At 37.3% G+C, this 144,179-nt stretch overlaps 1 protein-coding gene across 1 annotated transcript; it reads left to right on the top strand.

Moving 5' to 3' along the window:
* Nucleotides 1-27,454: 27,454 nt before the first annotated feature.
* Nucleotides 27,455-126,582, top strand: EMCN (endomucin). Its single transcript, XM_087434736.1, has 12 exons — nt 27,455-27,706; nt 68,025-68,147; nt 74,658-74,738; nt 85,498-85,608; nt 97,431-97,469; nt 106,166-106,258; nt 106,690-106,743; nt 108,222-108,317; nt 112,511-112,535; nt 113,672-113,733; nt 118,980-119,053; nt 125,929-126,582. The coding sequence occupies exons 1-11, from the start codon at nt 27,640-27,642 to the stop codon at nt 119,012-119,014; spliced, it is 786 nt and encodes a 261-aa protein (XP_087290862.1). The 5' UTR covers nt 27,455-27,639; the 3' UTR covers nt 119,015-119,053; nt 125,929-126,582.
* The last annotated feature ends 17,597 nt before the right edge of the window (nt 126,583-144,179 follow it).

Genomic DNA, 144,179 nt, shown 5'->3' with positions numbered 1-144,179 from the left:
CACAGTCATAGGTGGAGATTCTAATACTCAACTCTCATCAATTGTTAGGACGAGGAAAAAAAGAACAGAAATGATACAGAAGATTTGATAACATTATTAACTACCTTGGACTTATTAAAATTTATAGAACAACACTTCACCCAAAAACTGCAGAATACACATTATTTTCAAGAGGACATAGAATATTCACCAAATTAAATCATAGGCTCGGCCATAAAGCAAATATCAATACATTTCAAAAAAATGAAATCATTCAGAATATGCTCTCCGAATATAGCAAAATTAAACTAAAAGTCAGTAATATTATTAAAATTCAATAATATAAGATATCTAACCCTTCTCTCCACCAAGTGTTTTGAATTTAAGCAACATACCCAGGGGTCAAAGAAGAAACCACAAAGGATTTGAAAATATTGTTAACCAGATGATAGTAAAATACAATATATCAAAATATCTAGAGTGTGACTTTAGAAAACAAGAAAAATTTAAAATCAGTTTTTTAAGTGTTCATTGTAAGAAGTGAGAAGGAAGGATAAGAGAAGAAATTAATAAAATGTAAAAAGCACAAACAATAGGGAAGATTAACAAAGATGAAAATTGGTTCTTTGAGAAGATGAATAAAATTGAAAAAACACTAGTAGGAGATGATTGAGAAGAGGAAAAATAAAGACAAATTACCAATAGTAGTAATGAAAGAGAGCTCATCTCTATAGGTCTTTCAGACATTAAATAGATAATAAAGGAATGTTATGAACAACTAAGGTCAATAAATTTGACAATCTAGATAAAATGAAAAAATTCCTTATAAAACACAACTTTTCAAGACTGATAAAAATAGAAAATGTTGATGCTGGCCGGTGGCGCAAGCGGTTAAGTGCGCGTGCTCCGCTGTGGCGGCCCGGGGTTCGCTGGGTTGGATCCCAGGCGCTCACCACTTCTTGTCAAGCCATGCTGTGGTGGCATCCCATATAAAGTGGAGGAAGGTGGGCATGGATGTTAGCCCAGGGCCAGTCTTCCTCAGCCAAAAGAGGAGGATTGGCAGATGTTAGCTCAGGGCAGATCTTCCTCACACATACACAAAAAAAATAGAAAATGTCAACAGCTTTATATATCTATTAAAGAGATTAAGTTTGTTATCAAAAACCTTCCCATAAATAAAATTTCAGATTCAAATGGTTTCATTGGTGTTGCCTACCAAATATTTATGAAGACATAATACCAATCTTATACAAAGTCTCTTGAAAAATACAGGAAGAAGGAACATATCTAAACTTATTTTATGAGACATGCTTAGGTCTGTTACTAAAACTCGACAAAGACACTAGAAAATCTAGAGTCCGTTATCCTTCATGAACATAGTGACCAAAAATCCTTAACAGTAGCAAAAAGAATTCTGCAATGTATAAACAGAATAATTCATTATGAGCTAGTAGGGTTTATCCCAGAGGTGCAAGGGTGATTTAACAATCAAAAATCAGTCAATGTAATTCACCATATTAAGAGAATAAAACACAAAATATATCTCAATAAATGCAACAAAAGCATTGGAAAAAATTTAAAACACATGCATCAAACTTGGAATCAAAGGAAATTTCCTCAATCTGACATACAACATGTACAAAAAATACCTATAGCATATCATATTTAGTGGTAAAATAATAAATGTTACCCCCGAGATTGAGGAAAAGAAAAAGGTGTCTGCTCTCACCATTTCTATTCAACATTGTATTGGAGGTTCTAATCAATGCAATAGGGCAAGATGAAGAAATAATAGCCATAAAGTTTTGAAGAAAGAGTTACAACTGTCTTTATTAGCAGATATCATAATTATTTACATAGAAAATTTTAACAAATGTAAAAAACAAGCTCATAGTACTCAGAAATGCTTTTAACAAGGTCAGAGGATACAAAGTCAATATACAAAACTCAACTGTTATTTTTTTATGCTAGAGGCAGTAAATTAGAAAGGGAAATGTTAAAATCCATTTACAGTAGCATAAAATATACAAAATACTTAGGATTAAATTTAACAAAAGATGTTAAACTGTTACCGAAACCAAAGTGGGTTCACCTTCTAGTGAGTTAAATCAGACTCTCCACCAGAAGTAGCTGTTACACAAAGTAAGGGATATTTGCAGCAAATAGGAGACCATGAGGAACCATTTCCAAAGTTAATGCTCTCCCTGAATAAACAGAAGCAGGAACTTTTATTTTGGATGGGGAATGAATATTCAAAAGGGAGAGGCAGGTATTAGCTTGCACAGGCTCAGCTGGAAAACAAGCTTCCACATACACTGCAGGTTAGGGTGATAAGGCTTAAGCTCCTCCTGGAGAGATCTTAGCATTAAAAATAAGGCAAAGGTCATGGGTTCAGCCCTTGTGGTGAGGCTTGGTCCGGTTCAGGGTGGTCGGTGATTGCATCTCCTTAACATAACAAAAGGAAAAAATAATTTGGAAGAACAGTTAAATTCTTCCAAACCCACCCTTGAGTTCATTGGGGCACCTAGTCAGTGACAAAACCACTGCACATTGAAAACTATAAAACATTCAGGAGAAAAATTAAAGATCTGAAAAAATGGAGAGATGAACCATAGTCATTGATTGAAAAACTATTATTAAAATGACAATTCCCTGGGGCCAGACCTGTGTCGTAGTGGTTGAGTTTGGCGCACTCCCCTTGGGTGGCCTGGGTTTGTGGGCTCGGATCCCAGGTGTGGACCCACACCACTTGTCAGCCGTGCTGTGGCGGTGACCCGCATACAAAACAGAGAAAGATTAGCACAGGTGTTAGCTCAGGGAGAATCTTCCTCAACAACAACAAAAAATTATAACAATTCTCCTCATTGGTCTATAGATGCAACTCAATCCAAAACAACATCCCAATAGGCTCTTTTGTACAAATTCAACAATTGATCTTAAATTTATGTGGAAATGCAAAGGATCTTGGATGGCCAAAATAATTTTTAATAAGAACCAAGCTGGAAGAACTTCTATCTGGTTTCAAGACTTTCTGTAATGCCACATTTATCATGCTAGCATAAAAACAGAGCATCAGTGGAACAGAAGAGAGAGTTATTTGATTTTTAAGAAAAATGCCAAGGTAATTCAACTGGGTAAGGAAAGTCTTTTGAGCAAATTGTGCTGGAACAACTGGCTGACATATAGAAAAACACAAATTTAAACACTTACCTCACTCCACACACACACACACACACACACACACATAATTCAGATGGATCATACACCTAAATGTAAAAGCTAAAATTAAGCTTCTTGGAAAAAAAACAAAAATACTTCATGAACTTGGAGTAGGAACAGCTTCATTCAAGACAACAAAGAAAACACTAACCATAAAAGAAAAAAACAATAGATCACACTGTATCAAAATTAAAACCTTCTGCTTGACCAAACTACATTAAGAAAAGAAAAAGGGAAGTCATAGGGTGGGAAAAAATATTTTCAGTGCATATATATGACAAGGTTTTGTATCCTGAATATATAAAGGACTCCTACAAACCAATTTGTAAAAAAAGCAAGCAATCCAATTAAAAAATGAGCAAAAATCTTTGTTCCAGTTGTCTATCACTGAGCAATGAGCTAGCTCAAACTTCATGACTTCAAACAAAAACTATCATTTATTTTGCTCACAAGTCGTCAATTTGAGCAAGGCTCAGAGGGGATGCATGTGTCTGCTTCATGTGGCGACAGCTCAGATGCCATGGAGACTGAGGGGAAGTCAAAGCCCAGAGGTTGGAGTTATCTGAAGGCTTGCTCATTTACATGTCTGGAAGTTGTTTCTGGATGAATATTGGTACCTCATCAGGGGCTGTTGTCCATAACACACTGTACAGATCCTATCTGTGTGGCTGCTTGGCTTTGTCAAAGCAGAGTGGTTGGGTGCCAAGAGTAAGCATTTCAAGGGAAAGTAAAGTTGCAGGTTATTAAGGTCTAGGCTCAGAAACTGGCACTGTCGAGCAAGTGGCATCTGTTGCCTGTTATCAGTAGAAATCTGAACACTTCTGCCCACTACATCTTGGTATCGGAGTCGCCAAGAAAAACACAAGACAGTCAAGCACTCACATAGAGAAGAGACAGCTTTTTCAATAGTGGGTATCTGTACCCCATAGCCAGTGGGTGCCTCCTGGCAGCCAATGCAGGACAATTAGCTTGCATACACCCCTTTTTTGCTGCAGCAGAAGGACTCTGGCCCCTGTCCACAGGGGACAGATATATCAATGGGTGTGGCCAGGTGCTGTATGACACAATTAAGCAGAACAAAGGAGTACACATTGAGTCTGAAACAGGGAAAGATATTCACACAGGGTGACAAGTCCAGCACAGGCTGTGAGGACTCTTCATCTCTTGGTAAGGAAGTGTTCCAGGCCCAAGGCCCAGTCTTCTGCAGCTGAGTGGGTGTTGAAAGACTGCATGCCCAAGGCTGTTTTTCCCAACCATCACAATGTTTCCTCTGCCATGTTAGATTGGTCAAACAGTCACAGAGCCTAGATTCAATGGAAGAGGCTATAGAATCTATCACTTAATGAAAGAAGTTTCAAGGAATTTTGGGACCATTCTTTAAAACTGCCACAGTTCACTTTCTGCCCACAAATTCTTTATATTCCTTCACAACTAAAATACACCCACCCCCTTCAAAAAACCCTCAAATATCTCATCCATTACCTCATCAGGCTCAATTTCAAGTCCAGGATCGTGTCATCTAAATGAGATATTGGTGAAGATAAGTCAAATTCGTTTTAACTTCTTACATATGGTTCCTTTCAACATGAAGATCTGTGAACTAAAGAAACAACTTATCTGTCCCCCCACACATCCAGTATATCCTGGTGAGAGAGGCAAAGAATAGCTGAAAAACTGCTACAGACACAGTTAAAAGGAGGGAAATGTGAGACGCCTCAGTCACTGCTCAGCAGCAATTTGGAAATCTGGCTGGGCATCTGTCGCCACTTTCTTGGTTAGGGCAGGTCCTCTCCCTGAAAACTGTTCTCTGCAGCTCATGGCTTATACTTTTTTTCTATTTAAAAAATTCTATGAAGCATCACCTTAGATCTTCCTGAGATCTAAACAATGGATCTTAAAGTGCCTGGAATTTGATATTTGCTCTGAAATTTTTTGTTCCTTTGAGAATCTTCTGCCATCTGGAGAGGCTGGGAATGAGGACAGGTTCATTTTCAAATCCGGAAAGTCCTGGCTCCTTTATGTCTAACCCTTCATTCTGTGACTCGTCTCTCTCCTCTTGCACCTTGTCATAGACAACAAGAATGCGTAATGTGGCCCTGTCCTGTCAGTCTTCTGCCTGGACATCTCTTTAGCTGTATGACAGGTCAGCACACTATGCCCTACGAGATGGCATCCATTCTTGTAAATAAAGTTTTATTGTAACACAGTTTTTCTATGGTTGTTTTACACTTTTTTCTATGGTTGTTTTGACACAACAATGGCATAGTTCAGTAGTTGTGATAGAGACCATTTAGCCCGAAAGCCTAAAATATTTACTATCTGGCCCTTTAAAAAAAAGTTTGCTGATCTCTGGTAAACTGTTCGTGGAGTTTATTGGTAAATCTGGCAAATTTTCTATTTTCCATATTACTTCAGATGCCAGTATTGCCACATATCTCACCAATACATTACAAGGGTCCTCTTTCCTCCAGGTTCCAGTTTACTTTACTCCAGTTTACACTACTTCAAACCATCTCTGACAGCCTTCTAAATTCTCTTAAGCTTCTCCCTGAGGTCCTTAGGGTTTTACTAATATCCTTTGGTTTTCTCTCACCATTCAATAACAAAGCCAATGTCACATATTTTAGTTTCTGTTATGCAACAACTAAAATCTTTTCTAAGGCTGCATAGGAAACCATCCTATGGCTAAGTAGCTCAATTCAACAACAATCATTTATTTTGCTCATGAACCTGCAATCTGAGTAAAGCTTGGGACAGATAGCTTGTCTCTATACCACTTAGTATTGGCTAAGGCACTTCCAATGGGGCTAGAGGATCCATTTCCAAGATGGCACATTCACATAATGCAAGTTGGGATTGGCTGTTGGTCCTATCCACATGGGCCCCTCCACGAAGTGACGCAGGTTTTCAAACTGCATGATGACTGGGTTTCAAGAGAGAGCATCCCCAGAGAACCAGATAAAGCATATTGCCTTTTATAATATAGCCTCTGAAGTCATAGAGCAACACTTCCACTACACTCTATCAGCCAAGGCAGTCACTAAGCTTCACCCACTTTTAAGATGAAGTGACATATACCCACTACCTGATGGCACGAATGTCAAGAATGCATTATAAGAGAAACGTATGCTATAGAAGATGTTGTTGTGGCTATTTTTATTATGGTTATTTTGGGAAGTACATCTGCCATAGACTTCAACAGACCCTTCACAAAAGAAGATAGACAGATGAGGAATAAGCACACAACAAAAAGCTGCTCAACGTCATTTGTCAACAGGCAAGTGCATATTAAAGCCACCACAAGACACCAGTTCACAGCTACCACCATTTCACATGGCTAACATTAAAAAGACTGATAACACCCCACTAAATGTTGGCAAAGATGTGGAGTGATCGGAATTTTCATATATTGCTGGTAAGGGTACAATATGGTACAACCACTTTAAAAAACAGGCAGTTTCTGAGAAAGTTGATAGCAATCTCACACCTAGATACTTACTCAAGAAAAATGAAACATTGTCCACAAAAGCCTGTATAAGAATTTTTATAGATGCTTTCCTCATAATAGCAAAAAACTAGAAACAATCCAAATGTCCATCAATAGGAGAATGGATAAACAAAAATGGTACATTCATACAAGGAATACTATTCACCAATAAAAAGTAGCAAACTATTGACAAGTGCAACAATGTGAGGTGACTTTCAAAAGCACTATGTTAAGGGAAAGGATCTAGACACAAAATAGTACATAATGTTTGCTTCCCTATATATTAAGTTCAAGAACAAGCAAAATTATCTATGGTGACAGAAATCAGAACGGTAGTTGTCTGTGGGGATGAAATTCATTTGCGGTGATGAATGTGTTCTATATCCTGATCAGAGCAGTAATTGCCTGGGGCATACATTTGTCAAAAAGTTATCATGGATTTTATTGCATATAAATTTTACCTCATTAAAACAGTTTTAAAACTCATTGAGTTGTACACATGATTTGTGTATTTTTAATATTGTTACATTATACTAAAAACACTTTAAGGAAAATTGGAGATAAATCTGTGAGATTTTCTAAGAAAAACATGTGCAAGGTATCTGTCCTGCCTGTGACCTAATCACCGCTGCCTCTTCTTCAAGAGCTCCAAGGATGGCCCTGAGTTATTCCTGGCAGTTTGATATAATTTGGACTTGCTTTTGAATCGTCAGCCTCCGTGTGATTCTGAACTCTGGACTCTCAGGTTGTCCACATCGACCGCCTCCCTTGACGCTGCAATCTCAGCTTTCACTAACATAGAACTTTTCAAACTTTAATGTTCCCAGGAATCTTGTCAAGCTGCAGATTCTGACTCAGAAGATCTCCTGAGTGGGATCCGAGAGTCTGCCCTTCTAACAAGCTCCAAGGTGATGGTGCAGCTGCTGGTCCAGGGACTGCCCCTGGAGTTGGAAACCTCTCGTGCACACTGGTGTGGCTTTTCTCTCCAACCCTCACTGCCCTGTGCTGTCTCAGGCGGGAATCCTACAAATTCCTGGCACCTTGAATACAAACTATGACACCACCCACCAGACCACATCCTATGCTGGGCCAGCCCCAGCTCCAACATAAGGGCATTCTTTAACCACGATCCACAAGGAAAGTATGTGATTATCTCACTTACCTGGGGAATAAGCTTTTCCACTTCTGTTCATTTTCCAAATAACTAAAATTTACTCTAATCTATATTTAATATTATTTTTGTGCATGTAACTCTTTGTAAGACTCATTACACTTCCCTTAAGTCTTAAACAGAGAATACTAAAAATGATTGAATCTTCCATTATTAACTCAGGGACATAATATAGTCTGTAATGTGGTGAAACTCTCTGGAGCTGTTGATCTCTGTTTATTCCTACCTACAGAGGTCCCAGGCTGCAGTCCTTTCTGAGCTCTGGTGTGCTTTTGGAAATAGTTTTTGTTTTCCTGATTCCCTGACAGACTCGCAGCTGTTAGTTCTCATTATTAGACTTCAGCTTGCCTGGCTCGAGCAAACATCTTTCCCTCTTCTAATTGCTGTTTTGATTCAATTATAAAAATTTAAAATGAATAATCAAGCAATAGTGTTATACATTTGTTTAAAATAAAAGTAAAAAGGCTCTGAATGAGGACATAAAGCTTCCTTCTGTAGGAAAATGCGAGAGCTTTACTGTCTTTCACCAATTTGATAACTTAGAAGTTAATTTTACTTTCTTTTTATTATGGGCTATGTTCTACAACAATGTTTGGTTTATAGACAACTTACAAGAAAATCAGCTGTGGTGCTTACTAAAGACTAAGATTCTAGGGCCCAGCCTTAGAGATGCTTACACCTTAGATCCTGAGTCGGATCCAGGATTCTGCATTTAGCAAACACCTCAGAGGCTTCCTGTGTCCAGCAAATTTGAAAAACCACTGTATCTGTGTAAGGGCCATTCATCAGTTGAAGATCATGTTACCTTCTTTAAATTCTCATTACAGAGTCTTCTTTGTCTCCTCTCTTTTCGATCACGGCTAGGTGTAACTCTCCATGATGCACGAGAAGCCTTGTTGGTCACAATTAAGAGGCTTCTTATCACTTCGTGATTCAGGCTTTTCTATTTATTAGGAATAGAAAATTAGACGGGAATGACCTAACTTATATATCAGAACTCCAAGCCTGGTCTGTGACCCTTCCAACTTAAACTGGATAAAGCATCTAAGCTGAAAATTCACAGATCTGCCAATAAATACAAGTGTTTCCTAAATGAAAAAAACAGATGTAGAACTTTAAGGTTTGAACTTAAGCTCACCTTGTTGATGTGAAAAAAATTTCCTTTATTCAAAATATTTATCACATATATAACAATTAATAACTCCCACCTGAATTTTAACAAGCCCTCTAATAAAAGTGGCTCATCTTTAATTGTCTGTCATGAGACATAAAAGATTCATGAGACATAAAAAGAAGTCCAACATTTTGTCTAAGATAGAAAGCAAGAGAGCAAAGACATCTCTGAGACAAATTCTGGTGAAAGAAAAGCCTTCCTCTTTCCCCTCCCTGTGTCTGTACCCTAGCAATTGACAGCTATTGAAGAAATTCACATACTCAGGGTCACCACCCTCAACTCAGTGCCCTGTATTGCCTAGATATCTTAGTATATGTTACTGAGTGCCTGGCTCGCCCACTCTCTACAACAATTCATTCAGTCAATAAATATTTATTAATCTAACTATGAGCCAGGCACTGTGCAACTGCTATGGATACAGGAGTGAAGAAGCAGATACAAAGCTTTACTCTTGAGGACCTTTACATTCTAGTGGGAAAGACAGACAATAAACAAGACAAAAAATTTAAGTATATAATATGATAGGTAACTATAAGTGCTAAAAAGAAAATAGTAAAGAAGAGATAAGGATAAGAAATGTTGGCAGGACAATTGAGATCTTAGTGTGGCCAGGAAAGTCTTCTGCAAGAGGCAAGTTTTGAGTAAATCCTGAAAGATTTGAAGAAACTAGCCACTTGGACATCTGGAGAAGGAGAAACCCAGGTGGTGGAAGTAGTACGTGCAACAGTCTTGCACTGGGATCATGACTGGTGTTTTCAAGGAAGGCTGGAGTGAACAAAGAAGAGAGACGTAGGACATGAGCTCAGAGATGAGTCAGGGAGGGACAGGATTGGGTAATGTAGTGCCTTACAAGTCTTAAGAATTCTTCAGTTCTTCCTCTGAGCCAGGTAAGTCATTGATACATTTGAGCAGAGAGATATGACCCGACTCTAGTTTAACAGGATCACTCTGCTGCTGGTTGAGAACAGTTTGGAGAGAGATGAGGGTAGAAGCATTGTGAATGGATTGGAGGTTATGGCAATCCTAGCCTATAGATGAAATAGGCTGTAATCTAGGCTACAGATGAAATGATTTCTAATATTCTATACTGTTATCAAATTTCCAACATACCCTTTTCCTACTCACTCTTAGCTAATGGTGCAGTCCACTGAGAAATTTGGAGCATCTGATGGAAACTTCCTCGTCATCCCACCACAAACATCTTCATACCTGCAGCTGCATTGAACTTCTCTTCCTTTATTCTAATCACAGTGGAGGGTATTGTCTTCTTCTAATGAAAGATAAGTAGTGAAACACACTGAGTGAAAATATTGGCTCTGGAAATAGATGCTTGAAATATAATTCTATCTCCTCTACTTAAATTCTGTGAGACTTGGGAAAATTCCTTAGTAGTTCTGTGCTTCAGTTTCTTCATCTGCAATATGAGGACAATGGTGAAAATTACTTCGACAGATGGTATGAGAACTAAAATAATAAAAGTATATTCCCATCATTGAGAAGAGAGCCTGGCACATAATTAGAGCACCTCAGTTTCACCATCTATACATGCTATGGAGCTCATCCTGCCCCCTTCCTTGAAAACCATACCCAGTGATGATTCTCCCTTTCTCCTGCGTCTTCCACATTTTATTCCTGAAAATATTCCTCTCTTCAGCAACTAAACATACTCAGGTCTTCCCTACCTTCAGACAAAAGGCCTCCTGGATTCTTGTGTTAGCTCAGGTTTACTATCAACTAGACAGTCTGATACAAAAATTAAAGTACTAATGCCGTATTTGAGAGGAAAAGAAAAGTGAGGCAAGGAAGGACGTAAAGCAACATAAAATGGGATGTTACCAAGGCTACTCCTCCACTATAAGCTCTGAAATGTGCAGCAGGTTGTTCAACAGATATGACTGCTTGACACTGCAATTTTTCTGGAAAGGCTGCAAGAAGAAAATGTGCCCCCAGCTGTCTCTGGGAGAAAGAAAGATGAGGGAATTGATTTGCCTAACTTCCTTCTAGCTCTTGTTTTCTGCTGGGCAACGTGTGGTCCTTGAGGAGCGAACTTCTCGGCTCTTTTGAGTTTTGTGGTCTGTACTCTTGGATGCCGGCTTCCACGCTGGAATCTGTTAGTGCGGTTGTGATTCATCTAAGTTCAGAAGCGACAGAAGCCAGGAAATCCAAGGGTGCAACTTGTCAGCTTAGCTGCATAAAGGTAACCAAGAGGGAGGGCCTGCTGCTCCCAGGGCAGGAGACCAGTTGAGCCCAGACAAGGAACCTGTGTTGGTCAGAGTTAGTTGGTCTCCACTGAGGCCAAGGATCTCAAGGCAAACAGTGCCAAAGGAACAGGTGTTACATAGTATTTATGGCTGATACAGCCTCATGGCCCTCTCAAATTCACTCCTGCATCTTCAACTCTTTACAAACTTCTTGAAATGGTTGTCAAAACACTCTGTCTCTTCTTTACACCTTATTAATTCTGAAATTTGGTTTCCACACTAACCCTAACCCTATATTCAACTGGTTCCCACTATAGCCGTCCATGACCTCATGGCCCTAAATCCGAATAACATTTTTCAATCCTTATCTTACTTGACTTTTCAGAATTGTTTGGTTCAAATTGACAATTTTCTTCTCTAATCATTCTCTGCCCTTGGCTTCCAAGACAGGGGCCTCTTCTGGATTTACTCCTCTCTTTCTGGTGGCTGCTTTCCTTCTTCTCCTCTACTGTGATCCTTTAAAGGTTCGAGTTCTTCAGGGCTGGATTCTGGACTATGTTCTCCCCTCTCTCTACCTGCCCTTCCTTGATATCCCATCCATTCCATGGCTTTAATTACCGTGTATAATCCGGAGCTGTCTCCAACAAAGTCATATCTTTGACCCAGTCCACTTTCCTGAGCCTCAATCCAACCGCTGACAGAGTATTTTTATTTGGTGTTTTTATAGACACTTCAAATTTAACATGTTCAAAATTCAACCCATGCTCTGCCCCACAAAATACCTCCTCCTATAGTTCCCCTCTTTGGTAGACAACATGATCACCCATCTGATCACTCACACCAGAAATCTGAGAATCATCCTTAACTCCTCTCTCTCTCTCTTTCCATGTGTACAAATAATCACCAAGTCTTGTAAATTGCACTTTCAAAATTTTTCTTGAATTCATCTAATTCAGTCCCTTTCTGCTGTAGGTCAAGCCATCTTCTGCCCATCCTAAAACAATAACATTATCATTAGTTTTCTCTCATAGGCTGCTGCAATCTATTTTTCACACTGCAATAGGAGTGATCTTTTCACAAACATTTCCTAGGCCCCACACTCACCTCCCGGTAATTACTTCCCTCTCTTCTCTTCTTCCCAGTTGAACAGAAAGATTTTTTATATGTACTTACAATCTACATTTCCTCAGTTTCCCATCTCCTAATCATAGTTGACCTATTCCAAAAAAGTTTCCACTTCCCTGTAATTTCTTTTCTCTTTTTCTATTCTTCCTAGTTAAGCTTCTCAAAAAATTTCTCTTATACTTGCAGTCTACATTTCCTCAAAACAGTTCCCAACCTTTTAATCATGCATCAACTCATTCCAAGATAGCATCTATCCACATTACCTGTTGAGATGTTGCTAAATCCATGGGGTATTCTAAAGGTTTCATCTTACTTAACCTGGTAGCAGCATTTGATGGTGTGGGTCTCTCCACTCTTCTTGAGACATTCTTCCCTTTTCTCTGTCAAGAGGTTTTGGAAGTTCCTTTTGTCTTGGTAGACTCCTCATCCTTCACCCAACAATTAAATGTTAGAATTACTGTAGGCCCTTTCTCCCTTGTCAATTTCATCCATTGCAATTGCTTTAAATGACCATGTATATGTAACTTACACTGCATTCATATCTCTAAGTCACGCTTTTCCTCTTATCTTCAGATAGATATGTGCATGTCGCTACTTATATTTCCTCTTGAATATCTCGAGAACCTAAAACTCAGCATCTTCAAAATCCCTCCTGAAACCTTGTGTATTGTTATTGTTCTTTATCACTGTGAATGATGCCACTATCCTTTGAATTTTGCAAATTAGAAATCAGCAACAGTTTACTCTGTCTCAATCTTTAGTTCAATCATCCATCAGGTCCTCTCAATATGACCTTCTAAGTATCTCCCTAAACAATGTTTGCTTTCTCACAGCATCAGCAACTCATTTCCTTGCCTGGAATAATTGCCTGAAGTCTTTTGCCCATAAGATAAAGTTCAATATCTTTATCACAGTCTCCAAGGCAGGCTTTTGCATGACCTGGTTCCTGCCCACCTTGCTGATCTCATATTGTGCTTCCTCCATCTTGCTCATTTCTCTGTAGCCACGATGACCTATTTTCCTCTGCCTTGAATGCAGTGAGGTTTTCTGTTTCAGGCCTTCACAATTTCCCCACTCTCTCTGTTTGCCTATTTCAGACTCACTTATCCTCTGGATCTTGATCTAATGTCTGGTCCTCAGAGAATTCTAAATTACTAGAATTGAGTTCCCTTGTTATATATTTTCATGGCATAATTTACATTTCTCTTGCAAGTCTCATCACAACTGTAATCAAATGATAATTTTAATAATTAAATATTTATAATTATTTTTCTATATTTTTAATTAAATAAGTGCTTTGGACTAAATTGTTACCTCCCTGCCCCCACCAGTTTATATGTTGAAGCTTTAACCCTCAATGTGATGGTATTTAAAGATGGAATCTTTGGGAGATAATTAGGTTTAGATGATGTCATGGGGCTGGGGCCTAATGATGACATTAATGCCCTTAGAGTAAGAGACACCAGAGAGCAAGCTCGCTCTCTCCCACTACGTGAGGACACAGTGAGAAGGAGGCCCTCTGCAAGCCAGGAAGAGGGTCCTCACTAGGAACAGAATCAGCCAGCACCTTGATCTTGTACTTCCCACCTCCAGAACTATGATAAGTAAAATTCTGTTGTTTAAGCCACCAGTCTGTGGTATTTTGTTTTGGCAGCCTGAGCAAACTAATACAATAAGTAATTAAATATTATTAATTAAATAATTTAAAAATAAGTAAGACTTGCCTTCACACCATAAACACCATGAGGGCGGTTGCTATATATGTCCTGTTCATTGTTTTATACCGTATCCCTTGTGGACAACAATAGCAAAATGGAGTGACATATGTCAGGGCTTCTAACATGGAGCTGGGAGGCCATTAAGGAAATGGGGCTTATGCACACACACTACATCTCTACCCAACTGGAATGCAACTTGAACTGTGCCTCACTGTTGTCATCTTGACCTTATTTCAAAAAATCTCCTTACTGCCATAGATAAGAACTTTTTGTCTTAGAGACAGACTTAGCAACTAATCATGTATAGCCAGTGAGTAACAGCTATTGTCAGCACCAATCACAAGTCTTGGAGAACAGCCTGTGTGATGAATCTCTTTTGCCTTTATAAACGCTTGTCTCCTTTGTCTTCCCTAGAGCACACTTTGGGTTTATATCTGAATCTGTGTCTCCTGAGTTGCAGTTCTAATTGCCCAAATAAATATCTGCTTTTTAAATTGTAGTGATTTTTCCTCAGTTGACACCTTACACCAGTGATGGGCTTGTAATAGGTACTTAACAGATATTTGTTGAACAAATAATGATTTAATTTTTATAAACTGTCACATTTTATTTGTTTGACTCCACTATTTCTGAGGACTTTCAAATTGTCCACAAGTCTGAGCTCCACTTAGTTTTTAGCCCTGGGATTATATTGTGAAGCTGAGCCTTAATCCATTGCTATTATAGTCGTGCGTCTCTTGTTGGAGTTCTGGACAGGGCATCGGAGCGTAACCAGAAGAGCACTGGGTCCAGAGCAGGAGGCTGGTTCAGACCCTGACACTGACCTACTCAGCTTCTGAGACTGTAGTATGAGTGTCAGACTAAATGAGGACTTCTCAAGTTTCTTTTAGTGTAAACTCATCGAGCTGAATGATTTTCTTTTGTTTCAAAGCCTGCGTACAAAAAAAATCCAGTCATTAGTTTTGTAGATTTAGTTATATCATCTGTTCACCTGATCAAGGGGCAACTTCCTTATGGTTTTCCCAGAGGGAACAGAGCCTTTCTTCTGCATGGCTTTGAGCTGTATTCCTAGTTAGCATCTGCAGCATAAAACATCAAGGACAACTGCTCAGAAATATGAGGAGGTTAAAGATTGCTCTCAGAAACACAGGGCAGATAAACATCATTTAGTGACACAGAAGCTTGAGAAGAGTGAACTTTCCAAGTATATTTGGAGTCAATAGAGGGGAAGTATTATTTGGCCTTTTGTGGAGACAAGAAAACAAAGTTACTATAGAATTCTCTCACTGGGCTTAGTGATCTCCTGTGCAAATTACAATGTTGAAAGTGGAGAACGTCTGTTCCGTCTTCTCAAGTATGAAAAGTCTAGACAGCCTCTGTGTGTGTGTGTGAGAGAGAGACGGAGACTGAAAGACAGAGACCGGGTACAGTTTCATGCCACCCTAGACAGTTTTAGAGACTTTTTTCAGAACCACATTACTTTTTATTGAATATTTTAGACATTTTAATATCCTCCATTTGGCTCTCCCAGGAAAGATAAGAAAAAGATTTTGTGGGGCCTGAAGCTTATAGTGTGATGTTCATTTTAAAGGAAAAGATATAAGGTATGAAGGTAATTATTCACTTAGAATGAGAGAAAAAAGCAAAACAAATTACGTATTTTAAAAGCCAACAAATGTCACAAAAAAACATGCTGCTATAATACTTATATTCTATATGTTTTGGCTTTGTAATATTTGATCACAGGGAGAAGAGAAAGATAATCAGTCTTTCTCCAGCTGGGGTGAACAAAATTTGTTTTAGGTTACTCATATTTGAGGTGCCTGAACATGCAACCGCACACACGTGTATACTTGCTTTCTGTAATACTAATCAGAGAAATACAGGCAACCTGATAAATTCTATTTCTCATGATTCCTATCAAAAAAGAAGGTATTACATTGCATTTATACTTGAATATATGGCATTTATTAAGTGTTTTCTTGACAGAAGAGAATAAAGGGAACCACAAGATCAGCATATAACTTGATACAACTGATGATTAGAAGAATTATCCACGAACTAGCATCTGACTCCATACATTTCAAACATTGTTTGATTCCACAATCCACAAAATTCCAGGACCAAGAGCCATAAAATACCTTCATATGATAATCAAACAATGGGCCTTGCCCATTCATGTACAAGATAAGGCCAATTAGTGCATTGATCAGTAAAGACATTCCTGACAGGCAGTAGTACACTGGAGCAGCTAGCAATAAGAATGATACATAGAAATGACTATCAACCACACAAAATATATCTCTGGCACCAAATCTTAACTAAATTCCCAACTCAATTTTCCCTTAGCCATAACCCTGTAATACCCATTCCGAGCTACCCAGAAGGAAAGGAAAGGAGACAATGGAGAGAGAGACAATAATCTTAACAGATTTCAGTTAAAGCATGTTCCTTTTGCAAATTTTGCAGCAAAAACATATAACTACATGAAAACATTTCTGGGTCCCACCCAGATGACCTTGAGATTAGCATATGCACGTGAAACACTGCGAAGCATAGATTTCATTAGCTCCATTAGTCCTGAGCCTCATATTTTGTCTTCTAGATCTTTTTCTCTTGGAATGTCAAGGGGAAAATTAATTTATGTTTAGTCTAGAAGTGCTTCTATTTTTCATTATTTTCATCACGAAGAAAATCAACAAAAGGAACAGGCTCTACTATTCCTTTTAGTTTGTTTTCTGTGCATCAAATAATAACTACTGTCATAAGAACATGTCTGAAAAAATAGAAAACAAAAAGTTTCAGTAGGCTATGAATTCTTATATCTCCTATGATATCTTCCTAACGTCAGCATTTCTGATCTATTTGCAGATCTTGTCCTCCAAAAGTCTCGGATCATTGTAATCACCAAGCAAATAACTTCATCCTGTAAGACAACTACTCATCTCAGCCTCAGGTCTACCTGTTAACAAATTCCGCCAAACACATGTTTTACTGCACTACAGGTCTGGCCTTAGCAAAATGTCTGAGTCTGTGTTTAATGGGGCATTGCTCTCTCTATCAAGTAAGATCACTAAGCCAGCAGTTGAGTAAACAAAAATATTCTCTTTCCTTCACTCCTCACCGACATTCCTATACTTACTAACGAGCTAGAGAGGACATTTGTGGGGCCAGGCTGGAGTCCCGGGTTTGATGGACTCCCTTATTTTAGAGCTGATCTAGAACATCCAATATGAATTGAATATCTTCAGGAAAACCGTGTTGATTCTTATCCAATGCAAAGGGCTTGATTCTCTTAGTTGCTGATTGACAGATCCCAGCTCCATACAGAATTCACACTCAGTAAACTCTAGAGAAAACACATAAACAAAAACAAACACACACAAAAACCTATAGGTGCGCTTCCAAAACTTTAGTGTGCATAAGAACTACCTAGGTGAGCCCCTCAGTAGTGTGATGTTTGGGGTTCTACCCTCAGAGATTTTGACTATCTAGTCCAGACTTAAAATCTATGCTCTTTATTTTTCAATAGGCACTCTGGGTGATTTCTATTCCTGTGATCCACCGCCACACTTAGAGAAGCCTTGTGCTGCAGTATTTCCAAGCTCAGGTTGACAAACCAGGACTCTTGACAGCTATTACTCAGGTCAACATCAGACTGAGTTGGACCCAATAGCCAATCCTAATGTATAAGCATTGAGTATTTTCTTTGTCTTGTCTTTCCGCATCTAAACATTCTTTCTAGTTTTTATTTGTTTCTTTGTTTTACTTTTGGTCTTGTAATCCATTTAAACATCTTAAAATATTGAATTAAGATATTTTTCAGAAGGTAACATTGGGCATTGAGATCAGGAATTGGTGTGGATAAATCTTGCTATTTTCAATGACTGTCAGATATCCTTCTAAATCACTCACTTATAATTTTCCTCTTTTCTTGACTTCTCCTGAATGAACTATAAATATCTTCCAAAAATTATACTCAAGAGAAAGCAAGCAATCAGGACACCCAGTGAGACAAAGTAGCCACTAAGATCAATTGTGTCTAGCCTACTGTGGAAATTTGGCATAAATTATAAAAAGAAATAAACAAATCAATTTTGGAAATTCAGAGCTAATCAGTTCAAGATCAGTATCAGCTATGGAGTTTCTAGGATCTTCTCATTCTTCAAGTGCAGTAGGAGGAGGCTGCAAAGAGAAATTTCTGTATGAAGCACCTGATTTTTAATGCTAGAAGCGGTGACTAACCACGGCACGGGGTTGTAGGTATTCTGAGAATGTTGTCCTTGTTACTTAGCCTTCTTTACAACATGCAATAACTTCCACCAAAAGCATTTGTAGATGTTAACAAAAGCATAAAGCAAAAACCATCTTTCCTTAGAAATAAATGATGTAACAAATCAGAATTTTAATGAAATGGCACTTAAAAAAACAAAATAAACTAATCTTGGAGTTTCTAAAAACAGAAAAGCAGTTTTAAAGAAAAATGTGAACTTTTTCATTAAATTCCAGAATTCAAGGCTTAAAGAGCCATCCTTGAAGTTTAAAATAGTTATTTGGGGAAAATGAAAGAAAGAAAGCAGTATGTTCTATATAGTGAAGTGGATAATAAAATTCAGGATTTTCTTATTGTGACAGGGGCAATAACAACAAAAATGAAAACAGAGATGTCATCCAGTGGCGCCCAGGTAGGGCTCTCATAGAGGCGTGACTTGGTTGGATAATAATGCATTGGCGTCTGGCTTTCAGTTTTGAAGACTCAGAAACTCAAATTTGTCAGATCTGGAGAATTAAACCAAACCAGTCGTATTCAAAACAAACTGGTCATATAGAATCACAAATGCTAATTTATTATTTTAGATAGAACATAATTACTGCTAAGGAGCTGAGACACTTGCATTATGGGTGAGCATGAGTTTTTTTCCAAGAGGAGAATTCTACTTGGGTGGCGAACTTATAATTAGAAGATTATTTGGACAACATGAAATAAAACATGGTATAATTGAATCATTGGAGTGTTCACGAAAACACCTCACCCATATAGAAAGGAAAAAAATCTAAAACCGCTTAGAATATAACCATTACTTCAAGAGTTGGAGGTATTTTATTCTTGTTCTATATATCAGGATGCAAATATAATGAGATTCAAAAGGAGATTCATGCATGATTATTGAAGGTAGTTGGGAATGTTTAGGATTTAAGGGTTCGCTCAAAATCATAAAAACTAATTACGTCTTTCCATAGACTGGACTCATTGCCACTTGAAAATATCAAGCCAGGTTTAATTAGCTGTGAGTTTGACAATATAAATGGAATTTATATTTTAATTTAAAGCAGTAAAAATTCTGTAAATGTGAGTTTCTGAAATATTGTTGCTGCTTTTTAAAATTTTATTATACTGCTGTCAAGAAGGCTTGATCGGAGTCAATTAGAAACACTTAGAAAACCTTAAAGTGAAGACTTTTGGAATGGATGTTGACAGTGGGGGCCAGGAAATGTAGCTGTTTCTTTTTAAATAGTAGCTTGCACATATTTTTTTAAAAATATTTTTTATAATGATCTAAATCAGTAGTTGTTAACTGAGGGTGACCATCAGAATCACTGGTATATATATTTTTTCTCATATGTATGCCTGATCCCCATCTTGGACTTGTAAATATAAATTCTATAGGCGAGGGCTAAACATATATGTTTTTGAAAAACTCCATAGGACAATTCTGATATTAAGATTCATGGATAAACATGGGCAAAAATGCCAGTGGTATGCCATCAAGCCAGTCCAGGATATCAGAATCCAAAACCTCCTAAGACAGGAAATTTGGATTCTGTGGTTGGAAATGTGCTCAGATGCAGCACTTGTCTCCTTGTGAAAGCCATTACTATGTCATTTCCTCTGACCAAAGTCTGGGTTTAGAAGGATGGGCCAAATTGAGCCACAGCTTTGTTGTTCATCCAAGATATTTTTGTGTTTAGTCACACGGGGTGGGAAAATCCCAAGCCACTGCTAGTTTAATAAAGTTGAAAACATTTATAAACAATTCTATTTGGTGATGAAATGAAATGATTTATTTTGAGAAGCTTAGTGCAAAAAGTATTCACACTTTGCTAAAATTATTTGCATTCTGGCAAGGCAAGGCATTTAATAATGGCCATGTTCTTAATTATTAACACCCTGTTCCTAAAACTATTTGTATTACTTTATGAAACATATTCTTAATTTTCAGAAAACTTAAAAAAACAGTGTCTTATTTTTATAAAGAAACTAATAGGCTTTAGAATACTTTCATTCAAATCATTTTTAATTTTTGAAACAATACTATCAGCTTAATAGTTTCAGAACTAAACTGTCACTGTCATTTTATAGATGAACAAACTAACACAAAGAAAAAGTTATTTCTATTCTAGCGTCACATAATAGGACTTGAATGTGAGGAGTGTCAACTGCTTCAGGTAATTTACATGTATGAATCTCATGTATTATTCCAACAATCCCAAGAAAATTATTATTTTTTCTCCATTTTAGAGATGAGAAATTGAGGATTAGAGGTTTCATTAACTTGCTCATAGTCACAGAGAGAAAATGACAGATGTAAGACTGTTTGTCCGCAAAGCCCATGTTCTCATGACATGCTAACTCCTCTTTGTAAAATGAGGAAACTTACATGATCTCTAAGAACCTGCCTGGACCTTGTCCCTCCCCACTCAGCTCCTGGCCACTGTGAGCCCAGACTGGGCCCTAGAACCTAACTAAGTTCCTGAGATTCAAGACCAGGCCAGGAACCAAGACAGAGTTGGCAGAATCTGAACTTGTAAGTGACCAGAGAGACAGAGCCTGGGTGTGAAACAGAAGCCAAGGGTCAGAGAGCAGTCGTTGAGCCTTCAGTTGGACCAATAAGCCTTCCATTGCATTTTATTGCTGAAGGAAAAATGAAGCAGGTGAATGAAGGGGAGGAAATAGGACTCAATACAAGACCTTTCTAAAATGTTAGGATCAGAGCTGAGAGATCAATGTAATTGATAAAAAAATTAATTATTTATGTCAGGTGCTGCGCTAAATTATGGGATAGATGACCAACACAAATGCTCTGCCATTGAGGAGTTTACTATCTGATGTGGGAGGCTGATGATGTCTGAAAAGCGTGACCAATTTGGTCTTAATTCTATCAAATCAAGATTTTCAAGAGAAGTTGATAAAACAGGATCCTCTATTGGTCAGGATAGGCATCCATAACAAAATAAACTTGAAATCTCAGTGGCTTAATATAATAAATGTTTATGTGTTGCTCATGCAAATTCAGAGCAGATCTATGGTGCTAGAGGTGGAGGGCTCTGCTCCACACAGTCTCTCAGGGACCCAGACTGCACCATCAGAATACATGGTCTCAAAGGTTGCCAAGAAAGGGGAATAGAAAACATAGAGGACTCATAGCTGCTCTTTTATGCATTGTTCTGGAAGTGAAACATTATTTCTGCTTAAAGCCTCTGGCCAGAACTAGCCATATAAACATACCTAATACAGAGAATTGGACATTCAGTAAGCAGTAAAATTCTTGGCTACAGATCTCAGCCAGTTTTGACAAGAGTTGAGGTGGAGGGTGTAGAACATCATCATCTGGGAAATTTCTCCACAGGTTAGCAGAATATTGATCTGAGATATAGCACCCAAGGGAAAACCGAACAAAAATATCAGTAGGTAGAGACCATTCCGAAGGGCATAGACTAGGCTTCAAGTCAGAATCCTGGAAGGGAATGACCAAAGAAGATGGGCAATGAAATATAGACAAAGAGCAAACAGAGATTTCTTAAATCCCTGGGGTATAGCCCAAGAGCCAACAGTAAGGTAAGGCTTTCACTGCATTATGTGCAGAGAGTGGTTTATTAAGGGGAATAAGCCAGTACAGACAGTCCATTTCTAACTTTAAGTTTATATGTTTCTATGAATACCAGAAAGCTGTGCCTGCAGTTGGCTTTCTTTTTTTGGAAAAAAGAGAGAATAAAACAACACATTTTTTTAGAGAGTTAACCTCAACCTCCATTTGTCTGGAAGTTTGGAAGAGAAAAGTAAATAAATCACCTCATTATGCTTTTAAATTGGTTCGGATCTGGTCCTGTGAAAGATTCTTTTGAGTATTACGAAACAGCCACAGAGACAGACAATGCCAAAAGGGATTTGGGAAACTGAGAACAAGAACTAGAAGGAGTCGGGGAAAAAAGAGTAAAATCTGAATAGGTAAATTGGTAAAGCTGGATGGAGCAGACATAGAGTGAAAAGTGAGGATGCTTAGAAGCCATTCACTTATATGTCACACTTTTGTATGAACATATCTAAAAAAAAGTCCCTGGCATATACTACGCACTCAGTAATTTTTAATAGGTGCCATTTGACATAAGAAAAGAATATTTCCCTAAGTTACTATTCCTGGCACACCAAAAGTGAGACATCTGAGCAGAAATCTTGGACCTGGGGTATACGGCAATAGCCAAGCTAAATGGAAAGTTGAGTAAACTATTGAAGAACTTTATACTTGCCTGTTTATTTCTGAATCCACTTACATATTCCAGAATCCCAAGGAAGTAATCATAACTGTGCTTCATTAGATATAATTAAATGAATTATATTCCATCTTATCCCCCAAATGTTCTTGGAAAAATCCCATTTCCTTATTAATACGATCTAAATAATTAATGAAAAAAATTGTATATGAAAAGTCAATTTATGACAGTGATTTCCAGGGCTTCTTAAGGCGGTAAGGATGAAGAAATGGTGATTGAATGTTTGTAAAGGAGAGTGATCCAACAGGAGAATGGACCACTTCACAGGGTAAGGAGCTCCAATCATTTCAACAGGTGACATGCAGGCTCATTCATCATTTGCCAGAGTGATCCCTGTCATAGCCCTTACCCATAATGTTAGGTGAGAATTTATACTAAAGTCACTTTTTGTATATCTCATCTCTGAGCTACTATGCTTTATGGTTTCCCCATATTCATGTCTTTATGAATCAAGAGACTTAAGAGATTGACCTCTATCAAGTTAGGGAGTTGGTGTGAGGTAAAATGATCGTCTTTAAATATTGAGTAAAATTGTGATGGACGACTGGTAAATGTGAAAGATAAGCTATTTGGAAGTTTCAAGAATAAGCTTGCCATGTCTTCTTTTCATCTGAGCAATAATGAAATAGCATTGACCCTGGGCCACTGGCAGTTGACTAATAGAAATATAGTAAGTGAGGAAGACATTTTTATGGCATAAGTTTTGCCAAATGGCTGGGCTCGTCCACTGTTGATGCTCATTATCTATTTGGCTCTGCAGAAGGGGGACTTAATATCTCTAGTACCATGGACCCTAAATATCTGTTTGTCTGCAACTGTGTTCCCAATACCTTCAGGAGATTCCCAATTCCCATTTCAGATAGGCAAGTAAGAAAAATAAGCTGTTAGGTTCTACCTCCACTGAAAAATACCTGATATTTAAAGTACCTTAAAGTGGAGCATGGAATAAATTCCTGAAAATAAGAGTTGGGAGTCTCTTTAATCTGTTCTCAGCAATATTTTGGGACTCTCATCATCTGCATATTTCCTAGGAAATTGGTTAATCACTCCACAATGAGATGGTTTATATAAAAATCCTAAAAGCCTGAAAATATACCCCTGAACTAAGATAATTTCTTTTAACCTAAAGATTTCGGAAGTTTAAGATTATTTAAATTGTTCATTTGTTTTAATATACACTTTTAGAAGACTTTCTGGAATTTCACTTAATCCTCTAAACAACATTTAAAGTTGCCATGGTGATTATCCCCATTTTTTCATAGAGAAAGCAAGGTGTAAAGAGGCCAAGTAAACCAATCCAGCCATGTAGGACTAAGGGAGGGAGGATTTGAACCCAGAGCTCATGTTCTCTGCCAGTTCATGAGATCACCTTTTGGCATTCCTAGCATTTTAGATGATTTTATTCAGTGACAAGCTGGCAGAGAGGAAGAAGGCAAATATGGAAAGGAAGTTTAGTTTTGGGGTTTAATAATGGTGCCAGCTGAATAAATCTTCTCAGCAGCACATGAGTTAACATAAATTCATCAGTGTTGAAGTTTTCATTATACAATTTCTTCAGTGTCACAGATGTCAATGACAAACTTTGGTATGTGCCTGGAAAAAATTCTGAGATTGGTCTTGCTTGACCTCACAACAGTTTATTTCTCAGATTAGACAAGGAATACAGAAGACAAATTGTGAAAAAACAAAAGCAAAAATATCTTTTCATCTCTCAGGTTAGGGTGGTTTTGTTCTCTTCCCATATTTTCTTTTAGTAAAGTGCTGTTAAATCACACACTTCCTAATAATTAAAATATTCAAGTAGGTTAGAATATAAAATATTTGTATAAATATTCCCTCAAAATATCAAATTAAACAAAAAGTATCAGGTCAAACAAAAGCCTTGTTTTTTTTTAAAGATAGAAATAATATGTTTACTCTGAAAAATATTTTTAAGAAAAATAAGCAAATATAAAGAAAAACCATTCATAATTCACTATAGGAGGTAAGCAGTGTTAACATTTCCTATTTTACTCTCTCTTTAAATAAATATATATAATACATATGCACCCATATACATATATACATAACATACATATGTACATGCAAAAAATATCATGAATTTATTCCACATCTATAAAAATTTCTCTAATACTCTTTTGTGACAGAATAATATTTCATCCTATTCCCCAATAATTAATGTTGTTGACAAATGTTTGTAATAATATGAACTTTAATGAGCATCTTCATTTTTAGAATAAGTTCCTAAACATATCATTGCAGTTCAAAGATTGTGGTTCTTTAAGAGTTTTGATGTTTATTGCCAAGTCACACCTCAGAAAGATCATACGCCAAGAATAAGACAGTAACTTTTCTTGAACATTCATCAAAACTGGGTATTGTCAGAAAATATACCTAATTATAGTTGAAAGGCAAAAAATGTTATCTGAATACTTGAATATCCATTTCTTTGATTTGAATATATTTTTCCGTTTTGTTGGCCATCTATTTCTTCTTTTGTGATGTTCTTTTGTTTATTTTTCAGTTGCAGAGTCATTGTTTTATTACTGATTAGCAAAAGGTCTTTACATATTAAGGATATCAAATCTTTATTATGCATGTTGAAAACATTTTTTACAAGTTTTTTTATTGGTCGTTTCATCTTATGGTGTGCTCAGCCAAAACTTTTAATTTTTATGTAAGAAAATAGATCAAGTCTTTCTTTCATGTGCTCTGCTTTTGATGTCATGCATAAAATGTCCTGTCCAGCACAGTTATATGCAAATAGTCACCCATATTCTCTCCTAGGATTTTGTGATTTTGTTTTTACATTTAAATCTTTAACATATAAGAAATTTATTTTGATATTTAAAGTAAAATAGAGACCTAACTTTAGTTTTTTAAAGACAGTTACCAACTTGTCAAAAATTACTTATTAAATAATATATCCAACTCTTCACATTTACTATATGTTAAAGTCACCTATATCTAATCTCTACACACACTCATACACACACACACATCTGCAACTGTATCTATGTGTGCATAGATAGATAGACAGCTTTAGCTATATATATAATTCTGTGTCTGTACTTTCTATTTTATACCATTGATCTGTCTCTTCTGGCAACCACTACTATTTTAATGAAATATTTTATCTTAAAAATACTTCCTAATCTGTTAAGACAAAACTGACCCACCACATCACCCCTATTTTTCCAATTTTGTTGCCTGGTCATTTAAAAATGTATTTTCTTAGTTTTTGTTTTAGTTTTAATTTTTGTTTTTTCATCTACAGGTCCTATCTTTTAAATAGACATAATATTCTACTATCAAGCATTTTTAGAATAGGATCCGAACCTGGGCCGCCAGCAGCGGAGCGCACGCACTTAATTGCTAAGCTACGGGGCCGGCCCAGGTATCTAGTTTTCTTGATGGAAATGCCTAGAAGTCAGGACTGAGAAATCACATAGCTATTGAATCCCTGTAGTAATGATGGTAACCAGTATCAGGGGTGACTCTGTGTGCTGAAAACTCCAGAGTTAGAGCAGAGCAAGGAGCAGAAAGTGAGGCAATGTGAGTGCTCAAGTGTGACTTCACAGCCACACCCCAACTTATTTCTGGAAAGTGCGTGTGTCATCTATTCATATACATTGCTCTCTTTATACTCTTCAGTATATGCCAAATAAAGTAACAACTCCAAAGGCAGTCTGTTTTAGAAAATTAATTAGAAGAGAGGGTAAAATTAAGTCTTGCTATCTGCAAAATAGAAACTTGGAGGCTCTTCTGAGACTTGGTATAACTTAGGAGAAAACAGCCTAGAGTTTTGATCAGCCGACTTGCTAGAACCACTCTAGTAATGAGTCCTTCCCAGCACGATGCAGCAATGAAATGCATGTCCTCCTTATAAACAGATAGAGGTATAATTTTGGAATAGTTTTCTTGGTGGAGTAAAGGAATCTATGTCGATCCAGTACATTCTTTTGTCCAGGAGGCTTTATGCCTAAAGGTGTATGAAAGGACGATTGGCTGAGACTAGATGTGCAGCCTGTGGCTGGGGAAACGTGTAGAGTCACTTGGCACACAAGAGATTGTAGTCAGAGCAGTGGCTGTGTTATCACCATGTTTTAATCAATTGCTACTCACATCAAAGGGACTCCTGATATACAGAGTATCTTACCTGGTTGGCATTCTTGGCTGAAGAATCCCTCTCTCCCAACTTCACTGATTTGCTGTGAGAGCATTCCTCCCTAATGCCATTCCAATCGTATTCCTTAGAGCAGAGCATCAACAGGGTATTATAAGTAATTTCTCCTTCTTCTTCATCATATTTCATCAACAAAAACCAGGAAAGAGCAGTGAATATTCACATGTCTTTGCTTAATTCTATTAGAAATATCCTGACAAACCTCCCTGAATACCCCTAAGAAGTCTCTTTACTTATTCAAGAGCAGAGCATGATCTATTTAATAAGGTTTTGCATTTATCTCCAGAAGGCGGTCTTTGCTAATCCGGTTTTTGAATTGGAAAAAGAGAAGAGTTGATTCCTTGTGGATTTTGTTCGAAAATTTAACCTTCAGGCAATTAACGCCTCTTTATCGAAACTGAGTTGCTGTTTAATGAGGCCCTTTTATTACCACTCCAAAAAACACTGTAACAACAAAAGTTAGAAAGCTGTATGATCCAGTCTGAAGAAAGATCTGTTTCTGTTCAAAACCGGTCCTGACCTTTTTGTTGAAGAAGAACAAAATAATGTAGTAACAAAAACACAAGTGGCTGCCAAAGGAAGAGAAAAAAAAAAAAAAAGTTCCTGTAAGGGACTGAAACAATAAATCTCCTCTGTGCTGAACTCCCAAAGGGAGTGTGTGTATTTCCTCCCGTTCTTTATCACGGCCCCCCAAATAAGCAGGAATGGGCAGTGGCTGCTTGCATTCAGCACACCTTTTCCATTTGCTAAGAAGGCCCTGCCAGGCTGAGAGGGAGTTGTCCCTGCCTGACTCTGGAGAAAGGAGCCACTGTGACGATCCACGGGCACCATGAAACTGCTTCAAGTGACCATCGTTTGTCTTCTGTCCAGGCTCTGCAAGAGTACAAATAAAGGAGGTACCGTTTTCTCTCATTCCTCGGACGGTGTAGATCAGAAGTCACTAGTAGGGGGCTCTTAGCCTCAGTTTACCTTCAGGGAGCTTCTCCTGAAACTTAGAGGCAGCAATTCATTTGCTGAGTTGCTGTGTGGATGTTGACTGGGAGTGCGTGCAGAAGGCTCCACGGAGAGAGTGTTTGTTTTCTCTGAAGGGTGCAGTGTCTTGAACTGTGTTTGATGGTATCATAAAGGTTCTGGACATATACCATAGGCTTTTTTGAGAAGAAATATCTGGGGATAAAAGGCTGGTTAAAAATGTACTATTTCTCAAAAATGTGCTCTTTTCAGACATAAGTCTAGAAATCACAAGGCTGTCATGCATGGGTAAAGGCTGTAATCAGAAACGTTGCACGGCAGAGGCTGGCCTACATTTGTCCCTACTCTCTCTAGGCCCTGATAAACTGAGAGGTTGGGTGAAGCTGCCTAGGGAAGTGAATCCTAATATCTTGAGGGGTGGGGTGGATAAAGGGGAGAGTCATTTGATTGAAGTTTATCGACATTTGCTCCAGAAATAAGCACATATATACACATATACACACAACATTTTGCATAACATTTCGGGGAATTTATAGACATAAAAACCCTACTCACTGATTGCAGGTTCAGAGACTCAGATAAAGGATATATATGTAGCCACATAACCCAAACTATATTAATGCCCAGTTGCAATAAATGATTGCATTTGACTTTTAACCCTTCCTGAGCGATTCACTGTATGCAATTAAATTTCATCAATATTTATTAGGCTTCTACCATGTACTCGGCAGTGCGAGGAATACGAAAATGAGCAAGGCATTATCCTTGCCCCTAGTGGTAAATGTGTGACTGGGAGAAAGAACCATGTAATTCTAATACAAGACAGATTTCATCAGTGTGAAACCAAAGTATAAACTACCATCAAAGAACACTGTTGGGAACATTGATTCTGTCTCTGAGGAGCCCTGGAAAAAACTCGGCTCTCAGTTTATTTTGCATGTGCTCTATTTGAAAGTTTGCTGCTTACAAAATTCTAATTTACAGTGATAATGTAGGAAAAAATAAGTGCACTTCTTGAACAATGTTTATCATTAATTTCTCGAAATATGTATATAAATTTAGGACAAGTTCCCAAACACTTCAAAATCACATATGATTGCTTACCATGCATCTTGGAGTTTCCAGGATTAAATTGCAGCGGGTATCAAGGCCAGAAAATTTAACTTAGAGGAGTTACAAAGAATCTGATTTTTTTAAATAAAGAATATTTATAAGGTGCCACAGAAATCAATGCACTAGCTTGTAAGTAACTCTTCACTATGCATGGGAAAGATTGATAGGAATCTCAATGCCATAAAAAACACTGCTCACAAACACGTGTCAGGTCAATACAAATTCTGGAAGCCTGGGTGAGGCTGCTCACCATTCCAGGTCTACAAGCATCAGTGAGTACACTGCTTTCCCGGCGTTGTTAAACTCTGAGTGGATTACATGTCCTTCTGAAAGCAAAGTGGCAGAGGATCACTAGAAGCAGCCATCAAGGAAGATGGAAAGGTGACGGACAACCCAGAGGAGACCTGGCAGATCTTTCTATTATGATTATTTTGGGAAAATACCAACCTTCTTTAGCTCACTGGTGATGAGCCCAACCTCTCTGTTGACTAGTAACCCAAGTAAGATGCTTTCTCGTTTGAGGAGACAACAGTTACATAATGACTTTCTCCTTCAACTTCTGCCAAAAGCCTATGTGTTAACTTCAGGCAAGTGTCTGTAGGAACCACCCCATTTCTCTTGGGAAAAGAAGCTCTAGCCCAGGAGCATAAATTGGCCATCTGGGGGTGGCCTAGAAGGGATTGGAAGAGATCTTCCCACCCACGTGTATGATTTTGTTGCAGCTGGCTCAGCCTGTTTTATGTTTTCCTTCCCAGGTACAGTGCAGGAAATGAAGCATTTCCCAAGTCGATTTATTAAGTTCTTTCCCCAACCTCGTGTACCGGAAACACATTGATTTCAAAGCTTTATACATTCCCTAAACTTAGAATGCTTAACATAGTTCATCGGCAGAGTTGATTATCAGGGGTAGGGAGGGAGGCATTTCATCTCCCTTAAATTCACAAGTTGTCAAGATCCATGCTTTTTGGCATAGTAATTTATTCCTAAATAATGATCTTTTAGAGAAATTGACTACTTTTGTTTTTCTTACTGATGTTTTTGTCAGTCTCAGATTTAAGTAAATACAATATAGTCTTTTGTGCTCTTTGTGAAAACCAAGAGAATCTTTCTAGAGGGCAGTGAGTGACTTTCTATTACGTGGTTGGTAGTATAATATTTTGCAGTCTCCAATTTGGAAAGCTGTTCTGTTGAAACGTGTGCGGGAGGTTCCTGAAAAGGAACTGTCATTCTTTCCCAAGGTTTTCTAAATTGTATTTAAAACTGAACAGACCCCTACAGTGGCTTTTAAGCCCCTTTGGCTTCTAAGTCTAGATCGATGAGCTTTTGACTGTCAAGACTGAGAGAAGTTCAATGAAGAGAGATTGCAAGAAAAAGGAGACTCTGGAAGCAATTTACTCTTCAAGTTCCATTTTCTTTTTGAACTTTACACTAATTTAGGGAAGATTAAAATGTTTCAGGCGTTTGCAAGAAGGAACGAACATCATTTTATTGGTATCTGAAGAAGAATTTAATTGCTTGGAGAAATTCATTTCTTAGTGATTGAACATTCCATTTTGTTTTTTTGTGAACACACTAAGACAAACACTATGCTAAATGCCGTAGGTTTCTAGAGAGCAATAAGACTCAGCCCTTGCCCTAGAAGTGAGGGAAAGAGGAGGATGAGCCAAGTAGTTATAAGACTATGTACAGGTACGAATCACAGAACATAACATGGAGACAAGTGGATTATTTTGATTCTTAGCTATGAAAGTGGGCCCCAAATATAAGGAAAGGGGCTTCTTATCAAAGGTAAGCCAATCTTCAAGCTGCAGCAGACGGAAGATATAGGGATAGAGGACAAGCTAGTACCAGGTGACAGCAATTTACAACAAATCTGGAAGAAGAAACTGCTATGACTATAATCATTGGGAGGAAGAAGACCTAAATAGAATTGACTCTACTTCTCCTTTTTGAATATAAAATACTTTATATATCTACTTATAGTTAGAAATATTCAAGGAGAAATCTTATTTTCAACCAAATTCTCCAAAATACAAAATGGCTTTTTTAAAAAGCAAAGTTCACAAAAACAGAAGTTGGAAGAAAGTTAAATACCGCACATTGTTAATTCACGTGTTATTTTAGGTAATATACGAGTGGCTTTAGAGAAGAACATTTTGCTTATTACTTCTGTTTAGCTTAGTTACTGTCAATAGATTTTACCTGAAATGAGTGATCTATTATATGAAGAGTGAATCAATGCGGAAACAAATCCAATGAGAAAAGTATTCAGTCCCCAAACCATTTGTTTAGCGTTCTTTCTTCACTGCTTTAGTTTTTTTCTTTCTTTTTTTTAAGTTGAGGTAATATTGGTTTATAACATTGTATGGGTTTCAAGTGTACAAAATTATAATTCGACATCTGTATACACTACAGCGTGCTCACCACCACAAGTGTAGTTTCCATCCGTCACAGTATAGTTGTCCTGCTTTACCCCTTTCACCCTTCCCTTTCCCACCTTACCCTCTGGTAACCACCAAACAAAACAAAACAGTACTCTTTTTTTGAATGGTCTGGACCTAAAGTAGAAGTGATCATTCTAGAATTCCTATTTTCAAGAGATTCATAACAGTTGCAACCAGCAAATTCTCTGGCAATTTTATCTTGCTGATTGTAATTATTTAGATAATTGAGAAAAAAATGAACATTTTAGGGTTTCAGAAAGCTTTTAATTTACTGAATAATTGCCCATCTTTTCTTTTCATTAATGAAGTTACATTTCAAGCTTCAGGTAAATATTTTAATTGGTGAATAATTATCTATCCAAGTAACTTATATTCTTTTTATTTAGTCATCACTTTCCAACTTCCTCTTCATCTCTGAGAACAATTTGAGATGCGCGTTTCTAAACAGTGAATGTCAAAGCAGGAATTTACTCTAAGGAACATTCAATTCCTGAGTTGTAAATGTCTCCTTTCCTGTTACTGAATCCCTTGGGTCATTATGGCTTTATCAGGTTAAGACAATAATGCCTATTAGGTGCCAGCAAAAGGTCTTTCAGTGAGCAAACAAGACCCTTTTCGTACCGTTTCACACAATATCAGCATCAGCATGGGAAACATAGTGGTATCAAATTATATCTAGAAAGGCCACTATATGCTACCCAACCAGGCAACCACAAGAAAAATCATTTTCTAAACTTGAGTAGAGATTTTATGTTTTATAGAATGATATACCCATAGAGATAATCATAACTAGTCTCTAAATAGAAGCAGACATCATAAGAATATTAGACACCTGTTGTGTCTTTCCCAATATCCTCTCTGGCTGTGTTTGGTCCAGCCATAGCTATGGCAACCTGCTACGCACAGGTGTAACCTGACAGCACCTTGCCTTGTGTGAATGCATATCTCTTGCTTTCCTGCCTGCTGTTATTCTGATGTTAAGGCATGTTTCACCTGCAGAACGCCACCTGCCACTGTTGTATGTTTGAGCTAGAAGTGCAGGAGCATTAGCACTCTATGAGACAGCTCTTGCCCAAAGGGGAAATGGAGCCAGTGAATGCATGCTTTCCTATTCTATTCCTGCTCACATTTCACTGTTTCAGTCCTCTGCTGCTTTCCATGAGATCACTTTCCTTTATAAACTGTCTGCACACAAGCCGTTGTCCCAGGCTCTGCTTTCTGGAGAAATCCAGGATTTATTTTTCTTGGTGGGAACATTTTGGTTTGGATGATAATGTGTATCTAGGTATAGATTAGTTACACTTTCTCTGACACTTTAATTAATATTCATTACCTTTCTTCCCCTTCGCTTCAAAAAAAACCTAAAAATGCTTTGATTAGTCTTTTGTTTGAATAAGTTAAACAATATTCTAATCAAGTCCTGTTCTAAGGCAATCATTTGTCTGTTTCTATAGAGTCAATAATGAATTATATTGTGAGGTTAGTAGTCAAAAATGTCAATGCCATTGATTTTATTCTTAGTATACTGCTCATCTGAAATGTGAACTGCTTTTTAATCTGTTTAATCAGTCATATTCTGGTCTAAATTTCAGTTAGTTGTGTCAAAAACCAGAGAATGGAGATCACCATTGGGTTTGGTCTGAGTTAACCCAAATAAATATTGTCACACATCCACTGACGTCTACCATTTATTGTGCCTGGCACTTTACATGCATTACTTTCATCACGACATTTCAAGGTCAGCTATATCATTCCTGTTTTACAGATTAGGAAACAGAGGTTTGGCGATAGTATAAAGTCACACTAGAGTGACGTGGCTTAAAATAGAACCAAAGGAAGTTGTTCTTCAAAATCTTCCCCTATAGCTTGATACCTTCCAATGTAGTGAAACTGCAGGAAGTTGAGTTTTTCTAATCAAAAAGAATAGGGATAGGGATTTGCCACTTAAGTAATTCAGAAGCCACTGCTGTCTCTCACAGCATCTTCAGCACCTCTCAACCAACAACTAAGACCACTGTGCTATGAATGAATTAATACTTAGTGATAACAATCCTCTTAATATCCTGGATTCAATTAATTCTTAGGGGATGGGTTGAAAGGAGTTGTAGACATTTACCTACCTATCCATTGTTATGTTGGTTGAAAAAAAATGTGCTTGGCTCTAATATAAATGTCAGTGTAGCTAATACGGGACTTGGAAGAGAAGGACAGAAACAAAGAGAACATCACCATTAGTGAGTTAATCATTTAGTGTCACATTTGTGACTCTTTTGGAGCCACACTGTCTGCGTTCAAGTTCCAGCTCTGCCACTTGCCCTCTGTGTGAACTTGGGCAAGTTATTTAACCTCCAGTTTTCTCAGCTGTAGACTGGGCTGAGCACCGTCCCTATCTCACAGGGATACTGGGAGGATCATGTGAGGTAATACACAATGAAACACCTAGAATAATGTCTGGCACGTGGTGACTGTAAGTTTTGCTGAATTTTGGCACTCAAGAGTCCTATAGTTATATCCCATTCCTTAGATAAACCACTTATTTTCCAAGTTGATTCCAATCCAAAATCAGCAAACATTTAAATAATTAAAATGTTAATTCTCATAGAGTGAAAAACCAGCACATGAAAATTTTTCACAATAGAATTGTAGGATACTAGAAAGATGATTGCCAAGTTATATTCTTAATCACAATATATCCAGGCACAATGTGATATGTATAGACTGGTGTGTTCTCTATAGCGCCTTTCAGATTTGTAAGTTATTTAGCTCACTGTGTAAACTAAGCACTCAAATTAATAAGCAAAATTGTGTTTGTATTTAATGAGAATTAAAATTTTTAGTTTGAGATCCCAACAACATCCTCGAATATTATTACTTATCTTAAAGCATTAAGCATTGCTTCATCTGAGAAGTGGAATATATTATTGGAAGGAACCTTGGTCTTAATGTGAGAACCAACTTTGGAGCTAGCCTCTTAGTATGCTGAAATTGGCCAAGACACTAAATATTTCTTAGCCTCAATTTCTTTGTCTAAAAATGAGAAAAATGGTGTTTGCTGACACAATATTTGTGTCACGTGAAAATCAGAAAACTTATTTTAGATGCTAAGTCATAACTTACTCTTAAAATGTTAGTTATTAATACGCAAAAATTTAACTCACAGAATCAATGAATAAATAAGAAGACATTTTATAAATTTGAGAATCTTCCTTACTGGCTGGGGCTTTAACTGCCAATCCACCATTTTTTTTGTGTGTGTGTGAGGAAGATCAGCCCTGAGCTAACATCCATGCCAATCCTCCTCTTTTTGCTGAGGAAGACTGGCCCTGGGCTAACATCCGTGCCCATCTTCCTCTGCTTTATATGGGACACCGCCACAGCATGGCCTGGCAAGTGGTGCCTCGGTGCGTGCCCGGGATCCGAACCTGGGCTGCCAGCAGCAGAGCATGTGCACTTAACTACTACACCATGGGGCCCTTCCACCATTGTTTTCTTAGCCATAATACCTTTAGATATTTTCTATGGCTGGTACACATTCAAATAGCCATGTATTGAAATAAAGTCTGTTATAAAAATAGCACACAAAAAACAAGGAAAACCATTTATATCACACATTGAATTTATTTTTAACTGAAATGGGAAAAGAAATGATTTTTGTGGTATGAACTGTGAAATCATTCACCAAGGCCATTCAGCAAGTGTGAGGACATAAGCACTGAATACTTGAACACTCTCCTTGGGGTACAGAGCCCACTCCTGCATCTGTCAGCTCAAGGCCATTGTGACAGCTCCTCAGTCCAACAAGGAGACATCCCCCAATTATCTCTCTCCCTGCAAACCCACTTTTAAAAAGTGAGACTTGCCTTTTTAAATGCACAGAATTAAACTAATTTAAACATTTATTAATAGTAATTGCATTACTGGGATTAGGATGATTAAATTATGTGAATCAATAAGCTTTTTGTTATTTTTATTTTCTTCTTTCTTTTTCGTTTTCTGACAACATCATTTACTGGGTATAAGTTTTATATCAATTGAAGTTTAAAACTCTATAGATCTATAAAGTAGAAGAAAGAAAAATGATAATGCTGCCAACAACTTAAAAACCTGTTAGTAGGGTCCATCACAATCTAACTAAACCCAAATCTCTTGGGAGCAAGGACAAGGTCTAATCGATCTTTTTTTCCCAAGACCTATCTTTGGACACAGATGAGATGCTTACTAACTAGCTCTTGCTTTAATTTGGAGAAGTGTATTTCTTTAAAAGTTAGCAGAGCTGTAAATACTCAAAGCATTCCTGGCTTTGTTTTCAGTAACTTGAAGGCAATATTTATTTTATCCTTGGCCTGTGTAGTGGAGAATCTGGGAGTGTCATTTTTGAATACTGTCTTGGTTGGGTAACCTTATTTGATTTGCTTTATGAAGCTGACCTGATGTCTTGTTGTATAAATAGCAGAAAATGCCTGACTGTGGTTTGTATTTACTGTCGAAATCACACAAGAATCGCGTGATTATCTGAATGCAAGTGTGGAATCATTCCTGTGTCTTGCTCACAAGAAAAAATTGGTATCCTATAATTCTATGCATCATTCATCAGATAATCCTGAACCATTTAGATCAAGATGAATCCTTACCCCCACCAGAATAAAAGGTAAAATTATGGAAATTCAATTGTAAAGACACATTGATTACAGATTTCACCTCTTCATCTCTGACATCTAGTTTCAGTATGTTGAGTAATTAACTTTATTTGAATCCTGTCCAGAAACAAAGGCATCAGATAATTCAGTTATTTCCAGGTTTTTAAAATTTCATTGATCGATAAATAATCAAAATGCCCTTTGGACAGTTGACATGGGATTAACAGCTTTTTACTTTGCCAAATAAAGACACAAAACCCCTATAACACATATACTATTTAACTATTTACGAGCATATTACATTTTAAAAAGACTACTTTAGTACTCTCTCTCTCTCTCTCTATGTACATATATGGCAATATAACAATCATATTGTTTTCTCAGCGAGCTCTGACTGGTGTCACAAGCCAGCACTGTGCAATGGTGGACAGGACACTGTCCTCGGAGCCAAGAGCCCTTGGTTTTAGTTACCAGGAGCCACCAGATTGCTGTATGACTGAGCCAAGCAAATTTTTTAACTTCTCAAGTCTTTAATTTCCCCATCTATAAAATGAGTGTGGTTTAACTAAATGATATTAAAGATTTTTTCCAGATCTACAATTGTATGATCTTATTGTAACAAACAATTTCCATACATTTTGTCTCAAATTATCTTGTTTCACTTTCATCTGGTTATTCCTAGATATGTTCATTGGAGCAAGATTTCAATTCTATTCCCGAATGTTTACTTCCTTTGGGAATTTTCAGATAGGGCTGTTGGCAAGTTTGTGCTTTGCATAGAAAAGGCCTATTCTCTGCCATGAGAGACATTTGTTAGAGCATATGACAACAAAAGACATTTTTTTCCATTTTCTTTGTGGTATTGTTTATATATAAACTAGAGAGATTTGGTGGTGGGAGGGATAGAAAAAAGGATGCAGAAAGAGAGAGAGAGAAATTCATTGATATCCAGAAAAAGATTGAAAGTAAGAATGAGGTTAAAAGAGATTGAGAAAGTAATAGAGGCTGAGAGAGAGAGAAAGCCTCTTTGAGAGAGTTGGGATGGGAAAGATCCGAATGAGAAAGGGAGAGAGACAGACAGACGGACAAGCAGAGCACTAAATGCCCTAAGGATGTGGGAAGAGCATTTGCCATAGGCCCTGTAGCCCCTCTTACAGGCCTGGAAGCTAGAAGAGTTCTTTCTTCTTATCATTAAATCTCTTGCCAGTCCTTCTTTGCTCTATCCATTCCACTTGTAGAATGCTGTACATTTTTCAAAGCACTTTATTCATCAATTATCTCATTTAATCCTTGCCATTGCCTAGGGGATCGGGCTGTCTGACATTATTTGTGCTCATTATCAGAGGAGGAAGCCCAAGGACATACACTTTCTGACTCAAACCAGTAGCTCTCAACATTTATTACTCATGACAATCACCTAAGGTAGCTGTTAAAAATATTTTTTCTCAGGGCTCACCCCCAGAGATCCCCAGGGCCCCTTTCAGTAAAACCCAGAAAACTGTGTTTCCAGCAATTACTACAGATAATTTTTATACATTGGTATATCAACACACTCTCTGAGAGATCCTGGACTAGACTCACGTTTTCTGACTAGTCATCTGAGCTTTTTTCACTGTTTCATACCCACAAGATAACCAGAGGTGTTTACCTTTCAAGAAAAGAGCTGCCGTCTAGTGCTTTCAGGAAAAATTTTAGTATTAATTTAGTGTACTCTAATTTTTTTCTTTTTTGCTTGTACTTGTTTAAGATAATAGGAAACTAGATTTGGCCAAGACAAATATTAGTTGAAGTACTGCAATCTCTCTAGGCACATAAGTTAAATTCCAGCTTTTTGACCATCTTTTCCTAAGGTGACACCCTTCATTCCCTACTCCTTATAAGATCTTATTGCTTGCTTTCAATTCTACTATTAATCTTCCTCTTGTTTTCATTAACACTGAAAGACCCTGGGCCTCTGCCATATGGGCTTCTCAAGAAAATTAGCCACTTTGAGTAATAGTTTGATTAGGGAAACTGCTACAGCATCCCCATTGAAGTTTCAAGTGGGGTCAGGATGGATTGTTAATTCAAATACAAATTTTTCTGGCTCCCGGAGAACTATTAAGAGCCAGGGGAGTTTGAGAAGGTAGGGAGGATTAAATGACTGGTGTTCATAAATGTCTTGTGAGCATGCAAAGAAATGGAGAAGCTGTGATGTTATGAATCTGGGCTAGATATGCAGGAAATTTCTAGTATCAGAAAACAACAAACTGAAATTTGTCAACTGGTTCATTACCCTGCCATTACTTAATAAATTGGGATGAGTTCCAGGCAGAAGTCAACAGCCTCTCTTCGAGAGTTCATAAACTGGCCACCTCTGACATGCAACTGCAGCTGTGTGTTGTTTGGCCACACAGTGTTTTATGACTATGGGGGAATATTTAAAAATAAAAAAACTTCACAAAACAACAGTAACTAAGTAAGAAAGAGAAATCTCACTTTCAGCTCTTCTGTCAACTCTAGGCCTCCTATTCCCTCATGGCAGCATTCAGTTAAACCCGAGTAACAAGTGCCCCTTTAAATTGAGGAGTGCTCTCTTTCATACAAACATGTGCACTTATACCCTACCTGATTCTCTCGCTTACCCTTCTGCCCAACCTCTGTGGGTATTGGGTTAATCTCTTCACCTGTTTCATAGAATCTGTGGGATTTCATCTAAGCATTAGGTGTGCAATTTGGAAAGCTATCACCGTGTTTGTGGTGGTTCAATGGATTTTGAAAAGACAGGGTTCTGGGGCAATTTCCTACAACTGACCGGGCTTGCCAGCTCAATCTCAGAATTTGAAAGACAGATTCTAGTCGCCAATTTTTTTTATTGTCCATAAATAAGAATGCTTTTATTAAAATATTGCTATATAAATAATTAGCAGCACTGATTACTCCTCATTTCACAGTCATAAGTAGGCATAAAACTTACAAAATGATTTAAAGAGCATAGAAACCACAAATCATAAAATGCAACTAAAATTCTACTTCATTTTTGTTTCCTACCATCTCTTTCCAATTTATTTGAACATAAACTTCCTGCCCTTGATGCAAATATTGAAGACCCATGGCTTTTTTGCTCACTCTTAAGAAATGGACTGTTCTGTGGGTAAGTAAATTTGCAGAGCATATCAATTCAAAATTAGAATGTACAATCCAAAACAATCATTGAAAATTCTCTCCCGTAGCTCAAGTCAGTGTGGGATGGAATTCTACAAAGTGACTTCTTTATTAATTCTCCATTTTTCTACTTTCTTGGTCCCTCTCCAGCCCCTTTCTGTCCACTCGTTATTTGGACAGTGTGAGGGACAAGTGAGAAAGTTGAATGAAACATATGACTTGACCTGACACCGTAAGCTGTGCCCAGAGCCTGGCAGATGGTTAAAGCCAACTGCTGAATGGTGCATTTTCACGGGTTCCTCAAAGGTGTGCTTTGGGGCCTCCCTCCCCTGCAGCTCCTTGGTTCGTGAGGATGGATCCCTATTCTGGATCCCTATTCTGGGAGCTCACTGGCTACTCCTCCCTAAGCACTGGTAATCCTGTGTTAAGCCACGGTGCTGAAGTGCCCAGCTCTCTACACAGCCCTAAGGAACAGGACTCAAAACTCTAAGCGCACACTCTCATTCTCTCTCTTCATTCGGTCCACAGAAAAGAGTCATATATCTCTTTCTCTAACAATCCCCGCCAGTAATAACTCTCCTGGTCCTATACCAGAGCAGCTAGGCAGCAGTCTTTCATTCTCTTGCTTTTTCAGGTGTGAGTCAGTTCCGAGGCCACTATGCCTTTCAACTGTAAGGACCACATATTAAGGCGGGGGGTGGATTTGAATTGGGGGTGGAGGAAGTGGCAATGGGATTCCAAAGAAGTATTCTGCAAAGACAACCTCCTCTCAGATAATATCTATACCTCTCTCCCCACACTTTGATTCTTTTTATGTTATGGAGTGGGTAAAGTGATTCAAGGGTCCACAGAACAAGTTTTGGATATTTTATTTGAAAATCTGCCTATGATTATTTGTCCCATCCCTTTGTAGTTTCATATATCTTGGTACCTGACTAAAACTTTGATGTTCACATACTATGCCAGATAGCTTGCACCAACCTTTTCTTTGAAACAACTAAGGACCTGAATGTGTATTTTCTCTGATTTTAATGCAATTATGCCGTAAATCAATATTTTAATTAAAATAAAAATCTCTGTATGTTTAGAAATTAAGACATTCACTTATAAATAACTTATGGATCATAGGAAAAATCGTGATGGAAATTAGAAAATATGATGAATATGAAGAAAGATAAAATATTTTATAACAAAATGTGCATGATGCAGCTAAACCAGTGATTAGAGGAAACTTTATAGTCTTAAACACACACATTACAACGGAAAACATTTTAAAAAGACCAAAATAAAGTAGATGGGAGAAAATAATAAAAGAGCAAAAATTAATGAAATAGAAAAGAAATATATAATGCAAAGAATTTCTGTATATGATAGTAAGATTGCTAAACTTCTGCCAATCCTAATCAAGAAAAAGGAGAAAAGGAAGAATAAATAAAAATAAAAAAGGAGACATCACTACAGATGATGCTAAAAATTTAAGTTTAATAAGTAGATATTATGAAAAGCTTTATGTCAATAATTTTGGAAATTTATATAAAATGAATAAATTTCTAGAAAAAGATAGCCTATCAAAACTAACTCAAGAAGAAATACAAAACTTTGTTAGGCCTTTAACCATTAAAGAAATTGAATCAGCAATTGATCATCTTCTCGCACACAAAAAATTCTCAATCCAGTTGGATCACCAGAAAATTATATTAATCATTCAAATAATAAATGAAGCCAGGGTTACATAAACTTGTCCAGAGAGTAGAAATAGAGATTTTACTCCCTAACTTATTTTAAGAGGCTAGCATGTGGGTGAGATGCCTACCAGGAGCATTACAGGAGAGGAAGACTGTGGGCCAATCTCATTATGAAAAAAGATGTAAAAATCCTGTAAAATATTTAAAAAGATACTTAAGTGCCCAAGATAGGATTATATTAGCAATGTGAGCTTGGTTTAACGCTAGGAAATCAATCAACATAATTCATTACTTTAATAGAAAAATGAGAAAATATATGATCATCTGAATAGACACAGAAAAACACTTTTAACAATTCTATATTTATTTAGTTATTTTGGTGAGGAAGATTAGCTAACATCTGTTGCTAATCCTCCTCTTTTTGCTGAGGAAGATTGGCCCTGGGCTAACATCCGTGCCCATCTTCCTCTACTTTATATGTGGGATGCCTGCCACAGCATGGCTTGATAAGTGTTGCATAGGTCCATGCCCAGGATCCGAACCTGTGAACCCCAAGCCACTGAAGCAGAGTGTGCGAACTTAACCACTACACCACTAGGCCGGCCCCTATTCTTTTTCATATAAGGAATTATGTTTTTATTTTTAAGATGCATGGAGAAATTAAATTAATTGCAGCTTTCAGCAAAGGTTTCAGTCATGTTAAGGCAGGAAAAAAAAAACTTGTTGAGGGAAATATTTCCTATACAGTGTTGGATTTACTGCTGTGTGTCCTAAAGCATAAAGTCAATGCTATACATATTAGAGCAACCAGTTGCTTTGCCTTTATTTTAGCTCAGCAGACTTTATTTTGTTAATTTTTTCCAGTGTACAGCATTAAATTTTGCCTTCTGTATTAATTTTTTCCAGTGTACATCATTAAATTTTGCCTTCTGTATAGACTACATCATGTCTCCCACCGAAAGTCTAGTTGCTCAATATTTATTCTTGATGAAACCGCTTAGGAAACAAGACTATAGGGGATTTTCTTTTTTTTTTTTTTTAATTGATGTTTTAATGGTTTCTAACATTGTGAAATTTTGGGTTGTACATTTTTGTTTGTCCATCACCACATATATGACTCCCTTCACCCCTTGTGCCCACCCCCACCCCCACTGCCCTGGTAAGCACAGTCCAGTTTTCTCTGTCCATGTGTTGGTTTATATTCCACATATGAGTGAGATCATACAGTGTTTGTCTTTCTCTTTCTGGCTTATTTCACTTAACATAATACGCTCCAGGCCCATCCATGTTGTTGCAAATGGGACGATTTTGTCTTTTTTCATGGCTGAGTAGTATTCCATTGTATATATATACCACATTTTCTTAATCCAATCGTCAGTCGAGGGACACTTAGGTTGCTTCCACTTCTTGGCTATGGTGAATAATGCTGCAATGAACATAGGGGTGCATAAGCCTCTTTGGATTGTTGATTTCAGGTGCGTTGGATAGATTCCCAGTAGTGGGATGGCTGGATCATAGGGCATCTCTATTTTTAATTCTTTGAGGAATCTCCATACCGTTTTCCATAGAGGCTGCACCAATTTGCATTCCCACCAGCTGTGTATGAGGGTTCCTGTTTCTCCACATCCTCTCCAACATTTGTTTTTTGTCTTGGTGATTATAGCCATTCTAACGGGCGTGAGGTGGTATCTTAGTGTTGTTTTGATTTGCATTTCCCTGATGATTAGTGATGTTGAGCATCTTTTCATGTGCCTATTGGCCATCTGTATATCTTCCTTGGAGAAGTGTCTGTTCATTTCCTCTGCCCATTTTTGATCGGGTTGTTTGTTTTTGTTGTTCAATTGTGTGAGTTCTTTATATATTATGGAGATCAACCCCTTGTCAGATGTATGTTTTGCAAATATTCTCTCCCAGCTGGTTGGTTGTCTGTTCATCTTGATTCTGGCTTCATTTGTCTTATAAAAGCTCTTTAATCTGATAAAGTCCCACTTGTTTATTTTTTCTTTAGTTTCCCTAGTCTGGGTAGGCATGTCATCCGAAAAGATTCCTTTAAAACCAATGTCAAATAGTGTGTTGCCTATATTTTCTTCTATGAGTTTTATAGTTTCAGGTCTCACCTTCAGGTCTTTGATCCATTTTGAGTTAATTTTTGTGAATGGCGATAGCACATGGTCCACTTTCATTCTTTTGCATGTGGCTGTCCAGTTTTCCCAACACCATTTATTGAAGAGACTTTCCTTTCTCCATTGCATGTTCTTAGCACCTTTGTCGAAAATTAGCTGTCCGTATATGTGTGGTTTTATTTCTGGGCTTTCAATTCTGTTCCATTGATCTGTGTGTCTGTTTTTGTACCAGTACCATGCTGTTTTGATTACTATTGCTTTGTAGTATGTTTTGAAGTCAGGAATTGTGATGCCTCCTGCTTTGTTCTTTTTCTTTAGGATTTCTTTAGCTATTCGGGGTCTTTTGTTGCCTATAGGGGATTTTCTTAATCTGATAGAGTAGCTTCAAAAACTACAGCAATCATCACGCATAACGGAAAAATGTCAGGTTTCTCTTTGAAAATGAGAGCAAGACAATCTTGGACAGCAATGCTACTTTTATAAAACTTTGGACAAAATATGTAGCTAGTGCTGTAAACAAGAAAAATAAATATTATAATGATTAGAAAAAATAAAAACTGTTATTTGTAAATGATATGATTATATAAGTAGAAGATCCACAAGAATTTACTCATAAATTATTATAATTAAAGAATTCGTTAAGGTTTCTTGATGTAGAATTCATATAAATTAATTGTATTTCTAGATATAAACAAATATTTGAAAACGAAAATTTAGCAATATGCCATTTACAAAAACATCAAAAAAGTCAAGTACCTATAAATAATTCAATAAAAGATATTCATAATTTCTAAGAAGAATAATAAAATTTTATTCAGTGCTGTTAGAGAAAACCTTAAATATTGGAAAAATACACTATATCCATTGATTGGGTGACCCAGTATTTTTTTTTTATTGAGGTCATATTGGCTTATAACACTATGTAAATTTCAGGTATACATTATTATATTTTATCTTCTATATAGACTTCTTTCAATAGCCTAGTTTTTATCCTTCATCATACATTTGTGCCCCTTTATCCCCCTTTTGCCCTTTCCCCACTCCCTTCTCCTCAGGTAACCACTAATCTGTTCTCCTTATCTACGTGTCTGTTTATCTTCAGAATATGAGTGAAATTATACTGTGTTTGTATTTCTCTGTCTGACTTATTCGCTTAGCGTAACACCCTCAAGGTTAACCCATGTTGTTATAAAATGGCACGATTTTGTCTTTTTTATGGCTGAATAGTATTCCATTGTATATATATATCACATCTTCTTTATCCATTCATCTGTTTATGGGCACTTGAGTTGCCTCCACATCTTGGGTATTGTGAATGAACATAGGGGTACAGATATCTTTTTGAATTATCTATTTCATGTTCTTTGGATAAATAGTAATGGAATAGTTGGATCACATGGTATTTCTATTTTTAATTTTTTAAGAAATCTCTGTACTGTTTCTGACAGTGGCTGCACTAATTTGCATTCCCACCAGCAGTGAATGAGGGTTCCCTCTTCTCCGCATCCTCTCCAACACTTGTTATTTCTTGTCCTGTTAATTACAGCCATTCTGACAGGTGTGAGGTGATATCTCATTGTACTTTTGATTTGCATTTCCCTCATATTTAGTGATGTTGAACATCTTTTCGTGTGCCTGTTGGCCATCTGTATATCTTCTTTGGAGAAATATCTGTTCATATCCTCTGTGCATTTTTTGATCACGCTGTTTGCTTTTTGTTGTTGAATTATATGAGTTCTTTATATATTTTGGAAATTAACCCCTTGTCAGATACATGATTTGAAATATTTTTTCTAAGTTGGTGGGTTGTCTTTTTGTTTTGTTGATGGTTTCCTTTGCCTTGCAGAAGATTTTTAGTCTGATGTAGTCCCATTTATTTATTTTTTCCTTTGTTTCCCTTGCCTGAGTAGACATGGTATTAGAAAAGATACTGCTAAGACTGAAGTTAAAGAGTGTACTGCTTATATTTTCTTCTGAGTTTTATGGTTTCAGGTCTTATGCTCAGGTCTTTAATCCACTTTGAGTTAATTTTTGTGTATGGTGTAAGATAATGGTCTACTTTCATTCTTTTGCATGTGGCTGTCCAGTTTTCCCAACACAATTAATTGAAGAGAACTTCCTTTATCCATTGTATGTTCTTGGCTCCTTTGTCAAAGATTAGCTGTCCATAGATATGTGGTTTTAGTTCTACGTTCTCAGTTCTGTTACATTGATCTGTGTGTCTGTTTTTCTGCCAATACCATGCTGTTTTGATTACATTAATTTTGTAGTATATTTTGAAGTCAGGGACTGTGATACTCCAGCTTTGCTCTTTTTTCTCAGGATTGCTTTGGTTATTTGGAGTCTTTTGTTATTCTGTATAAATTTTAGGATTCTTTGTTCTATTTCCATGAAGAACGTCATTGGGATTCTGATTGGGATTGCATTTAATCTGTAGATTGCTTTAGGTAATATGGACATTTTAACCATGTTTATTCTTCCAATCCATTAGCATGGAATATCTTTCAATTTCTTTATGTCTTCTTTGATAGTCTTTTTGTTGTGGTTGTAAATGGGATTGTATTCTTGACTTCTCTTTCTGCTAGTTCGTTATTAGTGTATAGAAATACAACTTATTTTTGCAAGTTGATTTTGAACCCTAAAACTTTACTGTATTTGTTGATTATTTCTAGTACTTTTTTGGTAGATTCTTTAGCGTTTTGTGCATATATATATATATATATATATATATATATATATATGTAATCATGTGACCCACAAATAGTGACAGTTTTACTTCTTCCTTTCCAATTTGGATCATTTTGCTTTCTTTTTCTTGCCTAATTGCTCTGCCTAAAATTTCCAGTTCTATATTGAATAAGAGTGGTAAGAGTGGGCATCCTCTTCTTATTCCTGTTCTCAGAGGAATGACTTTCAGTTTTTCACCATTGAGGATGATATTAGCTGTGGGTTTGTCATATATGGCCTTTATTATGTTGAGGTACTTTCCTTCTATACCCATTTTATTCAGAGTTTTTATCATAAATGGATGTTCAATCTTATCAAATGCTCTCTGCACCTCTTGAGATGATTTTTTTTTTTTTTTTTTTTTGTGAGGAGATCAGCCCTGTGCTAACATCCACCAATCCTCCTCTTTTTTTGCCGAGGAAGACGGTCCTGGGCTAACATCCGTGCCCATCCTCCTCCACTTTATATGGGACGCTGCCACAGCATGGCCCGCCAAAGCAGTGCGTCGGTGCACGTCTGGGATCCGAACCAGCGAACCCCGGGCCGCCGCAGTGGAGCGCGCGCACCCAACCGCTTGTGCCACCGGGCCGGCCCCGATCATGTGATTTTTTGTTCTTCACTTTGTTAATGTGGTGAATCACATTGATTGACTTGTGGATGTTGAACCATCCCTGCATCCCTGGTATAAATCCCACTTGATCATGGCTTATAATCTTTTTAATGTTTGTTGTATTTGATTTGCTTATATTTGTTGAGGATTTTTGCATCTGTATTCATCAGCAATATTGGTCTGTAATTTTCCTTTTCTGTGTTTCTTTGTCTGGTTTTGGTATCAGGGCAATGTTAGCCTCACAAAGTGAGTTAGGAAGCATCCTGTCTTCTTCAATGTTTCAAAATAGTTTGAGAAGGATAAGTATTAAATCTTCTTTGAATGTTTAGTAGAATTCACCAGGGAAGCTATCTGGTCCTAGAATTTTGTTTTTTAGGAGATTTTTGATTACTGTTTCAAACACTTTTCTTGTGGTTTTTGTGACTCTGCTCTGATTATTTGTTTTGTGGTTACCACGAGGTTTGTATAAAAGAGCTCATAGATGAGATAATCCTTCTTCTGATAGCCTCTTATCTCCCTTAGCCTATGCACATTCCATCCCATTCCTCTTCCCCTTCTATGTTTTTGTCATAACAAATTATTATTCTTTGTGTTGTGAGTTTGTGACCAATTGAAGTGGTTACAGTTATTTTTGATGTTTTCTTTCCCTTTGTCATTTATGTTATAATTATGTATTTGCTAACCTATTCTTATATGGAGCTGCAATTTCCTGATTCTGTCCATCTATTTATCTCCTTGCTCAAAGCTTTGTAAACCTTTGCCTTTTCACTTCAGGTAGGTGGGCTCCCTTCAACATTTCTTGTAAGGCAGGTCTATTGGCAATGAACTCCCTCAGCTTTTGTTTGTCTGGGAAAGCTTTTATTTCTCTGTCATATCTGAAGGATAATTTCACTGGATAGTGTATTCTTGGCTGATAGTTTTTATCTTTCAGTATTTTGAATATGTCATTCCACTCTCTCCTAGCCTATAGGGTTTCTGTTGAGTAATTCGCTGAAAGCCTGGTAGGGGTTCCTTTGTAGTTTATTTTCTTCTCTCTTCCTTCCCTTAATAGTTTTTTCTTTATCATTGACTTTTGCTAGTTTTAATATTATGTGCATTGGAGAAGGTCTTTTTGCATTGATGTACTTAGGAGTTCTATTCGCTTCATGTACTTGCACGTCCAGTTCCTTCCTCAGGTTTGGGAAGTTCTCAGCTCTTATTTCTTTAGATAAGCTTTCTGCTCCTTTCTCCCTCTCTTCTCTTTCTGAGATATGTATAATCCTTACGTTACTTTTCCTAATTGAGTCAGATATTTCTCAAAGAATTTCTGCATTTTTCTAAGTCTTGGTTCTTTCTCCTCCTCCACCTGAATCATTTCTAGGTTTCTATCTTTGAGCTCACTAATTCTCTCCTCCATAAAGTCTGCTCTATTTTTAATGCTTTCTACATTTTATTTTTTTCTCATTAACTGTATTCTTCATCTCCAGAATTTCTGATTTTTTTTTTTTTAGAGTTTCAATCTCTTTGGTGAAGTACTCCTTCTGTGCATTAATTTTATTCTTGAGCTCATTGAACTGTCTTTCTGAGCTTTCTTGTAACTCATTGAGTTTCTTTATGCCAGCTATTTTGAATTCTCTGTAGTATAATTGTAATTCTAATCTTCTGTGACTTCATATTTGGTTTCTGGAGAGTTGTCATTTTCCTTCTGTTCTGCTGTGTTACTGTAGTTCTTCATGGTGTTTGATGAATTGATCCTATGCTGGTGCATTTGTAGTGGTAACCACCTTTTCTTATCTGGGTATGGCTTTGGTTTCTTTGGTTCTGAGCTGCTTCTGATTATATTTTAGAGCCTGAAGTTTCAACCCTCCACTGAGTCTGTCCAAGGCATCGTCAGTACCCTCCTTGTGCTTCTGGGGTTGCTCGTGCCTTGCTGCTTACAATGTCACTGCAGTCTCAGGTGATGCCACCAGGATCAGCAGGCTGTGAGTACTTCTGCTGCTTCCGGGGTCACCTGGATCTCATGTTCTTCCACTGACTCTCCATGGGCTCAGATGCTGCTGCCCCATGCACCAGCTGTGCTGCTGCTCCTGCATTGTCTGGGGCTGCTGCTTGTATCACTGCCAGGGGTGCTGGGTTCACAGGTGTTGCTGTTGCTGCTGGGGGCCCAGGGACCTGGGGACTTATATGCAGCCCCTGCTGCTAGTGGAGCTGGTGTCAGGGATGCCACCCCTGAGGGCTGGGTATCTGGTTCTGCTGTAGCTCCTGATGCCTTTGGTCACAGGTTCTACCTGCTGCTGCTAGGGGCTGGGACCAGGGCTGTTTTTTCTGCTCCCACCTTGTCCACTTGCAGTTGCATGTGCAGGGCCACTGCCACTGCTCTGCAGGTGGGAGACCCAGTATTTTAATGATGTTAATCTTCTTCTAATAAACTTACAGCTACAATATTAATCCAATTAAAATCCTAATAGATTTTATTGTGGAATATAAGAAGCTATCTATAAATTTTACATAGAAATGCATAAAGTCAAGAAAATCTTAGGAATTCTTGAAGAATAAAAACAAGAAAAGAGAACTTTCTCTACTGGTTATAAGTAAAGATACAGTAAATAAAACTGTCGAACTGGTGCATGGTAGACATACCAAGCATATAGCATTGATGCCACATAGATCATTGGATAGAATAGAGAGCTTTGAAACAGACCTACCAATATACGGATTTTTGATATAAAACAAAGATTATGTGACAGAGCAGCTGGAAAGGATTGGCCTTTTCAATAAATGCTGCTGGCCCAATCAGGTAGTCATTGGGAAAAAATTATATTGGATTCCTATGTAACACTATAAGCAAAAGCCAATTCCAGATGAATCACTAACTGACTTAAATGTAGAATGTAAACTTTTTAAAGAAGAAAATACAGGAGAATATCTGTAACTTTATTCTAGGAAAATACACAAAAAGCACTAACCATAAAGGAAAAGACATTTATTTTATGGCATTAGAATTAATTATTCTCTTTATCAAAAGAAACAGTAGCAAAAGTGAAAAGACAGTCACAAAATGGAAGAAGATATTTGACATGGATGAAAAAACAATTCATCTAGAATATAAGAAAAAACTACAAATCAATAAGGAAAATAAAAACAACCCAATCCAAAAAAAAATTGGCAGACTTAAGAAACTAGACTATTGGTGAACTTGTGTCCTGTACCAGTGTATAGATGCAGTCCATACAGAAACTGACATATAATAATATACACTTGAAATTTACACAATGTTATAAGCTGGTATGACCTTAATAAAATAATTTAAAAATAAATAAATAGATTGACAGATAGCTAAATACTTCACTTTTGCACAAGAATAGAAATACAAGTATGCTTAGATCAACTTTTTTTATAATAAACAAAAATCAGTGACAGACCAAGTGTCTATGAATTGTAAAATTATGGTTTATTCATTCAATGAACTGTTACAGCAATGACTATGAACATACTAGTATAACTATAATCAATAAAACGAGAAATCTTAAAATACAATATTGAGCAAAATACAAAAAATACCTACAATATATTGCCATTCACACAAAGTGAAAAACAGTCAAATCTAAATTCTATTATATTCAGATGTACACATAGATAGTAAATCTATGAAGAAAGGATAGAAATGGTTACCATAAGTCAGATTAGCTATGAAACAGACCTAGAGTTACCCCTACAGCAGCGGAAGAGGGATGTAATTAATAACATTCCCAAGGAGCTTCTGCACTGCTGGTAACATTCTATTTCTTAATCTGGGTCATAATTACACCAGGTTCTGGCTAATATTTATTCATTATATGTATATCTATATTTTTGCACTTTTCTGTCTATATTACCTCTTATAATTTAACAAAAATTGGGAGGGATGAATAAAATGCAGATCCTAAGCTTAAGAAACTTACAATTGAAACTGGGATCTATTAAAAGGGAAATGAGCCATTTTATTGTATAGAGACGATAAAACTCTTCAAGATCTTAACAGTGATTAGTATATAACAGAGGCTGAATGTATTTAATCAGAAAACCTTAAAAAATAGCAAGAAAGGAAAGCCATGAAGAGAAATGTCAGCAGCCTTCTGAAGGATTTTGTGACAAGAGCAATCTCTTTTTAGCAAATAAATCTCTATTGTCATTAACCATACACTATTTGTGGATTGTCCATTTAGCCTGAATCTCTAGAACAAATCCTCTATGACTAGGGAAGACACATTGTATACTTTTAAGCCTTGTATACTTTTAGCTGTTATTGATTTCCTCTCAATCCTCATTCTGTTATTCTCTTGAATTTTAGACTGTCATTCACCATTACTTACTTGGGGTCAGAAGCCTTCCACATAAGACTTGCCTCTGCTCAGGTTCGTCCCCTTATATTGAGATAGCTTTCTACAAGATGTTACTACCTGGAATTATTTTAGCAGTCAGAGGCATTCATCATCTTTCATTTGATATGCACTGGTTGATTTGTAAGTATGTCCCACTAGACTGAAGGCTGACCCCAATGACTCATGGCTAGCAGTGCACCTAAGATCTCTGGTTTCCATCAGGTCCTCTTCATGAGACTGGAACCTTCTTCTGAAGTTCAAACTGAAGCTTGCTTGGTATGCTTCTTGGTATTTAAGACAGGGTGTTGGAACAATGTTTAATCTTCCTGAGGACTTTAATTTCATTTAAATTTGACTTTCGCCAATCTCCATTTAATTCATGATAAGAGAAGAACTTACTGAAAAAGTTTTTAACCATTTTGAGAACTGATAAAACATTTATTAAAAGCACTTATGAGTAAAGCTATGTGCTTTGTTTTCCATAGAATATTTCAATATGGTGGCACATCTGACTTTATAAGTTAATAACAATAATGCCATATGTGTGTATTAATTGAGAGTTTACAAAGTACTTTTACATACATATCTCTCATATTTACATACATATCTCTACAAAATCCTATAAGGCAGGCAAACTGGTATATGTTAACTATTTTCAACTTACGAATAGAGTTTTAAAAAAATACTTAAGGGAGTTTGATTAACCAAATGTGTAAGTGGGATTAAATGTTAAAGGGCCCCTCAAGTGATGGCTAAATTTGCTGTATTAATAAATAGAATAATAACACCTGTAAACTGAACTTAAAAGCTTGAGGGAGAAATAGATTTTTTATTCTGTGAATTAAAAAACTGTAAATTAACTTCCAAAACCAAACTAACCTCTGAAAATACTTTTCTGCACACAAAATGTACACTTGGGGACATTAAAAAAACCCAACGTCTCAGGGCCGGCCCGGTGGCACAAGCAGTTAAGTGCATGCGCTCTGCTGCGGCGGCCCAGGGTTCCCCAGTTCAGATCCCAGGTGCACACCGATTCACCACTTGGCAAAGCCATGCTGTGGCGGCATCCCATATAAAGTGGAGGAAGATGGGCACGGATGTTAGCCCAGGGCCAGTCTTCCTCAGCCAAAAAAAAAAAAAAAAAGAGGAGGATTGGCAGATGTTAGCACAGGGCTGATCTTCCTCACAAAACAAAACAAAACAAAACAAACCCAACATCTTACATTTGACAACTTGGAGAATATACTTGAAAACATGTATTAAATACTAGCATCATGAATATAAGGTATTTAAGTGAATTCTTTGGATTGATAAGGGAAATAAACAATTATTTTATGCCATAACCTAGCACAGCCATAGCACACAGTAAGCATTCAGTTATTGTCTGTGTTAAATGAGTGACAAGGACTCATTGTGTGGCTATAGGACTTCTGAGGAAAGGATAGTCATTGTAGACGGAACTAATAAATAAGGCTTCATGCAGATGCAACTATTTCAGTTGATCTTTAAAGAAAAATTCTCTGTATTCTCTAGGAGTGTTATGGGGTAAAACATGAACAAAACTACAGAGTAGGAAATAAAAATGCCGTATTTAAGGGATAACAAAGAAATCAGCTTAATTGGAGAGCAGTGGGAAATTTGAGTGGGTAGACCGGGTTATAAATAAAACTTTGAAGTTTTTTCCAGAATACAGAAATTCATTTTTTTAAATCTAATAATCTCTGTGCTTGAGATTAATCCAACACATTGTAAGTATTGTGATAGCCAGTCTTCAAGATGGACTCCAATGATCCTTGCCTCTTGGTATTCAAGCATTTGGGTGGACCATTCTCATAGTTAGTTAGGGCTGAATTATATGACTCATAGAATACAGCGGAGTGATGTTGTGTGATTTCCAAGGTTGGTAGTAAAAGATATTGTTGCTTCTACCTGGTGGTCTCTCAGATTGCTTTCTCTGGGGGAAGCCAGCCATCATGTTGTGAGAACGACCAGGCAGCCTTGTGGAGAGACCCATGGAGAAAAACTGAAGCTTTCCACCAACAGCCAGCACCAACTTGCCAGCAACGTGAGTGAGCCACCTGAGAGTGGATCTTCCAGACCCATCAGCCTTGAGCTGACTGCAGCCTCAGCTGCAGTCTCTAGAGACTGCTATCTCATGAGACTCAAGTCTGAATTGCTCAGAGCTACTCTCTAGTTACCACCCCACAGAAACCGTGAGAGAGAATAAGTGTTGTTTCAAGACCGTCTTTAGGGATAATTTGTTGTGCAGCAATAGATAGCTAATACAAGCATCATTAATTAAAACTTGTAATACATTCAAGTCTCTGACACAAATTTGATAGATATTCAGATGAATAGAAATGACACCTTGTATCAAGAGAATTCTTCTAGATTGCAAGGGAAATTCTTTTGTCTCAAGCTATATCTACAGTAAATGTTCAGTTAATACTGGCTGAATTTATTTAATTGATCCATATTTTACTTGCTCCTTAAAGCCAAAAACATCTTTAGGATTATATGCCTTGTCTATTAAATTCTTAAAGTTCAGAGCTTTAACTTATCATTGAAGAACTGGTGCAGACAGAATTAGAATCATGCTTTATCACCTTTTTTGTAATACTGTAATAATTATGATGATAGCAATACATTTTACAAGCTATATAGTTTTTTCTATTCTTCCAACATAGATAATTAAAAAGTTATGCGCTGTAATTATGGGAGTTATCATGTTATTATTATGGAAGATATATTTTACTAATGAGTTATCATTTGCATTTCTTGATGTGCTTACATAAGAATTAACTTGTTAATGAACAATATTTGCCCATTTATTTTCTCTGAATATTAGTAAAACAGTCACTGATTTTTTTCATCTAGTGAAATATCAGAAATTTTAAGGTGAAATTCTTTTCACTTTTATTTGCATATTGGGAAATTAAGTTAGAAAGACAATATTATAGAAACTTAAATTTGGAAAGGATTAAATTTAGTGTCAGAAATTGTTTCCTCAGATTAAACAGTAAATCATTCCAACTCCTTTTTCTTCTCCTCCTGGAATACAATTTACATCTTTATTCACATTAGCATTAGTTCCTCTTCTTTTTTCTTTCTTTCTTTCTTTTTTTTTTTTTTGCTGAGGAAGATTGGCCCTGAGTTAACATCTGTGCCCATCCTCCTCCACTTTATGTAGGACCCTGCCACAGCATGGCTTGATAAGCGGTGCATAAGTCCACGCCCAGAATCCAAACCTGCGAACCCGGTGCCACTGAACTGGAGCATGTGAACTTAACTGCTGTGCCACCAGGCTGGCCCCTAGTTCCTCTTCTTTGACAACTTTGCTTCTACTTGTTTAAAGTGCAAAGATCAAAACTGAATTCATGTTATAATAAGAATCTAGCCACTATTGAGCAAAATAACAACAGCTACCTCTTAGTTATATAGCACAATCTCATCACTACAGTTCCATTTGCAAGTACGATTTTAAGATAAAATATTATACTAATTATTCATTTCACTCTTGGGTTTTCTTTTCACTTTACACTTTTTCTTGATGTATTTGTTCTTATAGTATTTTACTAAATTTGTATATTTTTTGCTTTTGCTCTTTTGTTGTTCACTTTACTGCTACTGAACTTTATCCTGTAAATGAACAATAATTTATCTAATTATTTTTATATTGTCAATTTCCCTAATAATATTATCCAAGATATTAAAATGTAGCTCAATGTACTGCTCTTTAAAAACCTGATTTGGATTATTTTCTAAAATGTAAGGTCAGATACATTTGAAATTCTGTGCTTTTTTCCTAAATTGATTCTATCATTTACTGGCTTATAATTTAGTCTCATTGGTTGATGTCATATGAGACAATGATCACCTGCCCAGCCCTTACTTTCTATCTTTATTGTCAGCCCCTTAAACAATGCTGAGCTTTGGGTTCCTTTGACCTTGGTTCTTAAAGGAAGACGGGAAGAATATGTACCAGTATGAGGAAGAAAGGAAGAATAAAAATGGAGTGGGGGCTACTTTCTGCCATATGGAGAAGCTATAATTTGGTGCATTACAAGGTACTTTAAGACTGAGTGGGTGGCCTTAAAATACTTTCACCTAGAGGAGTATTTCTCGGGTATGTAACGGGTACCACTGTTGATACTTGAGATAATTTTAGTGGTCATGGAATTAAATAACATTGACTCAAATCTCTATTATATTCTGGTTATCCAAGTGGATATTTGGTGTTCTTATGCCTTTATTATGCCCTCTCACTCACTAATGTTACTTTTCAACACAGAGAGAGCAGGACTCAAGCATGAACTGTCATAAGTTAACGGTATATATATAAAATATCACTTTTTCCATAGTATTTATTTTTATGGTTACTTTAACTAATGACAGTGATCTTAGTCTCTTTTTGTGATAGTATTATAACATTTCTTTTTAAAAACTGAATTTAATTTTAAAAAGTGATTTGATTTTGAGAAAAAGAGTAAGCCACTAGTAGTACATAAAGTAAATGATATGAAAAAATTCAGGAGTGAATGAAATTTTGGACACACTTTCTTGGAGATTAAACCTCAGGAAGCTGCTACAGCCAAACCTAGGGTTGCCTTTGGCCAGCTCTTTTTTTCTCACTGGGAAGCTGCTAAAATGGACAAGAATTTTGAGGACACTTTGGTAGTTAGTAAGTGACTTTTCTGAAATAGCAAATACATTTTATTAGACCTTTTTAACCCATGAGAATATGAAGTGTAATGCTTTCAAACGTTTCAGAAGTCTCACTAAAGATAAGAAAAATGCCAAGAACACAGGAAATGCCCCACAAATTATTCCCAGATTTTAAAGTGACCTTATATCAGAAAAAATAATCACAAATCCAGGTTTATCCAGCATTCAACACTATTGAGGTCACAAAAGAACAGAGATACGTTTACAAATAGTAATTAAGTGTAAGGAATGACGATTTGCTAACAATTGTAAACCCAGAAACTTATTTCAATGTGAAGTTTCAATAGTAGACCATATATTCTATATGAATTCAACTCAAGTTTTACTTTATATTTTTAGCCAGTTGTAATTCTTTTTAAAAAGATAGAATAATTGCAATATTTTGGGGATTCTGGCTATCCAGGAAAACCTCACTTATATTGAGATTTTAATAAACATTTAATAAAGGCCCATTGTCAAGTCCTGCACTAGTAGCTGAAGATACACAGATAATGCTATCTACTAGAGTTGCTTGAAAATTTATCATTCTGGTATATTTTTTATAATAATTCTAAGCTAATAAAAGTGTTTAATTATACAGAGTACCATATTTATTAGGATTCTGGATAAAAGAAACTAATTACATATTGATAATGTAAGATACCCACTGGTTTTCTCTTATTAATATCTCTGTTACTCTGTCAGGAAAGTAAATTTAATTGTTCTGGCATGAATTCATCTTCAAAACCAGAAAAAATCAGTTTACAAATAAATGTCAACTGTGATCTAATGGTAGCCTTCACACTTAGAAAATACTTTATTGCTTAATACTGGTGATATCTCAGATTTAAATAATTATTGCTGTTGCATTGAAGTGCTTATTTTATAGCTCCGGTCTATCTGTTCTGATTATCTACCCTGCCATATACGTGAAGCAAACAATTTATAGCCAACTCTGTCTGGAATAATTTGCTATAGAACAAATTTACAATGATCCTCTGCTCAGCAAATGCACAATTATGACTCAGCAAATTTGATTCTGAGTCTAGTCAACAACATTTAATAAAATAAGAAAGTAATTTTATATTATTCAGATGTCATCTGGCTATCTCTATCCTTTACTATGAAAATACGTTCAGATTGAAGACTTATTCTATGCTCTGGGGAAGAGCCCAATGCCCCACATTTCTCCAAATCCTTTGTGGCAGAGGGAGGATTCAATTCTCACGCTCACCTTTCTTTCCAACTTCTGGCATCAGTCAAATCTTGTACTTCGTTTGGTTTCTTGTGACATTCTCTTTAACTTCGCATTGGCAACAACTGAATGTAGTTCCTCTTTCCTTCACGCTTGCCCAGAAAGATCCACTTAATTGGTGGGTATTTGCAGACTTCGGAGTAGTAGCTCACTTTACTAAAGGAAGGGACGTTTTACATCAGAATGATGTAAAATTAAGGATGAGTTTTAGATATCCCTGTTCTTAAAAGTCCTTTGGATGTTCCACCTTCTTTCTTGGCCTTTTTTCTCTCCTCTTACCCCATCTTCTGCTTTCTCACCCTGGGGCTTAAAAATAACAGTGTTTCCATTTTCTTAGGCAGAGCAATTCAGTTCTCTCTAGCTCTTTCTTTTATATCTCTGGCAGTTCTAGACATCCTTTCGAATTTCCAAAATCATCCCCTGCAAGGATATCCCTGACCATTTGTTCTTAGATAAGAACAAATTTTCCATCCTAACCTTTGTCTTGGATTTTGGGAAAGGATTTTGGAATGGTTTATTCTTCTAGTTAAAATTGGACAATATTATGCAAGAGGGTACTACTTTTAGATAATGAGGCAATTTTGAGTTGACTGAGAAATAGAAGTACATAGTTTACTTCTTGCTCTCCTTTTCTTCAAATGTGGATTTCCTGATTTCTCCCCATCAGCAGAGCAGATACTTCCCAATCAGGCTTTGAAAGCATATTCTGGAAACGGGTCTGTTGCCTACTTTTATCTACAAAAATCTGTTGCAGTGTTCAGTGTCAGCTTTTTCTTTTTCCAAAGGCAGCATCTGCCCCACGACATGAAGTTATTTTTAAATGTGTTAGATTTAAGTAGCCCACCTCAAGTGACTCCTTTGATGACATCTTAATGAAATGTTCAAAATATTTTTAATTTGGAATATATACCATATAAAAGTAAGTCTCTAAAATCAGAAAGTAGACACATGACTTCTTCTCTAAACTTGTATAAATACATGATGGGTATTTATACTGGGCTTGCGGGTCAGAGCGGTTTTCCCATCTCCGATGTTGGAAAACAGATGCGCACAAAGTAAAGGTATGCTTTTGTTCTGGCTCAGTTTGCGATGCTCTATGAAGACTTCAGTCAAATTAGCAAAATTGTGCTGTTATTGATATACTAAGATCCATGAGGAAATGGCCCTCCAATTTTTTTTAATATAAATACCTTATTTACATGGAAATAATTGTGAACTCCCTTCCTAGTAACATAATTATTGCACCCACTAATTGTGGAAACAGAATGCTGCTGAATATTTAGCAATTTTTTTACATTTGTATTTTATTAATCACAAAGGAAGCAAATCACAAATTTAAAAACAGTAGCATATATGTGTGAATCATTTTTTCAATATACAGACAATATTTAGTGTGAATACAGATTCAACGATCCCTGGTAGAAACTCTGCCGTCGCGACAGCACCGTGCCCACAGCGTGGTAGCATCCGCGGGCCTGCGGAAGTGCCGCCTGGGAAACCTCTTTATTCCGCTACGTGAAACCAACTTCCACGTTTTCTTTTTTCTATCCTGCAGTCTTTCTCTTTATTATAAACATAGTTCCTTGAAAGAAATGGCATAAGGATATTATAAAAGGAGAATAATGAAAATAATTTATAAAATCCGGCAATGGCTATCAAAGTTGGGACATAATTGGAAGAATCAGGTCAGGATTTAGGGAGGAGCTGAAGTTTTTTTCAGAAAGACTTTACCACCTTGAACCTACTGACTGTGTTGGATATGGCCTTGTAAGTAGTAAATTAAGTATTTAGGGGCAGTATAAGCAAGAAACAGATTAATCTCACCTAATGGTAGAACTCTGAGATATATTTCGTCAAGATTTTAATCAGGATAAAGTCAAGGGTAGCCCAGATGTTAGCTGCACCTCTCACTTTTTTACGTGTATTAATCTGTTGACCTTCACAAAAAGCCTATAGGGCAGGTTTCCATAATATTGAAAACTGAGGCTGACGAGGTTAAGCAATTTGTGATACGGTCACAGACGGTAAACTGCGGAGCCGGGACTCTTTGGGCCGTGTGGCCCTGAGCCCTGCTGTGCCCCACTCCCTACACTGCACTGCCTCTTGCTGTAGTCCTTGCTAAGAGATTATTTTCATTGACTTAGTGTCTCTTCTTGCATTCACAGGGGACACTGGATATATATGCTAAAAAATAATTTTATGCAAACGAAATAAAAAGGGCAAAAGAGTTGTTTGATGGGGTCAAGGTAAAGCAATCGGTGCTTTTGCTATAAAAGTGAGAGCAAACAAAAATATGTTTCCCATATCACTGTTGCTTTACCCCAAAACAAGAAAGGAAAATAATTTTTTGCAACATTGCCTGAAATCCAGGACAAGTAACAACTAAAGTGAAAAGGTCACTAAAAATGTCGATCTTAGAAAGCGCTTCATAAATTTTCTGAGTCATCGATATAACAATAAAAGTTGAATTACTTACTTTTCAATTTTTTAGTAAAATTGTTTCACACTAATGTTCTAATGATGGACAGAACTTTGAGCTAGGAGATTTTGTTTTGTTTTGATTTATTTAATAATCTCTAATGGATGAGGTGGTTGGTCAACCAAAAACAGGGGAGGTATTCCTGACCATCAATGTGTTTTTTTTCAATATTTTACATACCTTAATTAGTCACATTTTCATAACAATTAGAAATAATATAAGAGAAAAAAGTTGTACTCTAAGGTCATTAAATGCTAGTGTGGAAGCATAGCAGTACTGCCTCCACAAACACGGCACTGCACAGCTAAGACTCTCTCCAACGCAGAGAAGAACGTGGAAGATGGGGTTAGAATGTCTGAGTTTAAACAGGCTCTAGCACCTTCTAACTCTGCATCTTAACAAGTCACCATCAGTTACCAGGGCCAGTGTCTATCTACAAGATGGAGATAACAGTAGTGTCTGTTCAGCTGGTTCACAAGATTGTTGTTAAAATCAAATGATGTAAGTGAAAGTAATTGTTACACATGCTTGCATTCTTGGACTGTCTATTATTTAAAGTTTCTTGTCCCTTCAAATAACTCTTTTTAGGGCATGAAAAGATTACTTTTGACTTTTCAGAAGCTAGAAATAACTTTTTGTCCTTTTATTTTACCTCTTTATAAGTAAAAATACAGTCTTTCAACTGATACAAATTAACTAGCATTTAAAATCAGCTAGAGAGTTTTTCTTTGCATTTAGAGAAGACAAAAATAAGAGTAGATGAAATGATAAGGCATCTCAAATCCAGCGAGCTATCATTTTCTAGTTTCAGATGCAGTACTGTAGACTATTTTTAAAAACTCAGTTGTCGCTAATTAAACTTAGACATGAACACACACACACGCACACACAGACATACACACTCATATTGGTGAGAGAGAGTTGACTAGCTTATTGTATGTGGGCTCTATTCGTTCACATAGGAATTGATTTACCTATACGAAATATTTTATCTTATTACACTTACTCCTCTATGTTGAAAAGAAAATTCCAAAACAAAGTATTCCAAATGTCTATTTCAAATTTTGTCTTTAAATTTTCTCTAGTTCTGGGTAGTCCAACACCTCAAGGGGAAATACATTTAGTCCAAGTAACATTATCAGCTTACAAAAGAATGTAGTCATTTTTGTCCCTTAAAGTACAGAATTCCCTTTTGGGCTCAGATTTCTCCCAGGCAACAGGTTAATAATTCCATAAAGCCATTGTGTATAACTGCTAATGCACAAGCCTCCTCTTGGTATGTAGAAATGCAATTTATACTTTACTATTTGCTATAACGAATATTTACATTGTAATTTAGTTTTATGTAATGCAATTTTATAGCTGTTCAACAGACCCTTTTTACAGCGAAGAAACTGAGACCCAGAGAGGTGAAGTGGCCCACACAAAGTCACACAGTTAGCTAATGTCAGAATTGCCACGTCTGTGTCTTCCTCCCGCTTCCCATCATGTCGTTGCGCGTGTATGTCACTAGTCTAAACTAATTTGATCTGCTGGTAGAAAGTGTTTCCGGACAGCTTTCCTGTTCCTGAAAACATACTCGGGAGAGCCTCTAGTTAAGACTCCAGATTTCGAGCGGCTACGTTCTCAGCTCAGAGCAAAGCTGAAGTCAGCAGAGAAGAGGGCTGTGCTCTCCTGTGTTATGCCTGCCCCTACATGGAGCCCAGAGGATGAACAGAGCAGTGCTCGTCCCAGGACTGAGGGCCCCCAATCGAACCCTTCCTGAGGTCACGAGATGTGCCAAGAGACTTGCTTGTAGAGCGTGCTGGTGCCTACGAGAAGGTGCAAAGCTCAAGCACCTTGTTTCCTTGGAAGATACTTTTGAGCAGCAGAACCCCAGCTGCTCTCCAGAGCCGGAGCATAGCATAGCGGGAGAGACCGTGGGTCGACTGTCTAAGAGACCAGGAGTATGGCAGTTGTTTCTTTTCCGTCCTACTGCTATCCTTGTAAAGATTAAACATAATCTTTGCCTTTTTGTACCTCAAGGGATTGAAACTCCTCAATCAAACTAGGTACAATATACAAAAAATCCCCTTATAGTAGAGTCCACAATCTCCAATATCTCGTTATTATGGAGCATGATTTTTAAAGAATCACAGCTATTTTGTGAAGGAAAAAGAACTGCGTTGCCCCATCACTTCACACTGACACCTGGGTGAGTGGAGGCAATTTGCCTGTACACCTCCATGTGTCTGTCAGCCAAAACACCTCAGAAGGTCCATTTTGCAGATATTGTTGTTTTCTGTTTTAGAAACTCACCAATGTACTGCTGGCTTCCTGTTCTCCCCAGAGGGGCCAGGTGGTTGAGACACCTGTCCACGCACGGAGCCTGCCAGGCTTGGCGCTCCCTCGCCACCTCACAGATGGCTCGAACCTGAAGAGATGCCTCTTTCGGGCACAGCTTTCTCCCACTTATCTGAGTATTTTCCTCTCCGTGAGAGAGGAGATTTTCTTCTGACTTATCCTCCAAATTCATTCCACCTAGGCAATTTAAGCATTCTCCAAAATTTTGTGCTTGCTACAGTATTTTGTTACTCTTAATTGAAAAGGTACTTTAAATTTAAAATCCTTTTTTCGAGAGTTGCCACTAGCTCTGATGTTTTCATTGAAAGTGGGATTTTCCTGTTTTCCTCTCCCAAGAGATTCTGCTTGTAAGTGTCTAATATTCTCAGTGCCCCCTTTCAGGAGTCATATTATCTGGCTTTTGTTTTACTTGGCATTATTGACTTTGCCCTTCTATTTGAATATCCTTTCTTCCTTTTCTCCCATAAAACATTTTTTTCTTCCTCTGTTGTGTTCAGTTATCTGTGTCCTCTTGAAACTTCTTCCTCCAGGAAAATTATTCTTATTAATTATCTCAGACACTTAGAGAGATATCACCTTACTTTAGTATTAATTATACAGCACCATTTTTATATGGCACCTCAGCATAATCTGATAGTAGTTTCATATATGTATAGCTTGAGTATCAAAATAAGTTCCTCTAGGAAAAACATATTTTTTATTTTTACTTAGCTCCTATTGAAATAGATGCTTAATAAATGCTTATTGAGGTAAGTAACTTATTGGCTAGTGAGTTACTTATACATTTCATATAGGATTTTATGACATTTTTGGATCAATGCAAATAGAAGAACTCACGAAGGATGCATATCACATAATAATTGTTTTGTCTTTTAAACGAGAAAACAATTAACTGTGTTTAATGTGGTTGGCAGTAAACCAAAGTAACCTTCTCTGTGTCAAAAGAGAAGGATCACTATTAGTGTAAAAACATGTTGAAATGAAACTGGTCATCAAAAGGAGTTGGCACCTTGTCTTTCATGAAGGCTCTGTTTTGATGGGAATATGGAAAGTGGTACCATATTTTATTTATTTACTTATTTATATTATATTTATATATAAATATATTTGACTTTTATATATAAATTTGTTGTATATTACATTATATATGTATATTTTTTTAATGGGTGAAGGAAAATTGAAATTTTCAACTTCACTAGTGATCATTTACTAACAAAGAAGATATAGGGTATCAAGTGAGCAAGAATTAAAATGCTAGCAATTACTGACAAATCACTGTGAAAAGCCCCCCCCCCATTCATAATACCCTGATTTGTGCACTGCCATCATGGGCAAACTTCGGAAGTGGATCCACATTCGCTATAGGCTGTGATGCATGAGGAGATAGCATCTGTAAATGATAACTGAACTGAAAATTACTTTATTTCAAGATAAAATCTGTGTAAAACTTCTAAAACTCTGAGGGGGTGGGGATATATAGCAGGTGGCGCTGCATGAAGACAGTGTGAATTCATGAAAAATAACACGTTGTAAGCTCTTAAAACATAAAAGTATCTACTTTATCTTCAATTCCATAGATGACTTGATCTAGGTAATGAAATTATCACCTAATAATGCTACTTTGAGGGCTTCTAGGATCATCTAGGAATCAGCATTTTGTGTATACTGTAATTACTTATTTCTAAAGAAATCACTCCTCTGTTTCCTTAAAGAGCTTAAAACTCTTTAAGATATAAACAGATGATTTATAAACTTCTGATTGTGATTATGCCTTAAGAAAAGAAAAAAATTAAAACATCTTTAGCTCTGACATGAATCATGTATTTCCATCTTTAATTAAAAAAAGAAAAGACTTGTAATAAAGATGTTTCTAAGTAGCTACTTGCAAGCTGCTTTCAGCACAGTGTGTTTTCAGTGAAAGGAAGCAATACTTTCTGGAAAGCATGTAGTGAATTGTCTCACAAGACTTGTAATAAAGATGTTTCTAACTAGCTACTTGCAAGAAACAAAAAAGAGTATAAAACTTTCTTCTGAAATTTTGTTTATGATTAAACTGGCAAAGTAAATACTTTCTCAGAGATAGTTCAGAGGGAAACATCAGCCCTGTCTCTGTCAGCAGTGCATTCCACATGCCCAAATAGTAGCATTAGAGACAGAAACAGATTTCTCTGTGTTGCATAGTCGAGTGCTGAATTGGGAATCAAGGGAACTTTTTTACTAATTGGTGCTGTGATCTTTTGAAACTACCTTAAACTCATACATTTTCTAAGCCATAAAATGTAGGGATTATATTATATTAGGATATTTTAAAAAGTTCTTTCCAGGTCTCAACTTCTAGAATTCTAAGTTACTATCATTCAGTGTTTGTGTTGACATGGAAGAAGCAAGATCTGTCTTTTTCTGTAGTGGATTTCCAGAGGCCTTTAGAGGTAAACTTGGTAGGGGAAAAGATGACTGGAGAGATAACTGCTCATTGTGAGGAGGGAGAAAATTTCAACCTTTAGAGAGCATCTGTGAGTTACCTAGAAATGTAATTAAAAGCATGTCTAAGAAAATTGGAGTAGATGACTTGATCTGAAAACAGGAGAAAATAAGATACTTGGTTTCTAGCCATAAGCTGAATTCTCAAAGACAAGACATGCAAGTTCACATGAAAGGTCCTAGGTGGTGGTGCGTGTGGACGGCTGGGGTACCTGATCCCGAACTTCAGAGAACACAGAGCTTTTCAAGATCCATGGAAACATCTTAGCATAAATATATCATGTAATTTTTGTAATTAAAATAGTTATTTTACTAAAATCCTAATAGTGCTTCATCCCGTCATAGTATAGAAAACTAGTGTCCCAGTATCCCTTGTGCTCTCTCCAGCTGGCTGTGTGGGGTAGGGTGGAATCAGGACGAAATGCCATGGTTTCTCTTATAACATCCCCGGAGCAGCCTGTCTGGTTTGGCATAAGCAAAGTCATGAAGCACAGGTCTCCTTGTTAAATTTACCTTTGGAGATAAAGAGAGGAAAAATGCTACCCCACCACGTCCCGTGAAGAGAAAATACTTCAAAATAAACCATTTTCCTCAATAGTTTACTATGAGATGAAATCAACCCTAGAAGAAATCTATAGATAATACAGAAAAAGCATAGCTAAGGGTTGCTTGCATCATGGTCAGTAAAACCTTCAACAGTGGTAGTTAAGGAATAATTCTTTTCCACCGTATCATAAAAGAAAGTTTCCATTTGCAGAATTTTTCAAACTGAGGAAATATCTATTTTTACTTTTCAAATATAGATAATTTTAGCAGATTGGTAATTTCCTTTAAAGCTTTAAGTCTAACATGGAAACAGTTTATATGTGTGTGTATGTATATGTATATGACTGAGTGTTTGTTATTTTTTAAGAAAAAAATAATGAGATATTTTGTCTGTTTCCTCATCCTAGGTACATAAGGGCAGAACATCCATGCATCTACTTACTTCCTCCCTTTTAATATCACACTCTTCAAAGATAGAGAGCAGGTGGAGCTGGGGTACATGGCTTTGCGTGGCCTGATGTGTGGTGGTGAATCATATCTTCTCTGGAGTCAAGGCTGTCTGAAGTAAAATTGCAACCCTATTACTTCCCAATGTCTAATGTGGGCAAGCTACTTACTCTTTTTGAGCCTCAGTGTCTCATCTGTGAAAAGGTGATTGTAAGAGTATGAGCATCATAATGTCTTTGTTAGGATTAGATGAAATAACCCCCAGAAAGTGCTCACATTGAACGTGTGACAATACTTTTAGGAGTTATTGTCAGCCTTGCCAAAAAGAGGGCATACTCTGTGGAACAATATGAAGAACTAATAATGGAGATGTTAATGAGCGCTAATGGATTAAGGTTTTACTCAGGGAAATCAGTGGTCAAATGTCTTGAAGGACCGTGAGGAGGAAAAGCCTTATAGTAGATCTCAATCTTACCACATCTGTGGTTAGAAATCTGCCTACTTGTAGTTTGGCTCAAGTCATTTGATAGGTGCGAACTCACTGCTCTCAATGACTTCAAGTGGGCAGAGGACATTGGTAAACAGAAAAATGGGGGCTTACAGTTCAGTTCAACTGGTGTCTTCTCATTCTTTGCCCCACTCATATCCCCATCATTTTTCCTACAGTAGAATTTCTATTTGGTCACTTTCCATGGCTCCCCACTGACTCATTGATAAAGTCCTCAGTCCCCAACTTGGTGTTCAACATCCTCTACAATCTGGCCTCCAGAATTTTGCCAGACAATGTCCACTATGTCCTTTCATAGCATACTGCAATCCAGCCAAACAGAACTGTTTGCAGCCCTCCCACATGTGTCTCAGTTCCCCCTCCAGACCTTTGCTCATGCCCTTTCGTCTCCCTGTGTGGACGTAATACTTACCCTTCAAGCTCCAACTCCTATGTCAAGTCTCTTATGAAGTATTCCTTGCTCATGTCAGTAGGGTGGTCATCTTTTATCTTATAAACTCTTGCCCAATTTTTTCTGTCCAGTAGCTTTCACATTTTTAGCTGGAATCACAGTAAGAAATATATTTTGCATTGGCACACATTTCATTCAAACTCACACACACACACACAAACACACACACATATCCCTAAATAAAAGCTTCATGAAACAATACTTACTCTGATTATTTGTAAAATCACTCTGGTATTGTCTCTTTTCTCTTTCATTTGGCAAAAGCTGTGACTGCAATCTACTAAATGGATTTTAATTACTCTTTAATGGTACCATAAGCTACAGTTTGAAAAACATTGGTCTGCACAACCCATACAAAATATCTTTTATTATGTATTGTGTATCAGCTTTATGTTACCCACCAGATTGAAAACTACTCAAGGGTGACGTTATATTGTACATCATAGAGCCTTTTACTGTATCTAATCATGCTTTTCATATAAGTTACTCAATAAGTGTTTGTGAAAGAGAAAAGGAAAGAAGGAGGGAAGGGAGGAAGGGAGAGAGGAAAGAAATAAGAAAAATATCTCTGGAGATGTTGATTGTACTCAGACATTAAGGCTGTTACTATTTAGCAAGTCAACAGATGGGGATCATTCAAGTTATTTGCAGGTGAATTTTCTAGTCAAAGTGGTATGTGTTTCTTTGAATAACTTCTTCAACCTCAATTTAAACTTAGGAATTAGTGTTACATCAGGGACTCTAGGACAAATGGAAAGATAGCGAGAACAAACTGACTAATGGAGAAAAGATAACCTCATCCATGCTGTGTTCCTTCTCTCTGCTGAATATTGGGAGGAGGGGGCAGGTGAGACCAAGGGTGTGAAGTGTTATCTCCAGACGTGAAAAAACCTTTTGGTTTGATTTCCATAAAGCCTGTGAAAGACAGTTCTGTCATGTTGGTATGTGCTGAACACATCTATACGTGCTGAATACATCAAGCAATTTCTGTGTACTGTCTATAAACGAAGTCAGCGCTAACACTCCCAAGCCCTTCAGGCTATAAAATGAAACAGGAAATAGACTCCAGCTCATGGCATCTGAAACACTGCTTTTCACTGATGTGCAGGATTATCATCGGTTTTTCTCAGATTCAAAGAGGAAAATTGTAGATGAAATTTAAATTTGAGAGTCATACTAATGACATACATTTACTGAAATGACATAGTCAGTTTGGGATTTGAACATAAGTTTTTCTTATTCAAAATCCATGCTCTTAACTAACATGCTATTTATACAGATGAAGTAACAACATAAAAATAATGCCTTCCATGGATATGAACACTTTTTCCAAGTCCTTCGTAGATATTTGTTTGCTGTGTTTTATCTTCAACATAACAGTGGGTATACAGGGACAAGATCAATAAGATACAGGATTAAAAAGATTATATAAATGCTAATAAATTATAATAATATTATGTAAAACAAATCTTTTCATATATCACTGAGAATTGTCCTATATCACTTTGAAAAAATAGTAATAATATTTCAATGAAAGTTTTGAAAATTGTTATTAAATATTGACTTTCTCTTGCCAAAAAAAGAATTAGAAAAATAAATATATAATATAGATAATAACATATTGTCTTCATTTCTGTGCCTTTGGTTGTCACAATTTAGAGAAATAAATCATTTGAAAATGCAGATTTATGGTTGTTCCATCACCAAAAATTTAGGCATGTTGCAATTGTTGAATTTCTTTAAAATTTGTTGTCTTTCTTTGGAATATATATATATATATTGAGAGAGAGAGAGAGAGAGAAAAGATATTTAGTAAAACATGCACTGCCCAGAGAGTGTCTATTTAATTATTTCATCTGACATTAATTTAGTTGGCTTAAAAATATTGTTAAATTTCAGATTTACACATTTATTCTTGCTAGGTTTGTCAGTACTATTTTGTTTCAGTCTGAACCACAGACTGTTCCTGCCAGCCACCTTGAAAATTCACGCCATTGGTGAGAAGCAGATGGAATCAGTGAATGAATTCTATGCTCAAGGCTGATTTCATAACAATTAGAAAATTAATTCCAAATCCATGCCCTACTAACTGAGTTAGCAGCAGTACACATACAGTTTACTTTATTTAAATATACTAGTCTCTTGGTTAGCAAAATAAATGTAAATTTTAATGCAACAACTTTAACATAATTTATTTTTTTTCAGATGTTTACTATATAACCCTTCTTGTATCATCATCAACAATTTCTGCAACAACAACACCTGTACCATGCACAACATCATCACCAAATCTTACTTCAAAAGCAAACCTTGAAGCACCTCCCAACGGTAGGATTAACTCTTAGCAAAGTTTACTCTAACTTGAACGAATAAAATTAGTAGCACATGTATGCTTTAATCACAGGAAAATAATTTGGGATCTCATATCTATTGTTATGAAGGTCTGTGCTATTTCTCAGTTATTTTGGGTTGAATACAGAGTCCTGAGATCTCAGTGGGCTTCTTTGATAATATTCCTTTGGATCACTTCATGTTTGAGAATGATCCTATTGTGAATGTTACATACACAAAGTTTATTTTTAGAGAAGAAAAAAATTACCGCTTCCCAAGTCATAAAAGTATCATTCTAAATATTCTAGTTCTTCACTGAAGCAGCACAGCTAACAAGGTGAAACTGCATTAATAACAAACTGATCTTGTTGGTTGTATTGGGCTGATAATAATGTGTAGGTTTCAGCAGCAATGTCATCATTATTGTTACTGGACTGACTGACAACAACCGTATCATATTTTATGGCTTTAAGCATTAAAGGGGATTACCTTACCATCCGTGAAAAGTAACATGAGCCATTAGGGTCATTTAATTAAAAACCCAAGAGGTTATCAATCTAATGCATAATGCATTGTCCATCCTGCAACACCCATAAAATGAGGCATATTGGGGTCGGCCCTGTGGCTTAGCAGTTATGTGCGCGTGCTCTGCTACTGGCAGCCTGGGTTTGGATCCCAGGTGCGCACCAACACACGCTTGTCCAGCCATGCTGAGGCCACGTCCCACATACGGCAACTAGAGGGATGTGCAACTATGATGTACAACTATCTACTGGGGCTTTGGAGAGAAAAGGGGAAGAAAAAAAGAGAAGGATTGGCAATAGATGTTAACTTAGGGCCAGTCTTCCTCAGCAAAAAGAGGATTGGCATGGATGTTAGCTCAGGGCTGATCTTCCTCACAAACTAACTAACTAACTAACTAAATAAATAAATAAATAAATAAATGAGGCATATCATTCAGGTCCAATAATCAATGGAGGGGAAAAACAGAATGGTTTGTTTTCTATGGGCAGAAACTGGTTAGAAGGCTAAGGTCACAGAAAGATCATATACCCTAATGGACAGATGGCTGAAATTCCCACTGCTGTCTTTCTTGCCTCTGTATTCCTCATTTAACTTTCATTCTAAGACGAAGCTCAAACACATGCTGTGGACTAATGAGGGCTAGTTCACTGGCTTGAACAGAGTAGTGATTTTCAGAGAAAAAGGGTATCGTGAATATAGCCCATTATTTCTGAAATGTTTACTTCTAAGGTGAAACCAAACCAGTTCTCCTAGAACTTCTCTACAAAACCAAGAGAAAACATTACACACTGAGGGCAGCACAGGGGATTTTATTCCCAGAACATGGTACAACGATTATTTCCAACCAAGGGAAACTCCAAATGACACAGTCGGGAAGCCAGGGCCCATCAGGCCTCCAGCCATCCCCTGCACACTGTATTTTTCATTTTATTTTTAAACATTGCCTCAGTCTTATGTTGCCAGGGTTTAAGTTTCTCGCTCTCTCTGTGAGTTGCCAGTTGAGTCCTTGGCATAAAATTGCACTAATGTGGTGAAAGCATGTTACTTTTGCAGTCAATAATATCCCCCCAAAGTACCAACACAGAGAAGCTGGGTGCTGACACTGCATGGAGACCCAAATTGTGGAAGTTCCACCGTTTTTATGTTAACTACTTGGAACTGATGATTTCTAGTGGGAAGATTCCTAGCCCTGCCTCCAATGATCTCTGGTGAATAACACTGTCCAAGTGACCACACAAGCCCTAACCACTATGTTAAATGGCCGTGAAAGGGGGGAGAATGGGGGCGTGGTGAAGGAATTCAGGCAGATTTGTCATTCATGATACCAGGAATTGGTGGCTCCTGTAGAGAGGCACTGAAGCTCCCTGGAACACTTGAAATTATGTACACACACACACAGACACACAAACACACATTCCTCTTAATTCGTTTTCTTGGGCACTTTTACTGCTTTATATTACTCGGTTACTAAAAACTAAACTCTAGTCTACGTTCTTCAAAAGTTCTCCAGATAAGTTTTAAATTATTCACATTCAATTGTAAAAATTGTAATAGGCCAGAGAAGCTTTTCTTTTTATTATTTCTTATTATAAAAATATTCAGATGTACCCAAAAGTAGAGAGTACTATAATGAATCTCCATATGCCCATCTCCCAGAATCAATAATTATCAAGTTTCTACCACATTTGCTTCATTTTTCTTTCTCTTTCTCCTTCCTCCCTCCCTCCCTCCCTTCCTTGTTTCTTTTCCTTTCACTTCTCTCTCTCTTTGGTTGTCAAAGTATTTTGAAGAGAATCCAAACTTTATGGCATTTTACCTCTATACACTAAATGTTCATCTCAAAAAACATGGACAATTTATTACAAAGCTACAATGTCATTATCAAAGTACCCAAATTAATAATAATTTCTTAGTATCATCCAATATCCATTTAGAGGACTTTTAAGGGTTAAAATCTAGTAACCATGAATATAACAGTGAGAGGGATTGTGGGAAGGAAATAAGTCCATTATGGAGTCTCTCGGGACATTAGCTGAGAGAATGATGGTGGAAGGGAGATGAAGAAGGAAAGACAGGTTCTGATGGCCGCAGCTGCTCTGACCCAGTATGAGAAACAGAAAGTCTGGCATAGCAGTAGGGATGGGTGGAGCCATCAGGCAGCTGAGGGGCCCATGGTGCTTATAGGAAAATGAGGGAACAACAGAGGAGGAGGAAGACAGAGAAAAGAACTCCTTTTTGTCTGGCTTACTTGATCCCATTTGTGTATTAAGGGTGTAGGTGAATTGGGCTATACATACGGGATATTGCCTATGCTCCTAAAGGCAATATAGTTAATACACAGATAATGAAGATGATGGGAAATTTCTCTTGAATTTGCATATTCTAAGCAATGTATCAGTATAAATGGCTTCCTAACTTCATGCCTGTGAGGGTGTTTAAATTTGGGGGAGTTGTATACATTGTCTCATCCTCCAAAATAATTATTTTAGATTACACAATAATATAACAAAAGGTATATCTATAGTGAAGTGATTCCTTAATCCCCCTTCCTCATGGCAAACATGGTCATTTTAGCCACAATAAAAAGTATTTACCAAAAAAAATATATATAACATGGAGAATCTTTTTTATTTTCAATTTAAGTCTTCCCAATCAGATTTTCTTGTTTAAAGGTCAAAAGACACTTGATTTAATAGTGCTTATGTCTCTCTAATGCACATAGGTTTTCTTTCTCTGGACAATGACAGAAATTTTATCATCAAAAAAGTGGAAAATTTTTTGATGGTAAAATTTCCCGAGAATGGGAATTCTTGCTGTGACAGTCCTAGTGGCAGAGGTGACTGACAGAGCTTCGCCCAGAGCAGGGCTCGCTTCCAGAGGTTTACCCAATGAGAGGGACTAGCCTTGATCTCTCCCTAGATGTGAATCAAGTGCATTGCCCATTTTGTTCAAAGGCCAGAGTCAAAATCAACATTTGGCAGACACTCAATATCATCATGATAAAATGAACTTCTAGGATACAAAAATAAACCTGAAATTTCATTCTTAAAATGTAATTATCAATTCAGCTTGATTTTTAAAGCGTTTAGTAGTCAAATATTTTCTTAATAAGCTGAATTATAATGCAGGAATAAAAATTTCTCAGCACTAATGCTAAAAATTTCTGATACTAAATAGACATTCAACTTCAACTAGGTAAATAGGGGAGCCAGCGAATTCGGGCCATCTCTTCCACAGAGGGTGTCAGTTACGGAGATGTTTAAGATGCACTTTCTCTCTGGAAACTAAGACAAAAATTGTAAACAATCGACTTTTAAAAAGCATTCTTGTAAATTCTCTTATATGATTAGCGGGAAAAAAATTGGTTTGGGTACCTCATTTTTCTCCATATCTTTCTTCTTTTATGCAGTCTTTATATTCCTTGTTAAGTTTGAATTGAAGACGAATTACCTGGCATATCTGTGTACATGATTTTTTGGTTTTTCTTTTTCATAGAATTTTGAAGTGGTAAAGTTGACGTTTTGCTTTTAGTTTACCCTCACAAGATGTAAAATGTTTTCAAATTAGACATTTTCTTGAAACCCTGTGTCCTAAATGGAATTAAACACAGTTCTAAAAGGTTATTTTGGAGAAATGGTATAAATACTAGTTCACTAAACAATTTTCCAGAGAGTAGAATTATGATATTTTAATGATTTAGTCTTTTATTTTTGACTCAAATGATATAATATTCCTAAAGATATATAGCTATAGTATTTTATTAATGTTCACATTAAATTCAGTCTATTTCTTTTATTAACTACCTTAAAGTATTTACTCATTGTTTTGCACATAAAATTAACAGAAATCATAATCACCATTAGTTACTGCAATATTTTATTCTTTTTTTGTGTGTGTGTGAAGAAGATCAGCCCTGAGCTAACATCCGATGCCAATCCTCCTCTTTTTGCTGAGGAAGATTGGCCTTGGGCTAACATCCTTGTCCATCTTCCTCTACTTTATATATGGGATGCCACCACAGCAAGGCTTGACAAGCGGTGCGCCGGTGCGGGCCCAGGATCCAAACCCGCGAACCCTGGGCCACTGCGGCAGAGTGCGCACACTTAATCACTTGCGCCACCGGGCTGGCCCTTGCAATATTTTATTCTTGCAATAATAAGTACACAATTATACTTCAGAATTTTAACATATTTAGCACATAAGAAGAATTTCACCATAGGTTGTATGTAGAATACTTACCCATATTTGAAAGTGAATATCATACATAAACAATAAATCTAAAATAAATTGTGCCCTGTCTATCTTACAGATGTTGTTATACTGATTAGATATAATGTCCTCAATAGGATCACAAGATCACTGTTCACACATAAGTTCAGGAGCACCAGCAACATACAGCCATTTAGCTCTTCAGTTTTCCCAAGACCAAGGTTGAGACTGAAGCCGAGTAGAAGACCTGGGCTGAACACTCAGGCCAAAGCTCGGCTTTGTTACATCCCTTCCCTCTCTCAAATGAAGTCAGAATAGGTATAAAAGACCAGGGTCAATGGCTTCAGAACCTCAAAGATTGCACACATTTGACACTTTTTCTGTTTGTAATCATTATTACCATGTATGTGTCCTAATTATTTCCTGTAATCATCTCTGTGTCTTGAATTTTCAAGCAATATGTGAGACATGCCAGTAAAACATAATGGGAAGGTGACTGTAAAAATTCAATTCCGACTATTACTGGTACCAAGAACCGCGAGAGTATTGAGGAAGTGAAAAGAAAGGCACTGTGTCTGCCTGGAGGGGACACTTTATTTATATCATTACATCTTTACCTTAAGATGTTGGCATCATGTGAGTGGGCAATGCAAAATCTCAAACCTAGCTTCCAGGAATAACGTTTACTTTGTAGGTTTCTTCTTTTAAAATATAACCACATGTGGGTGTAGAAGACTTAGAAAGTCATAAGTGCTTCAGTGCTGTCTGCGTTGTAATTCACAGAACCTGCCTATTACAGCCACTTTCTATTGCTATGATGACCTCTATCACCTCATAAGCAGGAAGGACAGAGAGAGCAGTACGCAAAACCTTGGCCACCCGCTTGGAGGGCTTTACCTCAGCGATCCTCCAAAGGTCCTTCCTCCCTGGTTCCATAGTATCTTCTGATATACAGCTCCAGCCAGGTTACCCTTGAAAACTCTCCTCTGGACTAGAGTTTTAAAGCATTAGAAAAACTGTGCAGAGTTGTGTTCACTCCCTAAAGCAGGTTTTTGTCCCTTTGTTGGTCTCCATGTTCTGTATGAGTGCCACCTTATCTGAAACAGCATTTACTACATGCCTACTATATGCTGGGAATTGTTCTTGATACTATCTGGATTAAAAATATGGCTAAGAGTTGGATACTGCCCTCAGGAGTCTAGGAGAAAGCCTTGCACAGAGTGGAAACTCGATGAATGTTTCATAAATGAACAAATGAAATAATTATAGGAGTTTGCAAGTTCTGTTATGGTTTATGTTCGTTTGGAAGTTTCAATGTCATAACTAAATCAACAAAATGAAACATAATTCTGAAAAAAAGGCACGTTAGTCCTAGGTCCTATTAATCAGGACATTTTCCCCACTGGCGAAAATAAAATGATTTTGAATCATTCATTTTTATAATAGTTTTTTTGCATGTTTAAAGGTACCCAGGTAACAGTCTGCCCTGAAAATTTGCTTTTTGAGCCTATCATACAAAAATGTCTGTGTGTGTGTGTGTGTGTGTGTGTGTGTGTGTGTGTTTTCATTGGGCCACCCAAGCGTTCAATACTTATATTCCTCACTTTGGACAAAAGGAGCTGGAAAATGGAAAATTTAAAGATAGACTGAAGCTCACCCAGCACCTTTGTAGAGGGATTCCAGCCCACCTCCAGATGTGATTGCTTTTATTTATTCCTTGACAGGTTAGAGGAGATTGTGAATAATAATAATGTTATCTATCTTATCAAACAGGAACAACCAACAACACAGACTCCTCACAAACAACTTCGCTGCCAACAGTTTCTTCATTAACCACAGCAGTTAATGGTGAAGGTGAGTAACAATTTGTTTTGGCACCATTTTTCTTTTATATATATAATTCACATACCATAATAGTCACCCTTTTAAAGTATACAATTCAGTGGTTTTTAGTATATTCACAAGAATGTGAACCACCGCCACTATCTAATTCCAGAATATTTTCATCACCCCAAAAAGAAACCCTGTGATTTCTTTTGGCTCCCAAATGGCTCCCAACCCCCTACTTACCTTAGTGCCTGGCAACAACTAACCTACTTTCTGTCTCTATAGATTTGCCTATTCTAGACATTTCATATAGATGGAATCTTATGATATGTGATCTTTTGTGTCTTGCTTCTTTCATTCAGCATAATGTTCTTAGGTTCATCCATACTATAGCATGTATCTGTAGTTCTTTCTTTTTTAAGACTAAATATCATTTCATGGTATGGATTTACCACATTTTGTTTGTCATTTATTAGTTGATGGACATTTGGGTTGTTTCTACTTTTCGCTATTATAAATAATGCTGCTATGAACATTTGTGTACAAGTTTTTGTGTGACCAAGTGTTTTCCTTTCTCTTGGGTGTATAACTTGAAGTGGAATTGCTGATGCACATGGTAACTCTATGATTAACTTTTTGAGGAACTGATTTCCAAAGCAGCTACATTATGCTACATTCCCACCAAAAATGTATGAGGGTATCAATTCTCCAATTTCTAGCCAATACTTGTTGTTGTCTGTCATTTTCCATCATAGCCATTCTAGTGGGTGTGAAATGGCATGTCATTATGTTTTTGATTTGCATTTCCCTAATCACTAATGATGTTGAGCATCTGTTCATGTGTTTATTGGCCATTTGCTTATCTTCTTTGGAGAAATGTCTATTCATTTTTTTTAAATTGGCCTATTTGTCTTTTTATTGTTGTTGTAAGAGTTTTTTAATATATTTTGGAGGCTAGACCCTTATCATACAGATAATTTGCAAATATTTTCTCCCATTCTGTAGGTTATCTTTTCATTTTCTTGATAGTATCCTTTGAGGCACTAAAATCTCTAATTTTGATGAAGTAAAATGAATCTACATTTTCTTTTGTCATGTAGAGGAGGCAAAACTTTACTGTTACCCATCTTAGGTTTTCAGCTGGGATTTTTTAACAAAAAGACAGATTAACAAGAGAAAAGCAAACAGTTTATTAAGGCAAGCATCACGTGAGAAACCTAAACAAAGAGTAACTCAAAATGGTGGCTTAGAATTTCGGCTTATCTAGCATCAACAAAGAACAATACATTTGCAGAGAAATGACAGGACAAAGGAAAGCAGTTGAGGCTTCTGAGGGCAGGAAACTGAGGGAAGGTGAATACATGGGAGGAAACTAATGGAATAAGGTTTGTTTGCAGATTCCTCTGGTGTCTCCTCTGGGCTGATAAGAGTCTGTCTCCAGTGAAAGGAGAATTTATTATATCCTGCCTTTATGTAGAAAAGGGGGGGGGGCTTTTTCTGCATTTGCTGTTTCTTAATTGCCTTCAACTTAAAATGATTTTTATATCAAAGAGGCATATTTTGAAGTGACATATTCTGGTTTCCTTCAGTCCCTTGTGCAGTGAGGTTAAATCTCAGAAACTATTGCTCAACTCAAGGTCACAAAGATTTACACCAATGTTTTCTTCTAAGAATTTTATAGTTTTAGCTTTTACATTTGAGTCTTTCATTTTTGTATAGGGTGTGAGGCAGACATCCAGCTTCATTCTTCTGCATGTAGTTATCCAGTTGTCCTAACACTGTTTGTTGAAAAGACTATTCTTTCTTTCCCCATTTGAATCATCTTGGCACCCTTGATGAAAATCAATTGGACATAAATGTATGGGTTTTTCTCTGGACTCAAATATGCTCCATTTATCTATATCTCTATCCTTATGCCAAAATCATACACTCTTGATCACCATAGCTTTGTATGAAGTTTTGAAATCAGGAAATGTGAGTCCTCCAACTTTTTTCTTCTTTTTTAAGATTGTTTTGGCTATTCTGGGTGACTTGAGTTTCCATATGAAATTTAGGATCAACTTGTCAATTTCTGTAAAAAGTCAACTGGGTTGTGACAGGGATTACATTGAATCTGCAGATTAAATTGGCAAGTATTGCCATTTTAATAATCTTAAATCTTCTAATCCCTGAATATTAGATACACTTTTTATTTATCTAGGTCTTGTTTAATTTCCTTTGATAATGTTTATAGTTTTCAGTGTAGAAGACTTGGATTTTTTTATTCAATTCATTCCTAATATTTTATTCATTTTCATCCTATTGGAAATGGAATAATTCTCTTAAATTTTTTTTGGATTGTTCATTGCTACTGTATAGAAATATAATTTATTTTCATATAAATTATGCCACCTTATTGAACTCATTTGTTGGTTCTAATTTGTGTGTGTGTGTTTGTTCCTTAGGATTTTCTATGTACAAGATTCTTCTGCAAATAGAGATAGTTTTACTTCTCCATTTCCAATCTGGATGCCTTTTATTTGATTTTTTTTCCTATTTGCCCTGGCTAGAACCTCCAGTACAATATTGAATAGAAGTGGTAAGAGGGAACATTCTGGTCTTTTTCCTAATTATAGGGGAATGCTTTCAGTCTTTCACCATTAAGTATCATGCTCTTGTGGGTTTTTCATAGATGTTCTTTATCAGGTTGAAGAAGTCCTCTTCTATTACTACTTGGTTGAGTGTTTTTATCATGCAACGGTGTTGGATTTTGTCATATGCCTTTTCTCTGTCTATTGAGATTATTGTGTGATTTTTATCCCTTATTTTATTAATACAGCATATGACATTAATTTCTGTATGTTGAACAAACCTTGCATTCTTTGGATAAATCCCACTAGGTCTTGGTGTATAATGCTTTTTTAACGTTGCTGGACTTGGTTTGCATTATTTTTGTTAAGAATTTTTGCATCTATATTCATAAGAGATGTAAGTTTGTAGTTTTCTTGTGATGTCTTTGTCTGATTTTGGTATCAGGTTAATACTAGCCTTATAGGATGATTTGGGAAGTGTTCCCTCCTCTACTAATTTTTGGAAGAGTTTGTGAAGAATTGATGGTAATTATTCTTTAAATGTTTGGTGGAATTTACCAGTGAAGCCATCTTCTCCTGGGCTTTTCTTTGTGAAAAGTTTTTGATTACTAACTCAATCTCTTAGCTCATTGGAGATCTATTCACATTTTCTATTTCTTCTTGACTCAGTTTGGGTAGTTGGTGATTTCCAAGGAATTTGTCCATTTCATCTAGGTTATCTAATTTGTTGGCAGCATTGCCTTATAACCCTTCTTATTTCTGTAAGGACAGTAGTAATGTGTTCTCTTTCATTCAGGATGTTAGTAATTTGAGTCCTCTCTTTTTTTCTTTGTCAGTCTAAAGGTTTGTCAATTATGTTAATCTTTTTAAAAGAACCAACTTTTTATTTTACTGATTTCTCTGTTGCTTTTCTATTATTTATTTTATTTCTTTCTCTCTAATCTTTATTATTTCTTTCCTTCAGTTGCTTTGGGTTTAGTTCACTCTTCTTTTTCTAAATTCTTAAGTTGGCAGATTAAGATATTGATTTGAGATCTTTCTTCTTTTTTTAACATAGGTGCTGTTTTTGCTACATCCCATAAATTTTGGTATGTTGTGTTTCCATGTTCATTCATCTCCAAGTATTTTCTAATATCCCTTGTGATTTATTCCTTGACCAATTGATTATTTGGGAGTATATTGTTTAATTTCTACATATTTATGTATTTCTTCCCATCATGTTTAAAAAAATTTTTTTTCCTCTTCAGTGTATTTACTACCTATGACAAGTTAACCGCTTCAAGCACCCAAATTTAAAATTTAATTTAATTTAAAAAATAAATGGTATGGAGACTATTCTAAACTATATCTTAGATATCTTTGCCTCATTAGCCAGAGCATAGAAAGCATGACTTGCAAGTGCTTCCCATTTTTTTCTAAGTACTTTTACAATAGTACATTTAGCTCTCATTTGAGGGAATGTATTATCATTTTTAAAAGATGGTTTTAAAATTATTATTTAAATATTGTTATTTAAAGATGGAGAAACTGAGTTTCAGGAAAGTTAAATGACTTAACAAAAAAAGCAGAAAATTCATAACAACAATTTAGAATTTGAAACCTGGTCCTTTAACTTCAAATTTTTCTTTCCATTTAACTAATTCATAATCAACTATTTCTTAATGAATCTGTATTATTATTTTAATCTTAATTATTACACTTGGCTATTAAATAGTGAGCCTTTCAGGTATTAGCAAAACCTATATGGCATTTTTTTCTTCCTACACAAAATGATCACCAAATTCTGTAACATTTTGCATTTCTTTTCTATGTTTGGTGTATGTTCTTGTTCTTTCCCTGTTTTCAAAGTATTTCTTTAGTGAGACTGCCAGTCTGCTATGGATGTTTATTTCTTTTAAGTTGCTCCTTTAAGTGTAACACACACACACACACACACAAACTTGTTAGAATTATGTTTAGAAAAGAGTAAAAACAGGTCCAGGTGAAAGGCCATTTTCTTTTTTTATTGATGTTTTAATAGTTTATAACATTGTGAAATTTTGGGTTGTACATTTTTGTTTGTCCATCACCATATATATGTCTCCCTTCACCCCTTGTGCCTACTCCTCACCCCCATTGCCCCTGGTAACCACAATACAGTTTTCTCTGTCCATGTGTTGGCTTATGTTCCACATATGAGTGAGATCATACAGTGTTTGTCTTTCTCTTTCTGGCTTACTTCACTTAAGATGGACCCTCCAGGCCCATCCATGTTGTTGCAAATGGGACAATTTTGTCTTTTTTTATGGCTGAATAGTATTCCATTGTATATATATACCACATCTTCTTGATCCAATTGTCAGTCGAGGGACACTTAGGTTGCTTCCACTTCTTGGCTATAGTGAATAATGCTGCAATGAACATAGGGGTGCATAAACCTCTTTGGATTGTTCATTTCAGGTTTGTTGGGTAGATTCCCAGTAGTGGGATAGCTGGATCATAGGGCATCTCTATTTTTAATTCTTTGAGGAATCTCCATACCATTTTCCATAGAGGATGCACCAGTTTGCATTCCCACCAGCTGTGTATGAGGGTTCCTGTTTCTCCACATCCTCTCCAACATTTTTTGTTTTGAAAGGCCATTTTTGATCATAGTGTAGGAACATTATTAGCACATGAATTTCACAATAACAATAGATCTTGTTATTTCTGCCTACTCTGGCACTCTTCATCCTACTTTTAGTGTGGATAAGCAAGGTTACCATTTTATGACCCTCATTATTAAGTAAGGCAATTGTTATCTAAATTTATTTTTAATCGGCAGAGTCATTTCCATATAAAATCTTATGAGGGAGTCTGAAATGCCAATATATCAAACAAATAGAAGTTGAACTGCTCAGTTTGAAGCAGTGTGGTGGTGGTGTGTGTATGTGGACAGGGTAGACTTCTACCCATTTCTCTCTTACCACTAAACATAGTCTGTGTGGCATCCCCACTGAGCCCTTAGAGCATCAGTAGTACAGTTAAAAATTACTGAAATAATGGTATTAGTATGTTTATTTAAATTCCATTCATAGTAAAATATAAAATCTACATTCTACAACCAGAAAACAAACAAAGCAACTCTTTTTCACCCACCACCTGACCTGAGAGTAACCCTATTGGTACTTGTGAACTATAGTTTTCAAAAGGGGCAGCTCAAATGTTCCAGAAGCTTTTAAGATCCCTATAAGCACTACATTACTAATTATTCACTGATATGTAAGAACTTGGGAGTAAACAGGATCAACAGATCTGAGAAAATAAAGGAGAAGCCCTTACCAATATTTGCTCTGGCTCCAAGAAACACTGTCTAGATATTAAGGAAGTGGAAAGTCAACATCTACTTGTTAACAAAGTCTCTAAGGAAGAGCAGAGGAATTAAAAAGGAATTCCAAATTAATAGATCCTTCTGAGGTCACCAAACTACCCCAACCCACTTGATTTCTGAAGTGTATATGCAAACAGCCACCCTAAATATACGTATAACTTTATCCCTGGCCCTGGATCAGTCCCAAATTCCTGTATGAACTTACCTGGATAGACTGGGTTAGATAATGGATAGGTCTGCAGACACCTAAACATCCTGTTAGCCAAGGTCACATGGCAGGGAGCTCAGTGGTCTGCCCTGGCTCACTTTCTCTAGGCTTATACCAACCAGGTCCTGGTTGGTCTTGCAAGAGGGAGGACACCGGTAAACATGCGATTACAAGGGGCCCTTAATGACTGCCTCAACCCACCATCTAAATAATATGGGAAGCAAAAAGGAGATATAAAATTCACTTAGAAATAAAACTCTCTCCTATTCTTGCCTCCCACTGAAAGCTCTGCTCCTACTTTACCTGTATTCCTCCACCACCACTGTTTGTTCTCGTCAAGATCTTTGGCACTCCATCATAGCCTGGTTCTGTTATTTGAGTTCTTCTTCCTTAGGAGTGAAGGACTGGAGGAAATGTAGTCTTACATTCTCCTTGAATTGTTCAAGTGTTTGACCTACACTTTTTCACATCTTTTTTTCTCTCTTGGGCTGAGCATTTAAATTTATTTACATTCTGGGGTATTGCTTTTCCCTTCAAAGGAGGAGATCAGAAAAATCTGAGCAAAACCTTAAGAAGTTTCTTTTCCAGTCTTTGCCACTGCTGACACTTCTCCCCAGGACCATTTATGTAAACATTTAGGCTCCTCACAATCTTTCTGTGAGTGGCTCTTTAGTATTACACCAAAAGGCACTTAAATGAATCAGAACGTTAATTAAGTTTATCCCCGACTACCCCAGGTATGTCATGGGTACAGAATTTCTGTGGAGCAAGAGTCTGTGAAACGATCCCTGAAAATGGAGGTCCTTGGGCAATTGTTTTAGAAAATATCACCCTCCTAGGGTTTTACAATGCACAATAACATTTTTTTTATTATTTTTAATTTTTTAATTTATTTTTTATTTATTTATTTTTTTGCGAGGAAGATCAGCCCTGAGCTAACATCCCTGCTAATCCTCCTCTTTTTGCTGAGGAAGACCAGCTCTGAGCTAACATCTATTGCCAATCCTCCTCCTTTTTTCCCCCAAAGCCCCAGTAGATAGTTGTAGGTCATAGTTGCACATCCTTCTAGTTGCTGTATGTGGGACGTGGCCTCAGCACGGCTGGAGAAGCGGTGGGTCGGTGCGTGCCCAGGATCCAAACCGGGGCCGCCAGTAGCAGAGCGCACGCACTTAACCGCTAAGCCACGGGGCCGGCCACAACATTTTTTTTTTTTTTTTAAATCTTAATAATCCTAACACAAAAACATCCATTTGACTTTTTAAAAAAATCTATGCAGCTCCAAATAATTTGACTATGAGAACATCTTTTTTTTAACATACAACCAAATAACATACCACAGTACTAGTATTCTTAGCATATGTTTTGGTAAATGCTAACTGTCAAAAAATCACTTACCCCCTATTCTATTCGTGAAGACAAAGTGACCACACAAGAAGCTTTTGCTCTGTGCATTAGATAAAACAATACTGCAATTCAAGTCATATAATTCCAAAGGAATAAAGCTGCTTAATCCCTTTCCTTGAACAATTCAAATCCATAAACCCTCCCTTTCAAGTCAATGTGTTGTAAACACACCTTAACTTCCGAATATAATTAATGTCCACATTTATTGCTTCCTCCTAAAAATTTAACCTCTCAAAATATTCAAAATGAATCTCACGTTAATAATTCCAAGACAACTATAAAACAGCTGCTCTCCCTCACACTCATTCTGCTCAATTCTAGCCGATGGTTCTCACTTCAGAATGTGGTTGGAGTCAAGGTCTCTTCTCTGCACTTACACTCTGGTACTGATGCTACTCTTTCAAGCATCTCTTGTGTTAGATTCTCCCTAGTCCAAGTCAAATATGGTTTAAAATTTCCTTACATTTTGTCTTTCATGCATTCCACCTATGCCAAAATTCTGTGGCTTAAAACAACGTGAATTTCAAAAACACAAGTCCTAGGGGCCAGCCTGTGGCATAGTGGTTAACTTCGGTGTGCTCCACTTCGATGGCTGGGTTCAGTTCTGGGCATGGACCTACACCACTCGTCAGTGGGCATGCTGCGGGGGGCGACCCACAGACAAAACAGAGGAAGATTGGCACAGATGTTAACACAGGGCGAATCTTCACCAGCAAAAACATTAAAAGAACAAAACCACAAGTCTTAAAAGTAAAGCCAATATTATCTTGATGTTGCAGTTTAAATAATATTTCTCAAGTAAAATACTGTTTGCCAAACCTAATACATATATTATTACCTAGACTTATAGTGTAATTTGCACCTTTAGACCAACATAGATACATTGTGTTATCCAGGGAAAAATGTACAGACAGACAAAACTGAAAGAACAAACCATGTAAGTTTAAAGAGCAGCTTTAAGATTGGTTTTATTGGGGGCCGGCCCAGTGGTGTAGCAGTTAAGTGCACGCGCTCTGCTGCAGAGGCCTGGGGTTCGGATCCCGGGCGTGCACCTGGGGTTCGGATCCCGGGCGTGCACCATCACACTGCTTGTCACGCCATGCTGTGGTGGCATCCCACATAAAGTGGAGGAAGATGGACATGGATGTTAACCCAGGGCCAGTCTTCCTCAGCAAAAAGAGGAAGACTGGCAATAGATGTTAGCTCAGGGCTGATCTTCCTCACAAAGAAAAAAAAAATTGGTTTCATTTTTCGTTGAGATGTGAGTCACTTCTAGGCAGGAGTCTAGAATCTACTATGTGTGAACCCAAAGTGCAATTGGGAAAATTTTCCAAACAAGATAATACAAGACTATGATCCTTACATCTTAATAAATGTCAACCACCCATTTTCTTCTCTCCTGAGACTAGGATTTGAAACATTTCAGTATACTAGTAAAATTTGAAAATTTATGGCTGTGGCAGTATTAGTATTCACATTTTCATTCTATCCATTTTAGGTCCACCATGCATATTTAAAAATATTTTAATTACCTTCAAAGTATTCAAGATTCCTTCCATTGCCTAGTTGACACTATGTAGTAGACAACCTATCCTGAATTGACTGTCGCTCTAATTCTACTCTTATTTGTGAAGTATATTCCACATTAATAACAGGAAATTCTCTAAGCAAAATCTTTGGCATTGTATCCCAGCTATTCCATTATTCCAAAGAGCTCTTCTCTTTATATTTTTCTAATCTGGCAGCTCCCCACATCTTTCTTAGCTATATATTCCCTTTTCCATCACCAAGACTGTTGAGCCTGCTTTATACTGGGGGATTCTTTAGGCCATCAGGATAGCTTTTTCTTGATTTCTAATTTATCTTAGCAGAAGAATTCTTCTCCAAAGATTTCTGAAGAGGAACTCTGTTTCTGATGTTTTCCAAGCGCATGTTCTTGGAGTTCCAGTGAGAAGCAAAATCTTTACCCCTGTACATTCCTCCATCCTCAGTTGTAAAATTTCTGCACCTTGTATGAACTTTCGCACTTCTATGTTATCACAAACATCAATTTCTGCTTTCCTGCTACAATAAGATATTTCTTTACTTCTTCAAGTATTTCCCTCTCAATTTAATACTTCAAGATGCCTCTGAGATTTGTGCCCACTCCCACTCTCTTTCTCAAATGTGGTGTTAATGCTGTAGCCTATATTTGAATTTATATTACGTTTTGTTTGCATACCAATTCCTGAAGGCTTTTTGCCTGAAGACATATTTACCACTGTCTATGAGATCTTCCAAACTATCAATTTCTCCAGCATGAATCTCAGCTGCACTAAGAGTTTGCATTACATGGTAGATGCTTGTTTCCATGGAATGGAAGCTGATTGGCACTTCTGGAAGGCAGTAACAATTCAACCTCCCAGCTTATTTTGTGATAGGAATCCATTAAACTGACTACTCCTCATCTCCAGCCAACACCATGTCTAGCTAACACTAAGCATGCACTAACTGGCATGCCTGTCTTTTATTCACTAACAATGTTTGTCATACTGGACTTTGAAAAGACCGAAGGGCATCAATCATTTTGTTTTTATAATATTTGCACAAAAAGATAGATTGTTTCAAGTAATCATATTCCAATGTTATTTTTGAAAGCTCTACTTATTTTTTCTTTGTTGTTAATTTTCCTTTTTTTTCCCCAAAAAAGTGAACTAAGTATAATTAACAGTTTATTCTATTTGCTTCCTGTTAGCCCTCTCCTGCTGGCTCTTCCACCTACCTGAAAATTCTTTCCCTGACAGCATGGGAACCATGGTATCATCTTCAGTCACTGGTACCACTTCCTTGCCACCCCCTTTCTAAAGTAGCTGAGCGACTAACTTTTGCATCAGAAAGGCTTGGATTCAGATCCTGGCTCTCTCCTGTTACAAGTTATGTGACTGTGGGGAAATTATTTAACTTTTCTGAATCATACATATATAAAGTTATAATTGCAATTATTACTTAATATATGGGATTACTGTTATGATCATATGAGATAACCTATAATAGGCATATAGGAGAGTCTCATGTCCCTCCATTTTCTTTATTGTAATTAACTGGATCACCAAAAGGTAGACATCAAAATTCAAAATCCTGGATTTCTAAATCTTGATCAGAAGATTTTCAGAAACTAATCTTCAAGTTGTAACTGAATGTTATTATTAATACTAATGAGACTATCTAGTGATTGGTTATACTCCTAATGGCTGCTCATTCTTTTTGCATAATTAGGAAGCACAACCGATGGTGTCAGGGAGAATGAGTTCATCACCACAAATGCAACAGTGACAAATCTTCCACTTACAAATGTTGTTTCAACATTACAAAGTTCCCACAGTAAGAGTAAGTATAAGAATTTGTGCTGAAATGTGTGTGTTGGATACTAGTGTGTTGGGTAGAATTTCATTCAGAATGTTTTTCAACCCACAGCTACCAAAGAACCATGCCCCACTTATATTCTCTCCTAGACTCTACCAACTGGGACAACCACTTGGCAACTTTGCTTTGTACAGTGATACTCTATCCCTTCATAGTACAAATGGGTGGGTGCCAAGGAAGATGGATTCAAGGCTAGGCTTATGATATCACCTGGCACAAAAAGATGAGCTTGGCCAACAAATTAGACAACTTTGATGAAATGGGAAAATTCTGAGCAAGAAATAACTTGTCAAAACTGACTCAAGAAGATAGGAAATCTGAAAAGACCTAAAACAAAGATATTGCATTAGAAATTTAAAATGGTCCCATGAAGAAAACTCCAAGCAGGATGGCTTCAATTGTGAATTCTATAAAATATTTTCAAAAGAAGTGATACTAATTCTTCTCAAACCCTTTCAGAAAGTAGAGGAGGAGGGAACACTGCACAAGTAATTATCTGAGGCCAGTATTACTCTGACACCAAAGCTAGAAAAGAGCGAAAAGAAAAAGCAAGTCACGAAAACTACAGACCAATATCATTCATGAACATAGATGCAAATATCCTTAATAAAATATTAGCAAACCAAATTCAGAAACATATAAAAAGGGATAGAAAATATGAACAAGTGGGATTTATCTAGGAATGCAAGGTTGGTTCAACATATGAAAATCAAGTAATGTAATACACCATATTAGTAGAATCAGTAGATGCAGAAAAAGCATTTGACAAAATTTAACACCCATTAAAACTCTCAATGAACTAGAAATAAAATGTAACTTCCTGAAACTGATAAAGGATATCTACAAAATATATACAGCAAACCTCATACTTAATAATGAAAGACTTCATGCTTTCTTCTTAAGATTTGGAACACAGCAAAGATGTCCATTCTCACCATTTCCTTTCAAAATTATAACCAAAGGTTTTATATAATACAGTAAGGTGGTAGGTAGATGGATAGATAGACAGACAGACAGACAGACAGATGCATTTATCTAGATTGGGAAGAAATAAAACAGTTTTTCTTAGCAGACTACCTCTTACCTATGTAGAAAACCCAAAGAATCCATAATAAAACTACTAGAACTAATAAAAAGTATTCCATTTTACAGGATGTAAGATATACAAAAACAAATCATATTTCTGCATGTTAACAATTACAATCCAAAAATAAAATTAAAAAAATAATGCAATATACAATAGCATCAGAAAGAATAAAATATTTAGGAATAAACTTAACAATAGAAGTGCAAGATTTGTACACTGAGTATAAAACATTTCTGCAAGAAATTAAATATCTATTTTTGTGTGTGTGTGTGTGAGGAAGATCAGCCCTGAGCTAACATCTGATACCAATCCTCCTCTTTTTTCTGAGGAAGACTGGCCCTGAGCTAACATCCGTGCCCATCTTCCTTTACTTTATATGGGACGCCGCCACAGCATGGCTCGACAAGCAGTGCATCAGTGCGCACCCGGGATCTGAACCGGCGAACCCCGGGCCACCGCAGCGGAGCGCGGGCAATTAATCGCTTGTGCCACTGGGCCGGCCATAAATATCTAAATAAGTGAAGAGACTTTACATATTCATAGTTGGAAGACTCAATATTTTAAGATGGCAATTCTCCCCAGCTTGATACATAATTGATTAATATATTCAATGTAAACCCTATCAGAATCACAGCAAGTTTTTTCTTTTAGAAATTTATAAGCTGATCCTAAAATATATATGGAAGTAAAAAGGACCTAGAATAGTCAAAATACTTTTTTTTTTATAATTTTATTTATTTATTTTATTTTTTCCCCCAAAGCCCCAGTAGATTTTTGTATGTCATAGGTGCACATCCCTCTAGTTGTTGTATGTGGGACGCGGCCTAAGCATGGCTGGAGAAGTGGCGCAGCCATGCGCGCCCAGGATCCGAACCACAGCTGCCAGCAGCGGAGCGCGCGCACTTAACCGCTAAGCCATGGGGCAGGCCCAATAGTCAAAATACTTTTGACAAAGAAGAACAAAGTTGGAGGACTCGTACAAGCCAATTTCAAAACTGATTCTAAAGCTATAGTAATCAAGACAGGGTGTTATTGAGATAAAGATTGTTAATAGTAGCATTATTCATAAGTGTCAAACTGGAAACAATGCAAATATCCATTAACTGGTGAAATGGAATATCTCATTGGATTTTCCATTTGGAAAGAATTTGGAATATTCCGAAACACAGCATATCCATACAATGGAATACTATTCACCAATTTAAAGGAACAAAATACTGATATATCGTGTAACACTATAAACCTCAAAAATATTATGCTCAGTGAAAGAAGCCTTTCACAAAACACGACATATTGTGTGATTCCATTTACAGGAAATATTCAGAAATGGACATTTTTATAGAGACAGAAGTCAGATAAGTGGTTGCCTAAAGCTGGAGGTGGGACTGGGGATGGACTGCAGAAAAGCTCAAGGAAGTTTCTTGTGTTGATGAAAATGTTCTAAAACTGGATTATAGTGATGTTGTACAACTACATGTTTACCAAAAATTATTGAGTTGTATACTTAAAATGAGTGAATTTAATTGTGAATTTCTTTGTAAAGCTTTGTTTAAAAACAAAAGAAAAGAAAATGTTGAGCAAGGCCAATCAAATTTCCTTTCTAGGTAATCTGAACGAGAAAACCCAAACAAACAAAAAATAAGTGATTAGGTGTGGGAACTGAAGCAGCAAGGTTTTAGTAAAGTGAGTCTGAGACAGCCATGGTGATTCCTGTCTATGCCTATGGCATGAGGAAGTACATTCTAAGTAAGTAGAGTTGATAGTGAAGAAGGGACAGAGTATATGGGGAGATGAGAGACCCCACAAGCAAGATTAAGTTGTTCATGAGAGGCGGAGAGAGTAGCAGGACCCACGGCTCCCCTGATTTCCCACAGCTTTCCAGTTCCAGTCCACATATATCTTCACAACAAGCGCTTCCCACAGCCTGTGAAGTAATCAGTAGTTTTAGTCAAAATATCCTGACTAGAAAAGAGAATAATCTGCCGTAACAGCCTTCTCAGATACTGTTCTTTATAAATAATGGATGCATTCTTGTTATATACATAGTTCTTAATAAGAAACAGCTACAGATGACTCACAGTCTCCAAGTCTCTTCTTGGGAGACCTCTAAGGTAGAAGGAGATGGCAAGAGGGAGCTGTGGATGTCCAAGGCCCACTCTTGTCCAGAAACACATAGGGAACTTCCATTTTCTCCCTTTTTATTGTAATCGTCTTAAGCACAACATAAAGCAGGTTATACAGAAGGAGTCTAATTTCACAACATAATTGTAAACTAATAATTTTATTTAATGAGACAATCGACACATAGAGGAATTGGAAGAGTAAGGTCATTTCTCCTTCATATGAAGAACCTTTCGCTGTGATAGTGTTTTGGCTTCTGATAATTAGAACCTATTTTGTAGGCACTATATATCTGAAAGGTGCCTTTAGCCAACCAAAACCCCATCCATCTCATAACATGATTGCCCCGAATACAAACAAGAATAAAAGTAAATTTCTGCAAAATGTGTAGCAGTTGAAGATTAAACTCAAATACTTTTTACTCTGCACTAACACCCACCCTTTCAGTGACTGATGAGAAAACGTCATTCAGGGACCATGGTTTATTAAAATTAGCACTTATTCAGAAGTGTGTGGTCAGCCCCGTGAGTCACTTAAGACTTAATTTTACTTTGATTCATACAGCAAAATGCCTTCTGCTTCTCTGTTCTGGGGACTATTGTATTTATTTAGCTTCTAAACACAGTTTGAAGTGGCTTTCTTCCAAGTAGTTTAAAAAAAATACACCCACAAAGCCATTTATTGAAAAATGAGACACCCTGGAAAGCAAGATAATGAAGTAACGGTATTTACTGCTTCCCTTTGCGTTTGCAGATTGATTAACCAGTTCTATACTAAGTCCCTTAGATATTTTGTTGTAAAACTCATTCCTTGGGAAGCCATTTCTCCCCAGATCTCTCTCATTGCTCAAAGTGCTTCCTGCTTAGCATGGACCCCACTTGATATAATGAGTTTGCACACATTTCCATTTGTGCATGATGGCACTAGAAGCCCGCCTAGATTCCTGGTTAGCAGAGCAATGCTCCCTCTCCATCTCCATCCCTCACACACGTAAACATTCAGATTTAGTGAAGCCAAGACAGAGAGACAGAAAGAGAACACAACAGTCTACTGGTAGGGGATGGTTGAACAGTTGAAGATTCATATCCCTCTTAAACATATGGCATTGTGGGTACGTCATTTCAAGAGCAGAGTTGATTTAGAGTAGAGAAGAGTTAGTGAGATTTATTGCTTTACTCCCTAGAAAGGTGGAATGTAGATCAAAAAAGAAGCATGTCCTCAAGCCATTTCTTTCTAGTCATTTCCCATTCTCTTAAAGTTGTGTGTGTTTCTCCTGTTTTACTCTTTTATTCTGCCTGTAGAAGACAAATTTCTCGAATCCTAGAATTTTTATGATAGAAATCCTCATTAATTCAGTGCTTGGATTTTATAGTTAAAGAAATGAGGGCCCTTTGAATTAATTAATAAATCAATTTATTCACTAAAAATGCTTTGGAGGGCATCTGTGTGCCTGGCATGCCTCCCAGCCTCTGGGCGTGGCCAGCAATCCTCTGCTTTTCTTGGCTTGTAGATGCATCACTATAATCCCTGCTTCTGTCTTCACATGGCCTTCTCCTCTGTGTCTCCTCTTCTGTCTGTGTCTTCTCTTCTTATAAAGACACTTGGATTTAGGGCCTACCCTAATCTAGAATGATCTCGTCTCAAGATCCTCAACATAATTACACCTGCAAAGACCTTTTTTCCAATAAGGTCACATTCACAAGTTCCAGGTGCACATAACCTTTTCAAGGAGGAGGGTCACCATTAAATCCACTCCAGAACAGGTCCTGAATTTACCTTTACCATACCTAGATGCTATATGCAAGATTACTTCCCTGAGCACCAGGGGGCAGGGGAGGAGTCAAAGGAAATGTCAATCACAGGAGTCCCCGCCCTCTAATATCTAAACTGTAGAGGGATTGGGTGCAAAACTCTGTTGTAAAACTATAAATTTTCTCCTCTGCCTGAGTTCCTTATTTCTGCTAATGGCTTGAAAACGTGACTCTCTCTGGCTCTTCTTTTTTCATTTCCTGTGCACATCCTCTTTGTTTCTGAGGAGAGAAGAGAAAAGGGAGAGGAAGATGGAGGGGAGAAAGCAAAATAGATGTTTTCTTGCTGGTAACTTAGTCATCCAGGTACCTCTAGCCAGATTTGCAGGCAGGCATGGTGCCCACTGTGAGAGATTAGTCCCACTGGAGGAAAGGACGGTTGCTCTTTCTCCCTTTGGTGAATTCTGACTTGGCCAAGGAAAAAGTGTGGAAGAAAACTAGATGCAGAAGGCAAATTGAGACGGACAAAATGCGGGTACAACTCTACTAAGGGCTATGCCAAGCCAGAGCGTCTGCTACCACAGCGTATATGATATTGCCCACTTGAAATCTGAAGGGAAAATCTGGCTTTTGTTAAGCAGAAATAAATAACATTTATAAGTAATCAATAGATTATTAAGTAGGAGTTAACATTTGTATATAATAAATAGTTTATCATATATATTTCCTTTTTGCATAATTTATCCTAGTTTAATATGGAGTTTACTTTTATACAAAAAGCATAGATAATTGTACAATAACCAAGTAGATATTTTAGAAATGTTACTGACTGAACATGAGAATAGCCTAAGCCTAAGCCTGTGCTTTTCAAGGCACCACACCCTCCTTGAAATAAAAATTAGGCACTCAGTCATGCCAAGAGGAAGTTAGCTTATTGGTATGAATCATGATTCTGAAATCAGATTGCTTAGGTTCAAATAATAGCACAACCATTTATTTGCACTATGGCTTTTGGCGAGCTACTTAACTTCTCTCTGCCTCAGTTTCCTCATCTGTAAAATAGTTATAAGATTACACCCTTACAGGATTCTTGTGAAGATTAAATGAGATAAAACATATAAAGCTTAAAACAGTATCTGGCAAGTAAACACAATAAATGTTAGCTATTATTTTATTAATAATAATTTTTACAAAAGCCAGGCAAAGTTGGTATATATGATAGCAGTTTCACAAATAAGGAAACAGGTTCAGAAAGACTAAATGACTTAACCAAGGTTAAATTAAAAGGATGAAATGTAAACACTGTTTTTCTTGCCCCAAACTCCATAAACTCTTTAGTATACCACACTTATTCTCGTTACAAATATTTTACATAAAGTATCTGGAGATGCTAGAAAACAACTAGCTTTTAATTGGGTGTACCATATACTTAGCCATGCTTGGTGTTCTAGTAGTTAAGACTCGGTGTTCTCACCGCCGTGGCCCAGGTTCGTTTCCCCGTCAGGGGACCACACCACCCTCCTGTTGGTTGTCACACTGTGGCAGCTGCGTGTGGCTGTGATGCTGAAAGCTATGCCACCAGGATTTCAAATACCCGCAGGATCACCCAGGGTGGACAGGTGTCAGGGGAGCCTCCAGACTAAGACAGACTAGGAGGAAGGACCTGGCCCCCCACTCCTGAAACAGTTGGCCATGGAAACCCTAAGACTAGCGGTGGAACACTGTCTGATGTAGTGCTGGAAGGGGAGAGGTTTGCTTTGCTGTAATCTACGGGAGGTTAGTTATGAATGAATAAGCTTGCGTTTATACCAGTCCATCAACATCCAGAGCCAAGGTTCTTAACATTTGTAAACATTACCTACATCTGATCCAGACAAATTCATATAATTATTGTCCACCAAACATTCTATACTTTTTTTTTGCCTCCAGTCTTATGCTATTTTTATAACCCCCAAATGTTCACTTTTCTTCTTTCTCCCTCCTTAACTCTCTCTCGCCTTCTAACTCCTGCTTCTCCACAGGGTCACTAGAGGTCAGAATCAACTCCACAGCACTAACAACAAAAACCATACGCTTGACAAGTAGATGTTCGATAATTATAACACAAGACACTGTCTGGCTGACTGAATAACCTGGGATTCTAACCAGACTGTCTCTCCCACTGCCAGATTTGCTCTCGACAGTGTGGTTTTCTTCATTCTGCTCTCCTCATTGTATGACCCTTACTTCTTCTTCCCATCTTTCTCCCTCTGATTCCTTATTCAAATTCTCCACATCCATCAAGGACCTCTATAGGATTTTACCTCAGTATTTCCCACAACTGAACGAGTGTTGCTAGATATGTGTACCATCTGCACTTTTATTTAGAACTTTCTTTAAATTGATGCACTTTTTATTCTTAAATTTGTTTGAAAAGGAAACCATCATAAATGAAAAACTTGTTTCACTTGGCATAAAGGAACAGGAGCTATAAAATCACTATGCTGTAAACTAAATAAAATTAAACTCTAGCTAGATTTTGTGGCTTGCCAAAGGCTCTGAGTTTGAGGTTTGCTCATTCTTATTTAAAAAATAGATCAAGGGCCGGCCCCGTGGCTTAGTGGTTAAGTGCGCACGCTCCGTTACTGGCAGCCCGGGTTCGGATCCCGGGCGCGCACCTGACCCACCGCTTCTCCGGCCATGCTGAGGCCACGTCCCACATACAGCAATTAGGATGTGCAACTAGTTGTATGTATGACATACAACTATCTACTGGGGCTTTGGAGAAAAAAAAAAAAGGAGGAGGATTGGCAATAGATGTTAGCTCAGGGCTGATCTTCCTCACAAAAAAATTAATTAATTAATTAATTAATTAATTAATAAAATAGTTTAAAAAAATAGATCAAGATAAGCACATCCTAGGTATTAATGACATATTTGCAACAAACTGAAATTTTGAAACTTCCTCATTGAAATAATCAAATAAACTGAAAGAAAGTTGGAAAGAAAAATAACTTTCTCATTGGGTGTTTCAATCTTACTTAATGCCACTTTCCAGTACTGCCATATAGAATCTTTCATACAATCCCATGCAGCCCATCCTTTGGAAAACATTGATTTGCCTGATCACTCAGCCTCATTATTCCTTTTGTGAATTGTACCACTTATTTGGGAACTTAATCACAACATTTCTGATATGACATTTAATTAGTTTGTATCATTTCATGTGGGCAGATACAAGAAGAAGTCTAAGGATAACAAAGTCGTAGTCACAAGTCACAGTTTAGCCAAATCAGAAATAATCTTACAGACAATGACTCAGTCAATGCCCTGTATAGGAGAACTTGAAGTGGTCATAGTAAATCATTTTAAGGCAAATCAGTAAAAAATTATATGAGAATGGCTGTATATATTCTTTCTCCTGGACTTGTTAATGATATATCATGTTCTGTGTCTAACTGTGTACAGCTAAATACAGCTGGAAACACAATATCCTTTGTAAGATAAGAATATTTAGCAAAGTTATTTGTCGTATTGTTGCTTAAGCTTTCTTTTTTATAAACTAATTATTTGAGTAAAGTTTAGCTTTAGATTAATGTGGACTAAAGTTTAGCAATTTAGAAGTTCATTTGTATGTTATAAGATTTCAATTTCACATTAGAGAATCAAACTCAACAAGGATATTTGAAATTGCCAACTACCGTGACTCAGGTTTTGGTTGTTACTAAACATCTAAGTTTGAGAACAGGTTAACAGAAGTTCACTACACTCATTCGCTATTTGACCTTACTCACTTCCTCTAAATCACACCTTGGACTTTTCTCAAAACACATGTGTATTATGAAAGTTATAGGTAAAAACCAGGAATAACTGCAAATAAATGTCTTCACATTCCATTAATTCCCACAACTTTAACCATATTCCATAGCATTCATCTCTATTTAGCTTTTATATCCACAGAACTGAATCCACATTTGTAAGTGATATGCCATATAAAAACACTTTACTATATTCAAAATAATATCTCCTTGATTTCAGGAAAAAAGCATATATTCCAGTATTGATTAAATATTTAAGATTTGCATAATTTTGCCCTCAGAATAACAATATACTCATTTATATATAAAAGTCTGGACCTCTTAGGAATCAATATAAGGGTTTTAAATTGGTACATGTTATTTTTTTTAAAGATTGGGCTACATCTTAAGACATAGTTATTTTTCTTTTATATGATATGTCCCTCTAAAATTATTACACATTTTTGAAGGCTGAAAAAAAAATGCAAATAAAGATAGTCAGAAGGTTTAGTCTGATATGAGTTTAAAAGTTTTTCATTCTCAGTGAAGTCTGTCAGCAAGAAAGGTTATGGCCTGATATTAATAGCAAGAGAGACAAAGGGTTTTGATTTTCTTTGTGTTCTAGTCCTCTAGGGAGCTGATAACTATTTTAACTGCATCTTCCACATACAGCATTAGGCCATGTTCAAAAGTATTTTCACTAGTATCAAAAGTAGGGATTAATTACATAAGCTTTCCATTCAGAACAGTTTAGTGGAAGGAAAAGCCATCTATTTTACTTTATTTAATTTATTTATTTTTTGCTGAGGAAGATTTGCCCGGAGCTAACATCTGTTGCCAGTCCTCCTCATTTTGTGTGTGAGCTGCTGGCACAGCACGGCCACTGACAGACGAGTGGTGTGGGTCCACACCCGGAACCGTGCGCAGGCCATGGAAGCGGAGTACCCAGAACTTGACCAGGCCCCTGGGGCTGGCCTGAAAAGCTGTCTATTGTAGTGAAAGAAGAGGGACATTGCAACCAATAGACCTGAATTAAAATCGTGGTCCCCCCCTTGAGAAAGTAGTGTCACTTCTCCTAGCTCATATTTGCAGATCTACAAAGTGGGAAGAATGATATCTCTCTTGTAGACATCAGCAAATAATATATGAAACTGGTCATAAGAATTGCTTTATTTTTTTTTTAATTTTTTGTTTATTGCAGCAACATTGGTTTATAACATTGTAAAAATTTCAGGTGTACATCATTGTACTTCTATTTCTGCATAGATTACATCATGTTCACCACCTAAATACTAGTTACAACCCATCACCACACACATGTACCGAATTAATTGCTTTAAAAATGGTAGCTATCATTATCCAACTAGCAATTTTAAATAAAGCATTCATTTTCCCTCAACAATTGCGTTCAGGTAGGTAGAATTAGTCTTATTTATTATTATTATTTTCTTTTCTCATTCATTCATTCCATATGTTTTCACTGGAGACCTGTTTTACCACGGCCTGGTGATGGGCCCTGGAATTGTGGCTCTGAGTGAAACAAGAAGTCTCTGTCCTCACGAAGTTTACATTCTGACAACAAAAAAGTTTTTTTAATAAAGTAAATGTCATTGTGGTAATAAAAGTACTGTTGATCAAATGAAGCAGGATGGTGGACTAGTGTGAAGGGAAATGAGGAGACAGCTTTAGATAAGGTGATTGGAGAAGGCTTCTCTGAGTGGTCACATCTGAGCAGAGTCCCGAAAGGTAGAAGGAAGCAGGTGTAGGCCTGAGAACCCACACGAGGCCCAGGGAAGAGCAGCAGAGAAGCCTGAAGCAGAGAGAGCCCCGAAAATTCCATCTACCACAGAAAGGCTGACAGGGTGGAACAGGGGCTGAATAGTTGGAGACGAATAGAGGAGCAAGGCAGGGGCCACCGCGTGTGAAGACTTGCCAGCACAGTAAGGAGAAGAATAGGGAGCCATTGGGGCAGCCAAGTTTAAATTTAAAAAGGTTTTTCTAGGTGGCTATTGCAGGTCCCGTGGGGAGAGATATGGGTACTAGATGAACTGTAGCCTATGAAATGGTGAGACGTATTTGGAATATATTTTGAAGCTAGAGCTGATAGCGGTGAGAAAAAGAGGAGAAGCAGGAGAGGCCACTACTTTCTGGCTTGTGCAATTGGGGGACAATGGTACCATGTATTGACCCAGGAAGGTTGGGGAAGAGGCGGATTTGAGGATACCAGTCAAGAGTTCTGCTTGGGGCATGTTGAATTCGACATGCTGATGATCAAGTGAAGATACAAAAGAAGTAAGTGGGTATTTTTAAACTATCATTATTGGGCTTCTATTTGTTTCAAAATTATTTTCTATATTTTTCACGTGGCAAATCTTGTTCATGGGCATATACTCAGAGTTGTTAAAGTGACCTTTGATTATAGTTCTCTCAAGTGATTTTACTTGTAGAAAGCTCCTCTGGACTATATTTTCTTTAAAGGAATTCCCTAAGTTTCAAAGATATCTGTCTGAGCCATTCTGTATCTTCCTCCTCAGGAGAAGCATCTTATCTTAGTAGGAATATGACACATGGCAACGCCACTCATGAGGCACATAGCAAAGGTTCTGGAGTTGTCCGTGTTACCTTGATGTATTCAAGGTGTGAACGTGTACCAGATGCTCTAAAGCAGATTCAACAAACTGTGGCCCACAGGCCAAATCCAGCCCCCACCTCTTTTTCTGAATAAAGTTTCATTGGAACACGGCCATACCTATTCTTCAGGTATTATGTATGTCTGCCTCCACACTACAATGGCAACGTTGAGTGGTTGCTACAGAGACTTCTGGGTCACAAAGCCTAAAATATTTACTACTTGGCCCTTTAAAAAAAATTTAGTTGACACCTGTTCTAAAGTTTCTTCTAATCATGAAGCCTCACGATTTTATGATTTGAGGAAAAATGAATCAGAAATGAGCTAAGATCTATATCCATTTACCACCTGAAACAATTGTAAGAGCAGATCTGATATTCAACATTTAATTTTAGTGATTTCCTTTTCTTTTCTTTCCTTTATAGCTGAGAATCAGAGTTCAACCAAAACAACAGAAAGAGTAGGTAAGTTAATTTTCTTTCCTCTGAAAATATTCATGGGTAAAATCCCAAGAATGAGACAAAGTAGATGAATCAGTTTGAGGGCAGAGAGAAATAGTACAAGGGAAAATGTTACATGGCAACTGAAATGTTTAGGAGACCTTGTGCTAAAAAAAACACAGACCAGGAGAATATATAGTATAATAACTCTAGTAGTCATGTAGGTATAGGGTGATGAGTCCTAGACATGTGTCAGATAATCTTATGTTAAGATCACAGGAGGGAGAGACTTTTTCTCCTTTAGCTGTGGATGTGGTTTACACTTGGTGGGGGAAAGCAGTTTAAGAAAGATGAGGAAAGAGTCTCATCATGAAAGAAGCGACCTTCTAGCTGTCAGATCATTCTGCCTACTCATTTTTCTAGCTCCGAGTTCAGAACTAATGAGGAGATGGAAAGACCCACTAAAAAGTGATGAAAGGCTGTTTATTCCCTAGAGATATGTGCAGAAATCATGTGGCCATTACAACAATTTTAAGCAATGATGGAATTCACTTTTCTTTAGCCTTATCCTTTTCCCACAGACAGGCAAAGCTAATAACTTATCCTTGAAAACGAACCTCTTGATTTCTTTGATAAGAGACCTCAGCTCTGAAGAAAAGTGGACCAATATGCCTCCGTGTACTGGGGAAGAAATAATCCATTTGCCCTTAATTTTATGGAAAAGACAACTATATTAGTCAGGATTCTCCAGAGAAACAGAACAAATAGGATGGAGATATATATATACACATATACAAATCTCTACAGAGATTTATTGTAAGGAATTGGCTCATACCTTATGGAGTCTGAGAGGTCTCAAGATCTGCAGTTGGCAAGCTGGAGGCCTGGAGACCTAGGAGAGCTGATGGTGTAGTTCCAGTCCAAGCCCAAAGGCCTGAGAACCAGGAGAACCAATCGTGTAAGTTCCATTCTGAAAGCCAGCAAGCTCAAGACCCAAGAAGAGCCAGTATTTCAGTTTGAGTCCAAAAGCAGGGAAAGACCAATGTCCCAGCTCAAGGCAGTCAGGCCGGAGGAGCTTCTTTTTACTTGAAGGAGAGTCAGGCTTTTTGTTCTATTCAGTCCTTCAACTGATTGGATGAAAGCCACCCACACTGGGGAGGACAATCTCCTTTACTCAGTCTACTGATTCAAATGTTAATCTTACCACCCTCACAGACACACCCAGAATAATGCTTGACCAAATATCTGGGCACTCCCATGACCAAGTCAAGTTGACACATAAAATTAATCATCACAACAACATTCCCATAGTGACCAGCGCAACTTGTGAAAGATCTCATTGCACCCATCTTCTTTACTTCCCTTAACTCTGTTTCAGAACCTCAATTGCATTGCAGACATTAATTTCGATGGAAAATCAGAAGCCAGAACAGACATTACTAGTTCCATCAAACCTGACCACGGGCCTTTGGAAAGGAGGACACTCTATCCTGTCATATTTATGGTGCTCCACACTCTATGTAATGCCTGGGGATTGGATGCCGATCTATAGGAATTCATATAAAGTGAAGCATGAATCATTCTATACAGATAGTTACTTATGCGAGTTTTCTAACTCTTAATGACAGAATCTTGACAGTATTGTTCAGGTAGGATCAAGCTAGAAATATACCTGTAGCAAAGCAATATCCAGAGTTTTTTTTTAACTTGGGAATTTTATGATGTTTAAGAGATTACTTGAGAATAAAAGAACTCACTTATGGAATGAGAAATATATCAATATTTATGTGGTAGGGTCTGGCATAAACTTCCACTTAGGAAATTGTATAAATTCTGGGTATGGCTAAGAGGCTTCTCCTCTAGTCAGAGATCTGCTGAGTCTTTGAGAAGTGCTCTTCTCTGTTCTTGTGCCTCTCAGTCTACACTGAAAAGTCCTAAAAACTCAATCTCAACTGACTAGCTACCCAGAAGTCAGTTTAGGAACCATCACATTTCAACGGTATTGCTAAGGAGGTGGGCTCCTCCGATGAGCTCTACCATGTGCTCGATTTAATACGTTAGGAATAATTCCCTCTGTCTCTTTGTATGTATCTGATGGTCTGGTCTGGCCTCTTGAAGGAAGGAGGTGTTCCATTTGTCTTGATGGGAGGAACATCTTCTTGACTAGGGCCTACACTGAAATAGATTATATTTCCTGTAACAAAAATAAGAGGAATGTACTTACAACTCATTCCTACTGAAATGCAGCAGCTGAGGCAACATAGGGTCGTGGTTGACAGCACAGACTCCAAACCTGCATTCAAATCCTGACTGTGCCGCCTACTTGCTATGAGACCTTGGGCAAATTACTTAATCTCTCTGGGCTTTCAGTTCCCACTTTGTAAAATGCAAATATTAATAATACAATAATTGAGTGAGTTGATATTTGTAAAACACTTAGAACAAAGCCTGGCACATAGTGTCCTGTAAGAGCTTGAAAATAAAATCCTTTTTAACATTTTCATGTCAGTATTTTGGATGACTTACACTCACACTCTCAGAAAGCATATGGCACAGGCCCCGTTACATATTGAAAAGCTTCTTAGTGTTTTCAGGTCATACTATCCAAATTGTGAATTTGAGGTAAGATGATGTATCTGTGTTGGGGGAAGGGTGAGAACATTCTAAACCTTTCAGAATGCTGAGAACAAATTTCATTGATCTCGTTGATAATGAGTAAGATGAATTCAACTCCCTTAAATTCTGTTGGTTACATGGCTTAATAGAAAGGAAACAGAAAGGATTTTGAGTCATACTTGGCTTATGTGTTACTTCTTTCACTTATTGTCAGATATGTTACCTTATCTCTCTGAGCCACAGTATCTCTCATCTTTAAAGCACAGAATTAAATATGTTTAAGAATAAGGAGAATTAGCACATATGGAAATAAGTAACACAGTGCCTCATTCATTCTTTTATATTGTATATAATTTTATGGAAATTAATAACTATTCATACTCAAATCACAAAAGAAAAATACATCCTCCTTCTTCAACATATATTTGAACAGTTACCTAAAGTAAATAAATCTCCATTCACTGTTATTGCTGGGTTAGAAGATGCTATCACCTCAGCTTAGTTACATTGATGGCCCAAAGGAAAGTGAAGGAAATTTAAGGCAAAACTTTTTTTTGCATTGCTTTAAGAGTCAGAAGGGTAAAGTCTGATAAGAGCAGAAATTAATTTTCATTATGTAAAGACAGAAAAGTCCCCCTTTGATATTTTGCCCATTAAGTAGACAGGGTGTGCTGTTATTGGTGAAAGTACATACTAGCTAGACAAAATCTGGATTGAAAGGAACCCTGACAAGAATCTAAAATCTTGAAGCCAGACGAAACTTCAGGAATCATATCAGCATATTCCCTCCCCAAACACAGAATGGTCCCAACCATACTCATAGCATTTATTGTCTGTACCACTTATGTGCCACTTACTGATATAATAGTCCATTTTCCTCTCTGATAATCAAAGTCTAGAGTACAGTATACTATGCTTCCTTTCCCTGAGTGTCAGAATGCTCAGAGTCAATGCTCATGGGCAATGGCAGAAACTGTATTCATGCTTAGTATTAACTCTTAGAAGGAGGCTGCTTGTTTCTTCCATTTGTGTTTGTTCTGATTTCCAATTTCTATTTCATTCATCTTGTAGTATATATCATTGTTTAAGCTCCTCAAATCCTTATTGTTAAAAGTTAGTTTATAAGTAAAATTCAATAAACAATAACATAGCCTCTCTTATTTTGATCCCTGACATACTATTTTCTTTTATTCTTTGTCTCTTGTTTCACATCTATTGACTGTGTGTCTCACATCGAGAAGCTGTGCTTCTCACCTCCCCTGCTAGAGCCCCTTAATGCAACAACTGCCTCTTGTACTCTATTCTATTTCCTTCAGCAGCTACTGTTGGACCCAGAGTAGGTGTCTATTTTTTCTATTACTGCAGAATACATGAAAAAATTAATGATACAATGATTTTAACTATGTACCAGTCCTCATACTAAGATAAAAAAAGGTCATCTTACTAATTTACTTCATCTTTAACAGTAGTCACTTCTGCTGCCAAAAAGTTTGTTTATCCATTAAGCAAAGACTTATGGACCCTACTTTCAAACACTGTTCTAGCATGTGGGAAACATCAATAAGCAAAATAAAGATCCTTGTCCTCAAGGATCTTCTATTCTGGTAGTGGAGACAAACTGTAATCAATAAACATGTTAACTAAATGATGGTAAGTTAGAAGGTGATAAGTGCTATGATAAAGAGAAAATGCAGAGCAGTGCAGGAGGGAGGGATCACGAGTGCTGGAGAGGTGGGAGCCAGTTTGCAGTACTGAGAAAACTAGTCAAGGTAAGCCTCCCCGAAAAGATTCAAGTAAATGCGAGAAGAACATGAGCCACCCTGGATGTGGCGGAAGAGCATCCAAGCAGAGCCAGAACTTGAGGAGGCGCCCGGGGTGTTCAAGACTCTGCACCGACTAAGTGGGTAGGGGGAGGCAGGGAATTTGTCTGGCAGATTACCTAGGATTTGGCGGGCTATTGCAAGGATTTTGGCTTTTTCTGTAGGTGGAATGGAGAAACATTGGGGGTTTTGAGCAGAGGGATGACATGTTCTGATTCACGTTTTATAACTCTGAGAGCTGAGGAGAGACTGTCAGCTGAAGCAAGGTTACCTTTTACAAATTTTCCAGGAGAGAGATGCTGGTAGCTTGGACTGGGGTGGTCACAGGTAGGTGGCATGAAATATCTAAATTCTGGGTATATTTTGGAGGTGGAGCCAATAGATATTCTTGATGATTGCATGTAGAGTAGGCTAGAAAGGGATGAGTCAAAAATAGCTCTGAGGTCTTTGGCCCGATCAGTTGGAAGGAGTGATTGCCATCACCTAGGATGGGAAGGCTGCAGATGAAGCAGAAGTTCAAGTCTGGACATGCTGAGCTTTAGATTTTTATTATTTGCCAGTAGGCATCTGATTTACAAATCTGGAGTTTAGGAAAGAGGTCTGGGCTGGAGGTATAATTTGGGGGATCATTGGCATTGATGTTGTATTTAAATCTTGAAATTAAGTGAGATCACCAAAGAAATTAATGTAGTTAGAGATAAAGATCGAGAATTAAGCTGTGGGCCCCTCCAAGATTGTGAGTCAGAAAAAAGAGGAGGAACCAGCCAAGGAGACTGAGAAGAATAAGCCATAAATTAGGAGAAAAACCAATAGAGTGTGCTCTGTTGGAAGCCACATGAGGAATACACGTTACGGAGGAGTGAATGATTTATTGTGTCAAAATCTGAAAAGTTCTTTTTTAAAATGGGACATGAATCCATCAAATTGCAATTAGAGACAAGCTCCAATTATTTATAAAAAATGGAAAACAATTAATAATCATTCAATTCAATTGAGTTTTACACCCTCAGACACATATTAAATGTCCATATATCTAAAAGAAGTATAGGCAATATAAGGGAAATAAAAATAGAACACAAAGTTTTATTTTCTTTCTTATATTAGAATGTTTTATCCTCTACTGCCTTTCACATTTATCTCCCATTAATATCTATGTATTATATGCCTTCCTCTAAGGAAGATTCTAGAAGGCCATCAGGGACTCTTCCAACACAAGTCCCTCCTCAGAGGAGTTTCTGGCTCCCAGGAACAGGCCTGCTTTCCTATCCTTGCCAGGCTCAATCAACGGCTGGGAGCAACCTGGGGCAGGTAAGCCTCAGCCCAAACACAGTGATGAAATGCAGAGAGCAGGTGCAGAACCTGGATCAATTACACTGTCTGTAGTTGGAGAACTGCGAGGCACATTTGCATGGCTACCACAGGTGCCCTGGGACATCAATAAGGTCTTCTGTCTTTCAAACTCCAAATGATGTATCAAGTAGTTAGTTTACAGCAAGGGCCAAATACGTACCACTGTCAGATGCCAATGGGGCAAATTTGGGTACACATTATTACAACAGACTTGGTTCCGAGGGTCTCTGCTTCAAACAGCCTCCTCCAAGTTCTGGCCTGAAGTTTGCGAACTGGATTTAAATCATGGCACAACATATCCATGATTCTATAATCACTGCAGTCATCAAAACTCGGGGTCCAAGAGCAAAGCTGTGTCGTCTAAAAGCACCGTGTACTCCAGTTTTTCCGGTTCCTGACCAGAGCAAAGAAGCATCTGAAAACGTGGCGGTGTCTGAAGAGTCTATTTCATGTATTTTTTTCTCTTGGAATTTTTGAGAAAATTAGACAAATTGGTTAAAAGGTACAACTCTCTAGGGGCCTAATCACAATATAATAATAGGATATTATTATATAATAATATAATATATAATATAACATGACATATTATGTTACAATTTTATAATAGTATACATAAGATAAACATATTAGTATCAAGTACTCTTCTAAGCAATTTAAATTTGTTTTTACTCATCTAATTTTCACAACACCACCATGACATAGAACTATTATAATCACCATTTGTAGATGTGGAAACTCAGACACAAAGAGGTTAAGTGACTCGCCCAAGATTCCACAGCAAACAAGGGCTAGAGTCTAGTTTGAACCCAAGTCCTTTGCCTTCAGAATTATGCTCTTAACTAGTTCCCTGTACCTCTCCTGCACCTCCTCTGCCCGCGCTCCTTTAATCATAACGTAGGATAATAGTCTCAACAAAACCCAGAGATCATCAGCTCTGAACACACCATGTTCTCCCATGTTAGTTACAGAAAGAATCACATTAGGCTCACATTTCTTAATTCAGCCAAAACCATAATTTCATCAATACGATTATGCCGATGGGCAGGGTTTCTCAAACTGTGGGGCATGATATGTGGGTCATGCTTTCTTTTAAATACAAAAGAAAACGCCAGAAGGAATTACATTTAATAGAGGTAAATTACGTGTGTGTGTGTGTGTGTGTGTGTGTACTAGATTCAGAAATAATTGATGAACTGAAGGTTGTGGTTAAAAGAAAAACAAAAACAAAAATTTTAAAGTCTCTATTCAAGGATCCAATAAATCCTTCTTTTAAGATGGATTAACTCTACTGCGTACTTATGGATCATTAGTAATAACAGTTGGCACTGGGCAATAAACAAGTGTTAAGTAGGAAAGCTTGAAGTTTCATCTGAACCAAATCTATTATGCTCAAAACTGTAGCTGCCACTTCGCCTGCCTATGAGAAGGTAATAAGGTGGAATGTGGAGTCTTGAGAATTAACCCTTGGGAAATCCCAGGTGGATTAACGTCAATAGTTAATTAATCAGCCATCTTCTTCTCTATCAACACAACCGGAAGAGCATTCATCCTCACTAAAACACTTGACACTGGAAAAAGCAACTAAAAGTACCAAGGTTTCAGCTGGTTCTCACTCTTTCGTTTAATGTTCCTTTTTCTGCCTGCTTAGTGCACTAGCCTGACATTTTTCTTTGTTCTTATGGGCATATATCTGGCTCCCTCCCACAGATCTCTTGCATGGCAAGAACGGTACAAACTCCAAACATTATTCTTCCCCCACAGATGTCAAAAATGTATGAGCGTGCAGTGCGTGCTGGGCTGTGGGTGGCAAAGAGAGAAAGATCTGAGGCAGTCATAGGCAATATCAGTTTCTTTGATGCAATTGTACACGGCCTCAGTATACCTAAGGGGGCCATAATTATAAGAGATGTTCTTGGTTCAGCCAAGCAGTTAGCTACATTCCACTGCACACCCACAGTGGCCAGAGCTCCATGTGGGGTATGGTGGGAGTTATGGCCTTCGCACGCTGGGAGCTTGCAATTCAGCGGAGAGACAAGGCAAACAGGTGTGATAAAAAGAGATCACTTTTCCTGCAAAAGAAACAGAATGCTTTTTCAAAAAGTGTTCTAAATGCAAATTATATTTTATCCTAAATTCACAGGGATAAATGCTATAAACTTATAAAACATTTAATTGTTTCGATTTCCTTGAAACTTGTTGAAATTTGTGGATTTCAAATAAGACGTTTTATTTATCATTCTTTGTTTCAGTCCTTCTGATTAAAGATGGAAAGTGTTGACTTGAGCAAACAAATAATAATAATAATAATAATAATACATTTTCCTTGGAAGAAAACAGCATGCACAGTGGTGGAAATGTACCCAAGCAGCAGTTATTCCAGATCAGGCACACAAGGGGGAACAACTGCGGAGCTTGAAAGAGGAAAATGAAGGAATCTTCTTTGAATTTTTCTCTAGTCCTTCTAACCAAAGTCTCAATTGTATCTTTCACTTCAAGCACTAAGAAACACTAAAAAACCTGAATTCCTGTGCATTTATGTCCATTTTAAGTACGTGCAATGGAAAAAAATCACTATCACCCAAAGTTATAGTATCTGAAATGTGAATAATGCTTTTGTATAGATTTACATCCCACAAGAATCTCGTGCAGTAGGTGATAAAGGCTGTAGCCTTGGATAAGAGACTTACTCAAGTTTTTTTGGCCAGTTCTTAAAGATGCAATACCGATATCCAGGTTTTGTGATTCTAAATTTAATCATTTTCACAGGACAGATAGCTGAACTTATGATTTAGTGTACTATTGTATATATTCTATTATTCAACAATAAACAGTTTTCACAGATCTTCAGAAATGCAAATTGTTTGAATCTGCGAAGAAATCCAGTAAGAAGAGTTAATACTATGGTCTGACTCTGGATTTGTGATTTTCCTACAGTTAATTCTGTAACATCAGATACTTCATCTTCTAAAACCAGTACATTACCCTCAACGTTGATAACAATTTCGGGAAACACCTCGCAGTCTCAAGGTAGGACTTCTGTGCATATGAGTGGAAACTTGCTTTGCTTAACCTCTCCTCAAGAAAACCCTACCAATCCTTTTTGTTAAAACAGCTTTATTGAGGTATAATTCATATCCAAAAAAAACTGCACATCCACAGTAAAGAGAAGGCACAAAGAAACTTTGGAGGTGAGGGACATGTCTGTCACCTTGAATGTGGTGATAATTTCAGAGGTATATGCAAGTGTTCAAACTCATCAGATTGTACACATTCACTCCCTACCACTCTTGATTCATGAAACAGAGATCTTTCAGAATGAGATAAAGTTTTTTCACTTGAAGCATCAAACCTATAGATCACAGAAGCTTACTTACATGGAGGGCGGGCATGGAGGGAGGATTGTGAAAATTGACACACATCAACCAAAAGTGACATTTTTTTCTTTCTTAATGTAATAGGCACTAAGAAGGCAAAACGTGCAAGCTCTTCTTCAACCAACGCCTTTTATTCCAGTGAGTAACAGACATGTCTTCATTCCTGGCAGTAGATAAGCAGAATATTTGAATGTGATCAATAAGGGACAGAACTGGATTATAGACAGATTTTCATCAACTTTACTGAATCTGCAATCCCATTATAATCCTATCTAACTGTTGCCTGCTTTGAGAATTTCCTACTAGGGAGTATGGTTTTAACGAGCACATTTTGGGGATTTTTTTCTTACTTTACTGCTACGCAATTACCACCGAGGTTCAAGGAGAATTGATGGGACTAGTCTCAGGTAAGCCAAAGTGCACAGGCAGAGACCTCTATAAAAATGAATTGTTAACCTTTACAGAACCTTATCTTAATGTTAAATATGGCCTTTTAAGACATGTTCCATTTTAGCAAAAACATATATATGTCATATAACATACATGTGTATGCTAGGACTGAATACAGAAAATTCATTAATTTCCCTGGAAATTAAGAATAAGATGAATGTATATGAAGCTGGGGTGATAGAAGATTATCTTAGGTTTAGATAAAGTCATTCCATTCCAAAAGTCAGCATTGCATTTGTTGACCTGCTGATTCATGGCATCTTCATTTTGGCAGGCACTAATGAGCTCAAGGCCTAATGTGAAACATATTTAACCATAACACTGGAAGTGTAAAGCACCCCACAAATGAGTGGTATAACTATTCTCACCCCCTGATGAACATGAGGAGCACATAGGCAAGCAGATGAGGAGGCCTAACAGAATAGTAACTTTAACCTCTACATCTCCAGCTGTATCCCTAGGACAGCTGCTTCCTTTCGTCACTGTTGTTTTAACCTGGGAAATGACCGTCAGAAGGGAAGGTGGATGCTAAAAAAAATAGCAAAATTCTCCTCTTAATAACAACTGCAGCAACACCACTCTCCCAAACCGACATATGCACACACATGCACACATGCACATCTTTCTTGAACTATGTTGTTCATTTTTAGAAATCATATACACTGTAATATCCACTTATGTTATTGTATGCCTTTTCTAGTTTTAAGATATTATGGAAAGATATTTGTGAGTTTTTTAGAAAGCCAATGTTATGGTGAGAGCAGTCCCAGTATGGGCTATACATTTATTTTTTTCCAGTAACTTCATTATAAAGTAGTAAAGAATAATAACGTGTAACTGTGGGTCTGACTACGGGTCTGAAGGATGTATCCTGCCTCTCAGTCTTCCATCTCCTCACTCCTCCAGTCTCCAAGAAGGTGGGGAATTATCTCTCTTAGGTTTGGAATTTTAATTCAGAAAGGCTGCAAGACTGACATCAAGTGGATACGTCAGAAATGACAACTAGAGCAAAACCCATGAATCAAATCAATCTTCTTTGCCTAAAATATATTTTTAATAGAATGCTGTTCAAAGAAGACAGGAAGCATGCATGCTTTTGCTCAGTTAGTAAACTGTATTGTGAATTCAATAGCTACTCTATTGACAATGTCTCCACTACTTTTTAGGTATTATTTTGCCAGTGGTTATTACTTTGATTGTAGTAACACTTGCAGTATTTGTTCTGGTGTGTTTGTATCGAATGTGCTGGAAGACAGACCCAGGTAGGTAACAATGTTTGTTTCATTTTGTTTTCCTGAAGGAGAAGACACATGCTCAGTTTAAACTTGAATTTAAACTCTTAAGGAGAGAGAGGAGTTATAGAAAGAAATAAAATGCCATATTGCTTGATCACAGAAAAGAGGGGAAGAGGCAGAGAAATGCCTTGAATGCTGGTAAATGTAAGGAGTGGGGATTAACTACTACTGGCAGATATTATCAAATATGGACAAATTCTTTTTAATGAAGTAGCCCAGTTTTGTGGGTGGCTAGGTGAATGTGGTAGTAAAGAAGGGATAAAATGACATATATAGTGAAGATTTATTCCATTTCCATGCAACAGAGAATAAAGAGAAGTCTCGCTAAGAATTTAGCTTAGGGGCCCATGGTCTCAAGAAGAGTGTTCTGTGACTTACTTCCCTCCTGAGAGGCACAGCTTCCTCCCAGTGAAGGTGTCGTCCATGACTGTGTGTTTTGCTAATTGAATCGGTTCCTCAGGACAGAACATGATTTTAGTTTGAAGATTCTTTATTATCCTTCTTAATCTCCCCAGTAGCATTTACAAGTCCTTCTGCTTTCCTTTAAAATGACACTATTCTCTTTCACATCCTCACTCTTTGTTTTCTTCTTTTTGCTGTTTCATCTTCTCCCCGCCTCTTAAATATTTATGGATCCCATAACTGCACTATATTTTTTCTTCTTTTTTTAAATAAATTTTTTATTTTAGAGTAGATTTAGATTTTCAGAAAAGTTGTGAAGACAGTTACAGAGAGTTTCCATGTACCCATACCCTATTTCCCTTATTATTAATAATTTTACGTTAGTATAGTATATTTGTCACAATTAATTATCACATTGTAATGTAATTATGTAATACATTATGTAATTATGCAATAATACATTGTTATTAACTAAAGTCTCCACTGTATTCAGATTTCTTGCGGTCTTCATTCAGTCTTTTTTCTGTTCCAGGAGCTTGGGCTTTCTTTTTCCTCAAAGCTTCATCTGATCCCCCTTCAGCCCCCATGGCTCAGCAATCCCCTATGTCACCTTGAACTTCAATCTGTTCTTCCATTCCAGACCCCTACTCTGGTTGTCTTATGTATTGTCATGTGTCCACACACCTGCATCCACGGGATTCCTTCTAGAATGTCTGGCCCACTACTTAGTTTTTATAACACACCTAATCTCCAACTTACCCATTAAGATCTAGTTCAAACACCAATTTAAAGTATCTTTTAATAACACACCATCTCTTCAAGCATAATGGTGTGTTCTAATTCTATAGAATTTTATGATATTATTCATCACACTATAGTATAGTTACTTCTCTATGTGCCTGCTTCCCCTGCAAGACGGATGTCTTAGTCTATTCTGACTACTACAACAAAAATGCCATAGACTGGGTGGCTTAAACAACAAACATTACTAGAATTCTCACAGTTCTGGAGGCTGAGAAGTCCGGTCAAGCTGCTGTCAAATTCAGTGTCTGATGAGGGCATTCTTCCTGGTTTATAGACAGCCGCCTTCTCTCTGTGTCCTCGCCTGGCAGAAGGGACAAGAGAGCTCTCTGGAGTGTCTTTTATAAGGGTACTAATCCCATTTATGAGGACTCTGCCTTCATGACCTAATTACCTTTCAAAGGCTCGACAAGCTAAGACCATCACATTGGGCATTAAGAGTTAACATATGAATGTTAGAGGGACACAAACATTCAGTCCCTAACATCAGGCAACACTTCCAAGTCACAAACCACATATTGTTCACCGTGCACTGTGCGTAATATATAGCAGAGCCTTACCATATGCTTGTTGAGTTAAAGTTTTTAATGCTCAGTAAAATAGAACCTTTCCTTTCCTCACTTTAATTCTAAATATTTTACTAACAGAACTCTACCTAAGTCTCATATACTGGTAAAAAGTAAAAATCAATTATTTTTATAAGAGGTATAAGTCTTTGATATATAAGGTATACACTATCCTTCATTTACTCCAGGGGCAGTGTGTCCTCAGGATGCTAATGAGTGCTGTTCCTGAGGCCAATCCCTGACCACACACTGCATGGACAGGCTGGCGCATGAGCACGACAGTGCAAGGAAAGTTAGGAGACAGAAACAGCAGTGTTCATTCCACCTCCTGCTGGAAAATAAGAAAACAAATCAATGTCTTTCCCTTTGGGAGTTAGTGAATAAACTTCTTAATAATGTCTGAACTATGTTTCCTCATTTAGTTTCCAGAGGGGAAATAGCATTTTTATAAATCAGTTTAATTTTGCTAAGTTTCTAAACCACCAATCCTATCTTTTATGGGAAATCAACCATCTAAGTTGAAGCCTGTGGGTGTTGAGTACGTAGGATAGGTAAAAAATTAGTGTGCTAAATCCATTTGTAAAAATACCCTGTACTGAAAAATTGCTTTGGATAGGAAGATTTGCAAATAAGTTATTTGAAAAGTTGACATTTTCTATTAAAGAGGACTCTATGGATGAATTGGATCATTCAAAAAAAATGTATAAAATTCCCACCACTATGGAGAGTTATTTTGAAGACATACAGTACTTTAGAACCAAGTTTGGCAATTGTACAATTAGCCAAAAATATTTGGTTATTGTTAACTTTGTTTTCCAAGCAGAATTTATAGCATTGTTGTCATTAAATTAACACCATTAAACCCCCGCAGTTAATAACTCTTCAAGCATGTGGGTGAAACTTCATTAAGTTCAGAAAATTCGTGAACCCATTCTGCTCTCTAGAAGACAACATGAACCAGAGATTTTGGTATGAAATTAAGCTAATCTGGATAATGTTGACAGTAGTCTGAGCTTTAACACAAATAAGAACGGCATACATGCAGAAAGTAGACTGTTGGTACGCATTTCTCTGCTAATTAACCCTTATTACAGTATTCTAAGGAAAAATATGAAAACAGGCATACAAAAAATATCAATTTATTTTGAAACTGGACTATGGGCATCATGGGTGATATTATACATAACACTTATAACAGGAATAATAAAATGCTGTTAGAATGGTACTGATGGTAGGGAAGACGAGGTTGGATCTAGTTGGTCAACAGCATATAGTGCCATGAATTAAATCCTAGGGATTGAGAATCATGGTGGGGTATCTTAAGCCAAGATAAGAGAAATAGAAGTAGCCAAAATATGAGTGGAAATCGAGGTCTTAATAAAACAAGGATGGTCAAAGCCAGGAGAATTATATTCAAAGGGCATATCCCCATGACAAGAGCTAACTTAGGGATGAAGGGAAATCCAAGAGACAGGAGCTGAGTAGCAGTGGAATAAAACCACAGCAAAATAAGGAACAAAACAAGGGGAACCTTAAGTGATTACAGTAAATAGTTTAACCCAATAGGCCACAGATTAATGCAAGGTTTGACCACCAACATCTGCTCCTAAGAGACCATCGCTTGTGCAGAATGACTCGTTCTGCGTTCTCACTCTAGGCCCAAGTTGTTCTCTGCCAGACCCCTGTGGAGCGGCCTGGCAAAGCATATAAAAGATGAGTTGTAGTTAGTAGCCTCAGTGACATTTTGCAGGGCACTTTTGAGAGGCTGAATCAGTGGGCTTCAGATGCAGTTAGAAGGAATAACTACGTTATAGCTCACCATAAATACAGTGATTTGTATCCCCAGAAAGAGCAATGTATAAGGGAAAGACAAAAATTCAATTCTCTGGTATAAGAAGGTAATTCAATACTCTGCGGAGAATTTTTTTCAGAGGTACTGAAATAAACTGAGACATTTTCTGGGTGTGACAATAAATCGAAGTTTCACATGGCAGTACGAAACGATAAGATTAAAATTAGTCCAGAACGAAGTTCAGTGGAGCTGGCCTAGTTGGGACTATCCTGTGAATGTATTAACTGTACCAGAGGAATGAGTGTATCACGTACCTGAGGAATGGGTATACCCCATACCCGAGGAATGGGTGTCCTCCATACCCGAGGAATAGGTGTCCTCCATACCCGAGGAATAGGTGTCCTCCGTACCCGAGGAATGGGTGTCAACCGTACCCGAGGAATGAGTGTTAACCATATCTGAGGAAATGGTTGAGGGAAAGTAGTGATAAAAAAGTTAAAAATGGGCTTTAGAAACCTCTGCACAGAAAGTGGCAGGGGTCTCAGGTGTTTTGTAGCCAAGCTCCTTGCACTGCTAATAACAATTCTCTCCTCACGTAGGCACCCCGGAAAATGGAAATGACCAGTAAGTATTACCACATCTTTTTTTTCCTGGAAGCTCTGACCCTAACATTTACATAGGAAAAGTATTACCCTCTACCTACACCTTTTTTGGTTTGTTTTTAAAGAATTTATATAGAAAGCACCATATATGGGGTTTGGCTAACTATTTGTCAAAGTGCTCTCTATTCAACAGACAAATTCCAACCACTAAAAGAGAAGGTTGCTCTTAAGCTTGGACAAAGTGGTAAAATGGGAAATCAAAAGATGAAATGCTAAGATGGAAGAATGAATATAACTATGAGGAAAAAATCATAGAAAATGTACCTAGAGTTTTAAAATAGTTTTCCTAGTGAAATTTTCAGGATGTTTATCACAATTAGGGAGAAATCATGCCTGCACCTCAATACAGCTCTGAATAGCTTTGCCTTAACAGTAGGTGGTTATTCTGCTTTGACTTTATTAAAACAAATAAAGCAGTTGTTACAAGCCGGCCAACTGTTACAGTCAAAGTGCTGCAAAGAGGTAAATTGTTTTAATGTCAAAAACAAATTCTGTGGTGAAGTTTTTTTTTGTCGACTTGAATTTGTAGTCTGCCTTTATGTCAGCTTGTTTGTGTGTTTATCAGGTTGTGAACTTTAAAAATAGTCTCCTTAGGTCACCTACCCTTCTTAATTAGAAATAGAGGCTCTTGAGATGTCCAATGGGGATTTGAAATGGTTTAGAATCTGAGAAGGAACAGAGGGGAACTTGTGGTTAAAATAGACAGTTCAGACACTGTACTGCAGTACCCAGGACCTCATGAGAAGGAACAGCCCCAAACTCAGCATCGGCCCAAAAGGGTCAGAAACGTATCTTTGTCTTTCCCTTCATAACTCAAAACTGTGCAATATGGACCTTGTGACAAGTGTTTCACATGACCCACCCTGATGTTTAATTTATCTGATGATCATTGTTGTAGCAGAATGGCAGAGATTTATTGGCTTCATTCCAGAAGTGGAGAGTGCTGTAAAAGTACGTGTGTCTGTATGTGAAGAAACACATAAAAAATATATACGCATGTGTGTTTTTCTCATTCTGTTCATATCACGTTTACCTTCTTTCACAGACGTACAATGCTAATCACTGTGGTGCTAACTTAATGTTTTCTGTTCCAAATAGACCTCAGTCCGATAAAGAGAGTGTGAAGCTTCTCACTGTTAAGACAATTTCTCATGAGTCTGGTAAGCTTCCACATTGTTGATTAGATGAAAAATACTTATTTCAAAATCTAACTTGGACTTTGTTAACGTGAAACACAACCAAAAAACATAACTGCTTTAGAAATAGTCAATTAGTAACTCCCGATAAGTACAACATTCTCTTGTGAAGGAAAGATGAGCCCTAGAAATATCATTTTGGGTAAGACTCGTGATTATCTGGCTTTTAGAGGTTGCTTTTTATAATGTGTAGCTGTGTTCTGAAGAATGGGTGGTAACCAGAGGCATTCTTTGTTCTGCAATAGTAGCAGAAAGAACATTAAGTGTACTACAGGGTTTTTTTATTGCTATTGTTTTGTTTCATTTTTGGTAATGGCTGTGTACAGTTAACTGGAACAAGGACTCATTAGTTAAAATGTAAATCATATTTTATATCATTTCATATAATTCTAATTGAGCTTCCCAATGAGGACAAAACACAATTTCCTGTTGATAAAATTTACATTTCTTTTTCTAGTTTCTTAGGTTTTGGTTTCATTTGATTTGAAATGTAAAAGTTTTTCAAAATACAGATATCATTTGTATGAGTTATATTTATATCAAGAGCAATGAAAAATGAGATGCTAGATAGCTTTTAAAAATAAAAAAAATCACAGATTATTTTCTCGTTTTGAGTAGACCAAATATTTAAAACATCAATATCACAAAACAGATAAAAAAAGTAATTATTAGTTTCACACAGCAATCCACGTGGCTCTAATTTAAATATCCAGTTCCATTAATACATTTACAATATTCAGTCCTCCTCAATTTTACCTGTACAAAATAGTCCCAGGATACATATATTACAGAAAGTAAGAACTGTAGAATGACAAACTACATTATAAATATGTAGCAAAAAACAATTTTGTAAGACAGAAAGCTATAAATTTTGTTCCACTTCAAGAGCAAGATATCAAAGGCTGAATGTGTTCCCAATTTCAGGCAGGAAATTCTAACTAGAACAACTGCAACAGGCAAACAGAAGACTTGAAAAGCTAGGGCACCCAAAATCTGCAGACATGCCCAAACGCCTCATTGAGCCATTGTCTTTTGAGAGAAATCTTCTTCATTCTTGTAGTTCTTCTACCCTTTGACGTCCACATTTCCTTTATGCCCACACTATTCTCTCCAAGGTAACCATCTGAATATGGGCAAAGGGAGAAATTTCATTCATAGGCTAGTTGGACACCACTCATATGTTTGCCCTGGCTGTTCACCAGCCTTGACTAAGTAGCTGAGTCTATTCTACTCGGTCAGGCAAAAGGGCCGGGCGAGCAGCCTACATGTGAACTTGTCTTGAGTAAGTTCATGAAAGACGCTGAGCGTGACCACACCGTTTATCAAGCAGAGCTCTCAGAAGCTGCCTGGGGTTTATAAACAGGCATCACAATAATTCCATGAGCTCTGCCTTACTCCCTTGAGGATTTAACAAAGCACTCTGCAGCCTTGGGCTCTCCAGGCTGTGGGGGGCAAGCTAACCAGATCTTGGAAGAAGCCTCTGTGTAGGAGCCCCTGGCCCTCATTGTGAGGAGGGCTGGGATCAAGACCACCTGTTCTACCACCCATTTCTACCAGAGAAATGACAATTGACCAGAATTAATTGACACTTCCAGAGGGGAAAACCCCAGGGAATCTCGTGTTTCTTGGCTGCAAATTTAATATCTGATTCTGCTTTAAGGCCCAAGGAAAGTTCTATGTAAGCTGGTATCTCCCACTGTTGTAGTGACAACAGTAATATGTGGACTAGACCATGGTGGGACAGTTAAGAAGACCCTTAACCCTCCAAGCTTTCTTTTCGTCATAACTAACTTTTCAGGTCACAGGTCTAAGGAGGAAATATCATGGAAATAGTAGGATCTATTTTCTGGTACTTTTATTTCTGCCAACCTCAATTTAGGAATCACATCTCTTTTAATAAAATAACCTCTCAAAGGTCAACCCAGCTGATTACCATAGAAAATATTTGGTGATAAGGCAAGACTGATATTGGTTATTCAGAGTCGATTTCAATAGCCTAGAATTAATAATCTAAAACATGGTGATCTCCAAATGCTCTTTGTTCTACCACAATTTTATTAAAGTCTGTCTACCATGAACAGGACTTGATGGTTCCTGAAACACTCTCAAACAAATCTCTTCCCACTGTCTTTCAAAACTTGTTCAAATATGCTTTCTTTTTAAAACCATGCTCACCACCCTCAACAGAAGTTACATTATTACAATTATTTTTACTTAACTATCTCTTGCCCCATAGTGACACCTTTCCTAAATGTAACTAGAATAGAATCTGAAATGATTAGGTTTGGTATAAGTCCACAGTTTAGCCCAATTTTCCACTATCTCCTATATCAAAATTTTAGATAGTTTAAAAATACAAAACAGAATTTGATAGAACAAATATGTGACTACCCCCCCCCCTCAGAATTGACGATTGTTATATTTTATGTAATTTACTAGTGGCTTAAGAAATACAGTGTTTATTGATGTGCCTAGGTGGGTAACAAAATGAAATTTGAGCTTCAGTGGCCGTAGGAAATCACTGGATTGGTCAGTACTTCAATTTATAAACTCTGGTCTTATATCTCAAATACATTGTACCATTTTAGAGGTCAATAAATCATGTTTCCAAGGAAACAGAGCTCTGCAGCAACCCACCTTCACGGGATTGCTAGTGGATGCTAAATTTTCTGGGTTTCTAGAAGCCTCAGTGAGCCCTGGTTATTGTTCTAGTCATTTCCTCCTTATAAAACAGTTCCTTGCCCCAAAGGCTCCCCTCTGATTAGGCCATGGCATTTATCCATCCACACTCTCTGCTTCTTTAAATTTGTTCTCTCTCAAGCAGGGTTCTTCTACTGAAAATGTAACCCATAGATGTTTAAACTTTGATTATTTAAATTAGGAGCTTTCCTTAATGTAAAAGAGAAAGTCTATTAGGGTATAAGAAGAATGCATTTTCAGAAAAAAATGAGCACCAGATGGAGCAGATCAGAGAGTCTTTATGAGAACATATAAGATCCCACTCAGCTTTAAGTAAGAAACCTTGCCAATTTAAACATCACCATGATTGACTGCAAAATATGCATGTGACATGATGCATTTTAAACATGATTCCCACTCACATCACATCTCAGAAAGTTAATATACATTATCTCATTTTAAATATGTAAAGCTATAAGAATTATGAAGAAAATTGCTTCAATTAAAGAATACATGACTTCACAGAAGAGAAAAAATACGGTATCATTGAATTTAATTTAAAAGCATTACTTGATTTTGAACCATTTGGAGGAAGAAAAAGCAAATCTGAATTCATTATAGTATTCCTCTGCTTAGAAAACCCTGATAAATTTGTGTTACCTAAGGTGAAGTTCAAACACTTTAGCATGTCTACAAGGCCTTCCAGGATGTGTCAGACTTCTCTTGCTCAAATTTTGCACCACTTAGCAACACATATTCCTTGGACGTCCTTCACCTCCTGTCCCGTCTTCCTCACTGAACTTAAGCTCTTTTGAAGGAGGAGCAGTGCCTTGGTTTCCTTTGTCAACTCCCGCCTCCCTCCCCTGCCATTATGGTAATTACACGTTATGCATATATTATTAGTATACTAATACTATCTAATATATTATGGTAATTTCTCATTAAATGTACAGCCCCTTTTTTGCTTATTTTTACAAATAAAAGTTCCTTAACAAAAGAAATGAACAAAAGTGTAAAGGTGAGCAAAAGATTCATAGATTTATAAAGCCACACCGAGATTCAGAGTCTGCCTTCTCAGCCGCTCTCTGCATTTCTACCAAGGCTTCCTGGACTGTCCCAGCTATACACAGGCTTTCCCTCCTCTCAGCTCATTGTTAATTTGGCAAATCGACATATATTACTGCCTTGTAAGATCTCCATGTGGCTTCAACTGCCATTTTAATATTTGACCACATTATGCATAATGGAGAATAGAGAAAAATAGAGACTAGAAAAGAATTAAAAATTATTCGTGAAACACAACCTTGATACAATCAATATTAGCATTTGGTGTGTTTCCTTCCTGTTGTTTTTTCTAGGTATGTATGTGTCTCATTTGCTTTTACTATAAATATTATTATTATAACTGCTATTGGAATTATATCGTTACTGAATATTTCTCACATTTCCTATTACCACTTAGACTTTGAAGGGAGTAAGAATTGTAATGATCTGCATATATTTGCTTTACATGACTTCTAACAGAGAGTAGGTCTTCAATAAAAGTTTATTTTGTTTACTTCTCGTTCCTGTACTTCACAGCCATGAATTCCAGGGGTTGCTGTGCCTTCTGCAAAATAAACAATAGTGAGCACAGGTCTTTGCTGGGCGGGGGCTGTGAGGGACATGGCCTGATGGCGGGCCTGTCTCCGAGCATGAGACCTGAAGAGCTCTTGAAGGGGAGTCCTGGGTTTGTTCTCCTCACAGGTCTCTGGCACTTTTTATTATTGCCATGACCCCACAGGTGACAGGTGACATCAGTGGAGTTCCCAGAAGGCAGAGTTTCAGAGTTTCCTAACTGGCAGATAACAGCTGGGGCAAAACAATGACATTTATTCTCAAATCTGCATACTTTGAGCCATATTGCTTGATATAGGGTGACTGATGTTGATACTTGAATCTACCTGAAAGACACAGGCGATGTGAACTGTGGTGATCACAAATCCTGGGGCATGTAAAAATGCTTCCCATCATCCTAGGTTACTATTTATCTTCGTATTGGAAGATAAAATAACACAGTTATTTTGAATAACATCCCCTGTGCTGTTCTGTATGTCACCGAAGTGTTCATGTTGGCCTATAAATTCATTTTCACAAAACTCTCACTGAATTATTTTTAAACAGAGGACCCTAGAATGTTTTCTTGATAAAATGGCACTTTAAATATATGACATAGTTTTGCTTCGGCAGAGCCAGCTCATGGAACAAGCAAAAATCAGTGTGGTGTCTCTCTTGTCATCATCTCCCAACTCACACCGCCCACCCCCAGGGAGTTAGCATTGCTCCTTTAGGGTGAAAACAGACGATGGCCAAAAAAAGCTCATAAATCTTGAACAATTCCCAGGCAATACCAAGAGGCAAATTGTGGCTCTAATGACATTCTTGCAAGGAAATTGGACTTTTCTTGAAAAACAAAAGACACGCTAAGAAACTTTATTTTCATCCTGTTCACTCTCTGAGCTTATAGATCAAAACATATCCTCTGTTTTCAGATGAGTGCTCTGCACAAGGAAAAACCAAGAACTGACAGCTTGATGGATCCTCCCCACACCTGGGCAATAAACATGTAAGTTTCCTAATTTCTTTCTCTGAGATGCTCATTAATATCTGTTTTATTAGCCTTCTGCAGCTCGGGTTATTTTTAAAGACTTTTATGAGCTGAAAAGTTAATGGTTTGTGTCAGCGAAACCATCATTGTCTATTTGTCAAAAAACAAACTCTAAGAAGGGTTGCCAGAGAAATGAATGTCATGGGGGTTGTAGAAGAATCTTCCAGTTGCTCTGCCTACCTCAGAAATAACACAATTTACTCTTTCTGCTTGTTGGTAATGTTTTCTTCTAAACGCAGCCTGCCTTTACCTGGGATAGTATACACACACTAACAGTGGCAGCTAGACAGGTTCTATCACTAACGAGACTCGCAGGACCCAACATGACAATACCTGCAAATGTGCCGTCTGTTGCAGGGAAAGCATATGATCTAGCAGCTGCATTAAAGTAAGGACAGACATCACAGCCAAAGGCTGGCTCGGGGCAAGGAGTCCAGAGAATCCAGGTGGGAGGTCCAATTGTCCTCCCTCTGTGTGGACCAGACCAGGATGCACTGTCTCTGGCTCCAGAAACCGTGAATGTGTGCACAAAGCACCTCAAACAAGGTAACCTAAAATGTCGCCTCAGCTGGGGTTTCTTAGACCCATCTGGTCATGTGGGCATACCCTTTCTGTACAACCAACCGAGTGACAGAGCCCTCCAGGTGTCTCAATTAGACCAGATACAAATGCTGAATCTCATTACAATAATTGTTCATCAATAAATAAGTGAAACTTCTCAGAACGATGGTCACAAGCCACACAGTTATTCATCACGTTCCATTCCTTGACAAGGAGTCTGTGCAATGCAGGTGCATTTCCTATTTCATTAAAACAGCTCAGGCCAAATTTAGGCCTGCTGGAATTAACTCTCCTAGCTTAGCATGGGATTGTCTTCTGCTTTCCTAGAATTGAGTAAGGACATTTTCTTTGACTTTAATTTAGTTGTCATAAGAAGCATTGGTTAAGTGCCTTCACAATTAGTGTATGATGCTTTTTAGGACCTACAGAAAAATCTACCCTTTGAACTAATAGTAAAAAAGCAAAAGAACAAATAAATGTGTATACGCCCAGAATTGGCCTGACCATAGCAGCAGTCATTCTGGGAAGCGTTCAGGGCAAGGAATATAACTGTTGTGTTCATTACCTATGTCCACTGCTCAGCCACTAATATGGTGCTGTTACAGACACTCAGCAAGTGCTTATTGAATAAATGGTGCCTGCCATGCTTCTCTGGCCAGTAGCAGGAGATGGAGACAGAAGAGTGCCATCCAGATGAATGCATCAGTATCAGAATTCCATCCCTTTCTAGCCAGCAAGGGGTGGATTAGGATGAGCGGAATCTGAGAGTTTGCCTATCCTTTTGCAATGGACCCTTTCAGGTGCGAAGTTCGAGAAGCTGAGCGTGGAGACATGTGGTCCAGCCCCAGCTAGTATACGGGAGGCTTCCTTCTGTACCAGCTATGGTACCTTGTGGCTGGTGAAAGGATGCTTTCTAGATCATCAAATCTCAGTGACTAATTGTCCGATTTGGAGGAAGACAAAGTCTTCTGTTCAGTTGGAAAGAAAAAGAAAGAAAAGTTGTATAGAAGACAAGGAATAGTGCTGGGCCCCACAAGCTCAATAAAAGAAATCCTTGTCCAAATTCCACTCCATTCCATTTTCGTACTTTAAAATTATTCCTAGCCTCTGATTTCACATCTTTTGATTTGCAGAGGTAAATAACTTTTGATGATCTTATGTGTAATTTTGGAATTACACAGTGATGTTCTGAGAGTAAAGATCAGAAAGTAATGGGCAGAAACAAGTTTGACATCTGTCAATTCTACTGTCTACTCATCTCACTTTTTTTCAATATATTTCTCTTAGCAATCATTGTACTTTGAATGTCGTAACCAGTGAGTAATTACTTTCTAAGTTGTCAACTAGAAATCAGATATCAACTCAGAGATTCAAAATAAATAAGAATATACTCATCAGACCTAGAAGATTTGGGAAAAGAAATTGAGAAGTCTTCATATCTGTATGCAACCGCAAGCACTAATATAGAAATATTCACTCATGTTAAAAAATTTTCACCTCAAAATAGAATTATAGATATATTTAATGTTTGCTGCTTCATATATTGATCATCTATTTTGTGCAGAGTATTATATTTAATGTGATTTGGCAGGGCAGACAGAAATTCCAAAATATTTATGATCTATGAACCTTGCTCTCTGCAAAGCTTTGTCTAGTGGGAACATAAAACCATGCACAAGAAATCAATTAAAGAAAAAATTTAAAAACTATATGGACATAATTTATACTGATTCATCAATTCAAACTAGTTCTAGAGTCTCTGTGACTTTCATATCAACAAGAAGAAAGTTGATAGTGGTTCAAAAAATATTATCCTTTCACTGTAGATTTATTGCCACATTTAGGGACTGTAATTTCTTTAGAATAAGAAAAGGATTATTTTAGCTTAAACTTTCCCCATGTAATTCACTTTGGTCCTAGCTATCACCTGGTAGCACCCTCAAAATAGCTATTTGTGCTAAAATAACTTGTGATAAGTTTTGAGGGCCACTGGACTCACAAATGGGAGATGGATTAGCTCTGTGCATAGCTATACACACTGGTGCTTATTTACAATGCAAATATGCTCCTCTGTCCATTATCTTCTTCTGAGAATAATTCTCTCATGACAAGAAGTGGCAAGGATGACATAGCTAAAAGAAGTGATTTGCTGTTACAAAGAACTTCTGCAAAGGCAAAAATGTGGAGCAGACAAAGCACATCCCTTTCTTATTGATGCCAATAAATGGTGTGAACAAATTGGTCACTAATGAGCATAGAGGTCAGGACCTTCACTAATAATACCTATATAGGGAAAAGGTGTGTAAAGAAGTAAATGGAAGAAAAAAGAAAGAGACAGTAGGAGAAAAATTAGGTTTGTTATATTAAGTGTCTGAGTAAGAATTTTTGAAATATAGAACAGTATAGGAAAATGCAATGGAAAAGGTAGGAATTCTACTACATCGTGACCTGAAACTTCCAAACATAAAATATTTTTATAAAGAAAATTATAAGACAGAAAATAAATTGGGAAAATATTTGTCATAAATATGAGACCATTAATTAATATCCTAAATATACAAAGACATTTACACAAATTGAGAAATAATAGAAAAATAAGAAAAGGCATGAACAGGCAATTCATAGAAGAGGAAATAGAAATGGTAATATAAAATTATAAGAGAGTTTCTATGCTACTAGTAATCAAAAATGGGAATTAAGGCCCCCAAAAAATAACCTATCAATTTACTTGAGCTTTTTTTTCTAATTTGTTAAAAATCATACTGGGGAAGCAAATAGTTTCATATGCTGCATTTGAAAGTATAAATTGAATTAATTTTTCTGAAGAGCAGTTTGGTAGAATTCACTAAGAGACATTTGTCACCTAGTAATTTCACATTTAGGAAATTTTCATTAGGATATTATTTGAAATGTGACTAAAGACTAATATACAAAGAATGGTAGCAAACAATTAGAAACAGCTTAAATGTCTAATGGTATGGAAATTTAAAATAAATTATGCTTCATCTCATCAATGAATTATACAACTAGCAAAAGTAATACTCAAGACAATTTTTTAATTACATGCAAACATGTCCAAGATGTATGTTAAATGAGGAAAAAAAGAAACAATTTTAGAACTGAACAGAAAGTTTTTGATTGTTCTGCAACTAATCCTGTGCTGTAGTAAGGGCGGGGAGCTGCTGTGGCCTGCTTGCTCCCTCCCCAGCGGGGCTTCCTCGCTTCTCTTCAAGCTGCTGCCAGTTCAAGAACTGAAGGGAGTTTCAGACCAATGAAGAGCCAAGGGGCGGGAGAGTCCCAGTAGCTGGTGTGAACATCTCATCCTACAGACCCTCAGCAGTGTGGACTGCTAGCCATTTCTATTGTTCTTCCCAGATACAATTCACTGTACCTCTGTCATTTTCTAAATGTTATCCTTATAATCTAAAAGCATCTTTGTGAACTTCCTGAAGAGTTTAACATGTTTTTCAAATATTTCTTTTTTACATTTTTTAAATGAAATAACAGGGGCTGAAAAGAAAACATCGTGAATAAAGGAGATTTATTTTCTGATCGTAGGCTATGGCCCTGAAAAATTTCTTAATAATACTTTGCATTGGATTCCACATGCAGTGGAAACCCTGACAGAATGATCTTTTCTCCTAAGACCATTGTGCTTGTTTATAAAGTGTTGTCAATATTGTTAAAGAATATATCATGACACTTTCTTATAAAAGTGATCATTTATTCTTTGTAAGAATCACAAATTTATAAAATTTTAGGGTTGTGAGAGATTCAGTGACCATAAAGTCCTAGATTATCATTATTGAAGCCGACATACTGAATTTTAGAGAGATTATATGTTAGAAAGAAAATAAATACTAATATCGGTACAGACATCCAAATTGATACTATCAACTACTGAAAAAAATCATTAATGAAGCAATATCCACTTCTTGAGAAAGATTATCAATATGGAATACACTGTAATGAAAACTCCTGTTTGTTCCTATAGAGGTTGATGATCTTTAAAAAAATGATTAATACAATATTAATCATGAGCATTATCCTATTCACACCAATCCAGTTGTTTATCTAGTTAATCTATGCTGCAAAATCTTGACTTCACTTGGAAACTCACCTACAGAGAAGTATGGTTCAGTTGAACAAAAAGTGACAGAGACCTTACTCCATGCCAAGGCTAGGAATGAAAAAGGACATGATGTGGCTCCCGTGCTCAAAGAGCGTATAGAAGTGGAGAGAAATGCACATAAGGAAGATCGCTTTAATATAATGTAGTAAATAACAAGATAGTGGTACATAAAGATAGACATGGTATCCTGAAGTTTAATAGCAAATTTCTTAAAGCAGATGATATTTGAGGGGAGACCTACAAAATAAGAAAAAAAGTGACCTAGATGAAGAGAGGAAGGGTTTTCTAAGCATAGGGAACAGCACATACAAATGAAAAGAATTATGAAACTGCACGGTATATGAAAGAATTCATAAACACTTGGTCAGCCTAGCGCTGTGCTGTGCACGTCTGGTGCTAGGTCAGTGAACTGTTGATATTGTTCCACAGTGAGACTAAATACAGAAACTGAGTGTAAGCACTTGAAAATTGATATTGTTGCAACATTCTATTGATGTTATTTATTTTTAAAAATACCAGTCTGCAGCTGATTAGAAATTAAAAAAAAACAACCTGGTTCTTCACCAGAGATAGCTTGGGAAGCACTACCCTAGAGGATAGAGGTCAATGCCAGAGGGGCTGGGAAATGAGGCTGAAGCAGCAGAGAGCACCAGACCAGGAGAGGTCTTGCTTCCCACATCCCCCGTGATGTCAATCATAAAGGACTTCACAAGGCGAGAATGAAACACTAACTTTCTTTTTCTAAGTAGAATAAAATCAGATTCTTTTCTCTTTCATTAATGACATCAAGAAGTCATTTATTCACTTTGGGGACCCTCCGACCTTGGATATAGGAAATTAGTCCAAAATTTGAGAGAGGAGCCTGTTGTGCAACCCATTCCTATAATTAACATGTTCCTTCTAGAACTGCGCCATGCTCTGGCATGTGCTGGACCATCTGTCAGCTGCAGATGCTCTATGAGAACGTCAGACATATCCTGCTCTACAGTCCTTTCCACAGAGTAAGGTTTGACATGGACTCTGTGGCCACTCTCTGCTCTTCAGACTGCCCCCAGGCCACGGCAGCCAACGTCCAGCTTTCCCCACACAAGGCAACAGTGCAACCATCCCTATTAAAGGCCCTGCCTCTGCCAACCATGCTGTGAAAGAGCAGGGTGCAGGTCTCCACCCCTGGTACCAGTGCCCACCCCCTCCCACACCATACCGTCCTCCTCCCAGATTCTAGCACACCAGCAGCAATGCCGTCAGCCACACCGCATCTAAGCCCTGCCAGGTCGGGCCACCACCCCTTTCCCACTTGAGGCACAGGTGCCTCCGTCTCCTGCTCCTTTTTGGACCAAGACAGAAAGTTGTTTCTGCATTGCAAATGAGAAAATCCCTCAGCACAAAACCACAGCCCTGGCTCCCCTTCCTGTGAAGGAGAAGTGGAGAAGATGCCTGTTCATTCTTCTCCCTGAGGTGCACACAGCAGCAAAGCACAGAAGTTGCCCAGAAATTTCTTAATTACTCACACCGTCAGCCCAAGCAACAGACCCCAACTCGTGTCCCGTTTATGATAGGGTACAGTTAAGGGCTGTACTCAGAAGAAGAGTATGATGAGATTCATGCTTGAGACACATCACTGAGTGTTTAACGTGAAGACTAATTCAAGAGGAGTTAGGATTGGAAGCAGAAGAGTCAGAGACTATTGCAGTATTTCCTAGGAAAAGGGGAGAAGGACAAGAGCTTTAACCAGGTCTGTAGGGACAGTGGGGATGGAGAGGACGAGGCAGAATGGAATAGAGAAATGCCTGGAAGATAGCAATTCTCCAGAGGTGGTGACTGATTGAATGTGGGCGGTGGGGAACGGGGAACATTAGAATTATAGATGTTGCGTGCACTTCTAGCATGGGCGCCTGGATGGATCATGGCGATCATAGCAAAGATTGGGGTTATGGGGTGAGAGGGCACAGGTTTGGGAGGCAGCACGGTGGTTTTCCTTTCAGACATGTAGAGTTTGAAGTGCTTATGAGACATTCAAGTGACTCTACTGGGTGGAAAAAAATTCAGCTAGTCACAGACATTTCTTACCCAGAAATGGTCTCCCCCAGCGTCTCTACCTCTTCACTTTCTTGGAATCTCAATGTTTTCTCCCCCACAGGCTTAGTCTTCAGCGTCTATGCTCCAGGTGTAGAAAAGGAGGAAGCTCTCTGGATTCAATGCTGACTTCCAGTCCTGCTCGCCAGTCTGCACCAGGCACCTGTCTCAACAAGGGAATGTCCAGAGGAATGCGATAATTGGATAGAATCAAAAAGAATCCTGGGCCTCTCTTGTCCTTCGAGACACAAAAAAGCACATTACTACATTTTATAGGAACATTCCCAGGAGAGCGAATTTTAGGAGGGGCGTTTGTGAGCAGTTAACCTAATAGCCCACACAGGTGGGCTCACAGATGACATGACCTTCCCTTGATTTTCAAGTGTCCAGAGCCAACAGTTTTTATCCATGGAAACTTTCCTACTTTCTTGATGTTCTTATATTACCTAATGTTTGTATTTATTGTTTTCCACTATGTTAATGCAGGGAAAATTTGCAAGTGTATTATTAAATATTAGGTAGAAAAAATGCCATGCCACTTTGTATATAAAGATATTTTATTCATATTTCCATGTGTTACTTTTAATAAACAGTTACTGTACTCAACACACAAAATTTCATAATGTGACCGTGAAAATGGCAATGGTATTGTCTTTCCCATAATTATGAATATTTTTGGATTGATTATTAGAATATGAGAACTCACTAATGAAAGGGATCTGTCATAGATAAGAAAGGGACAAAGGATTCAAGTATCAGACTCTGGTAAGGGGAAGTCAATTTACCATTACTATTTACTTCCTATTTGTAATTCACTTGTGTGACAGGATGTAAGGGCATTTGTGACACTCTGTACTGCCTTCAATAAGAAGAGAACAGGATAGAGATTTTTCATAATTCATTTGGTTGATACTATCTCTGTGCAATTTTTATATTTTTTAGAAATGTAATCTGTTCTAGCAATCATTGTTAAATCTCCAGCTTGTAGAAACCAACACTTCATAAACACATAATTGTGATATTATTTTTCAGTGTATCACTTTCCTAAAAATACCATGTGATTATAGCTGTCACTCCATCAGGAGAAAATTCTTCTGTTCAAAGCTGACTGATCAATCTTGACCACTTCCTGGACATATGGGATCAAAATGTCATGTTGGTTAAAGTTCTGTGGAAAGCTTTGGAACTAATAAGCTGCCAGTGGCAGCTGTTCAACATTTATGATTGCCTAAGCTTATTTCAATGATAAATTATCTTAGTAATTCAAGGACAGCATAGTGGAGATGGAACGGTGTATTTAAAACTGCCTTAAAAAATTTTTTTTTGTTGCAATGTATTTGAAAACTTTCAGTTTTAAGGATTATGTAAATAATCATCCTGGTTTTAGCTTCCTGATGTCTGGACTATTTCTAATCAAGGACACCAAGGAAGCATATCTGTATTTCTTTACATTTCTTTGAGAAGAAATGGAAAGGGAAAGAAAGGGAAGGGAAGGAAAGGAAAGGAGGAAGAAAGAAAGAAAAGAAAGAAAAGAAAGAGAGAGAGAGAGAAAGAATGAAAGAGAAAAAAGGAAAGAAAGAGAAAAAAGAAAGAAAGAGGGAAAAAGAGAGTGGAGAAAATAGCAAGGATCTCCATTAAAACACTTTCCCTCAGGGCTGCTTTGCCCTTGCTTAACTCTCACATTGAAGTCTTGAAACAGGTGCGACAGTGGCTGGAGTGCACCAAGCATGGAGCATTTATCTTCAGAAGGAAAATATTCCAACATCCCTAAAATGCTTTACTGAGCTCCTCAGCAGAAACCTTGTAATACAGAATGCACTGCAAAGAAACAAACTCTCTTGCAATTGAAATTACTACAAGTGATGTATTATTCTAGTTTGTAGAAAACCATTTTCTTGACTTTTCATAAGCATTGTTGGAAGAGAGTTTACAAGGATCAGGAAAAACAAAAGCTTTTTAATAGTCATGAAAGAAGGAAATTCATTCTAGTTCAAGAATTGTACGTAAAGAATATGCTTTAGGGGCGGGCCTGGTGGCGTGGCGGTTAAGTGCGCGGCTCCGCTTCGGCAGCCCGGGGTTCGGGGGTTTGGATCCCGGGTGCACACCGACGCACCGCTTGTCAAGCCATGCTGTGGCGGCATCACATGTAAAGCAGAGGAAGATGGGCACGGATGTTAGCCCAGGACCAGTCTTCCTCAGCAAAAAGAGGAGGATTGGCATCGGACGTTAGCTCAGGGCTGATCTTCCTTACACACAAACAAAAAAGAATATGCTTTAAACTACAGCATTAAAAAGTCAAAGTGATAAGAAGATTGAGGAATTTGCAGAGATATGCATGGCATTTTGTAGCATCAATCTCAGAGATAATGTCTGCATTTTTATAAATCAATTTAAACTTCTGTTGAAATAGGATGTTTTGTTTTCAAGCCAAAATTATCATTAATTAGGTGTTTCTTAATTATTGACTTAGATGATCTACTTTTTTTATGCCTGACACAGGTTTTTTATTCTGATATACAGTTCAAATGTCACTGCAGCAAAGGAAAGGCTGTATTTAGATCCAAGGCAAACCTTTCTATGTGTTTGTTCTGCATGACAATATGAATATAATTTAAGTCTACCAATAGTCAAAACATAAACAAAAGCTAATTAACTGGCACCGTTGTCATCTGAGAATACGCTGATGTTGGCTGACACATTGGCAGTGATTAGCCAGTAGAGCAAGACTTCTAAATTCTTCTTGCTGAGCTGAAATACTCCATTACATATCTGACAAACTTGTGTCTTATTTCTTGTCTACCTGCCATCTTTAAGTTTGTGAGGATCAACCTAGAACATCTTTGAACCTTCGACAACGAACAATGCAGGCTCTACCTGATTTTTCTCTATTAAGCCCGACTTGTGGTCATTCAAGATTTTATGAGGTTCTAAAAAGAAAACTGGGATATGTCCTTTAAAAGTTGTGTTTTGAGCGACAATAATCTCAAGACTATGAAACTGTTAATTTTTGCCTAATATTAAAGCTATCCGTCATTATAATCAAATAATAGGTACCCTGAACTAAGATTTCATGAGAGATTATCCACAGATCTTCCCTTTAAAATTTCCCCACAAAGACAAAGACTTCTCATGTTCCATTAAATGAGTAAACTTTGTCCTTGCTTCAAGGGGATTTGTCCTAAGGGCCTGAATAGACCTGTTTTCTGTTCTGGAAAGAAACAGAACAAAACAGTTTTGATAAATAATGAAAAAACATCCATCTTGTCCAACAGTGTTATAGTCTCGACCTTGAAGTCGGAATTCTACCAAAGTGACCATGGACAATATTACTAATTAGCTAACTCCATATCCAACACTCACTATGTGCCAGGCACTGTGCTAAAAAATAAAAACTTCACAGTTATCATCTCAGTTAATCATCACAATAATGGTAAGAGAAAATTTCTAATATCATATTATTATTTTTACTATTATTGTTATCATCATTCTCATCATAAGCATCTCTATTTTAAAAATATGGAAACCAAGACAGAAAGTTAAATAACTTACCCCAAGGTAGTACAAGCAGTAAACAGCAAAAATTTGGATTCCAGCCTAAATCTCAAATCCTTGGTCTTCATCACTATACTATTCAGTCTTTCTAATCTCTTACTCACCTATAAAATGGCGTAAAAGCCTTATGCTCTTGGCCATAGTTAAAAACAGGGACTAGATTTATCATCCCACTCTAAACAGTTAAAAAACTGGACAACTGCTTCAGACAATGGACAACAGGCAGAGCTGGACTGTGATCATGAGAAGAGAGAAACAAAATTGTGAGCCCTATGAATGCCCTTTGACACGCTCTAGACCAGCTGTGTGGAGAAGAATCCCTAGGTAGAACCTGATAGTCACACTGAATGACGGAGAAATAGATCGGAAGAAAGGGACTAAGGTAGCTGGCATTTGTGGAGCAGAATATGACACAGAAGGGAGCTACACAGAGAAAGACCTCAAAAAATCTTCATCTAGGTGACTTTGTATCTGTTGATAATGGGACATTAAGCTATGCATATTTATGCAATTTAGGGTGAAAATTCTGAAGCCGGGTAGACAACTACTAAGGAGCTGTATGCTGAAAATTCTTGGATATCATGGGGGGCAGAGAGACATTCAAGGTCTGACCAAACATATTGGAAAGTCCTCATTGATTGCCTTAATTAATGACCCCAGAAGATCACACCTTAGTAGTTGGGCTAAAATACCCCTAATGATGACTCTAGATAAGCCCTAACACAGTTTAAAAGCAAGCCTTGAAAGAATGAAGTTATTAATCCACAAAATATTTAAAGACCTTCCAGAACAAAGTCTGACAATATTTTATAAAGACAACAAAATACAGCAAAAAACAACTCAACAACATAAAGTTCCAAATATTCATCATCCAATCTAAAATTATATTTGTTGTTAGTTCCATCAACTTCTAGCTACTTTGTGGACAATAGAGCGGAACCCTACCTGATCTTTTTGCACCATTCTCTCACTTCCAGCACTATATCAGACAATGTTCCACTGCTATTCAAAGGATTTTCATGGGTAGTTTTTTTCACAGGTGGGTGGCCAGGTCCTTCTTCCTAGTCTGTCTTAGTCTAGAAACTCCATTGAAATTTGTCCACCATGGGTGACCTTGCTGCTATTTGAAATACCATTGGCATAGCTTTCAGCATCATAGCAACTAAAATTATATAGATGCCCCCAAAGAAATAGATTGTGAACCATAACCATGAGAAAAATTAGCTAATAAAAATGGTCTCAGGGGCTAGCCCAGTGGCATAGTGGTTAAGTTCACCTGCTCCGCTTTGGCAGCCGAGGGTTCATGGGTTCACATCCCGGGCACAGACTACACACCGCTCATGAAGCCATGCTGTGGCGGCGTCCCATATACAAAAAGGAGGAAGATTGGCACAGATGTTAGCTCAGGAACAATCTTCCTCACACAAAAAATAAATAAATAAATAAGAATTCTGCTCTTCAAATGAGAATTAATAAACTGAAAATGCAAGCCAAAGAAGAGAAGGAAATATTTACATTATATACGTCTAACAAATGGCTTGTATCTAGGCAGTGTAAGGAACTCAAAAAATTTAAAAATAAGAAGTTAATCTTCTAAAAAACAAGAAAAATATTTGAAAAGACAATTCACAAAAGAAGATATATGATTTTCCAATAAGCACATGAAAAGGTACTCAATATCACTTAGTCATCAGGGAAATGCAAATTTAAAACTACAATGAGATACCACTACATATCCACAGGAATGGCTAAAACTATAAAGGCCAATAATGCAAAGTATTGGTGGTAATATGGAGGAACTAGAACTCTCATACATGCTAGTGGGAATGTAAAATCATGCAACCATTTGGAAAACAATTTGGCAGATTCTTCTTGAAAAAGAGTTTAAAAAGTTAAATGCATACTTATATGATGCATCTCCATTTTTATGTATTTACCCAAGAGCAATGAAAACATATGTCCTGGATATACAAAGACCTACAACCAAATGTTCATATTAGCTCTATTCATAATAGCCAAAAGCTGTAAACAATAAATAAACAAATTGTGTTATAGTCATACAATGGAATGTCACTCAATAATAAAATGGAACAAACTACTGATACACCCAACAAAATGGATAAATCTCAAAAACATTATGCAATATGCTATGAAGAAGAAGTCAGACATAGTGGAGTACATACTTTATGATTCCATTTACATGAAACACTCGAAAAGTAATCAGACCAGTGGCTGTCTGGAGCCAGGGATGAAGGGAGAATGCCAGGAAAGAAGCACAAGGGAACGTTTGAGGATGATAGAAATCTTCTGTAGTTTGATTATGGTGTTGGTTTCACGTGTGTACATATTTGCCAAAATTCAAGCTGTACACTTAAAATGGGTATAGTTTTATATGTAATACATACCATAATAAAATTGACTTTTAAAAGAATTTTTATAAACTTTTTTAAAAGGAAGGGTTATATTACTAACTTTCTATTATGGGCTGAATTGTATCCCCTCTCTCTAAATTCTTATGTTGAAGTTCTAACCCCTAATGCCTCAGAATGTGACTGTATTTGGGAATAGGGTGTTTAAAGGGGTAATTAAGGTTAGATGAGTTCAATAGAATGGACCCTAATCCAATATGACTGGCACTCTAATAAGAAGAGGAGATTAGGACACACACACACACACACACACACACACACACACGAAGAAGATCATGTGTAGACACAAAGAGAAGATATCCATCTACAAGCCAAGAAGAAAGGTATCTGAATGAAACCAGCCATGCTGACACCTTAATCTTGAATTTCTTGCCTCCACCACTGTGAGGAAATAAATTTCTATGCTTAAGCCACTCAGTCTGTGGTACTTTGTTATGGTAGCCCTAGTAAATTAATATGCTTTCCTACAGAGTTATTGAGATAATTAAATGAGATTATGATGTATTGGGGATACAAGGAATATAATGTTTTCTCTCCTTAATTTTCCCAGTGACAACCGGAGTTAGAACTTCTTGTCCTTACATTGAAGATTAATTGGCAAGCTGAGATCCCTTAACAAGAGCTGGGAGAATTTCTAAACCCTTCTATTTTATTACTAGATTAGAATCTTTTGTATTTCTAAGCATCATGATTCTAGAACCACCTATTATTATTGTAAGCGAGCTTTTAGCAAGGTTAACATTTGTCTGATGAGCTGTTGAAATATTGAAAGGCTTCAGTACCACGGATCAATAGCTGCTATCCTGAGCCCACTCCCCTACCAAGCGCCCTCTGCTACAGCCCTCCTGGCCCTCTGCTGGACCTTCCCTTTGCTCCAGTATCCAGCACCTAATGGGTTAATGCCTGGCCAAAGTGAGGCCATCTGTTCTCATAAGTCAATGCTCCACGCCACACCCATGATTAGACATTCTGGATATCACCGGTGTTTAGGGAAGTGTTTTGGTTATGAGGAGGAAGACAATAAGGATGAGTAATTTGAGAGAACGTTTTTTTAAAATATGGATTTGTTCGACTTTCAGAACATGTTTATTTTGTTGACTAAATGTAAGCCTGGATCACCTCTATTTAAGCATACTTATAACAAGATAATGTTTGCAGTGTTTTAAGGTATAAAACCTTACCTGTGCACTCACATTTAGGGTTAGGTCTTGACTGGCCTCTCTAGCATTAAGTGTTTGTTATATCCATGCACTCCCTTGCTCACAAACATAAACCACGCCTGTGTGTGTGTGTCTGTGTGTGTGCTCTGATAAGAGACAGAGCTTCCTTGGTGTGCTGGCAATATAGTAGCAGAGGACTTTTCCTGCTGGTGTTGCAGTACAGTATAAGAATGCTGTGTGCATTTAAACTATAAATGTAAGCACTGTGTAGGATTTACAGCATTTTGTTTGGAACTAAAACTAAAGGGAATGAAAGCATTTAAAACAAAAACTGTCAGTCACTATATTGCTGTTCCCATTGCAATGCCGTTTAATTATCTCAAAGAGCTTAGATGATTTGATAGATTGGAAGAGGCAAAGACGAGGTTTTCTCTGGCTTTGCAGTAAAGCCCACTTATCTTCTGAGTGCAGTACGACTGTTTGTTCTGTGTGTGCTACAAGAGGCAGGTTTTAATTAATGCCTCTATTATCTAAGAATAATAGTTCAGAAAAGTACTGAACTTCATGTTGGCATCCTAGAAAGATGTGCTCCATCTCAGCTCCATCCTGTTATGCGCTGTGGACCTCTCCCTAGGATTGGTATGAAATTTGATTTCAAAAGTAGAGCAGTGACTCTCAAGGTCTGATAGCTGAGCTTCCCACTCTGTGGAGGTTCAGAGTGTGAAGTATGGAATTAAAGTCAAACTGTTGGGATAGAGAAGTGTAGGAAGCTTTCAAAGGTTGAAGTTTTAAGAAATATGTGTGGGAAGGGAATGGGAAATTGAAATCATCTATTAATACCAAATGCTAATAGTTATTGTCTTGATCATCATCATCAATAAAGTTTTATTACTTCCTACTAGTCCACGGTATTATTTTAGGCACAGGGGTTACAAAAAGCCGTCATACGTGACAATTCCCTCCAAGAGCTTACTCTGTAGCACTGGAAATAAGATATATAGTTTGAAGGGGAGGGCTTTGTTTGACTTACAGCTAATATGCACAGGTGAGGTGAAGTGATTAAATGGAAAACTAAAAGTCATGTGACACTGCTTGTTCTCCAAACTGCGTCCAGTGGGTATAGTGCACAGGAGTGGAATAAAGGATGAGCTCTGAGTCAGACATAAGCTTAAGTCTAGGTTTCCTCAGTTATCCTCTCAATTCTAAAATGGGAATATTAAGGTTTTCAGAAGATTAAGTAAAATACTGCATGCAAATCATTTAACACAATGCCTAGCACAAAAACCAAGCATGAAAAACAATAACTTCAAAACAAAAGAATTAAATGTAGCAGAGAGCTAATACGGACAAATAATTAGGAACATAAATAGAAGCCACATCCTGGAAAAGTTTTGCCTCTTTTCCAATAGGCATTGAAGAAACTCTAAATGTGTCAGACAAGCAGTATCTTAGGGAGCCAAGGAATGGTTAGAAGGAAGATGCAACAGAAGATCTTTTTTATTTTGCTTTTTAAAATTTTTTAATGCAGGAAGGAAGGAAAAACACACAGTCAAGAATATTTCCAGAAGAATATATGTGATTTTGATGCTTAGAATGATGGTTGGGTGAGAGGAAGGAAAGTGCAAAGTGGTGTTCGTGAGCTAAATTCTTGTTTATTCATAGCACAGGTTATTAGCCACTATCTAAAGTAGTTACAGAAAAAGATAGAAGTTTATTATTTATAACTGTGGTGATGAGCTCCAGAAGAACTGAAAACAGAAACAGTTAAGGTCATCATCTCTAGCTGGATTCTGGGGCAGGAAGTGACAGTAAATACCAGTGCAGGTAGTCAAGACCTCTGATAGAGAATTCTACATGTACATTTTCCCTTCAAAAAACAGAATAAAACAAATACACATAGAATTTCTCTGTCTGTATATAGAAAGGTAATAAAATCACAACACCTTGTATATGTAATGAGGCTTTACAAAAAACTTGACTGAACACTCTAACAATTATGATTCCATTTGCCACAATAACCTTGTGAATAGACTGGGTTGCTGTTGCTAATTTGCCCTCTCTTATAGATATGGAAACACATTGTTGGCTCCCAGCAAGATAATTTATTACTGGAGAACAAGTAGACAGTTTGTAAGTGGTCACAAAAGCTTTGGCTTTAACCCAGGTCTTCTAACTTCTAGTTAAATGCCATTTCCATCAGAGAAGCTGAAAGTTTTGCTTTCCCCAGACTTGAAAGATCAGATAGCCTACTAACATTGCCTGGAAAGTAATCATGACTGCTGAGTCACCAAAAATTGTCATTATGTCAACAAGAAGTCATTCTGTCACCAAAAACTTAAGAGCAAATTCTCTTATCAACACCTTAGCTTCATGAGACACACACACAGAGACAAAGACTTTAATAGGTACATATTTGGAGACACTTATTATCAGAAATGTTTGGGCTAACAGAATTATTAAAGTTCACATATCCACTGCCATCTATGCAAATTATATCACTACACTCATGTTACTGAGCAACAGCTCACTGCCTGATACACATAGAAGCTAATACTAGGGCTCCAGCTTTTGAGAAAAGAAAGAGCTTTATTGTGACGTCAACCAGCAAGGAGACAAGAGGCAAGGCTCTCAAATCTGTCACCTCAATCCAAGATTCAGGGTGAAATTTAAGGAGTTAAGGGTTACTAAGCTATAGCTGGGCCCTATAAGCTAATTGGCTAGTCTCGAATCAGGCCATATAAGGTAATCAAGCTACTTGGGCTGCTGGAAGCTGGATTTTCCTTATTGAAGGATGTCCAGCTTTGTAAAGGGTTCTAATGGCCTGGGGTCATCCTGGGGCTATGGGTTCCCACCTGGCATATGCACGGTGTCATCTCTGCTATTGAGCAAGATTTGATTAAAATAACCTGTTTTAAAGAAGCAAAACTAGTTTAAGTTGGTCAATGTTTTATGTGCTGTTCACTCACAATCCTTTGACGATTTTTCCGTAGTCTAAAGCAATACTATTCAATAGAAATATAATGTGAGTCACATATGTAATTTAAAATTTTCTAGTAGCCACATCAAAAAACTAGAGATGAAGTTATTTCAACATGTATGTAAAAAATAAAAATATAAAAAAACTATAAAAGAAATATGTTCTTTTTTCAAACTAAGTCTTTGAAATTAGGTATGCATTTCACACTTATAGCCCATCTCAATTCAGACTTACCACATTTCAGATGTTCAATAGCCACTGTGTTAAATGGCTACCATATTGGACAGCACAGGTCCAAGGAGCCAAGGGACTCCAGTCCTGGGATTTGGTAACTCCAATACCCAAAACTGAAAAGGAGGAGCAGGGAGTCAGAGCAATACTTTAAAAGATCAAATAGTTCCGAACCAGTCCTTAGTGATGGAATCAAATGCTTGTCAAAGTATCCAATTAGTTCTTCAAAACAAAGTGTTGTCTATATTATTTTTATAAGGGAAATTTAAATTTATTTAAAATTATAAATTAGTTGCACTACTAGATATTCCAACTCTCCAGCTCTCTTCTCAAAAAAAGGTTACAACTAGATTTTTAAATCTCATACCCTGCGTGTGGACACAGCAGATATTTCTGCTTGGTATCTATAGTGAGATAATTATTAAGAATATAGTTAAAGATAAGGTAAGATTATTTTCAGTTTTACCAACCACTCATCATGTTGTGAACTCGTAAAGAAGAACTGCCTATGAAGCAAATGGAATCATCGTTCTCTTGCTCTTACACTATTAATGCTTCTTTGAGGCTATTTTCTAATAAAATTTCTCACATCACAGTGAACAGAAATAAACTTATGACAGAAAAAAAATTCCATTGCTAATGATGTGAAAATCAAGCCTATGTCCTAAAGTCCCCAATTTACAGCACATATTTCAATAGTTACTGGGTGGTTGGATGCATCTGCTAGAGCAATCACTCTTTGCCATGTTAATAAGAAATTTATTTTCATAACTAGAAGGTGAATTAAAGATGACTGAACATATTAACTGAGCATTATCCATAACAAAATATAAATATATACTCACAGAGCTCCACACCAACTACATTAAAACTGAAATCATTATATTTGCAAATAAAATTTAACTGGCAAATATTAAGCAATCTCATCAAACAGATCAATTTATTCAGTGCTTTGACACACATTCACATATAAATGTATTTTAATAGGCTCATCAGGATACAGCTCTATTAAAGCACCTTTAGTATTATGAAATAATTATTACTTGATCTTGAAAATTTTTAAATCAAAATTGCCTCTTCTAAATCAAATGCCACAGAATTCTCTGGTTACAACAGATATCTCCCGTTACCTGTGGACAACCTGCAGTAAATTCTATGCAGACATGAAATGCTCTCCACCCAGATGACAATGTGGTCAGGCTGTCACCCATTCATTCATTCACACACTCACCCATTAATGTATTCTGTATTCAGTTATTTGTATCTGCATTGAATTTGTGACTCTTTTGTCAATTAGGCAACCAAAAAGTCATTTCAAATTATATCTTGCATATCTCTTTTCTTCTGCTTACATTTCTCAACACTTGAGGAGAATTTCCTGACCACCACCACATGTTCTGAAATCTCTCTTTTCTGTCACATCCATTTTATTCATATACTACACTCACTCTTCTCAAATCTCCCTCCAAAGGTCCTCTGAGTAATTCCTCCTCAAGCTCTCTCTCAAGACTTCTCTTCCCTCTCTCCTTCTCTTATCTTAATTCTCTATCCAGGCTAGCAAAGGCAGAAACCTGCAAAGAAGCTGAGGGAACAGAAAGAAATGAAATGACACAACGTTTAACCTCTTTTTAAAAATGGTAAAGATAGAGATATGCATAATTCAATTACTTTTTCTGTCCCATTACACATCCGTTCAGTAAACATTTAGCAACTAGAAATAAGCACCAGAGAAGCAAAAATGAGATAAAAATCCATGCTATTAAGGGGCTCCAGTCTAGTGCTGTATGTGTGTGTGTGGGTGGGTGGGGGGCTGTTATTAAAATAGTTCCCTTTAAATTTTAAATTAGTACCATTTAAATTAGTACCTAGACTAAGACAATTATCATAAAGAAAGAAGAATGGGAAAATTGACAGAATTCTGTAATGTAAGATATGAAAGATGAGCAAAGGGGATACATCTTAGATGATTCCCAAATGACTGGCCCCCTTGAATGACTGGTTGAATACTGGTATCAATTTAAGAAACAGAAATGAGACTGAATCGGATAAGTTTGGTTTTGAAGAAGTAGGGCTTCCAATTTCTATTTATACATACATATATTCTTCCAAATGGAGATGTGGTAGGAATTAGAAGCCTGGATCTCAGGAGAGATATCCCAACTGAGAATATAGATTGAGATGTGAGCATATGCATGGTGGTTGAAGAGAGTGAATATGCAGGAAGAGTTCACACAGTGAGAATAAAACAGTGAAAAGCATCAACACTTAAATCACGGGCAGAAGGAAAATCAAGACTGAATAGCTGCAGGGGTGGTGACAAACCAAGAGAAAGAAACGTCACAGAAGCAGATGGAGGTGGGCATCAACAGAATGCTCAACTCCTGTCAGTCAAACATGTGAGTCTCATTTCAACCAATAAATCATATTCATTTGACCATAGCTCGACTCCAGGTTCTCATCAGATAAATAACAAAAGTCAACTCTGAGCATTTATAAATGGATCATTTTAAGTAACTGATATGTCAGACAAATATCATAATAGGCATTTTAACTAGGCATTCTCCTAGATTCTCTAAACTTAATGCCTGCATTAAGAAAGACCAGTAGGAAGTAATATGCCTGAATCCACCTCATTTCCCTGCAGAAATGCCTTCCCTGAGTGATGCTTTAATGTTATTTCCTCAACTTTTATAGATAATAGACACATAAAACTCCATTTTGAACAACATAGATGTGTCCTTGGCAAAATCCTAATTGTCAACATTGCCAAATATGTTGTCCCACAGCCCTTACATAAAGACTCACACAGTGGATGCCTTTTTGAATTTGTGTCACTGAAGTTTGTCTCTGCGGATGAGCTGGTATTATTTCTCTTATCAGACAACATAAAGCCAACATGTCTGCCATTTTGCCAAAGTTATCAAGAAACACAGAATCAAATCAATATATTATTCATTAATTTAATACGCTTGGTAACAAAAACATGACATGTGCCTCATTGTTATTTTTATTTCTTTCTTTTTAAATTCCATTTAATTTTTAAAGCAAACAAACACTTCTTAGATAAAAAAGCAGCTCCAACTCACCCCACCCCCATCCTCCCCCATAGGATCAGGGCACCCTTCAGCTGTGGCCCTCATGGTTGTTATAATGCTATGCATGTCTTTCTCGAAAGAAGTCTAGAGATGAAATTACATTAAGGAGAAAATCAGAGTATTATCGTACCCTTGGTCCCTTTCACTATATCCAGTGGCAGATATCTACTAACTGGGATAAGGATGGATTCCTGTCATCCTTGGGAGCTATTTCAGCACTATAAATAATCACTTTGGGCTGGGCACTAATTTGGGTAACTAAAAGATATGCAAAATAGTGAAATTTTTTATATCTCCACCCACAGGACACGTGGACAAGTATATAAATAAAATCTGAAGAACAATCTTGGATATATTATAGTTTCTCAATTTAAATATAAAATTTATTTTAAAATTACTTGATGTGTGTGTGTGTGTGTATATATAGCTATATCTCATCACCATTTAAATTGGTCATGACAGGTCATGACAGTGGATGTCACTTCTAAAGGAGAGTATGAAGAAGTAAAAGTTTAGAAAGCCTAGATTATGCCAAAAGGCATATGTAGGGGATGAAGAAATGAAGCCAACATTGGTAGGAGTAGAATCTGGTTTTGAATAAAATGGTAGAGGTTTGATACAGTCATGACAGGGTTTATACAAGAGTTTCTAGAGCTAAGGCCTGCATTTTGAATGAGTGTCCATTCTTTACAATTTTAACATCATGATCCTCAGATCCCGCCTGCCCAGACCCGCTCTTCCTCTAAACCCCTTACTTAATAGTAGTTTTCCAACTTTATATTTACTATTTAAGGTTATAGATTCCCTCAGCACATCACTCCTCTGACATCAGCTCAGAGCCTTTGAAAATCTGTGATGATGTTTCCCCATCAATTTCACTGGTAGTTCATTTTGTTCTGTTCTCCGAGCATTCTTAGCTTCTACTTTATCTGTACTTTTCCTCTCTTGGGTTTGAGCCAGAGTTTTAAGCCAAGACTCCAAGGGATACCAAACAGGTGCTGGTTGACTGAAGCAGAAACACAACTCAAAGCCCAGCTCAAGTGAGCTAGTGATCCACACGCATACATCTCTTTCTATAAGTACATACTAATTCGCTCAGCACTTTCTCTTCTAACCCATACAATGCTATTTTAAATCCATTTCCTCAAAGGAAGCTTTATCCAGTTATACAACCCTTATCCACATATACTTCTCATAGCCCCACACTCACATGTCTTCTCATCACTATCACTCTGGCTTATGGTCACCCTTCTGAATCCAGTACCATCCATGTATTCTAGGTAAAAAGTTACTCTCAATGATCCATAAGTAATTGCATTTTCAAATCCTTCTAGTTATCATCCATCCTCTTTTTTCAATCACAATTAACTACTTGCAATTCCCTGACTATTCCAGACTCTGGGGATTAGTACCTTCCCCAGAAATGCTCCTCCTCTTAGATCTCCATTCCTCATAACTCTTGGCCTTCATGGTGTTCTCTGAAGACCCATAACATAACTCAAATGTCACCCCATCTGTATCTCATGACACATTTTACATAACTCTATTATATCTCACAATACATTGTAATTATTTTTAATATAAAAATATATTTATATATTTAACCAGTGCTTTTCATATTGATATAACCACCCCCAAACTCCTATCCCCCATGGGGCTGGAAAGAATTCTCCCATGCCATAGTGTCAGCCTAAATAGGCACTCAATACATGTTTGTGGAATGAACGATAATCGATCTTAATACAATTTCTCACATATCAAAGTTTTCAAATCAAGTCATTAGGCTTTGTTATAGTTATAGACATATTAATAGGTAGGGAGAAAATAAAATTGGCACTAAAACCTAAAAAAAAACAATCTTAATAGAGAAGCCTAGTTTAAAATTTCTTCTAGCTGATTGTCCTAATAACTCAGTAATACAACAGTGGTGACATTCATCCATTTGTTAAATGAATTATTTATTGAGCATCTAGGATATTGTAGACACTGTGATATGTCAGAAGTAGCATGGCAAGACAGACTGCCACTTAGAGGTCAGAGAAAAAGACGAAAACTCACACAGTTGCCTAAAACTAGAATTAAAATGATGAAATGGGACTGGGAAGCACAGCCATTGTCCCACACATATTTTGCTTCTGAAAAGAGAGCAAATGTGTTGTTCTGCAAAAACAAGATGATGGAAAGGAAAATATCTTTTTCTTTCCTCACTGTTTGCCCCACTCAGATAGAGGATAGGAACCAACTAAAACATTGAGCATGAATCCTGCTGCTGCATGGAGTCTATTTTTTGAGGCAAGCAAGATGATGTTCTCATGCCTCTCCTTCTCCAGGGACATCGTGCCCCTTTCTATATCCATACGGAGACTGTACCACTCAGGAAACAAGTGTCCGGAAAGTAGGAACAGGCCTTACGTACATGCATAGAAAGAGCCCGAAGGGGAGAGCATTCGGAGGACCATTCTTTTTCGTCTAGTGCACTAATTCACATTGTTACAAAAGGAAGTTGGGGTGGTGGAGCTTGAGAAGGAGTGTCACATGATGAGCCTCAATAGGGCTGCGTTAGGTGAAAGGCTGTCAGACTCCAGAGATGGAAGTGGAAACCGTGAGCAACCACGTGCTCTCTTGTCACACACATGAGAAGATTGAACAAACAGAACAAATGCTCAAGTGGCCGGTGGGTGAGACTGAAGGCAACCCATACACTGTATTTGTTTATAAACGCAGGTATAGGTCTATTTCCTTTGAGGAAGAGTAAACAACAAGCTAGTGAAATACAGCCTGTGCAGGACAGGAGATGAGACCGTGATAATGAAGACTCAGATGAAGAACGTAGGTCTGAAACTGACTGACCAGGAGAATGGAGGACATGCCTGGGAAAAAGCATGCCCTCTGACCACTACACCGCAGAGAAACTCATAGGAAGAGCGCAGGTCACGGGACAACGGTCGCATGTGCGAGCGAAGGTTTTGAAGATTTCAAGGGAACCAAATACAATACAGGCATTTAAGTTCTCTTTAGAAGCAGTAAAGAGTAGGGAAGAAAAAAGAGGGAGAAGACAAAACAAGGAATGAGAAAAAGTCTATAATAAATACTGAAGATGCATTTTTTTAATTAGAAAAGAAAAATCTGTACAATCAGTACTAACAAATTTTAAAATCTTGATGAAATAGACGACTTTATAGGGAAATATAAATAGCTCAGCCTTACTCAAGAATAAAAAACCTGCAAAGAATGGCATTTTCTTCTCTTCTGTGCACAGTCCTCTTGCATAACCAACTGGGGGCTAACATGGGTATGAATTGAGGGCAAGGAAGGAAGCCGTGGTCCTGTTCCCCACCCAGCAAACCAGAGTTCTCTGATGGAATTCCACTCCAAGCCAAGCTGACAATAAAGCGTGCAGTCTTGTCTGGTGCATAGCTTCCTGGAGAGCACTGGGAAGAAGAGTGCTGTGGTTTGAGGGTGGGCTTAGCTTCTCCTGGGACTCCTTGAACAATAATATCTAATAGCCCAATCCTGCTGTAAGTTATTAAGAACATTCTAGTGCACTCCTCCTCCCTCATTTGTTTTTTTGTGAGGAAGATCAGCCCTGAGCTAACATCCATGCCAATCTTCCTCTTTTTGCTGAGGAAGACCGGCCCTGGGCTAACATCTGTGCCCATCTTCCTCCACTTTATATGGGACACCGCCACAGCATGGCCTGACAAGCAGTGCCTCGGTGCGTGCCCAGGATCTGAACCCGGGCCGCCAGCAGCGGAGCACGCGCACTTAACCGCTTCGCCACAGGGCCACCCCCTCCCTCATTTGTAATTATCTTTCTGAATCCCCTCTTCTCTTCCCTCATTCTGATGTTGTGTTAGTTTGCTAGGGCTGCCATAACAAAATACTATGGACACGGTGGCATAAACAACAGAAATTTCTTTTCTCACAGCTCTGGAGCCTGGAAGTCCAAGATCAAAGCGCTGGCAGGGTTGACTTCCTCTGAGGCTGTTCTCCTTGGCCTGCAGATGGTCACCTTCCTGCTGCACCCTTTGTGCCTCTTTCTGTGTGTCCTAATCTCTTCCTATAAAGACAGCAGTAAACTTGGATTAGGGTCTACCTAACAGCCTCATTTTAACCATAATCACCTCTTTAAAGACCCTATCTCCAAATATAGTTACATTCTGAGGTACTAGGGGTTAGGGCTTCAACATCTGGATTCTGAGAGGACACAGTCTAGCCCCCAGCAGATGCTTTCAAACAATGTATATCATAGATGTATGGGCATGAGTTTCGGCTTCCCAGGTGCCTAGCCTATGACCCTTCACTGGAGTATCTACTCAGTTTACTCTGTTTTATATTTGCTCACATGTGACTATGAGCAAGTTGCCTCTTACCTCTATCAAATTTTCCCATTTATAAAATAAAGGGATTCAACTAGATAAAATTTATGGTGTCCTCAAGCCTTAACAGAATCAGGATGCTAAGTCATTGTGTATCAATTCAGTCAGATGTTACAGTGAGAGGGCGAGAGGCTGAAGGAAAAAGTACCAAAGCTCAAAGGAAAGAGATGGCCAATGTTCTAACCAATTTATTACACTTTTTCCTTTTCATATATGTACAAGGGTGATATAGGATAAAAATCTATGTCTAAATAAGACTAAACAAGATCTTCTAATAAATATAGAGTAAAAATGCTAAATGGTAAGAAAGCATCATGTCAAAGTTTAATTGGAAATTTTTTTCTTTCTGGGGTATACGAAACACTGACGTGTCTTATAATCAATCCGTCTTAGATTCACTTAAATGTGGTATTTAGTGAGGTCCTACTATGTGTCAGGCACTGTGGTAAGAACTGAGAACACAAAGTGAACATGGGCCCTGCCCCTTGGGAG

This window comes from Ceratotherium simum, chromosome 8 (assembly GCF_057802395.1).
Source record: "Ceratotherium simum simum isolate JZ-2026a chromosome 8, ASM5780239v1, whole genome shotgun sequence".
Lineage (NCBI taxonomy): Eukaryota > Metazoa > Chordata > Mammalia > Perissodactyla > Rhinocerotidae > Ceratotherium > Ceratotherium simum.
Note: the sequence above shows the minus strand (reverse complement) of the source record. Positions and strands in the feature narration are given on the sequence as shown.

What these genes read in the sequence shown, in the direction of transcription:
- EMCN (XM_087434736.1), top strand. Translation starts at nt 27,640, where the DNA reads ATGAAACTGCTTCAAGTGACCATCGTTTGTCTTCTGTCCAGGCTCTGC. An exon ending in CCTTGAAGCACCTCCCAACG is followed by an intron (nt 68,148 to 74,657) that starts GTAGGATTAACT and finishes CTTATCAAACAG; the next exon opens with GAACAACCAACAACACAGAC. An exon ending in CAAAACAACAGAAAGAGTAG is followed by an intron (nt 97,470 to 106,165) that starts GTAAGTTAATTT and finishes ATTTTCCTACAG; the next exon opens with TTAATTCTGTAACATCAGAT.